Source organism: Malus domestica, chromosome 17, assembly GCF_042453785.1.
Source record: "Malus domestica chromosome 17, GDT2T_hap1".
Lineage (NCBI taxonomy): Eukaryota > Viridiplantae > Streptophyta > Magnoliopsida > Rosales > Rosaceae > Malus > Malus domestica.
In genome coordinates, this window is record NC_091677.1 from 24,631,342 (window position 1) to 24,775,520 (window position 144,179).

General features: G+C 37.2%; 9 protein-coding genes across 9 annotated transcripts; 3 read left to right on the forward strand and 6 right to left on the reverse strand.

The window, feature by feature from the left end:
* The first annotated feature begins 2,644 nt into the window (after nt 1-2,644).
* On the forward strand, nt 2,645-5,865 carry LOC103440687 (uncharacterized). Its single transcript, XM_008379380.4, has 7 exons — nt 2,645-2,946; nt 3,071-3,186; nt 3,290-3,408; nt 3,494-3,656; nt 3,749-3,975; nt 4,095-4,416; nt 4,528-5,865. The coding sequence occupies exons 1-7, from the start codon at nt 2,788-2,790 to the stop codon at nt 5,657-5,659; spliced, it is 2,238 nt and encodes a 745-aa protein (XP_008377602.2). The 5' UTR covers nt 2,645-2,787; the 3' UTR covers nt 5,660-5,865.
* A 529-nt stretch (nt 5,866-6,394) lies between these two features.
* On the reverse strand, nt 6,395-9,550 carry LOC103440686 (pentatricopeptide repeat-containing protein At1g15510, chloroplastic). The gene has a single exon (XM_008379378.4). It carries the CDS (start codon nt 9,408-9,410, stop codon nt 6,744-6,746), a length of 2,667 nt encoding a protein of 888 aa, XP_008377600.1. The 5' UTR covers nt 9,411-9,550; the 3' UTR covers nt 6,395-6,743.
* A 5,509-nt stretch (nt 9,551-15,059) lies between these two features.
* On the reverse strand, nt 15,060-18,940 carry LOC103440688 (root phototropism protein 3-like). The gene is made up of 2 exons (XM_008379381.4): nt 17,978-18,940; nt 15,060-15,740 (listed from the first exon to the last, which is right to left on the reverse strand). Exons 1-2 carry the CDS (start codon nt 18,716-18,718, stop codon nt 15,198-15,200), a joined length of 1,284 nt encoding a protein of 427 aa, XP_008377603.1. The 5' UTR covers nt 18,719-18,940; the 3' UTR covers nt 15,060-15,197.
* Nucleotides 18,941-37,162: 18,222 nt separating this feature from the next.
* LOC103440690 (uncharacterized) lies at nt 37,163-42,270 on the forward strand. The gene is made up of 7 exons (XM_008379383.4): nt 37,163-38,211; nt 38,307-38,403; nt 40,185-40,346; nt 40,580-40,626; nt 41,130-41,256; nt 41,844-41,907; nt 42,040-42,270. Exons 1-7 carry the CDS (start codon nt 38,008-38,010, stop codon nt 42,089-42,091), a joined length of 753 nt encoding a protein of 250 aa, XP_008377605.1. The 5' UTR covers nt 37,163-38,007; the 3' UTR covers nt 42,092-42,270.
* A 3,253-nt stretch (nt 42,271-45,523) lies between these two features.
* Nucleotides 45,524-49,080, reverse strand: LOC103440689 (plastidic ATP/ADP-transporter-like). The gene is made up of 5 exons (XM_008379382.4): nt 48,049-49,080; nt 47,403-47,657; nt 46,806-46,949; nt 46,371-46,718; nt 45,524-46,121 (listed from the first exon to the last, which is right to left on the reverse strand). Exons 1-5 carry the CDS (start codon nt 48,814-48,816, stop codon nt 45,765-45,767), a joined length of 1,872 nt encoding a protein of 623 aa, XP_008377604.1. The 5' UTR covers nt 48,817-49,080; the 3' UTR covers nt 45,524-45,764.
* Nucleotides 49,081-65,633: 16,553 nt separating this feature from the next.
* LOC114822465 (caffeoylshikimate esterase) lies at nt 65,634-83,606 on the reverse strand. The gene is given in 4 exon segments (XM_029096835.2): nt 65,634-65,746; nt 65,749-66,031; nt 79,891-80,598; nt 83,193-83,606. Coding segments are annotated over 4 exon segments (1,518 nt in total).
* Nucleotides 83,607-93,692: 10,086 nt separating this feature from the next.
* Nucleotides 93,693-95,068, reverse strand: LOC139193602 (caffeoylshikimate esterase). Its single transcript, XM_070816962.1, has one exon. It carries the CDS (start codon nt 94,993-94,995, stop codon nt 93,850-93,852), a length of 1,146 nt encoding a protein of 381 aa, XP_070673063.1. The 5' UTR covers nt 94,996-95,068; the 3' UTR covers nt 93,693-93,849.
* Nucleotides 95,069-119,926: 24,858 nt separating this feature from the next.
* Nucleotides 119,927-120,235, reverse strand: LOC103440839 (calcium uniporter protein 2, mitochondrial-like). The gene has a single exon (XM_008379543.1). The coding sequence runs from the start codon at nt 120,233-120,235 to the stop codon at nt 119,927-119,929; it is 309 nt and encodes a 102-aa protein (XP_008377765.1).
* A 5,909-nt stretch (nt 120,236-126,144) lies between these two features.
* On the forward strand, nt 126,145-131,982 carry LOC103440692 (uncharacterized). Its single transcript, XM_008379385.4, has 7 exons — nt 126,145-127,062; nt 127,750-128,057; nt 128,363-129,082; nt 129,723-129,851; nt 130,279-130,482; nt 131,155-131,355; nt 131,499-131,982. The coding sequence occupies exons 1-7, from the start codon at nt 126,798-126,800 to the stop codon at nt 131,619-131,621; spliced, it is 1,950 nt and encodes a 649-aa protein (XP_008377607.1). The 5' UTR covers nt 126,145-126,797; the 3' UTR covers nt 131,622-131,982.
* Nucleotides 131,983-144,179: the final 12,197 nt, after the last annotated feature.

The window sequence follows — 144,179 nt, forward strand, 5'->3', positions numbered from 1 at the left end:
TATCATTCTCTTCGTTTCATTGAGAAGTATGATTTTTATTTTTGAATCACTTGATTTCGTTGAGTATTGAAGAAGTTATGAACGTTTAAAGATTACTTAGTTTCCTGCGAGTTTTCCAGTTTTCCCTCGGAACAGTCAACTTTGAGGCTATTTCCGACCACCTCCGGCAACCATTGGACTTCCAAATAGGTATAATCATATTCTACACTTTCCTATCTTCATTTTGATAAATTATGGGTCGAATTTGGTTAAGAAACGATTGAGTTACGAAGCTTTGAAAATTGCCCAAACTTCCGGCCGAGAGCTTCAGGACACTTAACGGAGTTTTTAAAGGAAGTACCAAAATGATGGACGGTGGACAATCTTAGGGACCACTTCTATTGATTTGAAATCTCATGGACCAAAGTGAGAAGTTATGCAAATCTCAATGATTATTTTGGCTAAAAAGCCTTCAAAAAATAAAATAAAAAACGTTTATTTACTTTTACTTATAATCCAATGGCTATGATCAAATGAGTTAAATATAATGGTAAAAAATGATCCAACGACCCAAATTAAAACCTAAAGGCTGTGATAATTAAAAATATATATTTAACTCAAATTTCACCCCCAAAACACTATAAATACCCATCCATTTGTTCATACATGCACTTGTTCCACACAAATTTTTTGAAAGTGTGGTTCGTATGTGTCTATTGTGTGATTTTTCATACTTTCTTGAAATTTAAATATTTTTAGGTTAAAATGCTTATAAAATTAAGCTAAGTTAATCTTAATAAATATTATTTTTCAAAAAGCTCATGGAAAAAAAATGAAAAAAAAAGGCTAAAACAATATTTAAAATTTTTTTCTGGCATAAAATTTAGGCCATACCATTGGATGAAAAAGACAATTTTCTGGCCAAAGGCCTAAAATGAAAAGCCTAAATTTGTTTTGGCCTTAGGCCAAGGATTGGAGTTGGTCTAATGCATTTTTTTTAAAGTACGATATTCATTAAAGAGGAGAAAACATACAATGTAAAAGGATAGTGTGCATAAAAGGGTCTCGATAAAAAACATTGCCGGGAATTTCAACCCAATCGAAGGAAAAAGAATGTCATGCACAAAACAACTTAACTATAGTTAGCTATGCTTAGAAAGCATTAAAGTTACATCAACATCAACTAAAATTGCGATGAGAACTCTCCTCAATCAGGACATCAGCAAACATATCAGGAGGGTTGATATTAGCAAGGAACAAAAACGTTGCTTTACATTTAATTATAAGATAAGATCTTGGGACTTCCTTATTGACCTATACAAAAGAAATTTCTCATTAATATATGGCTAATGAAAAGATTTTATTTGATTTTGAACTAAATTCCTTTCTTAGCTTTGTTAAACTATAAAACCCTAAACTAAAGAAGTCCAAGAACAATAATGATGTTTGGAAAGACCGGACAACGCTAGCCGGCCCTCTTTTTTGTAGGCCCTGAGGGCAAAGTGAATATTGGATTCGACTTGAGCTAAAAGGGCCTTTCTGCTGCTTTTACTGGTGTGTTGATTTTTTGTTCAAACATCAAATGATGAAGAAATCATTGCTTCAATATCGCTTTTGACTTGAACAAATGTCGATTTTTTTTTCCCTTCAAGTGAAAGGTATTCTAGCGGTTGCTTGTAAAATAAGCGGAGGGATATATAAAAACAAGAAGTTTTTAGGGGAAGGGATCTTCATTTGTTTATAAAAATGGGGATTAGTCATGAGATTTACACTACATCGAACGTTAACGATTCGAACCGTCTATTTTTCAAGTTGCACTTCATAAATCATCTTTGCAAAATATTAGTCAAATTAGAAATGTTTAAGACATCTAATTGGGTTCAAAGAAATTAACGAATACTTTGTTATATAAGAAACAATGAAATTTTATTTTGATAATTAAATAGGCAAATGATTTCAGATTGAATTGAATTTTTGGCAAAGATGGTCTATGTATCAAGACTTATAAAATAGACAATTTGGATCGTAAAGTTCGATGTGGAGTGAGCCCCACACCTAATCCCTATTATTTTATTTTTTTTAAATAAGGATCCCTTTGCATAAATGGTCTGTATAAAAGATTATAACTTCCTCTACTTATATTATGAAACACCCTTTAAATACGCAGTACTTAATAAAATCTCTTTAAAATTTCCCATCAAACATATTCCACCTTATATCACGAGGAAAATGTTCATGATTAACAATCAATGTCTTCTCACATATAATTTACAGTGCGATATGTGTTCAAACAATATCATCTTTTTTACTGTTTTAGTAAATCATTTCATCGTGTGGCAATCTAAATTTACAGATAATTAAAAATAACTATACCATAAAAAATCAAATAAACTTCTCTCCCCTCTTTTTTTTTCCTTCTTTTTTTTTTTACATCTACCCCATCTCAAAGTCTTGACAAAATCCTTTTCCTATCAAATTGAAATGAAAGGAGGGGGAAGAAATGTAAAATCAAACAACTAGGTCCCAAATTTTAATTATATAAAAATCCAAGATGTATGGAAGAGTGGTCAAGACTTTGTTACAAAAATTTAATTATCATAACCACTGTGGACCATCCCCCCCCCCCCCCCCCTATTCTAGCCGTTGCACCATCGCCTTACCGTTTGCTGACGTGTCAACCAAATCTTCAACTCTCCAACCTTTTTAAAAGAAAAAAGAAAACAACCAATGTGACCGTTAACTTGAATCTCAGCCAACAAAACGCCTCTGCTTCCCCTGTTTTTCTTCCGTGCACTCAATCGAAGAACAATGGCTTTCGATTACGCATTCACCGGAGGCGAAATGGAAATCGATGACGGCCTCGGGTACCCAAAAGCCTACGCGAAGCTCTGCCGCGACCGCAGCGTTGGACCTTACAGCCATGGCCCTCCTTTCACTTTCATGCCTTACTGTCTGCAGCAAGAGGAGGTATGAGAAGTGAAACTTTTAACTTTCTGTTTGTTTCCCAGGAAAGTGAGAGAAATGTAAATTGGGTTGTTTTCTTTCTTTGATTCTGGGAATGCTGGGTTTATGAGGTGATGTGGTTTTTCAGGATCTGAGAGCAAGAGATTTAGAGCAGATGTTTCCGGTTATTGACCCGAAAGCGAAACCTACTGCCAGGCCGAAGATTTTCGTCAGTCTTTTGTGGAAGCAGCTCAACCACCTTGGGTAAATCTCTTGATTTTGCTCCATAAACCTTCAAAATTAGAAAACTTGGAGAATTCAACAATGATGTTGTTTTACTTGACTTTATACTTACTTCGAATTTCAGGAATGCCGGCTTTGATCCTGCGGTAATTCGAGTAGACTCGTATGGCAACGTTCTGTATTTCCATGCTGATTCTGCTTCTCCTCTTGCTTGGGACATAGATCACTGGTTTCCTTGCTCAAGTATATAGCTCTATCTTCTCTCTCTCTCTCTCTCTCTCTCTCTCTACATATTTGTAATCTCCGGTCATTTTTGCTGAAAATTTAGGGGGAGGATTGACTGTCCCAAGCAATTTGAGGATACTGCAATGGCAAGCCTGCAAGAGGAAGCATGACATGCTTGAATTTCTCATTCCATGGTGGGATTTTCAGTTGGGTATATCCGTCAACCAGTTCTTATCGATATTTGCTTCTACCAATGCCGATTTCAGGTGGAAGTCTACTTCATATTTCTCTTCATACACGCTTCTTGTTTCAAAAACATTGACTTATGACATATTGTGTCCTTTCACAACATTGGCAGGCACAGGGCATTCTCGTTTCTCTTCGCTGAAGGTGAATGCGAGGAGCTCAATTCTTCACAGACGGTAGAGTCCCACGCTTTTCCGCAACATTATGTGGAATCGAAAGAGCATTTGGGCCTAGCTCCGGCTGCCATTGTTGTATCTCGAAGAGAGTCATATGGTTCTTCATCTGCTTTGAAATCCCTGGACTACAATAAGCAGATAAGGCCACAATCTCCTGCAATTGGTTAGTGCTTAAGTAACAACTACTCAACAGTTTTTATTGTCTGTTTAGTAATAACGAGTATTGTAATTCATAATCCTTTTTTTTTTTTTTTTTTTTTTTTTGGTTTTGGATTGTGTTAGCTGCAAGAAATGGGAAACATGCAGTTTTGAAAGAAAATGAGAACCCGGAGTTCGTTAGAAACCCATACCAAGCGATTGTCATGGCAAGAGATTCCCTAAAACAAAGGGAACAAACTGCAAAGATGCAGGCTGAGATACACAACTTGGATGATGAAGTGAATGAATTGAGGCGAAAAAATGAAGATGAGAAGCTCACCATTCAAAACTTGGAGCTGACGTTGATAAAGCGAAGGAGAAGAGCAGAGAAGTGCCGGCGACTAGCAGAGGCACAATCATCATATAGGACCACACTCGAAAAGATGATTCGAGATGCTATGCACCAGTAAGATTAATAAACAACGATCTGAGTAGAGGATTTATCATTTTTGGCCTTTATAAAATGTGTTTTACAGACTGATTCATTAACCCTTTTCCCTTTTTGTTTTTGCTTAAGGTCTGTCATTTACAAGGAGCAACTGAGACTGAACCAAGCTGCAAGTAGTGCGCTCATGGCAAGACTTGAGGCACAAAAGGCAATATGTGATGCATCGGAGAAAGAACTTCATAAGAAATACAAACAAAGAGATGAGCTTGAGACACAGATACGGCCTGAATGGGAACAAGCAAGGAAAAGGTCGAGAATGGATGATGCATTAGCTGAGGAGAGGGATAGCAAGATGGTCCTTTGTCTACCAGCAACCAAGCCAAGAACGCCTTTACGTAAGGAACTAAGGGTATTTCTAGAGGAAGAACAGAAGGCATCTGATGCTGCTTTATCACAGAATGAAGACGATAGAAGAATTCAACTGTACGAGGAACTGGAAAGACCGAAAAAACGTTTGTCTATTGACAACCTCAGAGAGCAGGCCAGATACAGTGTTGCATTAGAGGATGAGAGCTTGTTAGAGAATCAAATGCGGACACTGCAAATAGAAGGGAAGCACAAATTTCAATTCCCTGTCATTCGAGAACCAGAGATTGTGGAAGATGAAGAGAGCAGAAAAGAACGTGGCAAGGGGAATGTAGAGAAGTGGCTTCAGATTCTGTTGGATAGTTCTCCAGAAGAGTTGGATCCTAAGAATGAAAGTGCAAATGAAGAGCACAGGACCGGTGATATAATCAGTCAAGTTGAAGAAGGTGCAAATGAAAAACACAGGACCAGTGATATAATCAGTCAAATGAATTTGAAGTACCCACAGGAAGTCAAGAATCTTAAGTGTCCAGAGGCTGATGCTAAAGCAGGTGTACTGAAGCAGCAGTTAATTGTCCAAGAGAAGAATGAAAATGCACATCAAGTGCATACTCCTGTTAAGGTCCTTAAGGGAGTTGTTAGCAGGAAGAGTTTTGAAGGGAGGGAAAGAAGGGACCATAGTAACGGAAAGGAAAGAAAACTTACAAGGTCTGAGAGTGCTAGAGTCTTTCGACGAATCCCATCTTCTCCATCTATAATTTTGGGCATGAAAAAGGGTGTTGACTGCATACGAAAGAAGCCCATGGTAACCAGTGATGATGAAGAGAGCTATGCTACGGGAAACAAATTTATGAAGTCATCTATAAAAACAATCAAGAAAGGAGTGAAAATATGAACAGAAGTTCAGTTGCACGTCTATTTTTCAACTGTATTCATTCTTTTTCTTCTCCATTGTATTCCTTATAAATTTTTCTTAGGTATGTTTTTCTTCAGTAAAGAGTGCAAGCAAGGCGATGACGCCTTCAACTGTATTCATTCTTTTTCTTCTCCATTGTATTCATTTATAATGTTGTTTGTGTATAAGATTGATTTGCGATGACAGCTAGTTGTACTTTTTACTAATGCATTCTCTATTTTACCTATATAAGGATCCTATTCAAGTTCCTTGTAAGATTTCGGTTGCCAGAATCATCTCAAATGTTCATTAGAAAGTCTACAACAATGCAGAAGAAGAAAATCTGATAAGGAAGACATTAGATATTACCACGAGCTCCGTTAAATGGAATAGATGCAGACTCATACAAATGTATGTCATGCGTGATAATGAAAGTTGAATTACTTTTTAGGCCTTACGTGAAAGTCGAACAGAAGCGTCCATATCTGCAGAAAACAAATCCAAACAAACGAATCACACATTTAGAAGCATTAGTGCATAAGAGATAGACAGCGCTCTACAATGTACCGATAAGTTCACTGCATATCCAGTCCAGCATTCATATCCATTGGTGGTGGAGAAAGTTTGTGGTTTAATAATGCTGTATTGCATAAACAACCACATTACCGAAGGCCACATTTGTATTTCGAGCTTATAAGGTTGCCCCAAAAGTGTAGTGGTAAAGCATAAATGGTATTGGGAAAACGGTTAGACAGATAAATCCGACATCATATCGTATCTATACAATTTTCTAAACCATTACCTCCTTTACAGGGTAATTATGTATATAAAAAACTCAAAAGCAGAAAAGATAAAGGTACAACATATTAACTGTTCTGAGATAACAATTACCCCCGAGAAGGGTAGTATTGAAAAAATATCAATTTAAAGTGCACCCACAGTGCCCCTATCTTTTTTTTCCTAGTGGTAGTGTACTGTAATAAGCAGCTTACTTCCTCTCCTGAGATCTCTGTTGCACATCTTCTTTGAGCCCAAATTATCCGCTGCCCCACATTTATCTAAGATTAAATATTCCTCCAGCAGCTCATTTGTCGGAGTTTCTCCAGTAACCTTCATCCCCACAAGTGCAGGAGCCATCCTTAAAATGGTGAAACTTTTCTGTATCCCTTACAGAAATCTCCCGACGCACAACCTTAGAGATAAACTTGATAGTACTGTGACAGCTTTGGCACATGTAAAGGTTCTTAGTCACCCATATAGGCATCCCAGGCGCTGTGTTAATGAGCCCAAATGCAACTGCAAGTCTTTCGCTGTGTCCACAGAAGATCTCAGCTTTTGAAGCTTCAAATTCATCTGTTGGACGGGTTTCGGGCTCTTTGACACCCGCAGATCTCATTTTCTCATAAAATCCGTCCATAACTGCATTTATTTCCTTAAATTGAGGATGCAAATTATCACCACTTAGGAAAGCATGAACTTTTCCCTTTACCTCCACCCAACTGCATCCAGGATCTACAGTTAGGCCCCTTTTCCTCATCATCTTTCTTACTAGTGCCACTTCTTCCCATTTTCCACTGTCAGCATAGAGATTACACATAAGTACGTAATACCCAACACTTTCTGTATCCATCTTAAAAATTTGCTCAGCTGCAAGCTCACCAAGTTCAACCTTCTTGTTGATCATGCATGCATTTAACAAGGCTCCCCATATAGCTGGATCGGGATTTATAGGCATCTTCTGTATAAACTCGTGCGCATTATCCAATTGACCATCACGACCAAGTAGATCAACTACACACGCATAGTGCTTCAGATTAGGTGTAATAAAATATTCAAGTTTCATGCTTCTGAAATACTCCAACCCTTCACTAACCATACCAGACCTACTGCAAGCACATAATAGTGAAATAAATGTGATCTCATCCGGATCTAACCCGGACTCAACCATACTGTGAAATAGCTCAACTGCTTGCTTTCCTTGACCCCTCTGTGCATACCCAGTTAATAGGATATTCCAAGCTGCAACATCCTTTTTGTTATAGTTAAACTGGTTCCATGCAGGTCCCATCCTTCCACACCTTACGTACAAGTCTAAAAGTGCATTGGGTAAATGACCGTCAAATGCTACACCAGTCCTTAATGCATGGGCATGAATTTCTTTTCCACACATCAAAGCTCCTATTCTTGCACAAGCAGATAGGACAGAAACCAAGGTAACAGAATTTGGTTTCAGCCTGAGTTTCATTTGCCGAAAGAAAATCAAAGCCTCAAAGCACCGATTGTTGGTCCGAAGGCCAAGGATGATAGAACTCCATGATATGACATTCTTGCTGGGGATGCCATGGAACACTTCCAAAGCCTTATCGACGCATTTACACTTAGAATACATATCAATGAGTGTATTGGCAACTATCACATATGATATGTACCCAGTCCGGTAAGCAAGCTCATGAAGCTTCATACCCATATCCAAATTCCCTAAACATGCACAAGCAGATAGAACACAGGCTATAGTTATTTCATCTGGCATGATTCCCTCTCGCTCCATCATTCTGTAGGTTTCCACAGCCTTGTCAGGCAGTGCATTATTGCCATAACACGAGATCATTGATGTCCATGACACCACATCTTTATATTCCATTCTAGAAAAAACTTTTTCAGCCTCCGTGAAATGCCCAATGATTGAATACATCTGAATTAAAGAATTACAAACCGAAACATCCTCCGCAAACTCCGTCCTCAAAATGTAACCATGGATTTCCCTCCCTAATTTATCATCCCCAAGAAGCTCACAAGCAGATACCAAGCTAGTCATAGTCATCAAATCCGGATAAATTGAAGACTCGCGCATCATGAGAAACAATTTCAACCCTTCCAAAAACTCTCCATTCTCAAAATATCCCGAAATCATTGCGTTCCACGAGATCCTGTCCCTCCTAGGCATTTTATCAAACAACTTCCGTGCAGTACCAAGAGCACCGCATTTCACATACATTGTGATCAACGCATTAACCACATCAACATCGGACTCAAACCCGAATCGAATCACATGTAAATGAATCTCCCTTCCCCTCGCCAAGTCTGGCACGCCCCCACAAGTCCTAAGAACACAAGGAAATGTATAAATATCAGGCACAATCCCAACCCACAACATTCTATGATACAAATTCAAAGCCTCATCGAAAAACCCCGCTTTCGCATACCCGCCAACCAAAACATTCCAAGAAAACACATCCCTCTCACCCATTCTTCCAAACACATACCAAGCATCAACCAAATTACCAAACCTCACAAACATGCTCAGCAATGCATTACCAAGCCGAACACTCAAAAGGGTCGTCGAATTCGATATGTACGAGTACACGCGAGCTCCTTCCTCATGCGTTCGCTTCCACTCACACAGCCTAACCAAAGCAACGTAACCATCTTCATCCACTTTAACCTGAACCTCCTGCATCGAATCCAAGAGCTTCAAAGCTTGTTCAAGGTTCCCATGGCGGCAAAGCTTTTTCAAATCAGAGTTTGGGTTCTGTGTGGAAACAGAGGAGGTGCTGCAGACTGTGATTTCTTGGGTTTTTCTGTAGGAAATTAGGTGGGTTTGGAGCTTGTGAGAGAAACCGATGGCTTCGAGCTTATGGGTCTTGGGGAATTGAGGATTGGGAAGATGCGGAGAGTGAGGTATTTGAGTGGTTTTAGCTGAAACCGCCATTTTTGGACACTCAGAGCATCGTCTTCCCAGAGGGTTTTGCATGAGGTTTAACGGTTAAAGGATAAATGTTTTTATTTCTGGACATGTATTCTCTAAAGTTGTCTGTTTAACCAACTTAAACGGCCATTCAATTTGGTCATCGTGTCTAAATCTTTGTTTTCTCATCCAAACCAGCTCCAATTATGGACAAGGAAAACGAAAAGGAAAGGATAATACAAGTGTTATCCGTGAATTTACTTGTTCTTTTATTTATAACTAAGTTACAGGATATACTCACACACAAAGGAGGTGGATTGTCTGCCCTCCCATTTCCATACTCTTCCCATCCCTTCTTGTTTGTATGGTCACGGTTAGAGCAACTCCATCATTGGAGCCCTCCCCCCAGGCAATCCACTATTCAATCCACTATGTGAACAGTAACTGCCATAATGAACAGTAACTGTCTTTTGCATCTCCACCATTGCACTTGAATAGTCCTGGCAATAGGCAATAAAATATTTATTAATTTTTTTTTTACAAAATAAATTTTTTTGTAATTTCGGATAAGATATTTTAAATCATTCTCGTTGCGCCACATGTCATTTACCCAAAATGACTATTATTGGTCATAGATTTCGATAAGTTTTTATCCAATGTCATCGTGCCACGTGTCGTTATCTTTTCAGAATCTTTGAGGATAGATTTCGATTAGATTTTAAATCGTTCTCGTTGCGCCACGTGTCATTATCCGAAAAGATAATTATTGGTGATGGATTTCGATAAGATTTTTATCAAATGCCGTCGTGCCACGTGTCGTTATCTTTTCAGAATCTTTTAGAATAGATTTCGATGAGATTTTTAACAAATGACGGCATGTCACGTGACACTATTTACAACCTAATCATTTCAAAATCCTCCATATCATCCATCATTTTAAATCTTACACCAATTTTCTCAATATCTCTATCATTATTCATAGTTTCTGCTTCCTTGTTCACCAAATCAAAATCTGTATCATTATTCATAGTTTCTACTTACAATGTTTTCTTCTTCAAGCCTGATGTGGGAAATCGATCAAGAAGAGGAAGAATTGTTTAACCAATCTTAAGGAATGTTCAATCTCCATATAGCCCAAAATGAGAAGGAAAATGATGAGGAAAGGCACCAAAAGTCACATATGAGGTCAACAGACGTATGTACGACGGGCCATACTACCTAGCTGACGGCATTTATCCAAGGTGGTCAACATTTGTCAAAACAGTGCCACGTCCGCGAAGTGCAAAGGAAAAACACTTTGCAAAGTGTCAAGAGGGGTGCAGGAAGGATGTGAAGCGTTGTTTCAGTATCCTTCAAGCTCGCTGGGCGATCGTCATGGGTGCTGCCAGATTGTTTGATGTAGAGTCGCTTCGATCCATCATGATGACGTGCATCATTCTTCACAACATGATTATGGAAGATGAGTACAATTATGAAGCCGTTGATGAATATGAGCCAAATACGATGAACAATTCAAGAACACGTATATATTGTGCAACATGAGCCATTAAAAAGGGATGGACGTTACAATGAAAGGGTCATTCAACGATATACTGCATTTCAAAGGCCAGACATGCACAATGCCAGGCAACATGACTTGATAGAGCACCAGTGGACATTGAAACAAGCTGAAGATAATTAAGTTCATTTAGTGTGTTTTTTATTATTTGGTATGTTTATGTAATTTTATTTGGTGTGTTTTATTTTAGTTCATTTAGTGAGGTTTTTATTATTTGGTATGTTTATGTAATTTTATTTGGTGTGTTTTATTTTAGTTCATTTAGTGAGGTTTTTATTATTTGGTGTGTTTATGTAATTTTATTTGGTGTGTTTTATTTTAGTGAGATTTTTATTATTTGGTGTGTTTATGTAATTTTATTTGGTATGTTTTATTTGGTGTTCATTTGGTGAGTTTTTTTATTTGGTGTGTTTATGTCATTTGAATAAAGATTCTCTTATAGTATAAATATATTACCATATTAAATAAATTTAGTGAGGTTTAAATAAAGTACTAAATTCAATAAATTGGATACAACATAAAATACTCAATTAAATAAATAATAAATTACAACCCAAGGTGATTGGAAAACTATGGGCTCCGATTACAAAAAGTACTATATTCATCATCACTTAACCAATTTGTGCTGCTAAGACCATCTCCTCTTGCTCTCGCTTCTCTTGCACGCCTCCTACGCACCACATCCTCTTTCTTTGACTTCCAAAAATATTTAGAATTTGGAGACTTCCCTTCTAAAGGCGTGTTCATAATCTCACGATCTCGTTGAGCTATTCTTTCTTCTCTAACCAGTTCCCTTTCTTGCTTAAGTAGCTCTCTTTCTCTCTGATTAGCTTGAAATTCTCTCTCAACAGCTGCAACTTTTGCCTCCTCTCTAGCCTTATCAGCCTCAAATTTCGCCATTTCCCGCGCCAAAGTCAATTCACTATGGCGAGTAAGTTCTTCCATGTACTTTGCATAATCATGCTTGGAAGCACTTTCTTTTTCTCTTTGAAGCCTTCTTACCTTGAGGCCTAATTGGATAACGGGTCGAACCCGACGCTTGTTCAGGGATGGGCGTTTCGGGCACTTTTTCTGCATCATCTTCATGCGAGCCATTATCAAGTGTAGAGTATAGCGGGGTGCTGTTCATGACAACTTCTGGACTGACATGCACATCTCTGAATTTAGGTCAATCTTTGACAATATTCCAACATTCCCACCGGTTGAATGATTTATTTTTGCTTTTGGTTTTGGCACCATACCAAGCTTGTGCTTGAATTAGCTACACAATGGGAGAGAAGAAATAATTATAATCAAAGTAGGTAACAAATAAATAATACAAACAAATAAATATAATTAAAGTAGGTAACAAATAAATAATACAAACAAAAAATTATAATCAAAGTAGGTAACAAATAAATAATACAAACAAATAATTATAATTAAAGTAGGTAACAAATAAATAATACGAACAAATAATTATAATCAAAGTATGTAACAAATAAATAATACAAACAAAAAATTATACTCAAAGTATGTAACAAATAAATAATACAAACAAATAAATATAAGTAAAGTGGTAACAAATAAATAATACAAACAAATAAATATAATTAAAGTATGTAACAAATAAATAATACAAACAAATAATTATAATCAAAGTATGTAACAAATAAATAATACAAACAAATAATTATAATTAAAGTAGGTAACAAATAAATAATACAAACAAATAAATATAATTAAAGTAGGTAACAAATAAATAATACAAACAAAAAATTATAATCAAAGTATGTAACAAATAAATAATACAAACAAATAATTATAATTAAAGTAGGTAACAAATAAATAATACAAACAAATAATTGCTATGTAAATTTGGGTATAGTACAAACAAATAAATAATATATTGTTACCTGATCCGTGTAATTTTCCCCACTTCAAAGATTACTACTAACTTGTGCCAAGGCGTCTCTCCAAATACTAAACGATTGGTTAAGTAATTTCCAACGACTAGACATCGATTCTTTGGTTCTACTCCTACCCATTTTTTCAAGATAATTGGTATGAATAAGACTCCACATTTCTCGCAACTGCATCTCATTACCCGTACACGAACTATGAGTAACTTCAACCCCGCTAGTACACAATGCAACATCTTCAAGAAGCGATCAATTCGTACCTGCATCTGTAGTCATTTTGTTGAAAAAAATTGGATTTAAACTTTGAGAGAAAGATAGGAATGTGATTGAAAGTAGTTGAGAAAATATGAAATTGTGGTGTAAAGTAGATGATAATGAGAAGGTATTTATAGAAAAGTAGAAACATTTAAAAAAAAAAAATCAGATATTTTTTCGGATTTTTTACAATTTAAAATTTTTTTTATTTAAATAATTAATTTCTGCCGTTGGATTTAAAAAAAAAATTGAATTCAAACACTCCAGATTGTGTCACGTGTCACAACGGTAACTTTTCTTAATTTTAAAACTATTTTATTTATTTATAAAGCATATTAATATCGACCGTTGATCTCAGATAGAACAGTTGATATTAAATAAGATTTTTTTTTTTTTTTACCATTGAGATCCAACAGTCCAAATTAAAGAGCCGTTGAGATCGAACGGACTGTGGGAAGCCACGTAACTTCCCAACGGTAACTTTTCTGTCTGAAAAATGGTCGGGCGACGCGCCTGACAGAAAAAAATAAAAAAAAGGTCAGACGCCAGCGCTGGTGTCACACCCACTCGGGCTCTCGGGCTGTTAATTCTTCACAGGCCCGGAGCTCGGGCCTCACCTCCACTTGGGCTCCTTCAACTCTGGTGCAAGTTCACAAGGCCTCGAGCCCTTTCCTCTCCCCTGTCCCCCAAGCAATGTCCATGGGTGGACTTGCTCTTAAGCCACGTCAACATTTTATATTGATTTTTTTTATAAAAATAATAAAACAAAAAGTAATAGGAATATAAAATGTTGACGTGGCTTAACCATGATCGCACAATGTAGGAGGGGATGGGAAGGGTATGAAAATGGGAGGGCAGACAATCTGCCTCCACACACAAAAGTGTGAAATTTTTTATTTTCGTTTTTTAAATTGAAAGAGAAGGAAGAGAGTAAGAATGAATGTGAGATTGGGATAGAGGAAGAGAGGGGAGAGGTTTATTTTTTATATATTTTTATTTTTTAAAATTAGAGATGTTAAAACCATATGTAGCTTGTATGTGAGGTTTAAACAAAAAACAACAAAATTTGTTCTATAAAATTACGTTACTGCCTTTAACTTTTTTGTTGTGATAGAAAACTAAATAGTCTTTTCACCCTCTTTTGGTTGACAAAAAAAGTTCTATTAATATGTAGTTTAGATTAATGTATCTTCATTGTAGGAACATCATAATTAGAACCGTTCATTTTCTTTATCATCATTTAAATATCATATCTACAAAAAGTCATTCAAAATGAAAATCGTTTAGCCATCCGTGTGTGTCAAACCAACTGAAGGTTTTGGTTACAAGCATCATCATGATAAACAGTTTATTTGTTTGGCACATATGAATGGCCAAAAGATCATAATACAAGTTATTACAACTTAAGTTAAAAGCTCGCGCACTCAGCTCAGCATATATCCTCATGCTTGTATTAAGTGGAGGAAGATTCGACTAAATGTGCAAAAAGAGAGCACAATGCTCTACTCGACTTGATCAAATTGTGCTCTAATCTATTTTCCATGTTTGAACTATATGTTGAAAAGTGCTTAACTATGATTTATTGTCTTGAGTTTCATTCACACGAGCCTCATAGCATATCCGATTTTTCATGTGTACGAAGCTTCATAGCTTAACTGGGGGGTGGGTCTTCATAGGGCAATTTTGTCACTGCTTATGGACCCGAATCTGGACGATCTATCTATGACCATGATGAAGCTTGGGTGAAACTAAGTGGAGGTATGAACTGATTGATGTTGAAGAATCAGCGGATGAGTTGTGGTTAGGGATGAAATGCCACTCGAACCCAGAGTTGGTGGGGAGGGGGGGGGGTGTTTTGATGTATCATCCCTTCTAAACTTAGACAAAATAAACTATATGTACGAAACTTCTTTTTTCAGATGATCATACAAAGTCTAACAAGATTCTTGACTTAGTGGGTTCCAAATTTATTTTATGTAAATGTACATGAACATGAACATATTGTGCAGAACTAACGGTTATCATCACCTTTATTACTTCTCATGTCACAACACACAATAAAAAAACATACAACATAAAAGGTACGTAAAACAAATAAATACAAAAAAACCCATTAACCCCCAACTCTTTCTCTCACATTCAAGATACAGATTTCCTCCACTTTGGAGTAGCCCTAGCTCTAACAAGCATGGTCTTCATATCCATTGGCGTTTGTTTCCCATACCCAACCTCCCCATCTCCACCCTCATTAATCTTCACGACGCCCACATTACCCCTAAAAGAAGTCAAAATCCCCAAATTCCTAGTCCACTTAAATAACCCTTTCTTTTTGTCTTTCCTCTCTGCCTGTACTTGCATGGAGTTGCACTGGTTTTGAAGCCTAAGCACATCTTCCTTCAAGTTCCTTATCTCCATCTGCATTGCACTCATTTCACGCTTCGAAAAGCACCGCGCTGGCTGGTCAAGAAAGGGGTTCGGGCTTCTGGCGCTACCGCTGAATGAGCCACTCCAGTCAATGTTCCTGTGAAGCTTGCTTTGCTCTGAAAAGAGGACTTGGATTACTGCTCGGACAGGCAGGCGATCGTTTTGTGCTGCATGGAGAGATGCCTCTGGGGAGAGTTTTCGACTGTCGATTAGTCTACAAAGAATCTTTCGATCTTGCTTGGAGACTCCAGGATGTGCCTGTCATGATGGGAATTATATATGGTTGCATATTGATATGTCACCAAGAAAAAAAGGACAAAAATCACTGAGCAAGCGTAGCTGTTGTTGAGATAGCTAATACGTAAAAAAAAAAAAAAAAAAAAAAAAAAAGAAGTCAAAAAGTGGCTGGAAAAGCGTGACCAAATACAAAGAATCTCACTTTTTGTATTAGCTACCCTAATATCATCAACCCTTTTTATATTAACTACTGTATAACATATAAATTGTCAAGTTTACTTATTTTGGATGGAGTTGCATGCAGGATCAGTTGAGTTTGTGAAGGAAATAATAATGTCATTTAATCTACAGGCACACTAGAATTGGGTTCACTTGAAATATGCAATGTCGACTGATTTTATTTTTAGAGATTTTACGTATTATGTCATCAGATTGTCGAAACACCTCATATCAATTAAAAAAAAAATGATATTTCTACAAAACCCTACAAATGTAATATTTCTCAGCTAAACATTTACAAGTCTATCTCTTTAAAGCCAAAAACTTTTGAGAGATTTTTTAGTGTGGCTGTACGCCATATGTAAATATACAAATGGAGGGATTTTTTTTTCAAGTGTCCCTCCACTACTTACATAATAACATATGACATATGTGTCCGTGCTAGACACACTGAAAAAACTCTGTAAAATTTCAATGATAATTTTCTACGTAATCAAAACTCATTTTCTATTGTGTTAGGTGCATTTTTTGTCGGGCTCATTGCTCACAATTGAACAACAGAAAAAACCAAAGTCAGAAAACTCTGGGACCGGCCACTGTCTATCCTAAAATTAAACAAAGGGCATTTGCATCAATTTACTAGTCGTATGAGAACATATCCACCTAAAGCCTAAAACCCTTTCACATATACTTGCTGGTGACAACACAGCCGTGTATTATATATGGAAAAATTAGTATCCGGTCCCTAGTTTTTACTGTTTATTGACTAACACCTTATTAGTTCTTAAATTTTGATTCAAGTCCCTAGCATTAATGTGATAATGAATTTACATGTTTATTATATAATTTTTTAATATAAAAATTAGTAATTAATTTAGGGTTTAATACTCACACCTCTATTAAACTTCTAATTAATTTTCAATTCAAACATTTCCAAAATAATAAAAAATTAAATTAAATTAAGTTTGTACGTTTTTTTTTATATATAAAAAGATTCTCAATTTTTTAATCTTAAATGTACCCATTCATATAATTTTTCAATTTTTTTAATCTTAAATGTACCCATTCTCAAATATATCAATTTGTTATATGTAAAATGTACCCTTTTTTAATATAAAATTCATTCAAATTTTTTAATCCATGTTTAAACTTATATGGGTACATTCTTTTTCGTTGATTTGAGAATGTATCCATGTTTTGGTACAATAACTTTTTTTGTTAATTTTGGTTAATGTACCCATACATATATGTATATATACACACACACACATACACACACAATATAATAGAGAGAATAATTTATATTTTATTATTTTTAATCCCATAATTATGGGTTTTATTTAAAATCTCATTAATATAAACAATTACAAATTTAAATTTTTAATTTTTAATTAAAAAAATATAGTAACTTACATTATTACATTAATATCAGGGACCTCAATCAAAAACTAAAAACTAACAAGGTTTCAATCAAAGAATATTGATAGTTAAGGACTGCATCCAAAATGTCCCATTATATATTTAGGACGCAAAGAGATAAGATTCCTTGTTCATGTCATGTCTTCACCCTTCATTTCTTCCGTTACGTTGTTTTCAATAAAACACATATATGTATTCACACTCATTCATACTGTCTTAACTAGCTAATATCCAAAAATTGGGATCATTTAATACTACGGTCTATTGACATTTCTTTTTACTTAAGTGAGAGGACTTAGGTTCTATTATCGTCAAAGTTGAATTTGAATCACATTACTGCTAGCCAATTGTGAAGTTAAGTTCACCCACTCCCCCTAGTGTAGATAATATTGTTTGCTAAAAAAATATATCCAAAAAATGGAAACCAATAATTGATTTTTTTTCATTGAACACAAACCTATTATTTATCAATTAGTCTAACCTAATTAAGAAAGTAATAGTTGAATTATTGGATGTTGTTGTTTGCATTCCACGTTTATAAAAACAAAATGGAAATTATTTGTTGGAACAAAGTGCAGAAATAACTGAACCCTAATCAATCAAATACTATAAGAACTTACTTTGAGATATGTATCAATTGCTCGGTACAAGCCATCGTCAGTGGCACGGGAATGGCTAGGCAGAGCCCCAGCAAGCGCTCCAAACTCATTCAAGCTCAAATTCGCATCCAGGGCGGCCTCGGCGAGATAACAATCCACGAGCTTCGCCACCTTCACCATGGCGGCTCCGCTCTTAGCCGCCTCATCCAAGTTCACAAACCTCTTAACTAACCTAGTCACAAGCTCAACATCCAACAAAGTCCCGCATGTGTGACTAAAAGACGGTATCATGAGCTCTTTCAGCGAGGCTTGGTCCAGCTGCCATGATATCCTCTTCTCCAGCTCCGCCCGGTACGCGGGCTCCACAGCCACCATGTTGGCGGTGCGGAGCAAGCGGAGGAGGAAGTTGCATGGGATGGAGTCCTTCTCGGGAGGGAGGACTCCCACTAGGGTTTCAACGAAGAAGCGTTTTCTCATCCACAAGCCGGTGATGCTTTCAGGAGAGGATGAGAAGTTGGTTAGGTTCTTTTGGTCGGAAATGTTGCTGTCGCCGGAGAGGTCAGGGAGCCATTTGGATGCGTAGTGGGTGATTATGGAACCGATGAGGTCAGGACGTACACCTTTGGCTTTAATTCCGGCTAGGGTTTTGACGAAGTAGTCCATGTCGAGTATGCATGCATCATCGAACCAGCATTCGGCGGCGAATTGGGAGGGTTTTCCCGGGAAACTGATAGATTCTTCCAAGTCTGGGTTCTTCATCATTTTTTGATGCAGTGGTAAATGGAATGTCTAGTTAATGAGATATATAAACTTGATGTATTTACACTTGACATGACAGAGTAGTAAAAGTGATTTTTGGTGTTTCGTATGGATGAATTTATATGTGTACCTCAAACACTGATAATGATGGATTTTTTTACGTGTTATGAATAAATGTATTACAATATAAGAATTGTAACACCACGTAGCAATATAATTTTTTTTAACAAACGATATTATCTATATTAAGAGGATAGGAGAGTGAGCTCTCAATAAACTAGCAATAATATGGTCCAAATTCGCATTTGACGAGAATCGAACCTAAAATCTCTGATTTACAAATGAAAATAAATATTACTAGACCATAGTATTAAGTTACAAGAGTGTTTGAAGTACAGAGAAAAATCATTTGCTGACACAAAGCTGAATTGGCAAGAATGCCCTTGGATAAATTAATGTGAACACGAGAAAAGGACATGGGTGGCTTCAGATTTAAGTAATAACGTATAGTATAACTGTTCGAGAGAGCTAGAGGGTTGGATCGGTGAGGAGGAGAGATGCATGGATAGAAGAGAGAGAGAAAAGGGGTGGGGGGTGGTGGGTGGGGAGAGAGAGAGAGAGAGAGAGGACAAATGTTATAATTGCAAAATAGTGAAATATTCCTTCCTATGACACACAACGCTTTACTCTCTGGCATGGAGAACAAAATTCATTATAACACCACCCAAGATGAAAGAGACTCCTAACAGACAGACAGAAATTGGGGATTGAACAATTAGATTACCTAAATCGATAACCACATCAAGTGGCCTAGTGGAAAGGTTGCGGATTGCGGCTTCCCAATAAACAAAAAAATGTGGAGGTCCTGAGTTCGATGCTTCGAGCTGAGGGGTCTACTTAACTGTGGCCATGGACATGGTGAAATTCTCCATAACCTCTCCAGACCAGGAAGAGGTGGATAACTTCTCCATAGCCTCCCCATATCCGGAAAATGTGGATAACCATAACTTGTCACTAGTTGTCCTCTTTTTGTACCCTAAAATAAATTGATGAAAAGAAGAATGGTAAAATAGCTTGAAAATGGAAAGATAAAAAAGGAAAGAATCACCATCTTGAGAAAGATGACAAATGCAGATACATACAATATAAGAAGGTGATGGGATATTGCCGATTCTTGATCCAATTAATGCTTGTATTCTTTTGTCCATAGATGATAGATCGCTGTTTGTTGTATTTTGCATAACAACCAGCACGTGAACTTCCGTTGTTCCAAACTCTGGCTGGTAGCTTAGCTGTTTTACAGCAAGCAACGTACGTATAAAAGCATGCTCTGGTGTTTGGAAGGAAGAGGGGAGTTTTCTTTGGGATCGTTTTGAACCGATGTGATTATTGTTTAACATCTTAGCTGCCGACACTAATGGAACCGTTCGATTACAAGTCATTTTCAACTAAATTTATCGTTTGACAAAAAAAATGTTGTTGTTTGGAAGAAGGCTCAATAGGCATGTATATGCTAGCCCAATGCATATATATTGTTACAGATTTTACCTGGAGTGCTTGACATGGGATTCCCTCGGCGTACGTCCCTTTTGTTGGTTGATTTAACCTGGGTTTAGGAGACCACAAGAAAATGTGACGTGCTGTCAAACTATCTCAAGGTAATTGTAGCAATGGTCCTCAACTTTAGCTCAATTGGAGCTTTGGTTCCTGAACTAAAATTTCGTGAGTATTGATTCCTGAACTTGTTATAATGTGGAACAATATTTCTTTTAGCAAACTCCGTTACAACTTTCATTCAAAATAAAGGGTTAAAACGACAAAAATTGGATGAAAATTTTAACGTAATTAGTAAAAATGACTATTACTTCACATTATAACAAGTTCAAAGATCAATACATGCATACATATATTTAGCACAAAGACTAAGGCTATAATTGGGCTAAAGTTCATAGACTTTTGTTTAGCTTCTTTGAAAACTTGCATGGAAAGATGGTGAGTCATGAAAAGTTGTAACTAGTCAATGTGAAGGCACTGGATTTTCTTGGGCGGGACGAGAAAGATAAGGAGACAGTTGTTGGATATGCCACAAGGAAACCACGATTTCTAATGCTCCTATAGATTTGTTGTCATACGCGTTGATAGACCCAGAAACATGAAAAGTCAGTAGTCACTTGATTGAATAGCGAATTAAATTACAATAATGATGATGAATGTGAAATTTGTATGAACACTTATTTGTTTTCAACCCTAGCAAGCTTATCAAATTGTTGTGTTGAAAATGAATCCTAATTTTTTTTTTTTTTGTGTGGATAAAATACATTAGGATTTCATTAAAATTCAGGAATAGGCTACTCAGTACAAGGGATGGAGCAATACTCCTCAATTAAATCACAAATCAATGAGGGGGTTTCATCAAACCAAGTACAATCACTTCCATAGAGGGCAAAACGAGCAAGCCTATGGGCAACATAGTCAACTTGATGATGAACATGGGACGCAGTAGCTTCAATGACCAAGTACAATAAGGATTTGGCATATTCAATGATAGGTCCGGTAGTAGACATATTCGTAGAAGACTCCTTTAATGCAGAAATGATCTAAAGCGAATGACCTTCCAACGAAATGTTTTGTAAATCCCTTTTGAACACCATCAAAAGACCCTCTCTAGTTGCAAGTGCTTCAATGTAAATAGAAGAGAAGATATCCCCAAATCTCCTACTCGCAACAGCCACACAAGTTCCATTTGCATCCCGAAATATCAACCCCACACCACCCAGATTAGTCTCCTTGCACCAGGCTCCATCCACATTAAGTTTGAGCCCAGGTGGAGGACAAGACCATTTAAGATCAAAGCCGACACAGCAACCATGGGAGTTGGGTGTTGGTACGCACTATACGTTTTGTTTTGGTGTTTATTATATAAGTTAGGACTCAAAAACACACCCAAATTCCCACTCAATGGTACAAAGATTGCAACCAAAAACAATAATCTAGTCACGAAGACTCCAATGATTGCAGCCACAAGGGTTATGTAGCTATTGAATGGTAAAAAACCAGATCGAGGGTAAGAGGTTTCAATCGGTATAATTGAAGAAACTGTTTTTTTTTTGTTTTTTGTTTTTTTTTTTTTTTTGTTAGAAGGAAATGGTAATTTATTGTCGTAAACAAAGGTAAATCAATTGGTCCATTTACAAAGTGAAGTAATAATCAAAGATGTGAACCAGCCAAGCAACAAATTAAGAGCCAATACAAGGATTTAAGCCCAAAACAAAAGAACAAAGAAATAGGGAGATGTGTGATTTTACTTGGGTCAATAGGCCTCCATCTTCCTTGGTTCATGTTTTATGTAATGATGGACTCCCTTGTCCTCCCTGAGTTTGCTTGGTAATGGGAGGGGGGACGCTGGTTGTTGTTTTGTTGCGTCTGTGTCTCTCATCCCCTTGCATTACCAGGTTTCCTCTGCTGTTTGCCTCTGGGTAGGCTTCTGTTGTTCTTGTGGCTTCTGTGCCCTGGTTAATCGATTCCAGTTTCTTCAAAAAAAAAAAAAAAACAAAAGAACAAACTCTAGAAACCCTGACTACTCCTCTATCACAAGAACCGCTGCCACCATTATAACAAGTAAGGAATAGGCAAAGAACAAGCCTCGACAAGACATATGTAGAAGATGGGATTTGAGTTTCGTACTTGAGCCAACCTACGTCATTCTCAATCAATCAAGGAAAAGAACCACCATAGACTTGAAGTCCACAAATGCGGTAAGGATGGGGATGAGAATCAACAACAATCTGAGGCAGAGGGATAGGGTGTAGTCGATTTGGATTTCATAAGATTTTAATAGACTTTTTTTAAGTGACAGATTTTAAAGGATTTTAAAATATTCTCATTTTTATATGGATTTCGACATATTTATATGAATTTCTATTATAGATTTCTATGGATTTGTATGGATTTCTTTCGTGGATTTCTTAGGATTTATTAGTTCAATCTTATAACATAAAATGAAATAATGCACAAGAAACATAAACGTTTTGAATCAAAGGAGATCCATTAACAATAAATTTGAAGTGTTAGCAAGCACAATCATGAGCTCAAATACACAGAAGAATAATGTAATCATAGTAGCTAAGCAATTAGATGAAATTCCAAATTCCAAGTTTCAAACACAACCACAAAACCTTATATTAATCAGAAATTCATCATTACAAGTAATATTTTCTTCTTTCTTTTTTTGCTTTCTCGAACGCAACCACAAAACCTAACATTACAAGAACATCATCAGAAATTCATCACTACCACACTAGAATTATTTGTGACTCATTATCCTCCATTCACATTGTTATCATTATGGGCATCTCTCCACATGTCCAAAGCTATATTATATCTCCATTCATTAGCAATATTTCGTTGTTGTTCTTGTGTTTGAAAATCTTGGTCAAGATCCCCTTCATAAACTGACAATGGTGGAGACGAAGAAGATTCATAAACTGCACAAACTAATATTACCTCCGCTTGTGTTGCATATGGAAATGCAAGTGCAATCCTTAAAATCAAGAATCATGATTTTAAAATACCAAATATCCTCTTGATGACATTTCTTAAAGAAGCATGACGAAGATTGAACAACTCTTTTTCGTTTCTAGGCTTACGACCCGAACCACTATACTCTTGGAGATGATATTGGATTCCTTGATAAGGAGCTAAGAACTTACGTCTATTTGAAAATCCACAATCTACTACAAAATATTTACCTGATAATATATATTTTAGTATGCAACTCAATGGATTAATGTGAAATTAAATAATAATAAAAATGATAAATAATAATTTGATACCTTGTGACACTTTAAGTCCATTCCTTCTTGTCAAAGCATCATTTAGTACTCTTGAATCATGAGCCGATCCTTCCCACCCATTAAGGACATACATGAATTCCAAATCAAAGTTACAAGCAGCTAATACATATTGTGATATGACACCCTTACAATTAAGATAATTGCTTACATCGTATCCGGACACTGATGTTGGGATATGTGTGCCATCAATAGTTTCAATACAATCCTACAAGAGTGTTAAGTTTATCATTTGGAATAAATTAGAAAGATACAAAATAAAAAATAAAAAAAGGACACACTATACGTACCTTCAAGTAAGGGTAAAATATCATACTTTCCTTGATTTTAGATGGCACTGCTAATCCATGTTTGGCCATCATCTCCGGTGCTATTGTGTTCAAGGTCTTCAAAACTTTGTTAAAATTTCTATTGACAGTCCAATGTGATCGCCCAAACGTATCACGTAGTAGACAATATCTACTATTATGTCCAACAATAAGCAAAAATGTTGCAAGCATTTCTTCTATGCAAATGAATTTTGTATCTCGTAAGAGTGTTTTTTCCCTAATAATAGTGCATAACTTCACAAACACATCAGAATACATTCTATACCTTTCTCGGAAATCCTCTGGACGGTCCTCTTTCAATATTTTATGTATATAATTGTATCCTTCCATAATAATTGATCGTTGATTTAAAGGACGTTCAATAGGTTGTCCAAATGTAATTATAAACTCTTTTAGCACGTGGATTGGGCAAATACCCATTGGTTATGGGTAACCGTGGTTATCCGCCCATTTAAATTTGACAGTTACGGTTATGAATAACCGTTTAGATAAATAAATGGTTATTGATATAATTGTTTACCCATGAAATTTAAATGGGCGGTTATGGGTATTACCCACGGTTATAAACGGGTACCCATTTAACCATTTATTTTAATATATGTAAAACTAAAAAAAAAAAAAAAAAAAAAAAAGACTTTCTAGCTAAGTTTAGTATCCTAAGACATATTTGGTTATAAAGGGCCACATAATATATATGCCTTACTTAAGAGAAAAATATAGTTGATAGAACGGGCCAATATTTAATACATGTGATTGAATGTGCTAAAGTATTAGAGTGTTCGACAGTTTTGTTTTGGAGTCTTTTGAAGCTTTGGCCAATTCAAGATAATGATTACCTTGAACTTTTAGAAACATGATATTATCAGCTGATGCGTACATATATATATATATATATATATAATTGGCCTCGAGTTTTCAATAAATATTTTACCCAAAAATTAGAAATCAATTAAATGGCTTGGATCGATGAACATATGTTTCTAAATAAAAATCCAAATATTTATCAAATTAGCTTATTAGCAGACTGATGCGTAGTATGTATGTATGTATGTATGTATGTATACAAGTGTTGGAAGTATGCCCACAAAGCCACTCATTTGATGTAATAGCTTTTTGGAATACTTAATGTATTAAACTTTTATATGTTTAATAGAGGGCAAAGCTTATTGTTAATCACTATTTATTGTATCATGTGTTTAAGCAATAAGGGAATCCAAGGGATGTATTTGATCTAAGAGACAAGTGATCTAAGTGAGTTAGATTATCGAGACCATTCTCTTATGTTCATTCCTAAAACGTTCCTAGCCATAGGATTGCCAATTGGACATTGACAATCCGCTAAGGTTAGTATGTGTTATGTTGACTCAAGCGTGAGTATGACTAGTCTCAAGTCATTTGGTGTTGGACACTAAGACAAACACATAGGTGCTCGAAAGAGTAATCGAGTACACTGAACTACGATCAAAAGAGAGTTCGAACATACATGTCATGTATGAACTCTAAAGTTGCAATATGCAAAGTAGTCATTTGACCTGAGGCATCATAGATGTCTAATGGTTAGGTTCTTGATCTTTAATCATGTCAACGGCATTCCCTCGGAGTGTCCACGGCATTGTTGGGGTCAAGCTATCTAGTCATGTAGGCATATGAATGCACAACAAGGGATCTCTAACCTTCCATGGTGGAAGGAGAATACTCTAAGATATGATTCTAAAGTCTTTGGCCAAAGCAAATGAATATGACTTAGGAAGTTTGTTCCAAATCATATTCAAGGGAATCATATAGGAAAGTATCACATTGGATAGTGGACATGAAACAAACTATCACTTAAACAATGTGATTAAGAGTATTGTATTAGAGAAGAACCGTATTGCATTGTAGTTGTAACTGGATAGGTTCTCCAACCAATTCTACGTAGCTTGGGTAACCATGATATGCTGCTAGGCATGTGGAAGCCCTAATGGTTAGCAAACACTAATCAATAAAGGGAGAATTGAAATGTGGTTTCAATTCACAATCGATCGTTAAGAGTAACAATCGCCCACTGCCTCGTTAATTGGAACCTAATGGATCGTACACCGAGTAAGGATGTATGTGAAGAAATCAAATGAAATGGATAAGCAATTAAATGGTTTAATTGAAGAATGGTCAAGATTAATTAAATAGTTAATTAATTATACGAAATGTTCGTATTGGGCTTATATGTTGGTTTTGGGTTTCGGGGCCCAAAAGCATTTTGGTCCACAAGGCCCATTATGTTTAAGTTGTATGACAACTAAAACAAAATGGGCAAATTAGCCCAATAACAAATGCGGGCCGGCCATTAGGGTGAATATGGCAAACTTGGATTAATTACAAGTTTGCCACTCACTTGTAATGAAGTATAAATTCAACTTTATAGCTTTATTTTCATTTAAGGGTTTTCTTGATGAAATTGGGTGAAACATTTTCTCTCTTTTTCTTCCAAGAGGCCGGCCACTAAGGGGAGGAACATCTAGCAATCTCTTCTTCCCTAAGTCATCCATATCATCTTCACAAGATACATCATTGGTGAAGAGACTTAGAGACATCAAACTTTGGTGTTTTGGAGAACAAATCCTCAAATCCTCAAAGAATCAAAGGAGCACTAAAAGGAGGAAAATCACAAGGAATATTCAAGGAGCTTGGAGGTGACTTGAAGACCCTCCACTTGGGTGAATCCCTTGTGTAAACAAGGATGAGCTTCAAGGGTAAAGAAACTCTAAATCTTTACTTCTCTTTAATGTTGTTAAAGAGTTCATTGGTTCACCATATACTAGGCTTTGAAAGTCATGGGTTTTATGAATTGTTTTTGGGTGCATGCCTACTTTAAAGTGTTTATAACTTGCATATGTATTCAAATGTTCATACTTGTTCTTAGCTAGGACAAAATTTTTCCTTCAAGTGGTATCAGAGCCTAGGCCTAGTTTATGGTGAATCCTTTTGGGTTTTGTGATTTTCATAATATGTGATTTAAATGTTGTAAATGTTACAAGTTTTGTTCTTGCTTTTGAATATATAAATTTTGCTAGAAAATTTAGCATCTCAAATGTTGTAGATGTATTTCATTCAAGCATGAATATTGGAACTAAAATTTGGTGCCATGTATTTTGGGAAATTCGGCCAAATCCTTAGGGTGATTTTTTGGGTTCATGTTTGTCTTGTTAAAATGGTTTTAAGGTGACTTTTGGAACCCCTAAGTACCCTAGGATATTAGCCCTCTTTTGAGTGGTGAAAAATTAAGTTTTGGTGAATGAAAACATTCATGGAGCTATTATGAGTTTTCATGGTGTTCTTCAAATGTTCTTGAAGTTCTTGCCAAGAACAAAAAGGTTTGAAGTTTTGATTCAAATGTTTTATGTTTTTCATAAAGTTTTGGTTTATTATTTGATGGGTGATTGTTATTGGTGAGAAGTGATTAAAAGGCTTTAATGTTTGTCAAAACTCATAAATGTTTTACAAAACATTTTCTTACAAACCATCAATTTCACCTTTACCTCACCCACCAAAATCAACTTGCATAAAACCCTTTCACACTCCTTTACCACTCCAAAACCGGCCACCCCCTAGTGGGGGTACTTTTGGGGTCTTTTATGCAATTATATAAAGTTTTGATACTTTTGTGTATTTGCACTTTGGCCCAAAAGTTTACGTTTTTACGTTAAGGCCCTAAACACTAAAGGACGAATTGTTTTGATCCTTTAATGATGTTTTTACATTAATAAAATTTTGGGATCTAGTTGTAATTACATGAAGTTGTGGACTATTGTGTTTTTACAAAGTGACCCCAAAAGTTTTTGTATTTGCATTATGGCCCAATTGTTGTGGTCATAGTTTCCTTTTGGCCCAAAAGGATGAGAACAAAATTGTTTTGTCTCCTTAATGAGAATTGGATTTTCATTTCATTTAGTTCCATTTAAATCAATTCTATGGATCCAAAAACCAATTGTTTAAGTTGTTTTTTTAGTTAATGTGATTGATTAAGAAAAGGGTGATTATGAACCAATGGCCACGATAATTGAGTTATGTGATTGGCCGCTTTACATTATGAATGTTTGGGTTTTAGTAGTGTAGATTTGAATGTAATTTGATTAATTCAATTTGTTGTAAATGGACATAAGTCCATCATTTGATTTGTGTTGTAAAAGGGCATAAGCCCTTCTTATTATTTCATGTATTCCTTTGTTTATTTGTATGCAAAATGGAATAGTTGGGTCCAACGCCCAATAGGAAATAACGGTTTAATTGGATTAAACGCGTAACTAAAATCAACAACTATCTACCTTAAACCCAAGGTCCAACACAAGGCTCGTGTTGGATCAAATCGAACGGTTCATAATCATCCTAAAACCTAATATGACTATATAGTCCATATGAGGATGCAATGCATTCGTTAGTAGTTCCATATAGTCTCACTTATTTCTTCGAAATAGTGGGAGTATTATAAACTACTAAATTCATATTAACTTGGACCAATAGTTGTGATAGGCCCAAGTTCTTTTAATATGATTAAAATGATTTTGATGTAGCCCAAAACTACTCCCTCGACAAACGAATATTAAGTTGATAACCGAGAGATGTTTTGAACATCTCTTCGTAGGCCTTCCACCGTGGTGGGCTCCAATCGTTTGTGACTCATGCACCGGCTTCACCCTATCATGGGGAGTTCAAAGTATGTGCTTACATCCAGGAGGAGCCCATAAACATATGATGAGGTAAGTGTAGGCAACGAGGATGGCCGATATCATATCATTGTGAGGCTATTCTTGAACCCCTTCATGAACTAAGCATGGTGGAAATGACTTAACTAAGTGCAATGGTGCCGATATCGTATCATCGTGAGGCAACATTCTCTAGAGGCCAAACGGATGGGTAATTACAAAAGTTGTAAATGAATAATGCGTTATTCTCTCATCATTATTTTTGCTAACCAATATCGTATCATCGTGAGGTGGGCTTGGTAATGGTGAGTCTCCCATACCCCGTTAAGAGTTCAATATAACTCTCGAATTCTATTGAGGGATGTGGAATTTGCCAAAAATAGTGGGTGGTACTATTTGATTCAAAGACCCAATCAAATAGTTTTAAACAAACAATCTAATACGATTTCTGTTATGTTATGTAGTTAACGACATGCCTAAAATTATACCCACCATTATACTTGACAAAAGGGGCCTTAAGGGCCAACGTTTCCTTGCTTGGTATTGCCATATTGAGAATGTCTCAAAGGTGAAAGACATATTGTATGTGCTTAAGCAATCCCCTCCTCATGTACCTCCTACGAAACTAGCTTCAAATGAGGAGTGTCAAAATTATGTTAGACACTATGAGGATGACTTACAAGCCAAATGCTTAATCCTCACTTCACTTAGTGAGGAGCTTATGAAGCTACATAAGCACATGAACACTTCTTGTGCCATGGTTGAAAGTTTGCATAAGATGCATGACATTGAGACTAGTAATGTACGATTCTCAAATGTTTGTAGTCTAATGAATGCCAAGATGGCAAAGGGGGCATCGGTCCATAAACATGGACAAAAGATGGAAAAGATATTTAAAGATCTTAAAAGTTTAGGAACTTCCATCGATGGAAAAATGGCCCAAGACTTTTTCCTTGCATCTCTCTCGGATGATTTCACTAAGTTTATTGTAAACTATAAAGTGAATAGATTCGATCATGCTTTAAACGAGATGATTGACATGTGCTGTAAATTTGAAAAAGGTTTCAAAATGGACAGTGGGAGTGAGAATGCAAACACAAGGAAAATGTTGCATAAGAAGAAGGCAAAGAAATCCAAAGGAACATGCTTTCATTGTGGAAAGGATGAACGTTGGAAGAAGAAATACAGGGTGCGCATTGCGAGCCTTATGACACGAACTTTTGAAGAGACTATTTCTATCATAGAGAGTGCTTTTACAGTGAGCTCCAATTCCTGGATATTTGATTCAGGCGCTAGTCAACATATCTGTAATACGATGCAGGGACTAGCAGGGAGCAGGTCACTGCGCAATGAGGAGATGGTTGTGCGAGTTGGGAACGGTACTAAAATCTCTGCAAAAGCAATAGGCACCTACATGCTTAACCTACCCTCTGGGGAAGTCCTGGAACTTAAAAATTGTTTATATTTTCCTTCATGTATAAAGAATTTGATTTCCATCTCTAAGCTTTTACGAGATGGGCACTCAGTATTGTTTGACAAAATGAGTTGCACTTTATACTTGAACGGTCGTATTATCTCTCATGGTAATATGATAGAGGGACTTTTTCACCTAGAGACGAATAGTGGGATGCACTGTATTGCAAGCGGGAATACCTCAAAACCCAAAAGGGCTAGAGAAGAAGTTAACCAAGAAAAGATGTGGCATCTTAAACTTGGACATGTGAACCTTGATAAGATTCACAAGATGTCGAAAGACGGATATATCCGCCCAGTAGGTAATGACCAGATGGGTACTTGTGAATGTTGCTTGAAAGGGAAGATGACCAAATCTCCATTTACTGGAAAATGAGAGCGTGCCACTGAAATTCTAGGGTTAATCCACACTGACGTATGTGGACCTATGTCTACTACGTCGAGAGGAGGCTTCTCCTACTATATCACATTCACCGACGATCACTCTCGGTTTGGCTATGTGTATCTTATGAAGTACAAGTCAGAATCCTTTGAAAGGTTCAAGGAATTCAAGAATGAAGTTGAGAAGCAAACTGGGAAACAGATAAAGATCCTAAGATCGGATCGAGGGGGTGAATATCTGAGTAATGAGTTCCTATATTATCTCAAAGAGTGTGGAATAATATCACAGTGGACTCCACCGGGAACTCCACAACTCAATGGAGTTTCTGAAAGGAGAAATCGAACCTTGATGAACATGGTTCGTTCTATGATGAGTTCCGCTGATCTACCAGTAACATTCTGGGGATACGCTCTATATACAACAGCTTACTTGCTTAATAGAGTACCTTCCAAATCAGTTTCACAAACGCCCTATGAGATATGGCATGGAAGAAAGCCAAGTCTTAATCATGTTAAGATTTGGGATTGTGAAGCATATGTCAAGAAGCTTGAAGCGAGATCAGTAAGATGCTATTTTGTGGGATATCCTAGAGAAACTATGGGATATGAGTTCTACCATCCTGACGACCAGAAAGTCTTTGTCGCCAGAACTGCTATGTTTCTAGAGGAACAATTTGTTCTCAAAGGAACTATAAGCAAAGAGATGGAAATTAATGAGATTAATAATGAACCACAAACAAGCACTCGACATATTGACAACCCTGTTCCTGAACCCCTAGCTCCACGTAGATCTGAACAGGTTAGTAAGCCACCTAAGAGGTATGGCTTAGACAATGACTTTGCGGAATTGCACCTTCTAGGTGACAATGACACAAAGGAGGACCCTAGGGACTACTTTGAAGCAATGTCCGACATTGATTCAAAGAGATGGCAAGAGGCCATGAAATCCGAGATGGATTCCATGTATCAAAATCAGGTCTGGACTCTTGTAGACCCTCTAGAAGGTATTGTACCTGTTGGAAACAAATGGGTCTTCAAGAGGAAGATAGGCGTTGATGGGAACGTGGAGACTTATAAGGCTAGACTAGTAGCCAAGGGTTATAGGCAAAGAGAAGGGATTGACTATGAAGAAACTTTCTTTCATGTAGCCATGATTAAGTCCATTCGGATTTTGTTTGCTATAGCTGCGTACCATGATTATGAGATATGGCAAATGGACGTGAAGACGGCCTTTCTGAACGGCTACCTAGAGGAAGAGCTCTATATGACTCAACCCGAAGGTTTCATGTCCAAGTCTGAAAAGACTAAGGTATGCAAGCTTCAAAGGTCCATTTATGGACTTAAGCAAGCCTCCAGGAGCTGGAACATTCGTTTCGACACTGAAATCAAAACGTTTGGTTTTACTCAAAACGAAGACGACAATTGTGTTTATCAAAAGGTCGTTGGGGAAGCAGTAGTATTCCTAGTGTTATATGTAGATGACATATTACTATTCGGGAATGACACTGCAATACTTTCTTCTGTAAAAGTGTGGTTGTCCAAAACCTTCCACATGAAAGATTTAGGAGATGCATCTTATGTACTTGGGATAAAGCTCTATCGTGATAGATCCAGAAGATTAATTGGATTATCCCAATCTATGTACATTGATAAGGTGCTAAGTAGGTTCCAGATGGAACAATCTAAGAAAGGTTTTCTTCCTGTTAGACATGGAATTCACCTTTCTAAGTCCATGGAACCTAAGACTCCTGAAGAGATACGGCAAATGAATGTTATTCCTTATGCTTCTGCCATAGGGAGTCTCATGTATGCCATGATATGCACAATGCCTGATATCGCATATGTTGTGAGCATTACTAGTCGATATCAATCTAACCCAGGACCAGAACACTGGGCAGCTGTCAAGACAGTCCTTAAGTACTTAAGAAGAACTAAGGACATGTTCCTCGTATATGGAGGAGCGGCAGAGTTGCGAGTGGAAGCCTATACAGACACAGATTTCCAATCTGACGTCGATGATAAAAGTTCCAACTCCGGATATGTATTCACTCTGAATGGTGGGGCTGTTAGTTGGAAGAGCAAGAAACAAAGTGTAATTGCTGATTCCACAACAGAGGCTGAATATGTCGCTGCAGCTGAAGCCGGCAAAGAAGCGTTCTGGATGAAGAAGTTCATCACTGAACTTGGAGTGGTTCCAACCATTACATCACCAGTAACTTTGTACTATGATAATAGTGGGGCGATAGCTCAAGCCAAGGAACCCAGGGCACATCAAAAGAACAAGCATTTTGACAGACGCTTTAATATCATTAGAAGATATGCTGCCGAGGGGAAAATCAACATCCTCAAAGTTGCTTCAGCCGATAACGTAGCAGATCCACTGACAAAGCCAATGTCTCAAATCCAGCTTGACCGTCATATGGAAAAGATGGGTATTAGATACATGGGAGGATGGCTTTGAGTGCAAGTGGGAGATTGTTGGAAGTATGCCCACAAAGCCACTCATTTGATGTAATAGCTTTTTGGAATACTTAATGTATTAAACTTTTATATGTTTAATAGAGGGCAAAGCTTATTGTTAATCACTATTTATTGTATCATGTGTTTAAGCAATAAGGGAATCCAAGGGATGTATTTGATCTAAGAGACAAGTGATCTAAGTGAGTTAGATTATCGAGACCATTCTCTTATGTTCATTCCTAAAACGTTCCTAGTCATAGGATTGCCAATTGGGCATTGACAATCCGCTAAGGTTAGTATGTGTTATGTTGACTCAAGCGTGAGTATGACTAGTCTCAAGTCATTTGGTGTTGGATACTAAGACAAACACATAGGTGCTCGAAAGAGTAATCGAGTACACTGAACTACGATCAAAAGAGAGTTCGAACATACATGTCATGTATGAACTCTAAAGTTGCAATATGCAAAGTAGTCCTTTGACCTGAGGCATCATAGATGTCTAATGGTTAGGTTCTTGATCTTTAATCATGTCAACGGCATTCCCTCGGAGTGTCCACGGCATTGTTGGGGTCAAGCTATCTAGTCATGTAGGCATATGAATGCACAACAAGGGATCTCTAACCTTCCATGGTGGAAGGAGAATACTCTAAGATATGATTCTAAAGTCTTTGGCCAAAACAAATGAATATGACTTAGGAAGTTTGTTTCAAATCATATTCAAGGGAATCATATAGGAAAGTATCACATTGGATAGTGGACATGAAACAAATTATCACTTAAACAATGTGATTAAGAATATTGTATTAGAGAAGTACCGTATTGCATTGTAGTTGTAACTGGATAGGTTCTCCAACCAATTCTACTTAGCTTGGGTAACCATGATATGCTGCTAGGCGTCACTCATGGTTTGTGGAAGCCTTAATGGTTAGCAAACACTAATCAATAAAGGGAGAATTGAAATGTGGTTTCAATTCACAATCGATCGTTAAGAGTAACAATCGCCCACTGCCTCGTTAATTGGAACCTAATGGATCGTACACCGAGTAAGGATGTATGTGAAGAAATCAAATGAAATGGATAAACAATTAAATGGTTTAATTGAAGAATGGTCAAGATTAATTAAATAGTTAATTAATTATACGAAATGTTCGTATTGGGCTTATATGTTGGTTTTGGGTTTCGGGGCCCAAAAGCGTTTTGGTCCACAAGGCCCATTATGTTTAAGTTGTATGACAACTAAAACAAAATGGGCAAATTAGCCTAATAACAAATGAGGGCCGGCCATTAGGGTGAATATGGCAAACTTGGATTAATTACAAGTTTGCCACTCACTTGTAATGAAGTATAAATTCAACTTTATAGCTTTATTTTCATTTAAGGGTTTTCTTGATGAAATTGGGTGAAACATTTTCTCTCTTTTTCTTCCAAGAGGCCGGCCACTAAGGGGAGGAACATCTAGCAATCTCTTCTTCCCTAAGTCATCCATATCATCTTCACAAGATACATCCTTGGTGAAGAGACTTAGAGACATCAAACTTTGGTGTTTTGGAGAACAAATCTTCAAATCCTCAAAGAATCAAAGGAGCACTAAAAGGAGGAAAATCACAAGGAATATTCAAGGAGCTTGGAGGTGACTTGAAGGCCCTCCACTTGGGTGAATCCCTTGTGTAAACAAGGATGAGCTTCAAGGGTAAAGAAACTCTAAATCTTTACTTCTCTTTAATGTTGTTAAAGAGTTCATTGGTTCACCATATACTAGGCTTTGAAAGTCATGGGTTTTATGAATTGTTTTTGGGTGCATGCCTACTTTAAAGTGTTTATAGCTTGCATATGTATTCAAATGTTCATACTTGTTCTTAGCTAGGACAAAATTTTTCCTTCAACAAGAATATTAATTAACCTCCAACCATTCATGATTCTTGTAATAGATTGACCGTCAATAATTGGGAGACATTCATAAATAATATTGCCGTTAATACAAAAATTCATGTTACATGTATTTATAACGGTATTTAATTGTTAGAAAAATAAAATTATGACAAATTTCTTTTTAATTTTCAAGTTGTTAAAAAAATAGGTAGACGGGTTAAAAATGGATAAACGGGTACGCGGTTATGGTTAAATAGGTATGAGGTTATAGGTATGGTTAATCATTTATAAACGGTTATGGGTATGGGTATACCCGTTTATGTAAATATTCAACGGGTAAACGGTTATGCGGATAAAAGCTTAAACGGTCATGGGTAAAAAATTGCGGTTACCTACCTGCCATAACCGTTGTTCATCCCTAACTACAACTTGAATTGCCATCAATAAATATTTAATGGTTTCATAAAGTTCTTCTTCCTCAATTTCTTCTTCATCGGTTTCTTCTTCTTCTTCAATTTGTTCTTCCACCATTTGCTCCACTTCCATTTCTTCCCCACCTTCCACTTCCATACTTGATCGAGACATTATATAAACTACCCAATCAAATAAACAAAATCATAAAGAAGTTAACAACATACCCAAATGCCACTAACCATGAATTTTTTACATCGAAACCATCATCTAATCTATATACACACACCACAATTAATCTACACACACACACACCATCTATGATTACTAAACAGCATCATGATAAATTCATAATCATCATCTAAAATTACTAAATAGATATCTATACACACACATTCCATCAGCATCATCATCATCACCACAATTAATCCAAACACACACATTCGATCAACATCATCATCGTCTCATCTAAAATTACTAAATAGATATCAAAATATATGATTGAAAAAAATAAAAGGGGGAAAGCAGCAAGCTTTTACCAATTGCAACAAGATGGGGAATAGTCAACTCCTTGGCCAATTGATGACCCCCTGACTTCACATGAACATGCACCATAAAAAACCCCATGAACCGTCATTTCTTCCACTTCCTCCGCCGTCCCCTTCCCCTTTTGAATCAACCAATAAATCCATCAAACAAACACCACAAAAAACCCAATTTTTTCCCAGAAAGCACCAAACTTTGATCCTCCCACGCTGATTTTCAAATTTTCCTTGTCCTAACCAAAAATTATGAGTTGGGTCTTTTTGTTTCGATTGGTATTTCGATCCTAAAGGGTAAATTCTACAGTTTAATCTGAAAAATTGAAAGAAAAAAAATTGAAAATTTATGTACACTAAAAATTCAACCTGCCAGCACACTCCCGGATGCATAATATCTGATACAGATTTCTGAAAGGTTTGCACCGAAAGGAAAGAAAGGGAGGATTTCTTCCCTTTCCCTTTTTAATCCATTGCATGTAGGTTTTCTCTTTTCATTATGTGGATGCAACAAAATCAGTGAAGACTTTGGTACAACAGAAAGTGTTAAGTTTGTGACATTCGCTAGATTGCTCCGGTCACTAGTATGTATATGTATGTAAATGGACAGAAACAAGGAAGCAAACACAAGATGTACGTGGTTCACTCAGATTGGCTACGTCCACGGAGTTGAGGAGTTCTCATTAATTGTGAAGGGTTTATACAAGTACATAGGTTCAAGCTCTCCTTTAGTGAGTTCTAGTGAATGATTTAGTACAAATTGCATTAGGGATTATCGTGGCAGAATGATCTCCTTTTATAGAAGAGAATTTCTAGTTTTGTTCTGACATTGACACGTGTCGTGTTGTGATTGACCTCTGATGTTGACACGTGTCACACTGTGATTGGCTTATGATGTCAACACGTGTCGCGTTGTGATTGGTCTCCTGGTTGGAGGAAAACTCTTCTGGGTCCTTGACAATATAACGTTGACCGGTGCTCGATAGTTTTGTGATTGGTCAAGTATGGTACAAACACATTACATACATATATGGTTTTTCCAGCATTTAAACAGATTAACCATACAAGAATTATACAAATTGGGAAGAAAGCTGCAATACCTTGTGGCGATAGAGGAATATGAGAGACAAAACTCTTCCACTTCTGTGATGAACGTGAAAAGAAATCACATGGGGTGGGAAGGATGAGATTCTTGATGGCACTTTGTATTTATACCACCCACCTTCAAATCCCTCAAAATCCATTGGCCATTAAAATCCTAATAAATCTTGAACATTCTCACTATACCTAGATTTGAATGTATTTTTAAACTCTTAAATCGACTACCTTGGATTTAAATGTATTCTTTTAAATCCTCTTAAATCCTAATTTGACTACGCCATGATTTCAGAATCTTTTAAAATCCTCTTTTAAAACTCTAATCGATTATACCCAGATTTTAAAGTATATTAAAATCCTACCAAATCCTAATTTGACTACACCCCCTAAAAATTGATAAATCTAGGGCTTGAGATCTGAGGTAAGAAGCAAAACAAGTGCTAAGGAGATGAGGTGGGTGTGGCAAGGATGAAAGAAAGTGGTGGAGGAAGATGAAAATCTATAGATCAAGAAAGAGAGAGAGGAAAAACATAAACTAGAAGAAAATACAAGACGAACATACCATCCAAATTTGAGACAACCGCTCAGAAAAACTAAGACAAGCTCAAATAACTTTAGAAAAAATGCTCAAGAAAAAGAGGAATTGCCGTTGACCCCAACTGAAGCAGACAACAGGTCTGAGGCGAAGTGAAGCAGGTGTTGGAGACGAGATTAACAATCCTCCCCTTTTGGGGGAAGGGGGTCTCGCTAAGGTCGCGTAGCAAATGATTTAGTCAACTGGAGTTCAACTTAATCCCATTAAAGTCAGTCCCTTTCTCACACCAAAACGAACTAGTAACCCGTTCCAGTCTAGTGAAACTTAACGAAGCCAAACAAACGCGCTCATATGTTATGAATGAGACTAAAGAAATCAAAACGCCGTCGTTCATTCTTCTTCCTCTCCCAAACTACCCTAGCGTCCCTCATTCATGCCACACAACGATTCCCAAGCCAACCGGCAAACAATTTCCCTCGCCGTCCATCCCCTCCCCCAACAATTGTAACAGCGGATTAACATCTGCAGATTGAGATCGACAACTCCATATTCGAAGCTACAGTTGCCAATCGACCCGACGAGGTCAGATCTTCGAAGCCACTAACGCAATTTGGCGCCGGAGAAAATTGGTAGAGATGAGCATGGGATGCAGGATTTGAAGCCAAAAAATGGAGGGGTTAGAAGTAGATTTGAAGCCCATATTCGGGCAGCCCAGGGTGGAGGGGCCAGCTAATGCTTTGACTCCGCCGCGGCAGTTCCTGTTCCACGTCCATGGCTCCACCGCTGGTCCTGCGCACCTCAGAATCCATGTCACCGATTTCCACTCCAATCACTGGGAGGCCGTGCGGTCCGTCTCCCAGCTCGACGACCTGGTATTTCTTCTCCCAAAAGTTTCTAATTTATTTATTGATTTTGTTTAAATGCGTTCATGTATGTATGTATGTAAATTGTAATTGGTGAGTTGCAGAGGGACAGCATTGGCATAGGAGGGTCTTGGTCAGAGTTCATAGACTATCTTGTTGCTTCCCTAAAGTCTCAAGACGTAAAGCTTGCTTTCGATGATGGTACATACTATATACCCTTTTCTTTTTTAATCATGAAATGAATCATTCACCATTCCATTCCTGCAATACTAGTACTAGTACTGGAGGCCGGTGTCATTTTTGTTTCGTTTTTCCAATCATTTGGAATCATCAAATTACTAGAGTGAATTATGAGTTTTTCTGCCTTTATATGCGGTGCCGGATTTTATGTGTTATTCCGTATTTTATATGTTACTAATTTAATAGCAAAGAATGGTGAGGCTTTAGGAGCATGCTGTTGTTTTACCGGGGCCGGGATTTTACTCAAATCTCTAATTGGTTTATGACATTTCTTGGTCCTGACTCTGCTTGAGTAGTCGTAACTCTTATAGACATGATAACGGTTTATTCTTCAACTTCAATGTATTTGAGAGAAGTCCTGAACAAATACTTTTTTTACCTGGTTTTGCTTGAAAATGAGGAAGCTTGAGAGTGGAATTCAGACTTCCATTTAGCTTGAGGGGAATTCGTCATCCTCAATGTGAAAAAAGGGAAAACCCCTAATTTCATATTTTGACTTAGAAATACTTGATATTCCCTTCAAGTCTCTTCAGATGCGGAAAAGTCAGAAATTTGATTATTGAGTGTTCAAAGTCTAATTTAAGACGACTTAACACACGTGTATGCATAATTATTCACAACTTAGCAGTAACTATCTTCAACTCGCATGTTTTACTTGTATTAACCCTAGTGGAATTACGTAGCTCTTTGAATGATAATTATTCTTGTAATGTTTTGGAGTCTCTACCAAAAGCTCTTCTTTATTGGTATTAAGCTCAATATGACGACCATACATGTATCCCTTTCCCCTTCCATTATTCAAAAATGTTCAATTGATTAAAAGTATTTTTGTTGGAACGTTGATATAACTGATGGAATGTTTAGAGTAGCCACATTACCTCACCAAGCACGCAAGGGGCGACCAGAAAATGCCTCCCGTCTTCCCCCACCCCCCTTTCTCATTTGTACATTTAATGTTGACTGCATCTCTCACAAAGATGAGGTGAGTCCCATCTCCATGAAAGATTTGTTCAGTAAATGTGGTCCATGTAGTCGTACTCGGTTTGTTAGCTGTACAAATTTTATTTTTTACACTTGAATTGTATAATCATTTGAGTTGTGCTAGCAACAGATTCTAGCTCAGGCGCTCCATCAGTCCAAAGCTTTTGGTTAAGTCACGTGTCCAACTTCGTAGTTTCCTTTTGTTTGCTTGTTTTGAAGACTGCCTTTTCTATGTAATTAGGAAGTTGCCACTGAACTTCATAAAAAAATTTCGACAATTAAATAAATTAAAAATTCATTTAATTGTTGTTGTTGTTGTTGTTGTTGTAAATAAATTAAAAATTCAAATAAAAAGGGAAAGGCATACCACTGACTCACAGAATTGTAGCCCACCATCACCCCCACCACCCCACCATACCAACCACCCCAAAACTAAATCCTTCGAATAGTTGATAATCCATCATCGTCAAATTAATCACTTCTAGCACCGCTCTAATTATATATGCTGACTGAACCGTCCGGCCTTAAAAAAATGATGCTAACTTGAACAAGCTATAAAAAATTCTTGACACTTTGAAAAGTTTTTTATTTTAATGTTTTGGATGGACGAGTAAATTTTTGAGCTGTTTTTTTCTTAAGAATAAAAGCTGTGTATGTTAACAACATACACAATCTTATATCTGCAACAGCATGTAGATGTATAAACTTTGATAAGGGAAATATGCTAAATGCTTACGTAGACTCTGTTATGTGTATTTCAGGTTGTGCACATGCAAAATTAATTGCTCAAAAATCAAAAGGAATGCCTCGAATTTCCATTTCTCTCACAAAACTTGTGGATACTGCTGCTAGTGAGGCTATTGCAAATCTATCTCTTCAGCTTTTTGGAGAATTTAAAAACCTCCATGAGTCTTACGTGGAAGGTTGTCCTCTCAATATCCTGCAGCAGAAGGCTGCATTGTCATTCTTTTGCCTACGTTGTGTTTTTCTGAATTGGCTATTACACCTTCTATACTTATTGCATCACGTTTATTTTTTCGGACATTATTGTGTATCTTAAATCCCTTGTTTGTGCATCTCTGCTTGATTTGTCTACTTGTTATTTCTCTTCTTCTTGTGCTGGAATTGATTGTACTTCTTTCTCATTGTGCTTCAGAACAACAGTGCTCTGTTGAATTGTCAACATTGATATCAGCGGAAAAGGTATACCTCCCTGCTGCACTCTATTATTATTTAAAGCATTTATTCTGTGTCTTCACACATTCTGGGACACGGAAAAATGTCAATACTATACTGAATTATGTGTCTACATATTCCTACACGGAAGAATATTTGGCATGTTCCCAGTGCCGGAGCCACGATTTTATCTTAATGGGAGCATGACAATAAAGCTCTCAAATATTGATTGTTCTTGTATACTTTCGGCATGGTTCTCTCCATAGAGTTGCTCCTCTTCCTGACTATACAGTTTCATAGGTGAAATACTGAGTGACACTGTAGCAAACCAGCCAATAATGAATAGTTCGTTTTACCAGTTGGAGTTTGTGGTTACTCTATGGTTTCAGGATTACGTTTATGTACCGTACATCATTTTTATTCATTGTTAATGTGCACTTTATCCAGATTTTTTATTCTCTGTCCACTAATTTATCTTTTAGTTATCACCAGTCCATTATGTACCTAAATTTGTTTCTTATATCTTTTAGGAAAAAAATGCTAGTATTCAGAGCCAACTGGAACAGTATACAAGAAGGCAAAAGTTACAAAGGATTAATTCCTCAGATAGAGCAGATGCTTCTGGACTATTCAGTAATGGTGTAAATAATTCTCCAGGTGTGAATTAATTGTTTCTGCCTAAAGCATTTGCTGTTTTGGTAAAGTGAGAAGTTCCGAGTTTCCCAAACAATGCAATATGTGCGTGTGCATTTTCATATTAGTAAGACAATAGAAAAGAAAAATTAAATTGTTGATCATGTTGCTGGTTCTTGATAAATATGTAGGTCAACTTCTAAATATCTTCTTCTGTGCTTGTTTGCATTGTTGATTGCTTTCGAAGTAGCCATGAGTTCAGGTTTTATTATGTTCAGTCTTAGAGTGAAATATGCAAGAAGAAATGAAAAAGATGAGTAAGTTTAAAAGTTAAGCTGCGTCTGTGTGCGACATCATTCAGAGTGCATGGTAACTATGTGGGATTTAGTACATTTCTTAACTATGTTAGCCAATATTATTCAGTAATCGACAGAGCTCATCCGAGTCTCAAATTTTTACTTTTGAGCATATATTCTTGTTGAGTAATCATATTCATTTTGTTGTCTTTGTTCTTTTTCCTCTATTCCCTGCTTACAGTTATTGGGATTCATCTCACGCAATTTTGTATTATCATCGTGTATCAACTGAACATCTCTATGTTATTGTGGCAGAGAAACGAGCGGGTCGTGATACCAACTCAGCAACTGCCAATCGGGTTGTGCCTGCATATCGTAGGTAAGTTTGTCTCTTGAACGCACATCAATCCTTTCTTTCTAAATTCACTGTTACATATTTACCATATATACGAGAACAATCAAGTGAGTGCTCCGGTTCGCTTCACATGAATAACAAATTTATTCTTAACAGGGCAAAAGTAAGAGGTGCTGTTCTGCAGGATACAGAAGATGAACACAAGTGAGTGCTCCGGTTAGCTGACAATTTGTTGAGCGCCGGGTTCTGTAAAAATGCATATTGAGAGTGAGTTTGTTTGTTTGTTTTCTACTTGTAAATTCAACAGTTGAGAGTTAAATAGTTTCGAGGAAAGGTTATGTTTTGTAGCATTCGGTTTAATTGATTTATTGTTAAGTCATAACATCACATCGGGTGTCACGGCAGAACAATCCCTCAATTTCATTTTAATTGATCATAACCTATCTCATCTAACCCACCAAAAGGGGTCAGGGTTAAGGGAGTGAGTTAAGTCTCATAATGGGTTGGTCATAATAATTTGGTATAAATTCGTTTTTGACGAGAATCGAACTTAAAACATCGGTAAAATTAAATGGAACCGGATGGATTTATTTTCATGGACAACCCAAATCATACTGTCACTGTTGACGAAATAGAACCAAGTGCAAGAAGTAGAATTGTCCAAGGCTTGTTTCGGAAGGATTTGGCTCCATACCACCGAAGTGAGACAAAGAATGAGATAAGTGTTATGCTTCTTGCGATGGCTGGTTGTCTCCACCAACTCTATGGTGGTGGTGGCGGTGGTAGTGGCCGCGGCTGCGGGTAACCGTTATAGTAGGTTTCTTCGCTTTTCGCTTGTGGCCATTTTGGTTGCGTGGGCCTCCTCGTTACTTGGGTTGAGATTAATGGTTAGGCAATTTTATTTTTTATTTTTTTTGATATAATGGTTAGGCTTTTTTTTTTTTTTTGGTTTTTTTGACATAATGGTTAGGCAATTGAGTAGGCAAAATTTGCTCTCTTAAAGTAAGCAGTATTGTCTACTTCAATATGAATAGACAAATCGGACCCTACGTCTCTTTTTACAATAAAATACTCTTTGATCCAGTCCTTCAATAAATTATTAAATTATGAATAATGCTAGGCAAGCATACCAAATCAAATGATGTGATATCAATTAAATTTGTATTTTAATTTAAGTTGGAATTTGATTAATATTTGTAATAAAATTTATATGATTTAAAATGTGCCACGTCGTTTAATCTACAAATTTAGTGTATGAATTTGATGTGTGTAGCACAACCCTTAAATTATACCATTTTAACTTTTTGCCAATGATAAACAAATGGACGAAGATAAATAATTAAAATACAATTTTGCTTACTTTATTTGCCAACGCCATTGGAGATAGTCTAGCTCTCTCTTAAATTTAGATTTGGAAATTCTGAAATTTCCTTCAATTGTCCTCATTTGATAGTACTAGAATACACGTATGAGAAGGAAATGCGGTTCATATATACATATATTTATCGAGAAGGAAATCATGTTGCTGATTCTTAAGTTTCATTTGTAGCTGATAGTTATGCTTATCACTGGTGGTCTATAATTCCAGATTTTGTTGCCTCAACACATGCTCATGACATTTTATTTTGCCTTTATTATTGGTTTTGTTGATCATTTGGTCATGGCAGGTATTGGCTTAGTCCCCTGATTGTATTGTTTCTTTTACTTTCCTTTATATTTCTGGGTATAATGGTGCTCACCCCTACGGTGGAGGGTAGGTGCCTCGCACTCAACTATCGTTGAAGAGCTAATCTCGCCTAATTTTTTTTCCATTGAACTTAAAAAAAAGTATGGGAAATGCTAAGGAAACTCTCAAAGTGAGACTCTCCATGGACTATTCCAGCTCATACTTTAACGTTATTTCTCGTGCCAACATAATAAACCATTATTAAAAAACATGAGGTGTCATAAAGTTCATGAAGAGTCTCACTTTTAAGAGAGTCTCCTCAAAATTTCTTTACAAGTAAATATAATTATAAGGATCCCTAAAACATAGCTGAATGGTACAAAATAAGTATTAATCAACCCATGATACCTTTCCTTATTAACGTTGATTGAAGGCTAACGAAGGAAAAATATCATAGGAATCTCAACACTCTCACTTAAATTCCAAGGCAAATTTGGATGGATCCAAGACCACCCAAATGTCCCGCAAGAGGGAACATTCTTTTGGTGGAGTCATCGCCATTCCCCTTTATCAAAACAAGTTTCGATAATGGCTATAAAATATGCAACCCGACTAGGCCGCCGGTTCAATTAATAAACGATAAAAGTTTGGCTTCTTAAGATTGTCAAGGAGTTCTTTCTCGATATACTTTGTGATAGATTTATATGAAACTTCGTTTTTATGATCAACACAGTTCATATTATAATTATTATGTAAAAATCATCTCTGCAAAAAAAATTAATTTAAAATCAACTGTTGCAATTATCCAGCCATTTGTTTTTATATCATTCGATTGGTAAACGATCTCTTATTAATTTTTTAAAGAGATAATATGAAGAGAGTGATATAATAAATATGAACAGTTCCGATCATACACATAAAAAGTCGTGAATCGATAACAAAGCATCTTGAAGAGAATTCATCATCCATCCATTAATGAGACAAGTGAGTTTGTTAAAAAAGCATGACCATGTCGTCATTTTCCATCTTGTTCATCCCACTATGAAAGGCACTGGCAAGTGTGTGCCATATTTTATACGAATTCAACGAAGTTGAACCGTATTGGAATAAAAATTGTCAGCCCACTGTGTATTCAATTCTAGTTCATAAAAAATTTAACTCAAAACTTCCGTCGCAGGGTAGTGGTGGATTGTAATTGTCCTTATGATTAGGATTTTTGTTTTCAACTCCCTGCGTCTTGGATTCAAACGATTTCCTTTTCTTTACACTATATTAAGATGAGGGAAATAAACTTGAAATTTTGACAAAAATCAAAATTTATAAATTGACACGAACAAATTCCCTTGTTAGATTTATAAACATAAAAATTTAGAATTTCGGCATGGATAACTAGACTTTGAAAAGTCATAAGCTGTAAATAAGTGTCATTTCCAAATTTATGTGAGGAAGAGTTTAAAAATAACAAATTTCGTATTCAAATTTCATTGTTCTGTTAGGTTAACCAAACAAGAAAATTAACAAATTCTTGAAAATAAAACTCCTTCATTTCAATTTCCATCATTTTAAAATTATTAGTAACATAAACTTCCTAATCCAAACAAAGTGTTAATATAGTTTAGCAAGAATATGGCTTGTATTCAAAGGACCCGGCTTCTCTGCCCCTCCCACTTTCTATACACTCTCATCCCCTCTTATTTTGTGCGGTTACGGTTAAATCACGTCAACATTTTATATTAATTTTTTTATAGAGATAATAAGACAAAAACCAATGTTGATGTGGTTTAACCGTGACCGCACAAATAGAAAGAAATGAGTGTATGGGAAGTGGGAGGGCAGAGAAACCAGGTCTGTATTCAAATTTCCGGTCCAACTTAAAAAATAATATAAAACTGAATGGATCCAGTTTGTCGTTAAATAACCCAGAAAGAAAACAAAAATAATAATCTGAGAAAATAATAATGATACCACATAAGATTCGAAATCAACGAAGTTTATTTCATTGACGAATCAAATATTTCTACAAAATATTTAGAAGCAACTTCAACTAAACAGATAATGTAATTTCAGTATCTATGGAAAACTGGACTTTGAAGTCATAAGCTGCTTATTTTCAAAGCAAACTAAGATCCTACCAACCAATAACTTCACCAAATATTGCTTCTAGATCCCATCAACCCCACCGATTCTTTTAAGTTTGGAAATCAAACACGACACGTTACATGTTGCGCGGAGGTTTAGTTCCACCGGTTGAGTCTCCGGCTGTTGGGTTCAGCACTGAGTCGCTGGCAAGAGAACCGTTCCCTCCTCCCTCTTGAGCCACAACTGGGATCTTAACTGCCGCTCTTTCCATCTCCTTCTCGAGCTCTTCCTCCTGTCGCAGTGCAGTGAACTGTTTGTCTAGGGAACTGGCTGCTGCCAGCCATGCAAGAACAATCACCAGTAGTACTCCTCCGAGGTAAGGTGTCGAGTTGGCGAGTGATCCGAAGGTTAAAATCATAAACTGCTGAATCAGAGCACCACCAGACTTCCCCAATGGGTTGCAGACAACATCAATGGCCGCCTTTCCTTTAACCTATAGCAAGAATTTAACAAGGAATGTAAAGACAAAAGGCCTCAAAAGGAAACTCAAATTAGAAAACTCGAACTTTTCCCGGATTAATGTGGTTAACAAATGACAGAAACCTCCCCTCTACAAAGATAAGATCCATAATTCAATTCGCCTGTCTTAACTGATAGGTGAAACCAATAACTAAAAACAGCAATATATGACATTATTTGCGAAGCCAAATTCTAAACCGCAAGTAAGAGTAAGAATCCAAACCTTGGTGTCCTCATCCAAGGGAATGTATGCCATTTCTTTGCATGGGTCAAACAAGCTGTACTTGGCACTCTTGCTGAAAATGTTTTGCAGAGCACCCACATATACTGCTGCAAGAAGAGGAGTCATCCCGAGGCTTGCAATAGCTGGTGAAAGTGGGCCACCGAACAATATCAAAGAGAAGAAACCAACTCCAGTGAGAAGTAGCACTGTAGGTGTGATCTTTGCAGCAACTCCCCATCCATACTTTTCGAATATAACTTGGCTGAGCAACATCATTGTGAATGTTGCTATTCCGGTGGCAGTTGAGAAGTCGCCCATGAAAGAAGAGTACTCATTTGGGCTTGGAAACTGCCCAAGTAGAGTAGCAAGAGAGAGAGAGGCCAATTAGTAAACAATAAAATAGGCAAATATCACGTCAATCGGGTTACAGTATACCTGAGCTTTGAGCTTCGATTTCCATGTAACCTCCACAACGTTGATACTGATACCATATGCAACCACCAAAGTGGCAAGATCACGGATGTATGGTGAAGACACCAAAAATTTCAAACTCTCCATTGTCCCCATCTTTGGCTTCTCCTGCGAAGTAAATGAGAGTTAAAAAAGATGCATCAGGTCCAAATATAGGGTTTTGAATTGAAGATATATTCATATTTTCGGAATTCCTTTTGTATAGTATAGAAAAATTAAAACTAGGGACAATGGTGTCACTTCATAACAAATGAAGCATTACTCAACTAATATAAAACTTCCATCCATGCCATAAGAGTTATTACCAATACTATGAGAAACAAATATGGCTTCGTGAAGATTTAAAAGAAAAAAAATATGGCTTTAATACATTTCGGAATCATTCAAGCACTTAATAACCAAAATTAAGAAAATAGAAAACAACTAAACAAGTGACCGGAATATGTACAAGATAGTAAACAATAAGATGTTACTTTTTCAACATGGTGCTCATAAACAGAAGAGGCCTAATGTCAGGACCAAAAATAACAGATTCATGCAGATGCGACAAAAAGATATTACCTTCTTCTTCTTGCTACGGGTGGGAAGAGGAACGTAAGCGTTTACCCACCAGTATAGGCCACAGATAGCGAACCCCAACATCACCACAATGCTCATCATCCCCCTTAAGGACATAGCCCAGCCATCAACTCCAGGACCCAAATTTTGCCTCAGTTTAGAGAAATACTTAACTGTTCTGCCTGAGAAAATTAAAGCAACATTCGCTCCCAATCCAAAAAGAGGGTAGAACCTCTTTGCTTCCTCAACGGTAGTTATCTGCACAATAAAATGTAAGATGAAAAAACAAATTCCGATACAAATCACAGGATATAAACATGCTTTGAAAGCCAGAACCTTTGATCAGAAAAGTTAGTTCTTGAACAAGAATAAGCTGTGCCAAATAGCAGATAAAGACACCCAAAAAGGAATCTAGCATATTTTGCCTGCTTATTAAATAAAACAAGCTTCCAATTCCAATCTTAAAAAACATTTCAGAGCAACTGACACATCGCACAGACATATATCGTAGATTGTTCTCACATAATTCCCCAATCCTAAACAAATATATACAAAACTAAGATGTATGGCAGAAAATAATCATCAAACAATCATCAATTCATCCCAAAATTATATTCTTGGTAAGATAAGATTATGTCAACGAAATTACCTGATTGGCAAAACCCCAGAAAAGCACAGAAATCACCACACTCCCCCACAATTCAGCCATGACATAGAACAAACAAAAGCTCCAAATCCTCAAAATTGCAAGAGGACCGAGGAATCTCGGGCCAAGAACGTTGAGAAGACTATCAGCAAGGGCTTCAGGGTGGATATAGCCGCTGAGCGGATACAGGACGAATCCAAACGCCCCGAAAAAGGCGATAAAGGGAAGAATAACAGAGTAGAAGAGAGCCTTTTTGGACAAAACATTAGAGAGTTTTGTGTAGAGCAGCATAAACCCAACAGCCATAGGAAGATTCACCCAAGTCTTCAAAAATGGTATAATTTCTGCACTGCTCCCTTTGGCTGTCACAACCAACACATCCTTTGTGTCCCTGAGGATTGTGTAATTGAACAAAATACAAAAGAACATCAACCCAAGTGGGATGATTTTCTTGAAAGTCACAGTCTCAATCCCAAAGACTTTGGGCTTCTCAGGTTCCCCAAATGCTGGCTGCCCATCACCTGGTGAAGCAGCAGCTGCAGCCTCAGCCCTGCAGATGAACAAGTTCCTCTCTTTTGGGACAACCCCATAATTTTTTGGGACAAAGCTAGGAAATTTCTGGAACCCATTGGAGGATAGAGAAAACCCAGCTGGGGTTTTGGGTTTTGTGGAGAAAAATCTCTGCTTTAATCCCAAAGAAGATTGAAAAACCCTGGTTCTGGGATTTGAGGGAAGAGAGAGAAGCCCTTTGGTTTGTAGGACACCCTCCATGTCTCCCTTCTCCTAGGCTCCTACAGGAAAATACACAGGTAGGTTTTCTCAGGAGAAGAACATGAAGAGAGAGAGAGAAGGGGATTGAAGAGGGGGGTGAGATAGGGTGGCTGGCTCAAGAAAATGGATTTGATTTTCAGAGAAGTGTAAAGGGCAGATACAAATATATATTTATATTTTTATGGAAAATGAAAAAAAAAATACAAATTTAAGTGCAGATTTTTTTTCCAAGTTTGGAAGATTAAATTAAAATTTGGGTTCTGTAACATGTGAATCATAACCAGCAAGATAAATATCTGTCGATGAAGAGAAGGCATAAAATTAAATTAAGGTTTTTTAGTCAAAATAATTTTTGAGATTTGCATAATATATTACTTTACTTTTTAGGATTTGAAATCAATAGAAGTGGTCCTTAATATTATTCACCACTAATCATTTTAGTTCTTGCGTGCAAAATTAGGATAAATAAAGATTAAAATAAAAAATATATCTTCAATTTAATACACAATGGGCCAAAATTATTTAATAAAAATTAAGGGTATTTCAATCATTCTATTCTAATTTAATGGAGATTTCCAATGAAGGACCAATATGATTGATGGCAAACAAACTCAGGGACCAATTCTATTGATTTCAAATCTCATAGATTAAAATGAGAAGTTATGCAGATTTCAGGAATCATTTTGACCGAAAAGCAAATTCACTATTCAACTATTTTTTTGATAAATTAACTCTCTAAACTTTAAAAAATTCGCCAATAAATCGCTTGCTGTCAAATTTTAACAATTTTCATCACTCATGTCAAATTGAAGGGAAAATTAATCTTCTCATCGGAATAAAACTTAACACCTTTCACTCATAAGTGAAGGGAAATACCACTAAAACGTAGTAATAAGTAGCAAAAAATAATACTTTTAAAAGAAGGAATTGTTACTGGCACTCTAAAAATCTCATTTTACAGTCCAAACTTTCTATATTTGGAAAGAAAAATACACTTATGAAGAGTGTAGAATGAGATTTTTGAAGTGCCAATAACACTTTCTTTAAAATAATAAAAAAGTAAATTAGAAATTAAGAAAGGAAAATGAATAAACCACCTAGACAATTGAACACCAACTTGTGGCTGCGGGTGGGGAGGGGAGTTAGGAGTCGTTGTTATCAATTTTTTTTCTTTTATTACTTATAATTCTATAATTTTATTAATTTTGATTGGATTTAAGAAAAATTAACAAAAAACTTAGACGGAATCCCTTTGAATCTGAGGACAAGACGTGAATTGTCAGCTTTGAAAAGTTTAAACTCTAATTTACTAAAAAAATTGAATGAGTAAATTTTAATTGACTTTAAAGTTCAGAATTTCAAATGATAATTTCTCAAATTAGAGAAAGATGGAGTTAAAAGAGTCAAATGAGACTATAAGAGCAGGCTAATTCGGCGAAATGAATGGGTAAAAGAGACACAATCGGGGGCGGACGGAAAGGAATCCCAAAAGGATGGCAAAAGAATGATTCTTGTGGCAAAGTGCATTGACCAAAATGCACCCATCTCGTGACACCAAATCCCTCTTGAGTAAGGACAAGAAAAGGTGAGCCCTGTTCACCAAAAAAAAAAGAAAAGAAAAAAGGTGAGCCCTTGGTCTTTGCCCTTGAGATATTTTCTACTTTTTGATACTTTGAGTTGGAGTTCAAGGGCCTAATGGCATGTGAAGGTTACATGTGGGGTTGCAAAGTTGTAACGGGCTCAAGCCTAATGGCATGTGAAAGCTACATTTGGGGTTGCAAAGTTGTCAATCAAGAGTGAAGATTCTCGTTAGATTCTATTTATGAGAATCTTATGAATTCTCAAATTATATTTGTTCATCGTATATCGTGTAATAAAAAATTATTATAAATTTTTTTATTTAAAATTAAATATAAACAGTACTTAACGAAAACTGACCGTACGATATACGATAAATAGATATGATTGGAGGATCTCCGGGATTCTCACAAAAAAGATCCAATGAGGATCCTCTCTCGTCATTCAATTGGACATCTGACATTACTAGGTTTTTTTTTTTTTTTGGTGAAACATTACTAGAGTTTATGGCATTAGCTAGACAAATTTTTCTAATAATATGGCCACATTTTGTGTCGAAAAATTTATTGTATCTTAGAGCATCTCTAATGGAGATGTCAAAAGATAAATATCAAATGCTAATTTGATGGTTGATGTGACAGTGTCAGATTTTCTCTTTTTCCAATCGATTTTTTTTTTGTTATAAATGATATTTGTATGACCCATTTTAAAAATAAATCAATTAAAATAAGTTTTCAAGATCTATAATTGACGCATTAATAGGACCCACACAATAAAATAATTAAAAATTATTTGACATCACATTTCTCATATGTCAAATTTGACATATGAAAACTCATATGTCAATCCATAGGAATGACATATCGGTTGGAGTTTGCTTTTACTTTTAAATTTGATTATATGATATTCCACTTAGGATGTGATATCTCATTTGGAGATGGTCTTATATATTCGGCAAATACTTAACTGTTGGATCATCGTTATTGGATACTTGATGAATTAAATAGTTAAAGTTTTGAAGTAGAGGATGCACCGGAGCATACTAGAAAATCTTATCCTTTAGCTGATAGGTTCAATTATAAATGATATTACTAATCAAAGCTACACTAAGGTCACGTTTGTTATGCGAGAATGTTGACATGAAAGGTGAATTGGTTTCCGTTCCATCCAAAATTGTTGTTCGGTTACTTTTTAGTATTTCTATAGGTTGGAGTCAATTCTGTCGCATTTGAATTGCACCACCTAGGGGGTAAATGGAAGGTTTGAACTTAAGACATAGTTGTGTTAAGTTCTAGGTTTTTGTTTGGCTTTCCTTCTCAAAATTTGTAAATGCTACCACACATGCTTATAATTTAAAGTTAGGGTACAATGCTGATCTGGAATTATTACTGGTTTGAACTTGTCAAAACACCAACCATCTTCACTACAAAAGGTTTGAATCATACATTTGCATATTCATGTCAAACTTATTTTTTTCCAAATTCCTTTTGATTAGTGTAGTTGTCTAGTAAAAAATTTCTTATGTTGTCCAATTGTCTAGGCACGCAAATTAAGACAACCCACATAGGCCAACTAACACATTTTCTCGTGCGTGGATCCCTTACCCTTGATCTGGAAATGTCTCTTTGGCTTGTGACACGTGTCTCCTTGTTCCCCTTGTCTGAAACATCATCTTTTCCATTAAAAGGATTTTCAAGGTTTCATTTGTATCAGGTTATTCACATTTCAAGAAAAATAGTGCATTTAACCTAAAGCTACCTCTTAAGCTTCCAAACCCTAGCCACAAAACCATCTCATGCACAAACACCCAATCACTGCATATTATGGTTGCTTTGTTTTTATGGTTTTACATTAAGTTGTTGGTCTATACTTTAAGTTTCATATCCTTCATAGACCAAGCTTTTGGATTCAAGTTAGATTCTTCCTTCAACTGTTTGATTGGTCATTTGAATCCAAATTTCATAAACATATCATAATATCATATCATTGATCGTGTTGATCTCGGTGCCACAAGGTGAAGAGCTCAGGAGGAGCTGCCACTTCGTGAAGACCGAAGGAGTTCATCTCGTGTAAGGCAAGGTTATACAAAGGTAAAACTGCTCTGTAAATAAAGATATAAGAATTGAGTTTATATGGTCTTTGTATGAACTTTGTTTACACTAGTGGATTGGACTCAGTGGAGAGTCCCCAAATTTTTAACCAGAGGTGGGTTTTTCCCGCTAAAAATTTTCTTGTGTTCAATACTTTACAAAGCATCCTTTATGACCAAAAGAGGAAAACATTTTAGGGTTTGCTAGTATTGACATTTTGTTAACCAAGTAAACATAATTCAAGAATTAAGGCTAGAACATAACTGACAATCACACCGCCTTGTTTTAGCTTGATAAGTTTGCTTGGTTTATATACTTGTGATCATCTAATAGTCTGTACTTAGTTGACTAGTACGTTTGACTAGTCAGTACAGTTGGTTTCAAGGTTTTTATTGTAAGATAATCCACCTGGTACCAATTTCAAGTTGGTTGAAGAATAAGACCTATCAATCAAAGCAATACACCACTTACAGACAAGTTCACTTGTTACATTTTTTTGTCACTGCACTTGTTACATCTATCGTGGGAGCAATAATTCAATGCCAAAAACAATATATTTTCTGATGGATTTGTCCAAGTAGGGATAGAGGAAAGAACCCAACAAGATCTTACTCTTAGGAGAGTGTACTTAATTAGGAGTTTATCGAATTTTAAAAGAGTTTATAAAATTTCATAGAAATTCAAGTGCAATCTTTCCAAATTTTAAAGTAGTTCTTATGGTGTTATTTAGGCTTTAGGAAATCAGGTTCTCCCCCTAAAATTTCAAATGGTTTCACCCAAAATTCATATGAAGTCTATGAAACTCCATGAATTTATAACTCTTTTAAAATTCTTTAAACTCCTAATTAAATGCCATCTCTTAATGTGCGTTTTGATTTTTTTTGCAGAAAGAAGGCTTGGAAATGAGAAATTGTTACACTTTTCGTATTTGAAAAGGCCATGCTAAGGAAATGAATTTCTTGACCATGAGAAAATAATGCCCTCCATCTACATTGGGAGTCTGGGACATCATTTCCTTCCATATGAAAAATCAACATAAAACATTAGTAACTTTTTCTATGACCAACCTATCCTCGTTGATAATTAAAATTATCCATTATATCCCATAAAACTGGCCTTCCCTTGTTTTCCCACTATTACCAAACACAGGGAAGAAAATTTTCATTTCTCATCCGTCAAGTCTGAACTCCCGCTTTATCGTTGATGACGGCTCTTTCCGATGCCAGCAACCGTGTTTGACCCTTTCCGCGCTTCTTTTAATCTCCTATTTTCATTTCTCATCCTCTAAGAAAAGACATGATATTTTTTTTTCTTTTGGAAACTTCAAATTTTATTAGCAGAGAAAAACAAAAACAGAAGGAAGAACTAAAACACTATCAGTTCAAAGGAAATTGTGAACAACTACAACACGAGCCGAGGAAACCCCTCAAAAGGAAAAGCATGCCAGCTTCAAGGAATTACATTTATTTTTTTTTTTTTGCCAAAAGTTGGATTAATATTAAATACGAATCGAAATGTTTACATCAGATGTCAATGTGTTAAACAACCACTCTGGTTCAAAACCATCCCAAGAATGATTACCCCCATACGCACGACATAAGATGCCACCATATATGCAGTCTCATTACATTCAATCTAGGAAGTCTACACTTCATAAAAATAAATATGCAAGTTATCTAGAGAAGGCTTTTGGTTCATGGAAATCAATTTACTTTTAACAATATCTATATGATAGACTATGATAGACTTGAGGATCATGGGGGCTTGGACTCATTTTTTAAAATTAGATTATTCCTTTCTTTCCACAGATGGCAAATAGCAATAGTCAGAGAAGTCTTCTTTGTCAACGTAGAGAGGTGATTTCCACGCCATTGAGAAGAAGCCAATCCAATGAAATTATGCCAAGGTAGCATAAGCCAAATGATACCAGAATTCCAATGTGTGATTTCTCATCCTATTGTGCCTATATTTATAGTAGCGGGAAAATAAATTCCTTATCCCTTAGGTATTACAATACAATCACGACACTATCTAAAATATATGGTAGAATCTCATAAAGATTCACTGCCCAACTAAGAGTAACATGCGGATACTAAGAACGAGTCTTTTTCATATTCCGTGAAATACCCCCAACATCCTTTTACATTGATACATGCTTTGTTTTCCTTGTTCACACTTTTATTTTTAATTGGTATTTGAGTTTAATATATATAAGAAGAATCAAATGACATAAATAAACAAGAGTTTGTAAAAAAAAAAAATATTGTGCGAAATCATTTTGTTGCAGTTTTATCCTTTTCACACAATTGTATAGTTTGAATCACATTCCTTTCGGCAGTCACGAGTCGTGTTTGTGTTTCTTGCAAGCTTCTAGTTTAAGAGAAGCAAACACAAAAAACATGAACTCCCACAAACAGCCAGAAGTCTGAAATTCATGAAAACGAAGGGGCTTATGCTTCAAGTACTTATATTTCTTGGCTAACTATTTAAATTCTATCGATTTTTCTCACACCAAAATAATGGTTACACATGAAGACAATCAAGTTATTTGGTAGTTGCACGTTTGCACCAATGATGCAAGAATACATATCCCAAAAGTCATAAAAACAATCATTGTAAAACACAGTTTGAACCAACATGGGCACTGTGGTTTTGCCCTCCTAGCTCCAAATTTCCAATGGAGTGATAAATTCAAGGCAAAAATGTATTAACAATTAATTAAGGTCATTTTGTTGTTAATTGTCACTATTTTTGCTTGAGATATGAGAAAATATATAAAGGAGAGAGAAATTAGGAAGTGGGGACAGAGGAGAAAAAAATAAAGAATGATGAATAAAAACCAAAATCTTGTAAGTGAAAATACTTGAAGTAGTATTTTATGTTTATTTTTGTGTATCAGACACATTAGTTATACTATATGAATAATACTTAGCTATTCAAAGAATGAGTAAGAGTTCATACTCAAAATTGTTAGCTGCCAATTAATAGAACTTCGTGTTTATGATCAAAACGGTTCACATTATAAATCACATTATAAAGATCGCCTCTGTGAAAAACCAATTAAAATTAAGGTCGTTTAGTTATTTGACTGTATAAAAACAAATAAACGGAATTAGTAAAAGCATTACGAACCGTCTATGTATTTACTACAATAGATTGACTAAACGATCGTAGTTTTAATTCATTTTCTGCAAAGATGATCCTTACAGTGTGCTTAATAATATGAACGATTCTGATCATAAGTACAAAACTCTCTGATTCGAACACAATAAATTTTGAGTATGAGTTTTTACTTATTATTGAATAGCCAAATATTGTTCATACTATATTCCTCATTTTCCTATCTATCTCTAATACAAAATAAAAACTAAAAACTGAAAATAATGTTATTATCAAGTAGACCGATAGTTTTTGTTTTCTAGTTTTAGTTTTTGATTTACGTATGTTTTCTCATATATCTCAGACAATTCTTCGTCAACTCTTATATATCATCATTTCTTTTATGTATTTCTCTTCGATCTCTAGAACAATATGAAAAAAATATAAATGGTTATCAAATGAGTGTTTTACTCCCTTGACACAAACTTAATCGATTTGTTAGTATACATGAACATTCTGAAATTAAAAAACAAAGTGGTCAAATCCACAAAGCCATATGTATACTAGTTGGTGCTACATGTTTCACATGTGTTTTAATTAAAGCTTCGACTTTCTCATTACCATGAGGAAGCAGTCTTGAATTATTATTTGTACTTTTTCTTCCGAAGCAAAAAGCATGCCTCTATTTCCAATATTCCATGAATGACTATGACTGTGCCAGCTGGACAATTTAGGATTTTAGAACCCAATTTTTTTCTTTCTTCTATTTGGGTCAACATACGACGGTCCCAGAAAAAGATTTTAACTTTCATAATTTGTTGTTGTATCCAAGCCAGTATTTAAAGTTTCTTCAATATAGTCGATATTTTCATGAAAATATTAAAAAAATTATAGAAATATATGGAAATGTGGAGTGAAGTCCAAACTTTATCTTATACCGGAGAAATTCTTTTAGTGTAAGCTAAAATCGACAAACATCGTCGATATTTTTAACATATTTGTTAAATATCGAAGAAATTTTTATATCTTGTCCAAACCAAAGTTTTTGTTTTGTTTTTGTTAAACGATAGATTTTATAAGGTTAGATGTTATATTAACCATCAACGGGATTCGAATCCACGCTGTCATGCGATAGCTCAACTCATTTCCACCACTATAGCAAGAGGCCACTTGCAACCAAACTGAAGTTTGAAATTGCCTAAAGTTTCATTTTAAATGTCTATAATTTCAATCGACAACAATCGATATTGACATCGATATTCATGCAATAGCTCAACTCATATTCACCACTATAGTAAGGGGTCACTTCCAACCAAACCGAAGTTTGAAATTGCCTAAAGTTTCATTTTAAATGTCTATAATTTCAATCGACAACAACCGATATTAACATCGATATTCGATATATTCCATAAATTCACATATCGATATTTTCGTTGTTGCTGATATTTTAAACACTCTTAACTTTGTAATGGGCCAATTTTAACCCAATACAATAATCTAAGTAACGAACCAGAAGAAATTCATGAAGTTGAATAGATTGATACTAGCTAATCACTTGTAATTAGTTTCTTAATAATTGGAATTAAACAAACGGTCTAAAACGATTTGAACAGCACGGGAATATAATATAAATAATTAATAGCTGCCCCAAACTTTGCACGGGAAAAGTCCAAAATTATGAAACTTTAATTTGGTTGAGAAAGCATGATTAACGGTCTAAAACAAGTTACTTCCTCAGTGGGCCCAGCGTATCCGATTGAGGTGGAGGGAACACGGGTTAAAGGTGGGGCTCCACTGTGATCGGCGGTCAAGGTTGAGTCACGTGGCTAATATGTATGAGAGGTGTACATCATCCACCTACCTCGACAAGGGAAGGCGCGCACTCCAACACGTAGTCCCCCAAATCCCATGACTCACTCCCATCATACAAAAAAAATAAAAATAAAAAAACAAACAAAGAGAAATAAAATAAAGGGTGTACTGTTAGGACACGTCATTCTGTCTTCTGAATTTTGGGCCATTCCCAATCGCACATATTATTTCACTTTGGACCTGACTTTTCTGTCCTCTTACTTTTTATACATTCTTATTCTTTTTTATTTGTGTTATCCCGGTTAAGTTACATTAACATTTTATATTATTATTATTTTTTTATCTTATTATCTTTATAAAAAAAATTAATATAAAACGTTGACGTGACTTAATCGTGATATCTTATTATCCCTATAAAAAATTAATATAAAATGTTGACGTAGCTTAACCGTGACCGCACAAAATAAGAGGGGATGAGAGTGTATGGGAAGTGGAAGGACAGAGAAGCCGGGTCCTTTCACTTTTGCTTCGATATTTCGATTAACAAACTACAATCTTCTTTTGAATTCAACTAAACTGATTAGTGAAATTAAAAAATATCAACGGTATGGTTTTATGTGGTACGGTGTCATTTAATTTATTATTAAAACTATACAATTCGGTTTACGCTAGTTTTAGTTCGGTTCATGCCAATTTATGGTTCGATATTCCTTATGTATTTTGCTTCAATATTTCAATTAACTAACTACAACCTTCCGTGGAATTCAACTAAACTAACTAGTGAAAAGTAGATGTGGACACGGTTTGTTCGGTCCAGTTTCACTTTTAAATCAGAATTGAAACTGAAAAATATCAACAATTCGGTTCGGTGCAGTTTAACTTAATTTATTAGTAAAACCATATAGTTCAATTCACGTCAATTTCGATTCGGATCCTGTCAACGAAAAATATATATATTTCTTGAATATCTGCATCATCTCGATTATCATAAACTTATGACAGAATGCACTTTCTTTTGTTCATTTGGAATTAAGTTTGCTTTGTAGAATGTAAAAGTGCTTAGTCTCTCGGTGTGAAGTAATATTTGTTGCTTGGTTTGTGTTTCGGGAGCTCCTGTCATTTCGGTACGATGAAAAGGATTATGCAGGCCTTGCTTTGAATTTCATGGTGGATGTATTGGCTACATAACTCGGTCTCGTTCAAACTCTACCAATGATGGTATAAGATGGGTTTAGTTAATGGATTGTGGGCCGAGTTTTATTGATACTGGGCTTAAAATGATGGCATAAGATGGGTTTGAATTAATTGAATATTAAAATAAAAACGAAGTAATACACAGTTCGGTTTATAGGGTTTTCACAATGCATGAACCGGGATTGGAACATGACTGGAATCGGTTTGAACGGTTTGGTTCAGTTCTTGAACCTAAGTTGGCTTTTTTGGGCAACATAGTTTTTTAGGGTTTATTTTGTCAAGGTTCGATTTGGTTTTACGGTTCCTTGGTTTTATGCCCACCCCTAGTGAAAAGTGAGCAAATGTTGAAACTCCTAATTTGAGTTCAAATTCTTATACATGTACTTTTTGAGGTATTTGGTTTTACTTCAGCGTACCTTTTGATCCAGGTGTTAAAAGTATGTTATCGATTCATGTGATACCGAAGTTGTATTGGTGAGATACTTCTTGTAAGAATTTCTAAATTCAGCTCATATAAAGACAAAAACAATATGTAGAAAAGTTAATAATAAGTTTTTTTTTTAAATTTTTAAAATTTTTTTTTTTAAAGGGACCAGCTGATTGCTTCACCAAGACAATTCACTCTTCCGAGCTAGTGAGTCTACATGATTGTGGCCACGAGCAAGATGAAATTCTCCATAGCCTCTCTAGGCCCGAAAGGAGTGAGTAACCGTAACTTGCTATCAGTTGTCTCCCTTTTCACAAAAAGTAGATTGTGACCTAATGTTAACTTATCGTAAAAAACAAAATGAACTAACCTCTGTATAGATTTTAATGTTCGAGTTGACTAAAGCGACTTGTTTAAGGCTTTAACCATAACTAATTACTTGTTTAAGGCTTTAACCATAACTAATTCGATTATTAGTTGAGATGTTAATGTTTGGCCTGAGGCCCAAGCTTAACTAGGGCATTGTAAAAACAGACATCTCTACGAATTGGCCCAATGGGCTGCATGCGGCAAAATTTCATCAATAAGTCCCTTTGGATCCATGCATATATATATATATATATATTTATATGTATATTTGCCCAAAAGAGGTACTAAATTTGAGCTAAGTTCAATGGACAACTATAATAATTTAATTTGAACTCTATAGACGAGAATTGAACTTAAGAATTGTAACGTATGTCACTTAGTACCATCGTCTAGTAGCATTCATCTCCACATAGGCCTTTCCCCGTGGGTCGAAAAATTGAGAGATACCAATTATCAAACTCCTACATTGGATCAGAAAACTTGAGTGCAATGAGAGAGATTCTTATTTTTGAGCCCAATATGTTGAACTCATGAGTGTGATGCTTATAAAACTCAATCCTATCAGACTCACATCAATGTACCAATTGTTTAATACAAATCAAACTCACGGTGCCAGATTCTTTCATATAAACATTAAACTCGCCTAAACCACTGTGGAATGCCCAAATAGAGATCTTATGTTCAGTCTTGTGTATGAAGAATTTGATACAAATTTGTTATTGTTAGCCTATTGTGTGCTTCAGCCCAAATTCATGACCTTTTTGGTGTAAATACTATCTTTGTATTCCACCAAAAAAAAAAAAACTCACATTTAAGTTACAAGTGATAAGGAATTCTATTAGACCATAGTGTTAACTTCTTATATTTCTTTTTTAATAAAAGGCTTTAGTTATTTTCTAGGTTTTATATACAACGATATATTACACTAAGATGTATGGAGATAAATTGGCATTGAACTCAACATTCACAATAAGGAACTTAAGACATGTTACTTACAAGTGAAGATAATGCTACAAATACCACTAAATCGTAGCACTAAGTGACTATTATTTTTCTAAGCTTTAAAATCCACTTGCTAAAATTAGGGTTTCAAATTCTCTTATTCTAAAAGCTAAACCAAAGAAGTGAAAAGCAAATGGATGCTTTGAAATTAAATTAAATTAAAGGGTTAATCTCAATTTACTACCCTAAAGTTTATTGGTTTTCAACATTTGGTACATGAAGTTTTTTTCATCCCAGAGTGGTACATAAAGTTATAATTTTGGGACACTTTCATACATCCGTTAGGGTTGTTGTTAAATTTGATGTTAACGGATGACATGATATCCACGTGGACAATGACTGGGCACCATGTGGATATTAAAAAAAAAACTAAAACAATTAAAAAAAAAGAGGTACTTATCAATTTCCCCCCTGAACTTGTGACTATTGGCCAATTTCCCCCCTCAACTTTAACTTTGGCCAATTTCCTCCCTCAACTCTCATAATTAGTCAATTTGCCCTCTCAACTTTAATTTAGCCAATTTCCCCCCTCAACTCTCATAATTAGTCAATTTGCACCCTACTGTTAATTTTTTAATTTGATCATAATTAAACAAGTGTGTGTAAGAAACTAAATAAGATGTATGTTAATCATTTTCCTATGTCTTTATCCTATTACAAATAGATTAAAATTTAGAATTTTACAATATATCATAGATAGTATTATTAGTCATAATAAATCAGTATGGAGTAATTTTATTTGATTTTTACTATAAAAAATTGATAACGAAAAGGATTGATGTGTACATTTTTGTATGTGAATACAATTTTCTTTATAAAAGTGAAAGCTAAGTTCAAGTAAATTGCGGAGAATCGAGCTTTAGTGCAAAAATGGCTAGTCAATTCATAATTTTCGACTCCTTATTAAGAATAACCCATTTTATTGAAATAGGTCTGATCCACGAGTTTAGGATTATTATTTCTTCTTCTACATGCTTTAAACCCGATTCATAACTTTTTCTTGTAATCAACCCATATCACATACTAATTGTATTATGTTTTTGTACATTTTACCCTATATTATGCAGGTGAATTTATGTTAATTTTAGTACTTTGTTGGAAGTTATTAGAAAGATTGAAAGAAAAAAAAAGAACAGATGGAAAATTAAAAAAAATTAACAGTAGGGTGCAAATTGACTAATTATGAGAGTTAAGAGGGGAAATTGGCCAAATTAAAGTTGAGGGGGGAAATTGACTAATTATGAGAGTTGAGGGGGGAAATTGGCCAAAATTAAAGTTGAGGGGGGAAATTGACCAATGGTCACAAGTTCAGGGGGAATTGATGAATACCTCAAAAAAAAAAAAAAAACTTTAGGGCGTCTTCTCCCTCACCCCTTTTGACCCACCTTCCTTTTCTCCTCTGCACCCACCCTTCCCCTTCCCTCTTCGACTCCACCCACTCCATTTCTTTTTCTCTTTTGTCCTTTGTCCTGTCTTCCTCCTTCGCTCTCTATTATCTGCTACACCCACATGCCAATCCATTCCCCTACACCCTAAAACCCCAGCTAGTTGCAATCTAACATGTACCTCTCGTAGAAGCCTTGCACCGTTGACTTATAAAAGGGAGGAGGAATAGTCCAAGAAACAGAGACAGAGATGATGATGATGGAGGTGGCAGCGGTGAATAGGAGAGCGCCACCTCACCATTAAAACCAAAACGAACGAGAGCAGCAGTAGAGCAGTGGTGGCGAGGGGGAGGAGCAGGAATAGTGTGCGGCTGTGAGCAACAGAGCAGGAGGTGGTCCAAGCGGTGTCGCTGGGCCGAAGAAACGGGCGAAGACGTGGGTCCAGGAGGAGATCCAGAGCCTGATAGGGTTTATGAAAGATGTGGACTTGGAGGAGGCCATTGATGGAGAGAGATGTGGGAGGGAGAGAGAGAGAAATGAAGTGGGTGGAGTTGAAGAGGGAGCGGGAAGGGTGGGTGCAGAGGAGAGAATGGAGGAGGGTCGGAAGGGGTGAGAAAGAAGACGCCTAAAAGTATTTTTAATTTTTTTAATTTTTATTATTTTATTATTATTTTATATCCACGTAGTGCCCAGTCATTGTCCACGTGGATGCCATGTCATCAGTTAACGGCAAATTTAACAGCAACCTTAACGGATGTAAGAAAATGTCATAAAATTATAACTTTATGTACCACTCTAGGATGAAAAAAACTTCATGTACCAAATATTGAAAATCAATAAACTTTAAGGTAGTACATTGAAATTAACCCTAAATTAAATTACTATTCTTGCTGAACTACTCCAAGTACTGTATCTTTATTACACCCACATGCCAATCCACTCCCTTACACCTTTAAACCCCAGCCAGTTGCAATCTAACATGTACCTCTCGTAGAAGCCCCGCACCGTTGACTTATAAAAGGGAGAAGGACTAGTCTAAGAAACGGAGACAGAGATGATGATGGAGGTGGCGGCGGTGAATGGGAGAGCGCCACCTTACCACCAAAACCAAAACGAACGAGAGCAGCAGTAGAGCAGCGGTGGCGAGGGGGAGGAGCAGGAATTGTGTGCGGCTGTGAGCAGCAGAGCAGGAGGTGGTCTAGGCGGTGCTGCTGGGCCGAAGAAACGGGCGAAGACGGGGGTCCAAGAGGAGATCCAGAGCCTGATAGGGTTTAGGAGAGATGTGAACTTGGAGGAGGCCATTGATGGAGAGAGATGTGGGAGGGAAAGAGAAAGATAGAGAGAGAAAGAGAGAGAGAAATGAAGTGGGTGGAGTTGAAGAGGGAGCGGGAAGGGGGGTGCAGAGGAGAGAAAGAAGGGGGGTCGGAAGGGGTGAGAAAGAAGATGCCTAAAAGTATTTTTAATTTTTTTTAGTTTTTATTATTTTATTATTATTTTATATCCACGTAGTGCCCAGTCATTGTCCACGTGGATGTCATGTCATCAGTTAACGGCAAATTTAACAGCAACCTTAACGGATGTATGAAAATGTCATAAAATTATAACTTTATATACCACTCTAGGATGAAAAAAACTTCATGTACCAAATATTGAAAACCAATAAACTTTAAGGTAGTAAACTGAAATTAACCCTAAATTAAATTACTATTCTTGCTGAACTACTCCAAGTACTGTATCTTTATTTTGTAGAGAGGATATTTGAACCCAAATGAAAATCCCTTAAATCCATTTTCTTTTACACATCAATGTACCGGCCTCCGTCCCAGCCTAGTGGATGAATGCCAAGCATTACTCCTCTGGGTTTCGGGTTCGAAGGTTGGTGTCCTTTCGGATGGTGAACGTGGAAGCAAACATGCACCCATATCTAAACCCTGTCGATGAAATGAGGTATTTCAAAATACCTCTGTTTTATGCTAGATTGATTGTTTTATGTTACTATAAAAAAATTAATATAAGATGTTGACGTGATTTAATCGTGATTCGTGATCACTGAAATAAGAGAAGAGGGAATGGGAGGGGAAAAAAGAGGGAAGACAATCCTACTCCGAACCGAAATCAAATGATTGAAAGAAATGTCTTGTCAAATACATTTCTTTTACACATAAATGTACCTACCTTCATTCTTGTCAAATAATATTCATATCTGCATAGGCTTTCCACATTGGGTCGAAAAATTGAGTCTAGTACCAGTAATTAAAATCCTATAGTAGGCCGAAAAATTTGTGTACAATGATAAGCAACGATATTTTATTGATAACAACGCACTACATAATATTTTGGCTGAGGAGATCCTGAATGAGATTAGGAGGATTCTCTAATCATACAAATTCATTACCAATGGAAATAGAAAACTTAGCTAATCTATGGGTAACCCCATTACAAGATCTTGGCACATGTACACGGGGAAACTAACTCCGCCACAAACCTGACATCCTCCACTAGTAAACCAAACCCGGACAAATCCGAGAAGTAGTTATTGATAGTAACAATAGCAAGCGTATAGTCACTCTCCACAATAACCCGTCTAATCTGCAACCTCCCTGCCAACTGAAGTTTCTCCACGATAGCCTCAAATTCGACTTGAAGAGCAGACCCAATACCCTCCTGTGCTATAAACTGCCCCATCCCATCCCGTAACACCCAGAGTGATCTTAAACTAAATTACTATTCTTGCTGAAATAGTCCATGTACTGTGTCTTATTTTGTAGAGACCAGAGAGAACATTTTGAACCCAAATGATTAAAAGGTTGTTAAATTCATTTCATGTACACATAGAAGTACCAGCCTTCTTCCTGACCTAGTGAATAAGTGGCAAGCCTTATTCGTCTGGGTTTCGGGTTCGAAGGTTGGTGTCCGTTGCAAACTGCATCCATGATTCCAATTTCCATATAACCTTTCAACGAAATGAGGTATTTCAAAATACCTCTGTTTTTATGGCCAGATTGATTGTTTTCATCCCCTCGAGTTTATTTTATCTTTTAGGTTAACTAATAACACGTTAATTGTTCATGATTTAATTCTTACATAAGAATCCCATCGAAGGTGCCAAATAAAGTGAATCTCTTGGTCATTGACATAGGCTGCATATGCAAATCACTCGCTTGCGTGCCGCAGCTAGGTAATGCTATTAAACAAGACTGAAAGAAATTGCGTTTTTGATTTCTAATTAAGCTGTCGTATGTGCGTCGGGTGAGGAAATTTCACAATATGATTATTTTTACACGTTATCTCAATTTGATTGTCTTCTCTCCCTCGAGTTTATTTTATTTTTTGTCAGAAGCCTGTTAATTACAAGTATTAATACATGAATTATTCATGACTTAGTTCATACATTACAATTTGATGGGATGTTCCAAAAAATTCTTACATCGAATTTCCAAAGGCATAGCCAACAAAATAGAATAAATCGCTAGTGTGTGCGATAGTATTCATATTCGATAAGTCTTTTGACTACGAATCAAGTCGTTGTACTTGTACATACCAGGAAAATCAGTCTTGTTGGAATGACCATTAATGTACATATGACATATTGTTGTTGAAGAGTTTGAAACTCGTTATCTCCCATCAAATCAGTTAGCTATTTAATTGATAATTAAAGTACATTTGAAATGCTAAGGAGACTCAAAATGGTCATCAACTTTTTGTCACCTCATATTTTCGTATTAATATTATACTATTATCCAAAAACATACAGTGACAGAAAATCTCACTTTTAAGAAAGCCTCTTAGCATTTCTCTAAATACGTATCGTGTCAATATATAAGGTGTATTTTAGGATAAGAAAGATATTGTTCTTTTGATTCAAATATTGGGCCCACCATACCTCCCAACTCTTTCGTCAATCCACTCTTGCATATCCCTCAATACAATCTCAGCGTTCTCGTCCGCCTCCCCTTGTATCAACGAATGGTACATCCATCGTACATCTTCAAAGTCTTGTCCGGACTCGATCCCTTCTCGTACAGCAGCTGCGACGACGTCGGACACGTCACATCGTCCGCCGTCCCGTGCACTGTCAAAAACGGCGCCATCACTCGCGAGAAATTGTCCTGCACGTACTTGCACATCCTAGTGGTCTTCCTCACTATCCCCACCCTCGGTGGGCCCGTGTACCTCCTCGAATTCAACGCTATGATCTTCAGCTTCGCAGGGTCCTTGATCGCCTTCCCTACCATGTTGTTGTTCGGCATCGCCGCCCACTGATAGGAGCATATTTATGCGGCTTAGTTAGCTTGGTCTTGTGCATTTATGTTGTTAATTCTTAGTCAATTATGCATTTTAAAGCTATTTTCGTGTGTTTGTAGGTCCTAATAACAAAGTTGGCAAGAAAGTGCATTTTGGAGCATTTTTTAGCCAAGATTGGATAGTGCAAGGATGGAGACATGAGGATAGACGTTTTTGAAGATTAGAAGGCTGGAAATCAGCATGTGTGTATGTACATGTGTTGATTTTGGGCTGAAATGGTGAAGAGCATGTGTGTGCACATGCAAAGACAACATGCATACACACACATGCAAACTGCACGGCACATGGGCAAAAGGAAACACACACACATGGACAGCTTGGCATGGGCAGAAAATGGGTGGATTGGTGGCTGAAATGATGAAGAACATGTGTGTGCAAATGTAAGAGGAAACACACACACATGGGCAGCAGAAAATAAAGAATGAAGGAGTGGAAATGATGAGTACATGGACAGCTTGGCATGGGCAGAAAAGGTGTGGATTGGTAGTTGAAATGATGAAGAACATGTGTGTGCAAATGTAAAACGAAACACGCACAAATGGGCAAAAGGAAACACACACACATGGATAGCTTGGCATTGGCAGAAAATGGGTGGATTGGTGGCTGAAATGATGAAGAACATGTGTGTGCAAATGTAAGAGGAAACACACACACATGGGCAAAGGAAATATACACACATGGGCAAAGGAAATATACACACATGGGCAAAGGAAAGGCACGGCATGGGCAGCCACATTCCCACATTCACAAACACATTCAGCCATTATTCCATTCCCTAGCCGTGACCCACAACTACTCATCCACCCACTACACCCATTACATCCACTCATTACAACTCCATACACTCATCTCCCTAGCCTACAAATACATCCACCCTTACCAAAATCCAATTCCCTAGCCATGAGCACCTTACATTCATCCATATATTCCCACATCCCACAAACACATAAAATTCCATTCCCTTGCCGTGGCACTCATCCAACCAAAAATCAAACACAAATCCATACATTCCCTTCCCCTTGCCGTGGCATCCATCCAACCTAAATATATTCATAACCTTTCCATAAATCCATACACATCCTTAGATACTTGTGCTGCAACAAGGTGGTGAAAATGAAGGTCCTTGGCATTTCAAGCTTGAAACTTTGGAGCGTTTTAGGTGTACTTCGTTCTTGCTTTCAATATCTACTTTGTTATTTTCTGATTTTGTTGCAATTATGAGTAACTAAACCCCCCCTTAGCTAGGGGAAATTCAAAGCCATGAACATACTTGCAATATGAATTGATTACCTTCAGTTGTGATTTCATAAGTTGTGAATTCAATTTGTTGCTGCTTGATTGTTAACTTATTCATGTATGTTTATTAAGAGTGCACAATTAGTTTGCATGCATGAATATGATGCTAGAGTATAAGGGAGTTTCACCTAATAGTTACAAACTTATATTCACAAGTAGTGGAGGTTGCTTATAAACGATTGCGTTAAATGAATTTTAGGCAAGAGTTTCATGCTCATCATAGTAACGAATGCTTCGTCAATACTTATAGTTTTCATAATACTTAATGATCTTTGATTGTATCTTTATTGTGCTGTTCACGTAAAGGATTTTTGAAGAATGCTTGAATTATTGTATGCGCTTTCCCATCCAATTCAATAACTTAAGGAGAGCTTGAAGGTTAATTTAAGTGGACTTAATTAACCTGGGGTGTTGAGTTTCATGATTCATCGAAAGAACAACTGAAAATTGGTTTATGTGCAAGTGTGTCATGTGTGGAGAAGAACCCTCTAGCTAGCCCACCATCCATAGTTTACCCAAATTCGTCCAAAATCTGTTTTTAGCTTACAATCTGTTTGTCTTGTTTTCAAATTCGTCAAAATCAAGTCCCCCTTTACTTTAAAGTGTTTTATTCGTCAAAATATGTGTTGATTGTGTTTTTAAGTGTCTTGAGTCAAGTTAGAACCTAATTTCATCCAAAACTATCCCTAGAGTCAGTTTAGAGTCTAATTCATTGTTTTAAAGCTGTTTTGAGTCTTTTAAACTATTTTTGAGTTCTTTGAGTTTTTTTTTTTTGAATTCTTTGAGTTAGTTTAGTGTTTTTAACTTTGTTTATATGTTTTTAAGTCAGTTTAGAGGTTATTAGCAAGCCATCCTAATCTCCGGTCCAGAACGATCCCTACTTACATTCTTTACTACAATTGATACAAGAGGGTTTAATTTGTGTGTTAAGTAATTTTCGCATCAAATTTTTGGCGTCGTTGCCGGGGATTAGCATTGCTAATCCCTTGTTATTTCTTTTTTGTTTATTTTCGTGTGTTTTTATGTTAGTTATTGACCTTGTTTGTTTTCTTGTTTTAGGTACTAGTTTATGACTCGGAGTTCTCATCCGATTCGTGAGCATATCTTGGACTTTGACGATGATTTTGAGAGGACTTTGAGAAGGAATAGGAATCAGCAAGATCGTAACGCACCTATTCCTGAACCTGAGTTTGAAGAACATCCACTTGAAGAAAAAGAGGAAGATCCCAACATGGCAGCAGACAATCGAACAATCAAGGAGCTTTCCGCTTCGGGATTGGACAATGCCGCTCCCCTATGCATCCAATACCCCCTGGTTTCCCTAGGGAAGATAGACGAGTTCGAATTGAAATCAAGTTTGTTGCATCACATTCCTAAGTTCCACGGGATGTCCATGGAAGATCCTAATAAACACTTGAAGGATTTCGAGGTTGTTTGTTCAAGCATGACCCCTGTGAATGTTGATGGGAGCATTTTGAAAATGAAGGCTTTTCCCTTTTCTCTCTTAGAAAAGGTTAAAGATTGGTTGTATGAGCTAGCCCCCGGAACTGTCACATCATGGGAAAGTATGAAACAGGCATTTTTGGAGAAGTTTTTTCCAACTTCTCGAGTCATTCTACTACGCAAAAGGATTAGTGGCATTCAACAAAACCAAGGTGAATCCTTTCCCACTTACTATGAGTGTTTTAAAACCCTTATTGCTTCATGTCCATAACACCAGATGAAAGAGGGGTTTCTTCTTCAATATTTCTACGAAAGGCTTCTACCAATTGAACGCCAAATGCTAGACGCCTCAGCGGGAGGAGCTTTGGTAGACAAAACACCCATGGCTGCCAAGACCTTAATTGCTAACCAAGCATTGAATGCTCAATAATATGAAGGCGTTGGTCAAAGGGACACCCCACGGCAGCAAGTGAATGAGGTAAGTTCCACATCCGACATTCAATCGCAGTTAGCTAATCTTACTTCCATTGTGTCTCAGATGGCCGAAGGAATGAGGATGAAAGAACCAAGTGTATGTGGTGTGTGTTCTATCCAAGGACATGCCTCTGAAAAGTGCGCTCAATTGATTGAAAATGGTGGATGGGAAAGCGCCAATGCAATTGAATTTCAAGGCCACAACCAGCCAAGGAACAATCCATATTCTAATACGTACAATTCAGGTTGGAGAAACCATCCAAATTTCAAGTGGAGGGAGCCCCAACAACCCCAACAACAAGGAGGCTTTAGGCAGCAACCTCCGGGCTTCTATACCAAGCAATACGCACCAACACAAGCCCCACAACAACCTGCCCAAAACACCTCAGGTACATCTTTAGATAATGACACACTTCTTAAGTTACTTACCAATTTGTCTTAGGGGCAAGAAAATCAAGCCAAAGCAATGCATAACCAAGACAAAAGGGTGGACCAAATGGAAAAGCAAATTGGGCAAATTGCAGAGTTTGTAGGACAATTCAGAGAGCAAGGTAAGTTGCCTACTTTGACCGTTGTCAACCCGAAGAGAGGATTCGAATATGCAAAAGCCATGAGTTTGTGAAGTGGAAAACAAGTTGGATCTGATCCCCAACCGTCCAATTCACGTTCCAACGAGGTTGAAGAGTTGATAATTGAAGAGGAGGAGCAAAGCACCCCCACGGCAAGGGTGGAAACATCTTTGCCGCATGCCCCAAAAGCTCTTAAACCATCCAATTCGGCCAACAAAGGTAAGAAAGTTCTAATTTTGATTAATTCTAACGCTGTTTCTCCAAATGTACCATTTCCTCGTAGGTTTATGTAATCAAAGAAAGAGGAGGCTGAAAAGGATATTTTGGAAACGTTTAGAAAAGTTCAAGTCAATATACCATTTTTGGATGCAATTAAGCAAGTTCCAAGGTATGCCAAGTTTTTGAAAGAACTTTGCACAACTAGGAAGAGAATTTCGAGCAAGGAGGTTGTCAAGGTAAGTGAAAATGTCTCAACTGTTTTACAGCGTAAACTGCCCACTAAATGCAAGGATCCGAGGAGTTTTACCATTCCTTGTGTAATTGGGAATACTCGTTTTGAATCTGCCATGTTAGACTTAGGTGCATCTATAAATGTCATGCCTTATTCAATCTATGCATTTATGCACTTAGGCAAATTGAAAAAGGATGGTGTGATTATACAATTGGCCGATAGATCTAATGCTTATCCAAAGGAAGTTTTGGAAGATGTTTTAGTGCAGGTCAATCTCTTAATCTTTCCGGCGGATTTCTACGTGCTTGAAATGGACGAGTCGGACCACTCCCCTACATTACCCATCATCCTTGGACGGCCATTCATGAAAACTGACCGTACTAAGATTGATGTGTTTAATGGAACTTTGACGATGAAATTTGATGGGGAACTTATCAATTTCAATCTTTTTGATTTTATCAAGTATCCTAGTGAGGATCACTTATGTTTTTGTATTGATGTATTTGCTTCTTTGGCGCAGGACCATTTTGAACAATTGAATGACGATGCACTTGAATTGGTCATTGCACGACAAATGGACATTCAGAACAATGAAGCAGTGACCATGCACCCCCACGTCATGAATGATTTTTCCCTTGCCATACCCTCTAATGAAGACGTGATGGAGATGGTGGCTGCCCTCGAATCATTGCCATTACAATCTGGGAAGTTTTTGGACCCAATTTCCATTTCAGTTTTGGCTAATAAGTTACTTTCTTCAGTTGTGCAGCCATCTACCCTTGAACTTAAGCCATTGCCAAGCCATTTAAAGTACATTTTCTTGGGCGATGATGAGACATTGCCCATCATCATCTCAAGCACACTCACGGCATAAGAGGAGGACAGGTTGGTAAGGGTGCTAAGGGAGTATAAAACAGCAATTGGGTGGACATTGGCCGACATAAAAGGAATCAGTCCCACCACTTGCATGCATCGCATACTTTTGGAAGAGGGGTCTAAAACATCTCGAGAGGCTCAACACCGACGCAACCCTCCGATGATGGAAGTTGTGAAGAAGGAAATAATTAAGCTTTTATATTGTGGAGTGATCTATCTTATTTCCGATAGTCGTTGGGTTTTGCCCGTTCAATGTATCCCAAAGAAATCCGGAGTAACTGTGGTGACAAATGCCGAAAATGAGCTTGTGCCTACTCGAATCCAAGCAGGTTGAAGGGTGTGTATCAATTACAAGAAGCTAAACGCCACCACTAGGAAGGACCACTTCCCTTTGCCGTTCATTGATCAAATGCTTGAGAGGTTAACGGGTTATGCTTTCTATTGTTTTCTTGATGGTTATTCTGGTTATAATCAAATTGTCATAACACCCGATGACCAAGAAAAAACCACTTTCACATGCCCATTTGGTACATTTGCTTATCATCACATGCCATTTGGTTTATGTAATGCACCTGCCACATTTCAAAGATGCATGATGAGCATATTTTCTGATTATGTTGAGAAAATTATTGAAGTTTTTATGGATGATTTTAGCGTTTTTGGTGATTCATTTGATGGTTGTTTGCATAATCTCAGTTTGATCTTAAAACGATGTGTTGAAATTAACCTTGTTCTCAATTGGGAAAAATGTCATTTCATGGTTAAACAAGGCATAGTTTTAGGACATATCATCTCTGAAAAAGGAATGGAGGTTGATAAATCAAAGATCGATCTTGTACGTCACTTACCCTCTCCTACTTCGGTTAGAGAGGTTCGTTCTTTTCTTGGACATGCAGGTTTCTATCAAAGATTTATAAAAGATTTCTCAAAGGTTTCCCAACCTATTTGCCGTCTCCTTCAAAAAGATGTGGCGTTTGACTTCAATAAGGAGTGCACGACATCCTTCAAACAACTCAATGAGTTGCTGACCACGGCTCTTATTATTGTTCCATCGGATTGGAGCCTTCCTTCTGAGCTTATGTGTGACGCATCTGATTATGCTTTAGGGGCTGTTTTAGGACAAAGGAAGGATAAGAGGCCATATGTTATCTACTATGCTTCACGGACGTTGAATGATGCCCAATTAAACTATTCCACAACGGAAAAGGAACTTATTGCCGTTGTCTTTGCTTTAGATAAATTTTGATCATATTTAATTAGTACTAAAGTAATTGTTTTCACTGATCATGCAGCTTTAAAATATTTGCTCAGCAAGAAGGAGGCCAAGCCAAGGCTAATTCGATGGATATTGTTTCTCCAAAAGTTCGACATTGAGATTCGAGATAAAAAGGGAAGTGAAAACGTGGTGGCTGACCACCTAAGCCGTATGATGCATAATGAAGAGTCCTTACCCATTGCTGAAACGTTTCCTGAGGAACAATTGATGTCCATTAAGGTAAGTGAACCTTGGTATGCTGATTTGGTTAACTTTTTGGTGTCTAAACGAATTCCAAGCACTCTCACTAGACACCAACGTGATAAGCTTAGAAATGAGGCACGATTTTATGTATGGGATGATCCATATTTGTGGAAATATTGCCCTGATCAGATTGTCCGTCAATGTGTGCATGATTCTGAGTTTCATTCCATTTTAAGCTTTTGTCATACATATGCATGTGGTGGTCACTTTGGCACACAAAGAACAGCACTTAAGGTGTTACAATGTGGGTTCTATTGGCCTAGTATCTTTAAGGATGCTAGAACTTTTTGCTTAACATGTGATAAATGCCAAAGAACAGGAAATATAAGTGCAAGGGATCAAATGCCGCAGATTTCCATCCTCAATGTTGAAATTTTTGACGTTTGGGGTATTGATTTTATGGGTCCCTTTCCTTCCTCGAATGGTTTCATATATATTTTGCTTGTAGTTAATTATGTGTGAAAGTGGGTGGAAGCAAAAGCCACCCGGACTAATGATTCTAAAGTGGTTGCAGATTTCATTAGAACTAACATATTTGCAATGTTTGGCATGCCACGAGTAATCATCAGTGATGGAGGGTCTCACTTTTGTAATCGGACCATTGAGGCGTTGTTGAGGAAGTACAATGTCAACCATAAGGTTTTTACACCTTACCATCCTCAAACAAATGGCCAAGCTGAGGTTTCGAATCAAGAGATCAAACAGATTCTAGAGAAGATTGTTGGGCCAACAAGGAAGGATTGGAGCTTACGCTTAGATGATGCATTGTGGGCGTATCGTACTGCCTACAAAACACCAATTGGGATGTCACCATTTCGGTTTATCTATGGGAAACCATGTCATCTTCCCCGTTGAGTTAGAGCATCGTGCACATTGGGCCGTCAAAACTTTCAATATGGACATTGATGCCGCCGGTCTTCATAGAAAGCTTCAATTGAATAAGGTTGAGGAAATTAGGAATGAAGCTTATGAGAATGCTCGTATTTACAAGGAGAAGACGAAGGCATTCCGTGACAAGATGATTCGTAGCAAGACGTTCTCTATAGGGCAGAAAGTGTTACTCTCAATTCCAGTCTTCGTTTGTTTCCGGGTAAGTTGTGTTCCAAATGGATTGGTCATTTTGTTATTACTAATGTTTTTCCTCATGGTGCAGTCCAAATACAAAGTTTGAAGACGCAACAAGAATTCAACGTGAATGGGCATCGTTTGAAGCCCTATTATGAAGCCTTTGAGGAGCATGTTGGGGAGAATGTACCCCTCCATGTCGTGGGCTATGTTTAAGCTTAAATGGAGGTATCGTCCGGCTGGAAGATGTTAAAGCAAGCGCTTCTTGGGAGGCAACCCATGTATTCAAATAAGGAAGATTTTTGAATCGCTTCACAATCAGTTTTGCGTTTCTAAAAACCTTCCCTTTTATGCATTTTTATTTTGCCATGAGTGTCATTTTTATTTTTGTTGTTTAATTATTTTTGGGTGTGAGTTTATTTTTGAAACATTGACAAATATGCAAAGTATTTTTACATTCATTTTCATGAAAAGAAAAAAAGAACATTAAGCAGAAAATACAAGAGGAAGCCTTCACAAAGGCTGCTTAGGAGAAGTCTCAGCAGTCGGCGGAGCCCCAGAAGGAGGAGGCATCAGAGGTTGATCATTTGGAACTTCATTACACGGTACAACCCCATAAGACAAAGGCAAATGTTGTTGGAACAAACCCACAAACCTCTGATGATCAAGTAAAATCTGACCATCAGATTCCTGCATCTGGTCAATTTTCCTCTTCATGTTTGTGTGCGAGCTTGTGCAACTGTTTATTCTCATGCTTGAGCCCTCTAATCTCCTGTTTGAGACTCATCACTTCAGCTACCAACGATTCAACTTGACGGGTTCGAGCAAATAGACATTGGGCCATATTGGACATAGAACCTGCACACTGCACACTGAGAGCCAGAGAATCCTTGACAGCCAACTCATCAGATCGTTTGGAAAGTAGTCTGTTATCTTTGGGAGTGACAAGGTTCTGGGCCACCACCGCAGCGGTCATATCATTCTTCATCACCAAATCCCTAACGATAAGAGAACCAGTAGGGGATATGAAGGATGGCCGCCATATGTTGTCTAGAGAAGGCATGGATGCCTCTTCACCAAGGTTCAAGTTAAAACGACGGTCGGAAGGGCCATACATTTTCAAAGGTGTTGAAGAAAGAAGAGGTCGGACAAGTGAAGATCGTAGAAGTGAAAGAAGGGAGTTTCTACAAGCAGAAATTCAAGTGTGCTTTGAAACGTACTGCATGCCTCTATAAAAATTAGCACTCGACGGGATTTCAGAGATCGAAGAGGCCAATTCAAAAATCGAAGAAGCGCTAGCTTTCCCAAAAGCTAGGCCTGCTCAGAAACCACGGGCCAATCTTATTTTCCAGATTTGTCCGCACCTGTCACATGCAACCTCTACACTCGACGGAGCTCAAAACTCGAAGAGGCGAGCTCAGAACTCGAAGAGGCAAGCTCAGAAATCGGAGAGGCATCTGCTTTTCCAAATGTGTCAGCGCCTATCACATACACACTCAGCTTTGCGGAAATCACAGGCAATTTGTCGAAGCGTCGATTCCAGATATCGAAGAGGCATCAGCTTTATCCAGACGTGTCAGCATCTGTCATATGCACACATAGCCTTGCGGAAATTATGGGCAATCTGTCGAAGATTTCTGGTAAAGTAGAAAACACGTGAAGTTTACTGTTCAATCATCCAATGGTTGCCGACAAAAGTGAAAGAATAGTACCGGTTATTATTTCCTATAAATGTCGACCTTCACCCTCCATAGTAAGGCAGACATACATAACCTTCCTTTATCTCCGAGAATGCCTTCCCAACGAAGCCTCTCGAGTCACTCAGTGTTCCTTATTCCTTAGGGTACCTCTGTAAACAACTCATCTAGAATAAAAGTATTTCATATCATAAAGGTTGAAAGCAAGAGTATCTCATATCATGCTTTCTCCCTGTCCTTCTCCTTGTCGTTGTTTTCATCTGCGGGACAAGAAGAAAAAGAGCAATCAGCCAGCACTTGGTATCAATCTTCCGATCTGGAACCGACTGCATGAAACCCCTTATTGATTGCGTACCTAGCCCTACTCTCGAGTACTCATCTTCAACATTTTATGCTTCCTCTTCGTCTACCACATATGCCTGGGGAACAGATAAGGGAAATGAAAATGATACCTCGAAGCATGTGGAGACAATGTGCTAATTCATCATCAGCTAGGGACAAGGAGAAAGAAAGCAAGTGGTGGGCACTTGGAAAGATTGAAAAAAGAAACAGACCATTACCTCTATCTCGTGTCTGCCTGCCATGCAGAAGAAATAAGCAGAGAAGAATGCCGACTGCATAATCAAATCAACCCAGCAGAAGGAGTTTGATTTGAAACCAAGGAACTCTCGCTCAAAATTCCGAACCAGTTCGAGATCAAAGTTGTGGAAAGACAACAAGATCATCTATCTCCAAAACCAGATTTGCGTTCTTAAACCCTACTCTGTCTGGTTTTTACTTTGGTATACTTGTCATGTTTATTCGTTGTTTGTTTGTTTGCTTGTTTTTGTGTGAGTTTATGCTTGAAACATTGAGGACAATGTTTGATTTAAGTGTGGGGGGGGGTAATCATTGTTTTGCATGAAATTCGTAGGAGTTTATCACCCATTACTTCTAGTGTTGTTCCTTGCTGTTTTAAGTGTTTTTAAGCTGTTTTGGAGTGTTTTAGTGTGTTTTGAAATAAAAATTCGAAAATCTCATAAAAATTTGAAAAATTGTTTTGAAAAACCCATAAAGAGTTGTTTTTATGTGTTTGTTTTTGTCTTAGGGTACCTTCCAACACAATAATGAGGATTTGGTTTTTAATTACATGACTGTTAAAGAGAGTTATAAACATGGATGAAAATTTGATTTACTCTTTGGTGTATGCTTGGTTGTGGTTTAAATTTATGAATTCACATGCAATCATAAAAGAAAAATCAGTTTTGTAACATGCTTGAAAGAAGGAACTCAAATTAACGCTACAACCTTGTGAGACTTGAGCCTAAAACGTTTATTTGGAGAGTTAATAATCTGTGCATTCTTGTTTTCTAAAGTCGTTGCATGATCTCATTATTCTTTGCTTGGTTACTACTTAGAAGGCGTTTCATCATTTAGTTCCAAATGCTAGAACTCATGCCCATTTCATTCAAAGCATACTACTGATTTGCATAACACATATTCAAGATGAAGTTGTGTAGTGACCACCACCAAAGCCAAATCCCGTTGAGCCTTGTGTAACCTATGTTCTTTGTTAACCCACACTGTCCTCACCTAGCCTAGATTAGGACCATCCATACCTTTGTTCTTGAATCCTAGTAAAGCATGACTCAAAATGAATTCTTTTTTATTAATGTATTGCAGAAAACAAGTGTGGGGGAAGTGATTCTTGTTGTGTGTGTGTGCCAAAGTCCTTAATAAGACACGGGTTGGAAAGAAAAAGAAAAATTCATGGAAAATAAAATGAAAAGAAGAAAAGTTATGAAAAAGAGCTTTAAAGTGTTGTTTGTTGAAGAAAGGGTCCAAAAACATTGAATTCAGCCCTAAGTGTTGTATGAATCTTCCCTTTGTATTTAAAAGTTGATTCTGCGTTCTAAAGTGAATTCCATGTGTCGATTTCATTGTTTTGCTTACTATCGCTTTAAGAACATTTGTTACCCCTATCCTTTCTTTATTAGCCATTACCCCCATACCCTGTTACAACCCTTGACTTCAATCTTAAGTGTTGTGCGTTTCAATTTGTGGAGTTCAAAATTGGTATGAGCATATGGTGTCATTGGTTCTCGCATCTAAGTAGTAGCATACCATTCATGAGATCATATTTAAACATGCTTATTAACTCCAGAAATTGCTTTCTTTGTTGTAACATATGTGAGTACTAGTCTTTCATGTTTACATCAATCTTCTCACATATAACTAGTGTAGGGTGTGTAGTCAGAAAATGTGTGTGAAAATAGAGAGTATCTAGTAAGGAATTGAGAGAATTCTCTAAGGCATGTTACTACATTCAAAATGTTGTTTTAATTGATAAAATGTGAACTAGTGGATGGTGATTATGATTAAGTATGCTCGAGGGTAAGGATTGCTTAAATCTATGTAAGTGATGATCTTTGGCATGTCATGTTTTATTAAAAATCCCTGAGGCAAATGTTGGAAGGTCTAGGTTTTATGTTGTTTGTTTCGTTTGTTTTGTTTTGCTCGAGGACTAGCAAAAGCTAAGTATGGGGGAATTTGATAGGAGCATATTTATGCGGCTTAGTTAGCTTGTTCTTGTGCATTTATGTTGTTAATTCTTAGTCAATTATGCATTTTTAAGCTATTTTCGTGTGTTTGTAGGTCCTAATAACAAAGTTGGCAAGAAAGTGCATTTTGGTGTATTTTGGAGCATTTTTTAGCCAAGATTGGATAGTGCAAGCATGGAGACATGAGGATGGACGTTTTTGAAGATTAGAAGGCTGAAAATCAGCATGTGTGTTTGCAAATGTGTTGATTTTGGGTTGAAATAGTGAAGAGCATGTGTGTGCACATGCAAATGTAAGAGGAAACACACACACATGGGCAAAGGAAACACACACACATGGGCAAAGGAAAGGCATGGCATGGGCAGCCACATTCCCACATTCACAAACACATTCAGCTATTATTCCATTCCCTAGCCGCGACCTACACCTACTCATCCACCCACTACACCCATTACATCCACTCATTACAACTCTATACACTCTTCTCCCTAGCCTATAAATACATCCACCCTTCACCATAATCAAAATCCAATTCCCTAGCCGTGAGCACCTTACATTCATCCATATATACCCACATCCCACAAACATATAAAATTCCATTCCCTTGCCGTGACACTCATCCAACCAAAAATCAAACATAAATCCATACATTCCCTTCCCCTTGCCGTGGCATCCATCCAACCTAAATATATTCATAACCTTTCCATAAATCCATACACATCCTTAGATACTTGTGCTGCAACAAGGTGGTGAAAACGAAGGTCCTTGGCGTTTCAAGCTTGAAACTTTGGAGCGTTTTAGGTGTACTTCGTTCTTGCTTTCAATATCTACTTTGTTATTTTCTGATTTTGTTGCAATTATGAGTAACTAAACCCCCCCTTAGCTAGGGGAAATTCAAAGCCATGAACATACTTGCAATATGAATTGATTACCTTCAGTTGTGATTTCATAAGTTGTGAATTCAATTTGTTTAGCTGCTTGATTGTTAACTTATTCGTGTATGTTTATTAAGAGTGCACACTTAGTTTGCATGCATGAATATGATGCTAGAGTATAAGGGAGTTTCACCCAATAGTTACAAACTTATATTCACAAGTAGTAGATGTCGCTTATAAACGATCGCGTTAAATGAATTCTTGGCAAGAGTTTCATGCTCATCATAGTAACGAATGCCTCGTCAATACTTATAGTTTTCATAATGCTTAATGATCTTTGATTGTATCTTTATTGTGTTGTTCACGTAAAGGACTTTTGAAGAATGCTTGAATTGTTGTATGCGTTTCCCCATCCAATTCAATAACTTAAGGAGAGCTTGAAGGTTAATTTAAGCGGACTTAATTAACCTGGGGTGTTGAGTTTCATGATTCATCGAAAGAACAACTGAAAATTGGTTTATGTGCAAGTGTGTCATGTGTGGAGAAGAACCCTCTAGCTAGCCCATCATCCATAGTTTACCCAAATTCGTCCAAAATCTGTTTTTAGCTTACAATCTGTTTGTCTTGTTTTCAAATTCGTCAAAATCAAATCCCCATTTACTTTAAAGTGTTTTATTAGTCAAAATCTGTGTTGATTTGTGTTTTTAAGTGTCTTGAGTCAAGTTAGAACCTAATTTCATCCAAAACCATCCCTAGAGTCAGTTTAGAGTCTAATTCATTGTTTTAAACTGTTTTGAGTCTTTTAAACTAGTTTTGAGTTATTTAAGTTTGTTTTGAATTCTTTGAGTCTAGTTTAGTGTTTTTAACTTTGTTTATATGTTTTTAAGTCAGTTTAGAGGTTATTAGCAAGCCCTTATAATCCCCGGTCCAGAACGATCCCTACTTACATTCTTTACTACAATTGATACAAGAGGGTTTAATTTGTGTGTTAAGTAATTTTCGCATCACCCACGTGCCGGCGATTCCAAAGAGGTGGACTTTGCTGGGCTTCATGTTTTCCGATTTGACGAAGAGCGGGGAGGAGAAGATTAAGCCCGTCCACATGTCGGGAGGGGATTGGATGTACATGAGCATGGTGGCTAAGCCATCCAGGGACTCGCCGAACAGGAAGGCAGGGAGACAGAGGTAGGGTTCGGACTGGCGGACGTGAAGGAAGTAGGAGAAGGAAGTAACGGCGACTTTTTCCATGTCGTCGAGGTAGCAGCTGATGCCGTCGGACCGGCCGTGGCCGAGGAGGTCTACGACGAAGATGTCGTAGCCTCAAGTGGTGTAGTTGATGCAGATTTTCTGAAAGAGCAAGCCGGTGTCGGATCCATAGTCGTGGGTCATGAAGACGGTGGCTTTCACTTTTTGATCCAAGGGCAGGGAGGACTGGGTGGAGATCTGGCTGTTGGGCATTTGGAAGAAGGATTTGGTGTTGCGCACCCTTTAGGAGGTGTAGTACTCCTCCTCCGGCATGTCGCCCCAGAAATTTGGTGGCGTTTCGGTCGACATTTCGTTATACTTTTCAGGTTTTGGAATTTTTGACGCTAAGAGTAACTCCACCCTTGGAGCCCTCCCCCCAGGCAATCCACTATTCAATCCACCCTGTGAACAGTAACTGCCATAATGAATAATAACTACCTTTTGCATCTCCACCCTTGCACTTGAATAGCCCTGGCAATAGGCAATAAAATATTTATTAAATTTTTTTTTTTACAAAATAATACTAAATAATTTTTTTTGTAATTTCGAATAAGATATTTTAAATCGTTCTTGTTGCGCCACGTGTCATTTACCAAAAACGACTATTATTGGCTATAGATTTCGATAAGATTTTTATCCAATGTCATCGTGCCATGTGTCGTTATCTTTTCAGAATCTTTGAGAATAGATTTCGATCAGATTTTAAATCGTTCTCATTGCGCCCCGTGTCATTATCCAAAAAGATAATTATTGGTGATGGATTTCGATAAGATTTTTATCCAATGTCGTCGTGCCACGTGTCGTTAACTTTTCAGAATCTTTTATGATAGATTTCGATCAGATTTTTAACGAATAACGGCATGCCACGTGACACTATCTACAACCTAATCATTTCAGAATCCTCCATATAATCCATCATCCATCCTTTTAAATCTCACACCAATTTTCTCAATATCTTTATCATTATTCATAGTTTCTGCTTCATTCTTCACCAAATCAAAATCTGTATCATTATTCATAGTTTCTACTTACAATGTCTTCTTCTTCAAGCATGATGTGGGAAATCGATCAAGAAGAGGAAGAATTGTTTAACCAATCTGAAGGAATGTTCAATCTCTATATAGCCCAAAATGAGAAGGAAGAGGATGAGGAGCGGAGAAGGAGAGATGATGAAGCAAGAATGGCCAGAGACTCACATTCTCGTCAAGTCATCCAAGCTGTGGCTCATATATGCAAGCCCACCCGTTCCAGAAACCTTGATAGAAGCAGGCAACAACGAGGTGATGAGTTGTTGGATGATTATTTTGTCCATAATAGTGTATTTCCTGATACGTACTTCAGACGTCGTTTTAGAATGGAACGACATTTGTTCAACAAAATCATGATTGCTGTTTGCAACCATGATTCTTACTTTGTGCAAAAGAATGATGCTTATGGTGCTATGGGTCTCCTTCCCGAGCAAAAAATTACTGCTGCGCTGCGGATGCTTGCGTATGGAGCAGCATACCAAGTGGATGAGATAGCGATGATAAGGAAATCAACCATTCTTGAGTCCCTGATGAGGTTTTGCCGAGCAATCGAATCTATCTACATCGCAAAGTACCTCCGGAAACCTACTCACATGGACTTGGAAAGACTTTTGAAGAAGGCCGAGATGCAAGGTTTTCCTGGGATGATTGGGAGCATTGATTGTATGCATTGGACGTGGAAAATTGTCCAAGTGCATGGCAAGGCACTTATGGAGACAGAAAATGAGCAAAAAGTATCATTTTGGAAGCAGTGGCATCTTTTGATACATGGATTTGGCACGCCTTTTTGGGGGTTCCGGGAGCCCAAAATGACCTCAACGTCCTTGCCTAATCCCCAGTGTTCAACGATGTCCTGCAAGGAAAGGCACCAAAAGTCACGTATGAGGTCAATGGACGTATGTACGACGGGCCATACTACCTAGCTGACGACATTTACCCAAGGTGGTCAACATTTGTCAAAACAGTGCCATGTCCACGAAGTGCAAAGGAAAAACACTTTGCAAGATGTTAAGAGAGGTGCAGGAAGGATGTGGAGCGTTGTTTCGGTATCCTCCAAACTCACTAAGCGATCGTCAGGAGTGCTGCCAAATTGTTTGATGTAGAGTCTCTTCGATCCATCATGATGACGTGCATCATTCTTCACAACATGATTGTGGAAGATGAGTACGATTATGAAGCCATTGATGAATATGAGGCAGACACGATGAACAATTCAAGAACACGTATATATTGTGCTCATGATGCCACCGATGAGCCTGTGCAACATGAGCCATTAGAAAGGGATGGACGTTACAATGAAAGGGTCATTCAATGATATACTACATTTCAAAGGCCAAACATGCACAATGCCCGGCAAAATAACTTGATAGAGCACCAGTGGGCATTGAAACAAGCTGAAGATAATTAAGTTCATTTAGTGTGTTTTTTATTATTTGGTATGTTTATGTAATTTTATTTGTTGTGTTTTATTATAGTTCATTTAGTGAGGTTTTTATTATTTGGTGTGTTTATGTAATTTTATTTGGTGTGTTTTATTTTAGTTCATTTTAGTGAGGTTTTTATTATTTGGTTTGTTTATGTAATTTTATTTGGTGTGTTTTATTTTAGTTCATTTTAGTGAGGTTTTTATTATTTGGTGTGTTTATGTCATTTGAATAAAGATTCTCTTATAGTATAAATACCATATTAAATAAATTTATTCTCACTTTAAATAAAGTACTAAATTCAATAAATTCAAAACAACATAAAATACTCAATTCAATAAATTATAAATTACAACCCAAGGTGATTGGAAAACTATGGGCTCCGATTACAAAAAGTACTCTAATCATCATCACTTAACCAAATTGTGGTGCTAGGATGATCTTCTCTTGTCATGCTAGGACCATCTCCTCTTGCTCTTGCTTCTCTTGCACGCCTCCTACGCACCACATCCTCTTTCTCCGACTTCCAAAAATATTTAGAATTTGGAAACTTCCATTCTAAAGGCGTGTTCATAATCTCACGATCTCGTCGAGCCATTCTTTCTTCTCTAACCAGTTCCCTTTCTTGTCTAAGTAGCTTTCTTTCTCTCTGATTAGCTTGAAATTCTCTCTCAACAGCTGCAGCTTTTGCCTCCTCTCTAGCTTTATCAGCCTCAAATTTTGCCATTTCCCGCGCCAAAATCAATTCACTATGGCGAGTAAGTTCTTCCATGTACTTTGCATAATCATGCTTGGAAGCACTTCCTTTTCTCTTTAAAGTCTTCTTACCTTGAGGCCTAATTGGATAACGGGTCGAACCCGACGCTTGTTCAGGGATGGGCGTTTCGGGTACTTCTTCTGCATCATTTTCATGCAAGCCATTATCAGGTGTAGAGTATAGCGGGGTGCTGTTCATGACAACTTCTGGACCGACAGACACAACTCTGAATTTAGGACAATCTTTGACAATAATCCAACATTCCCACATTTTGAATGATTTATTTTTGCTTTTGGTTTTGGCACCATACCAAGTTTGTGCTTGAATTAGCTACACAATGGGGGAGAAGAAATAATTATAATCAAAGTAGGTAACAAATAAATAATACAAACAAAAAAAAAATAATTAAAGTAGGTAACAAATAAATAATACAAACAAAAAATTATAATCAAAGTGTGTAACAAATAAATAATACAAACAAATAATTATAATTAAAGTAGGTAACAAATAAATAATACAAACAAATAATTATAATTAAAGTAGGAAACAAATAAATAATACAAACAAAAAATTATAATCAAAGTATGTAACAAATAAATAATACAAACAAATAATTATAATTAAAGTAGGTAACAAATAAATAATACAAACAAATAATTATAATTAAAGTAGGAAACAAATAAATAATACAAACAAAAAATTATAATCAAAGTATGTAACAAATAAATAATACAAACAAATAATTATAATTAAAGTATGTAACAAATAAATAATACAAACAAATAATTACAATGTAAATTTGGGTACAGTACAAACAAATAAATAATATATTGTTACCTGATCCGTGTAATTTTCCCCACTTCGAAGATTACTACTAGCTTGTGTCAAGGCGTCTCTCCAAATACTAAACGATTGGCTAAGTAATTTCCAATGACTAGACATCGATTCTTTGGTTCTACTCCCACCCATTTTTTCAAGATAATTGGTATGAATAAGACTCCACATTTCTCGCAACTGCATCTCATTACCCGTACGAGAACTATGAGTAACTTCAACCCAGCTAGTACACAATGCAACATCTTCAAGAAGCGTCCAATTCGTACCTGCATCAGTAGTCATTTTGTTGAAAAAAATTGGATTGAAACTTTGAGAGAAAGATAAGAATGTGATTTAAAGTAGTTGAGAAAATATGAAATTGTGGTGTAAAGTAGATGATAATGAGAAAGTATTTATAGAAAAGTAGAAACATTTAAAAAAAAATTCAGATATTCTATCAGATTTTTTTACAATTTTTAAATTTTTTTATTCAAATAATTAATCTCTGCCGTTGGATTTTAAAAAATTGAATTCCAATATTCCAGATAGTGCCACGTGTTACAACGGTAACTTTTCTTAATTTTAAAACTATTTTTCTTTTATTTATAAAGCATATTAATATCGACCGTTGATCTCAGATCGAACGGTTGATATTAAATAAGATTTTTTTAATTTATTTTACCGTTGAGATCCAATGGTCCAAATTAAAGAGCCGTTGAGATCGAACGGACCGTGGGAAGCCACGTGGCTTCCCAACGGTAACTTTTCTGTCGGAAAAGTAGGCTGACTTTTCAGAAAAATGGTCGGGCGACGCGCCCCCACACGCAAGTTGGGTGCACGCGTCTGACAGAAAAAAATAAAAAAAAAGGGTCAGACGCCAGGGCTGGCGTCAGCCTGGCTTCATAGGCTTGGAGCTCAGGCCTCACCTTCGCTCGGGCTTCTTCAAGGCAGGAGCAAGTTCACAGGGCCTCGGGCCCTTTCCTCTCCCCTGTCCCCCGAGCAATGTCCATGGGTGGACTTGCTGTAAGGAAGAAATGGAAGCGGATTTTTAGAGAGAGGGGAAATTGCGCACACGTGCACCACCTATATTTCAGTTACAATATAACCTTTTTGATATACGTGGGTGGTGCAGTTGGAGAAAATTTTTAATATGTCCGGGTATAACACCTGCTTTTATACAAGTACTAAAATTCTTGTGTTAGAAAATTAATAAAAAAAAATAATTTTTTTTACTACTTATATAATAACACGTGATTTAGTATTTATGTACGATAATATAAGAAAGAAAAATTTCTCGTGCGGTCGGTGAAGGGCGTTGGGGGACTAACTTTTGGGCCCACCACTATTCCAATGTTATTGATGTGTGAACATCCTTTTCATTATTTTAATATTATCTTCTTTTTTTTTATCCATATTCTCTTCTTTCTTTTTTTTGGATGAGGTTTGGTTGACTAGTTGACAACTTTGAGTTTATTGTTTTTTTTTTTTTAGTATAGCAATATATTTACATCTTTTTTGTAGAGTAACTGTTGTGAGAGAAAAATCAGTAGGGACCGAATTTGCACTATAATGTATAAACATGATTGAATTTCGCTATTGTTGTAAGTGCCATATGTAGCAATGAGAAATGCTGAGACTCTCAAAATAGGACTCTCCATAAACTTTTTGCTACCTTATATTTTTGGGGCCGATATAATAAAAAATGTGTAAAAAATGAGGTGACATAGAGTTCATAGATAATTCCACTTTTAAGAAAGTCTCCTTACTCTGGTGCAAAAAATAATCCCATCCCAAAAATCTGGAGGCGATACATGGACTTTTAGCCAAGAAAGACATGATTGTTCCTATTGAATGAGCACGGCATCCCGAGCACAACTTAGCATCCTAGCACTTTCAGGTAGCAGATGACAACTACTCAATGCTCCACTGCACGTGGAAAAAGTCAAAGGTATTTAATGATATGATTTATGAATAATCCTATCGTTAATACATTTTCAATTGAAGACAAACCATATCAAGTAAGTAATCATAATCACATTTATTATGGGATACCTTTAATTCTAAAATATTATTTACACAATATCTTGAGAATATTCTCACCAAATTAACCCTAAATGGCAAGCCACATCTCCTATAAATACCTCATTTTTCCACAAAAAATGGTATGCCTTTTCTATACACGGAAAACTCTAAACACTCACTCTTTTCAGAGACTAACTTAGGCATAGGAGATTCATTAGCCAAACCCTCCTCATCGTGGATGCGTGAGGCTTTTGATGTTGATTGCTTTGCAAGTGCATTTTCTTTAAAACTGAAGACATCGGAATCGACACTTACCATTTCTTTGCAACAATATATTTATATTAAATGGTGAGAATTTAAATTAGACACAATTAATATGCTATAATAATTTGGTATTTATTAACTATTAACGAGATTTGAATTTACTACTTTTCTTGATGCACAAAACTGGAGGTCTTGGAACAACGTAAATCCGATCGTGAATTTGCAAGAAAGTAAATAACACAAGATGTATCGTGGTTCACCCCAATGTTTGGGCTACGTCCATACTATATTTCTCTGAAATGTTGAAGAGGATGGTGAGGGAGAGAGAGAGAGCCTCTGAATATGAGAGGCTTAGGGGATCTCAGGCCTAAGAATCGGCCTCCCTTAATGAGGAGAGTGAGGGGTCCTTTTATAGAGTAATGACTCCTCACTTATTACATATTTACCCCTCCATTTATTACATAATTACATTTGAGTCCCTAGAGTATTTATACGAGATCTAAACACGGAGGTCCTAAGTATGGTACAAACAACATCCAATTACAAATATAAAAAAGTACCACTGGACCAAGATTCAACTTCAATTTTTGGCTTTGATAGCAAGCATGAATTACTTGAGTATTTAGATGGGATTCATGGGGGCAAGGACTATATTATTCTTGTAGTAAGTGAATTGTTTTGGTGTTGATTTGAGGCAGTTCATTACTTGGGGAGTGATCATTTTGGAATTGTCCATTTTCTCCTCAGAACCAACCCCAGATAGTCAATGATCACCAACAACAATACCCTTTGTAATTTGACAATTGCAATCACCAACCACCTTCCCTTGCAATGTGACAACGTGTTTCTGTTCTCTTAAGACTAACATGCTCCATATTCTTTTGCAACGATTAGAACTCCTTCAGCTTTTAGATTTCTATACATATATAGATCAACATGCCCTTTTAAGTGATGAGATCTCTATTTTTTTTTAAATGGAGATTAGTTGTGGGATACACTATACGTCGAACTTTAACGATGGAACCATCATATAAGTCTTAATTCTTAGATTATTCTTGAAAAAATTCAACTCTATCATAATTCATTTGCCTATTTAATTATCATAATGAAATTTCATTGTTTTTTATAGAACAACAAAGAGTTCGTCAATTTCTTTGAACTCAATTAGATGTCTCAAATATTTCCGATTTGGCTAATGTTTTGTAAAGAGATCTAAGATGTGCAACTTGAAAAATAGACGGTTCGAATCTTTGAAGTTCAATATAGTGTGGGCCCCACAACTAATCCCCATTTTCTTAAAAGAAAAATTGGGCTTCCCTTCGCTTAGATGCCTCATGGGGATCAATATTGCAAAATCAATTCAATTCAATATCATTTTCAAAACTTTTTAGAACACCTTGTTTGTCAATCTCTACCACTACAATTAGATGTCTCAATCATTTTCAATTTGGCTAATATTTTGCAATAATGATCTACAGCTAGAGACTTAAAGATTAACTAGTTCAGATCAATGTACCAGAATGTATAGTGCGCCCCACTACTTTTTTTTTTCTTTTGGTAAAAATTGGAAACCTCTTCCGTCAACGTTATTTATATTATTTCAACTCTGACCATATGAACATCTCGCATAGTTGAAATTTCTGTAAATATGCTTCAAAACATAATACCGTTCTCTACCTTAATGAGGGACTTGGGTTTGGGTGGTCATCAAGGATTCAGTAGCTACTTAGTACCAACTCGACCTCCAGACTAGCTACTTAGTACTACGGTCTAGTGATAATTCCTCTTCAATCTATTCCGTTGAGTGCTCGGAGTACTAAGAATAGAGTAGTTTGGCATTATGAGAAGAACGGGAGATTTGTTGTCTGTAGTGCTTATCATATTGCAAGGAAAGAAGTGTAGATGACTACACAAGCATCGGGGTACTCGGGGTTGTTGGAGAGGGAACTATTTTTATGAAAGAAGCTCCCCCGGGGGTGGGGGGCTTCACGTGCCTGGGAAGGGGAAGATTTTGGTGTGGAGAGGTGCTTTAAATGCACTACCACTCGCACTCAACTTGCCCATCACAAAGTTCTAAATGAGGATGTTTGTTGACCTACTCATCACATTCTGAAACGATTGAGCATGTTTCCAGAGATTTTCCTTTGGCCGTTGCAGTTTGGTTCTCGCAGTTGGATTTGAGAATTAGTGGGTCTAATCAATTGGCTTTCAAGAGTGGGTGGCTCAACTTGCATAGAGTTCTCCCAGTCTCCCGTTTGGTTTGATATTGATGATTTTTTGGAACATTTGATGAGCTCAATTAGAATGACCTGGTGTGGAATGGTTTTCGAACACCGCCACGTGAGATTGGTGTTGTTGGGTGAAAATTTAATACTAGGTTTTGCGAGAATAGAGGTCCAAAGATACAAAAGCAATAAGAAGACTGGGCTCAGAAAAGTCGATAGGCCCAAGAAGAATTGGAAGTCATTTCAGTAAAGGCATAGGTCACATGCCTATGTTTGAAGTGATGGACAACAGAAGGCACCTCACCACCAGCCAAAAAGCACATTTCAAGGGTATTGGATGGTAAAATAAGGGTGACTGACTACCATTCGAAGGTCATCAGCAAAGGATAAAGCTTGGTCACTCGGGCCAAATTGCCTATAAAAGCAGAAAGGAACACTAGAGATAAGGACACTTAACCAATCAATAAAAAGAAATCCCACTTTGCTCTCAAACAAGCAAGAAACCAAAAAGCTGGATTTTGTCTAGATTATGTCCTTTTTAGCTGTAGTTCCCCCATAGAAAACCATCTTTTGTTAAGATTAGAAGCTCTGCTACCTTCCTTTAATGTTGTAGTATCGATTCCCTTTAGTAAAACCTATTTACTTTCCATCCCCCAGAGTATACAAACCTCTATAAACACAAAGAGAAGTGGTTGCAAGAAGTTGATCCTTGCCCGACAAGGTTAAATCTTGCCCGAGTCTCTTTTGTTTGTAGTTACATATGGTAGATCTGTTGTTTAATGCATTTTCCTTCATGTTTTTAAATCATTTTCAACTGTTTTCCACTCAAAAGTCTCATCTGCAATCAAATCTGGATAAGTTAATGAACGTGCTTTCATGAAAGCAAAGTTTGATCAAGGAAATGGTTGGAAGGACCCTGAACCCCCTTCATTTTAGACATACAATATTATGAATTAAAAGTAACTTGTGGCACAAGAAAAGAACTTTATACAGACTTAACTCATCTGTGACAATCAATTGATAAACAAGAAGTCTAAGTAACTTGTGGCGCAATTAATCAACTTAATTTAAACCTATACAACAATCTGTTATACAAAAATATAACAGTGGCATGCTCAGATCCTTGTTAGTTTTGATTGTGAGCCTCAATGCCTAAACCAAAGGCCCCACAAAGGCACTATTCAAACTAACAACAACTCATATTGCAGCACACCATGCAGCAAATCTTGCCTGACAAGCAAGAAAGAGCTAGAGCTCCAGGGAGCTTTGTTAGGGACCAAATCTGGAATCTAGCTTGAACAAGTGTTCATGCGGAGGAATGGTTGGATGCGTACCACCAATGGCATTTGTCAAAGAAGGAACCAAGGATCCTAGGCAAATAAACTTGGATGAAACCTAAGGATGAGAGGGTAAAATGTAATTTCAATGGAGCTTGAGCGGAGAATTTGAAAACTGGTGGCTGTGGGGTGGTTATTTGCAGCAGCAAGGGTAGTTTTTTGGCAGCAATGGCGGGTCGCATGGGAGGTATAGTTTCACCACACCATGCAGAGTTGTATGCAGCTTAGAAAGTGGCGCTCTTCGTTCATGAATGTTTTTGTCCTACTTTGAGAAAAAAGAGTCAGTGAGGATATCGCTCCTTAGCATTCCCACTTTTCATGTGAATGCCAAGGAATGATATCTAAACCCTAAGGTTCCTTATGTTCTTAGCCCAAGGGTTCTTACGTGGAGTGAAAGGAAAAATGGCATTTGCAGCTTAAGTTTGCTTTAAGCTTCACATTAGGACTCCTACACCATCTGTTCTCCATTCTTGATTTATTGATTTAAGTGTTGATGACATTGGGGTTGGGTTCGCAGGAAATAATGAAGGCGTGCAATGGTGGTCGTGAGGTTTGGGTGTGGAGAAACATAGAAAACTTCAGTTTTTATTTATTTTAATTTAAGCTTGATACTAAAAACTTACTGAAATGTCACTCAGTACCACAGTCTGATGGTATTCCTCTTCACTTGGAAGTGAGAGGTCTTAGGTTCAAATCTCGTGGATGGCGAATTCAATACCAAATTAGGCTACCAATTGTGTGGCTTTATCGAATTCTCTCTTCCCTTAGTATAAAAATATCGATGTACTAAAAAAAAAACTGAAATAGATAATTTAAATTCAAAAAATGTCTTATCTTGTGAATAATAAAATGTTATATAGATCTTTAGAGTTCAGCAGAGCGACTTGTTTAAGGCTTTAACCAAAACTAATTCGAACATTAGTTTTCATGGACCTATTTCATAATGTATTTAACAATCTAAACCGTTTATACATTGCGGAGTGAGCTTTATAAAAACATGTATAAGAAGTTGACCTAAGTCACACAATGACCAACTATAATAATTTGATTCAAACTCTTTATGAATGAGAATCGAACCTAATACCCCTCACGTGTGCCACTTAGAACCATCGTCTAGTAGTATTCATCTCTACATAGGCCTTCCACAGTGGATCAAAAAATTGAGTCTAGTACCGGTAATCAAAATCCTACAGTAAGCAAAAAAAAATGAGTATAATGAGAGTGATTCTTATTTTTGAGTTTAATATATTGAATTCATGAGTGTAATGCTTATTAAACTCACTCTTATCAAACTCACACCAATGTACTAATAGCTTAATACGAATCAAACTCACGGTACTAGATTCTTTCATATATAAACATTAAACTCACTTAAACCATTGTGGAATGCCTAAATAGAGATTTTATGTTCAAATTTCGTGTATGACAATTTTGATACTAATTTATTATTGGTAGCCCGTTGTGTGCCTTGGCCTAAATCCATGACCTTTTAGTGTAAATAATATATTTGTATTCCAAAAAAAAAAAAAAAAACAAGACTCACTTACAAGTTACAAGTAATAAGGATTATCATTAGACCATAGTGTTAGCTTATTATATTTCTTTCTTAATAAAAGGTTGTACTTATTTTCTAGTATTTTTTTTTTTGGGTACAATGATATATTTACTCTAAGGGTGCAGAAATGAATTGGTATCAAACTCGCCATTTACAATATTTGAACCTAAAACTTCTTACTTACAAGTGAATGATGCAACGAATACAACTAAACCGTAGTACTAAATGACTGTCATTTTTCTAGGGTTTGAACCCAAATGACTGAAAGGTCTGTTAAATATGTTTCTTCTCCACATAAATGTACCAGCCTTCTTCCCAACCTCGTGGATAAGTGGCAAGCTTTATTCCTTTGGGTTTCGGGTTCGAAGGTTGGTGTCCATTGCAAACTGCATCCATGATTCCATATAACCTTTCAACGAAATGAGGTATTTCAAAATACCTCTGTTTTTATGGCCAGAGTGTTTGTTTTCTTCCCCCCCCCTCCTTCGAGTTTATTTTATTTTTTAGGTTAACAAATAACAACAATCATTCCTCTTATAGTCAGGAGCATGTTAATTACAAGTATGAACACGTTAATTGTTCATGGTTTGATTCTTACATATCAATCCATTCAAATGTGCCAAATAATCTGAACTTCATGGTCATTGACATAGGCAGCATTTGTAAATCAATCGCTAGCGTGGGGTAGCTAGGTAATGCTATTAGACAAGATTGCGATAGAAATTGCTTTTCTGACTTCTAATTAAACTGTTGTACGATGAATGAGGAAATTTCTCAATTTGATTATTTTTACGCATTATTTCAACTTGATTGTCTTTTCTCCCTCGAGTTTATTTTATTTTTTGTTAGACGCATGTTAATTACAAGTATGAATGAATACATGAATTATTCAAGACTTAATTCTTACATATCAATTTGATGGGATGTTCCAAAAAATGCTTACACTGAATTTCAAACCTACTGGCAATTGGCAATTAGCAATTGGCCTCCAACAAAATAGTGTAAATCGCTAGTGTGTTACTGTTAGTATTCATATTTGGGAAGACTTTTAACCACAAATCTCAGTCAAATTGAATATTTTCTGTGCCCTATATTTTTTTGGTCGAAAATAAAATTCATTCATGAAAGGGAGAGTACAACTTAGGCCCAAGCAAAAGAAGAGCAACAACCCAAGACATAAAGAGAAACCTGCTCATATTTAGACCCGTAGGCAACAGACGAAAAAAGCAACAACAAAACCCTATATATTTGTTGGAATGGACATTAAAGTAAACATGGCATAGGATACTACTAGTCACATGCTTATTTTACTTCTCACACACATTTATTAACTTGTTACCATTGATTTTCTTTAATTCATTCGATTCGACAGTCTAAAATTAATAAGAGTGTGTAAGAAGTAAAAACGAGTGTATGTATAACACTACTCATGTGCATCGTTGTAGGAGGGTTTAAGACCTGTGATCCCTCCCATTAAATCAACTAGCCATTTAATTGACAATTAAGGTACATATGTTGTATTTTGTTGGATAAGAAGATGAGAAATGATAAGAAGATTCTCTTAAAATGAGAATTTCTATGAATTCTGATACACCTTATGCTTTTGACACAAATTTTATAGAGAATTTTAACGAAAAGCTTATAATACTGTTCGCTTTAACAAAAAACCATATTTTTACACTAAAAATCAAATCATGTTACTATTCACTTTACCCTTTATTTTGTCCTTATTGTTAAAACTCAAAGTTTTTAAGTCATTTTCATTAGTTTTCTTTATTTTATAATGTTAGCACAAAAATTAATCATTTTTTTTTAAGTATAGATTTCAGTAATTAAAAGAAGGAGAAACATCATCATTCTGGAATAAAACTCCAGGATTACAAACGCAACAAAAGAGATACAAAACCATCCCACACAACCACATCAAACCAAACGGAAGGATACGTTCATGCGGACAAAACCTTGCATCACATTCTGCAAAACTTGCAAAAGATGACATTCCTCCGGTAAGGAAGCCCTTCTATGAGATAGCACGGACAATTCTACATAGTCCATTGCCAGTCGAAACGAACAACAAGACCACATACAAAAGCACGACAACCCAAAAACTCGTCGAGGCATAAAAATTAACGTTAAATTGTAAGATAATATAGAGCTTATAGAGAATCTCATTTTTGAAAGACTCTCCTTAGCATTTTAATTAAAATTTGAAATTCTCTTAAAATTAAATACAATTCATATGCAGAACACATAGTAATAGTACAACCAAAACCCCACCACCCCACAATTCAAATTCACTCCACCAAGCCCTTTGCTTTACTCCCATACCTCTCCACCCTCTCATCAATCCACTCTCTCATATCCCTCAACACAATCTCCGCGTTCTCGTCCGGCTCCCCTTGTACCAACGAATGGTACATCCCATCGTAAATCTTCAGAGTCTTGTCCGCGCTCGATCCCTTCTCGTACAGCAGCTGCGACGACGTCGGGCACGTCACCCCGTCCGCCGTCCCGTGCACTGTCAAAAACGGCGCCGTCACCCGCAAGAAATTGTCCTGCACGTACTGGCACATCCTAGCGATCTCCCTCATTGTCCCCACCCTCGGTGGGCCCGTGTACCTCCTCGGATTCGACGCTATGATCTTCAGCTTCGCGGGGTCCTTGATCGCCTTCCCCACCATCTTGTTGTCCGGCATCGCCGCCCACGTGTCCGCGAGCCCGAACAGGAGGCCGTACAGGAAGAGGTGGACTTTGCTGGGCTTCATGTTCTCCGGGATGACGAAGAGCGGGGCGGAGAAGATCAGGCCCGTCCAGGCGTCGGGAGGGGATTGGAAGTACATGACCATGGTGGCTAAGCCGCCCAGGGACTCGCCGAACAGGAAGGCCGGGAGGCAGGCGTAGGGTTCGGACTGGCGGACGTGGAGGAAGTAGGAGAGGGAGCTAGCGGCGACTTTTTCCATGTCGCCGAGGTAGCAGCGGATGCCGTCGGACCGGCCGTGGCCGAGGAGGTCTGCGGCAAAGACGGCGTAGCCCCAGGTGGTGTAGTGGATGCAGATTTTCTGGAAGAGCCAGCCGGTGTCGGATCCGTAGCCGTGGGTCATGAAGACGGTGGCTTTGACTTTTTGATCCAAGGGCAGGAAGGACTGGGTGAAGATCTGGCCGTTGGGCGTTTGGAAGAAGGATTTGGTGTTGCGCACCCCTTGGGAGGTGTAGTACTCCTCCTCCGGCATGTCGCCCCAGAAATTCGGTGGCGTCTCGGTCGACATTTCGTTATGCGTTTCGGGATTTGGGATTTGGCGCTGAGGATAAAATGGAAGCGGATTTTTAGAGAGAGGAAAGCGCCGTATATGTGGATGGTGCGGTTGGTGGAGGGGAGTTGGTGGACTAACTTTTGGGCCCACCACTTTTCCACCGGTGTTGACGTGTGAACTTCTTTTCATTTTTTAATGTTTTCTTTTCTTTTTTTTTTGGATGAGGTTTGGTGGACGACTTTGGGTTTATTATTGGGATCTTTTGACATGAGTTCAATTGGACTAAAAATTAGACCTATTACAAAAATTAAAAGTCACTAAAAATTGGACATATTTCAAAAGATGGACTATAAAATTGGACCGCTTTCAAAATTTCCCTTTATTTTTTGTTTTTTTAGTATAGCAATATGTTTACATCTTTTTAGTAGTGCGAGAGTATTAGTGTGTTAAATAATTAGTTGTTTGAGAGAGAAAAATGGTAATAATGGATTCGCACTATAATGTATAAGCATGATTGATTTCCGCTACTGCTGTAAAGTGTCATATGCAACAATAAGAAATGTTAAGTAGATTCTCTCAAAGTATGACTCTTCATGAATTCTATGTCACCTTACAGTTTAACGTCAATGGTCCCAAAAATGAGGTGGCTTAGAGTCCATAAAGAGTTTCATTACAATTTCTCTGCAACAATATATTTATATTAAATTATGAGAATTTAAATTAAACACAAGAAGCTACTATAAAAATTTGATATCTAATTAACCCGAGATTTGAATTTACGACTTTCAATTACAAAGTAAAAGAATACCAGTAGACTAAGATTCAACTTTGAGACTTTATTTTTTGCTTTAATAGCAATCATGATTTATTTGAGTATTTTAATGGGATTCATGGAAGCAAGGACTATATTACTTTGTAGGTTGTGAATTGTTTTGGTGCGGATTTGAGGCAGGGCACAACTTGGGGATTAATCATTTGGGAATTGTCGGTTTTGTCCTCACCAACTACCCCCTATCTTGCAATGGGCGGCAACAACGATACCCTTTGACAATTGCAATCACCAACCACCTTAATTCGCAATGTGACAACGTGTTTCTGTTCTCTCAAGACTAACATGCTCCATATTCATCATTTCAATACTACGGTTTGATGACATTCTTCTTCACTTGTAGTATTCACTCCACGTCGATTTTCAGTGATCTGAACCGTTGATTTTGTAAGTCTTGATTTATAGATCATCCATGTATAAATTCAATTTAATCTGAAATTATTTGCCTATTTAATTATCACGTTGAAATTTCATTGTTTATTAGAGAACAAAGTGTTCGTCAATTTCTTTAAACTCAATTGAATGCCTCAAACATTTCCGATTTGGCTAATATTTTGCAAGGATGATTTATGAGGTGAAACTTGAAAAATAGACGGTTCAGATCGTTAAAGTACGATGTAGTGTGGGCCCAACAACTAATCCTCATTTTTACAAAAAAATTAGGAATCCCTTCCCTTAAAAACTTCATATACCTCAATATTGCAAGGGAATTGTTATTGGCACTCCAAAAATATTATTCTACACTCCAAACTTTCTATATTTAGAAAGAAAAATACACTTGTGAGGAATATAGAATGTAATTTTTGAAGTGCCAATAACACTTCCCTATTGCAAAATCAATTTAATTAAAAATTATTTTATTATTTAATTCTTATTATAAAATTTCAATATTTCTTATAATACTGGGTTTATCAATTTTTACCACCACAATGAGAAGTCTGAATCTTTTCAATGTTTCTAATATTTTATCACAATATAGTGAAGACTTGAAAAATAATCAATTCTGAATTGTTGTAGCAGAACCATGTCCACTTTTTTGTAAAAAATAAAGATCCCTTCCCTCAAGGGTTCCAGTTGTCTGTATCATTTCAACTCTGACCATAAGTTGTGTTGTCATTGTAATAGTGATCCGAGCATGAAAATCTCACATAGCTGAATCTCACTTATGTCAAAGAGAAATGATAAAACACATAGTTCAAAACACAATGCCATTCTCTACCCGAATGAGAGATAGAATTCTTGTCAGATCATTTTTGTGATGATTTCAGGAATCTTTTATTCATGTTCGTTCATCGTATATCGTGCAGTCAGTTTTCTTCAGGTACTGTTTGTATTCAATTTTAAATAATATAGTTTAAAATGATTTCTGATCGCACGATATACGATGAAATGACATAATTAAAGGATCCCCGGGATCCTCACAAAAAGGATCTGGCGAGAATCCTATCTCCCCAAATGATTAGGGGTGGGTCCATTTTGAAACTGTTGAGTTTTTTTGCCAAAACAAAAAACCATATTCAAATTACCATCCGCATTCGATTCGGTTCAATTTTATTCGGTTTTTCTCAGTTCGTTTTCGGTTTAGTTCTGTTTTTAAAAAAAATTTGAAATTCCTAAGTTCGAGGCTAAGATTTACGGGTTTCCTTGATCCCAGTATAGTACAATACTCATTAGCAAAAACAATTACAATGTTGCAAGTAGTCTTTTACAACAGTGATGGAAAAATGTTGAGTTCTTGCATGATAACGTGAGTTCGAATCCTGTCGGTGGCTAATCTAACAAAATCCATCGGTTGACAAAAACAAAAATATTACAATGTCAAGAAGGGAAATTCTCATTCATATATCCAAAAACGAGTAAAGCACCAGAAGAATACTTATAAAACTGCAATTCCAAGCTACCTAATTCTAAAACCCACAAAAAATTCCAATTAACACATGCAGATTTTATATTTTCCATCAAATACAAACAATCCAAACGCTGGGTAGGAGTGAGCAGGCCAAGAAAGAACAGACTTCAAATAAAATTAAAATATATTAATTCGGTTGGGTTTAGTTCCAAACCACTGACAACGAAACCCAACCAAAAAATCTCGGTTCGGTTTTTTTGGGTTTTAATGTTCAGTTTTTTGAATCCACCCCTACGAACGAGGGACTTGTGACATTTGATTATATACTGAAGATAGGGTGTGGTGGTCATCATGGATTCAGTAGGGGGGCTACGAACTTTTTGTAAGCAGAAATGGTAGAACCAACTCAACTTCCAGTCCATGTCCCAAGCAACAATGTTGCCAATTTTCAATGAGCCCAATACACTGTACCTCTGTTGGATACCATGGTTTGGGCCTCACTTAGCCCATGTGGGAAGCCTAAAAAGCTCCCACCCTCTTTGTAACCCTAACCCTAAGACACTTTTCCTGTCTCAACATATTTCTGCCCTCCCTCAACAGTCAAGAGACGGTGCCTGTTTTTACTTGGCACCTCAACTGAGGCACTTGTTCAGACAAAGGAGAATGCGATCGACGGTGCCACACTCTCATTCGTCTAGGCATATGCATCCGGTTACGTGCGTCGAGTAAAAACCGGCATTTCTTTGACGAAGGGGCGGGATAGAATAGGGCGGATTATTGGTCACATAGAGCTCCCAAAAATGAGGTTGTAGAACACTGAAAGTGCCAAATGGCCCTAAAACGCTCCGACGGAAATTGGGAAGGTTCGTGCAGTTGGCTTGAGAACATAATGTACTCTTAAGAATGGGCTCCTGGACTCCAGGCCTCCTTGTTTTTCTCCCATGGGCTTGTTTTTCTAAGCTATGGTAAATTGGTATTAAATTTTTTCTTTTAATTATTAATTGATATTTACTACTCTAACTTGGATGAGATAAACTAGAGACGGTTTGGACTCAAAAAGCAGTAGGTTGAAATGGAAATCTTATCCATCAAGGTAGATATGCAATCTACCACTTGCATTTGTACTGAATTAAACGTACTACTGATTTTGATACCGTTTTGTTTTTTAGGCCAGTCAATCTCATATGATTTATTATAAACAATTCAACTTCACTTCGTAATTTGCAAAATGGGATCACATGTAGAGAGGTTAGTACTGACCAAATGCAAATACTTGCACACACATGTGTACGAGATAGTCTACTATATTTAGAAATTTGATAAAGTATATGAATATGTGTTTTAGTAGTAACTCAACTGAACCCTCCAACAACCCTACCTAGCTATCCTTGTAAACTAACATACACAAGCTTTAGCGACACTTTCAAACCAACTCATTTACTTGTCCTCTCTTGCATTTCGGTTATTTTAAGGAAATTCTTTGGACAGCCTAGCTTGCCTTTACTTTGCGTCATTGTAACAATAACCCTTTTCCAAGATTTGGCAAGAAAAGAATGAAAATGACAACGACAAGCCGAACGTTTTAAAGTGAATGGAAACTGGGCTTGTTAATTTGAAATCATAGCAATTAGTATTACAGTCTATCATATTTATGTTCGCTTTTAACTGAGATGTATGATGTTCGAATATCATGACGTATTATATTTGTATTAAGTTTGATAACTAGTAAGTGTTTGGCGCATTGTACATGTCGTAGTCCAATCACCATTCCCTCATAGTATAATATTTCCTCCCTTTTAAAGTAGATTATGAGTTGTGGCATCAAAAAAATTGACACCACAATATCCTTCATCAAGCTAAAATAAGTGAACCTATAGTTTAAACCCAAAAGTTATTCTTAGATGTATATAGTGAAGTGAAGTAAAATTACTATATGGCATAAGGTTTTTTGGTAGACATAGTCTCCTATTGTAGGGGCAACCTATTTTTGTAAGCACAATGTTATGTTAAAGTTAAACGTTAGACTTATGGCACGTGGAGACTACATACTAGAGATTTTTAAGTTTTATTTTTCGAAGCAATTTCTTAATGAAAAGAGAATGCCATGAAATTCTTCTTCAAAGATTTCCATTTAAAGAGCATAAAGCTCAAAGTAGGTACTCGATACCAATACATTGCATTCTAGATAAGTTTGGTATAAATTGCCTCAATGAATACTCTTGTTAGTTTGAACTAAATTTTATTGTTTCAACATACTTTTGAAAGAGTTCCCATAATTATAGTACTACTAAAAGCTCTATGGGGCTATTTGTATACATGGCTTATATTTGCCATGAAATTTAGTAAAGGACTATTTTTAGCTTTTATATTTTGAATATATATATTAGCATTTTTCTAACTTTTAAAGGAATATAAAAAGCTATAGTCAACTCCCAATAAACTTCCACACTTCCCCGTAGTCAAGTTTTACTCAAGTTAAATTTCTTGAAGACTGAAGTCACATTATTTCAAACTTGACAATGATGACTAGTCAAATCAAGGCTTACTATCACCAAGGTAAGTCACTATCTAACGGAGTTATTCATCAGGGAGAGTTTTCGATAATACACTATAATGGATGAAAGCGTGTTGTGCTCTTTTCCCTTCGGCCATGTTTTTATCCCATCGAGTTTTTACTGATAAGGTTTTATAAATATGGTGCCCTATTTTTCTCCTTCGCTTAGGTTGTTTTCATTGGGTTTTTTTCTAAGCACAGTTTTATCGAGACAACTATTATTAATTGGTGAACATCCAAGATAGAGTGTTATAAATATTATTTATTATGTGTGTGTTCACTTCCGTGTCAATATGTAATTAGTTTTACATTTTCTATGTAAATCCTAAGCCTATAAATAAGCACTCTAACAAGAAGAAATGATAACTTTGATTTTTCCTCCCAATCTCTCTCGCCTTTCTTATTTTCCGTATTTCTTATACTTTATTTCCAACACACCTACATATCTCTATTTGACACACCCCGAATGGAGTCAAGGCATGCTGGCCGTCACCCGAAGGTGACGTAACCAAAAGTGTTAAGTGATGCAAAAATGTGAATAAATTAAACCAAAACTAGAACTAATTTAAACTAATAAAGTGAGTGCGCAGTAGTAGGTAGAACCCATAGAATACAAATGTTCATAGCATAGATGACAAGTACTGCAGTCGAAACTAGTTAAGTACTTAATACACAACGGGAACGGTTCCTACATTTAAACAGGGATATGTTAGAATCGCCGACTAATCCTTGTAAGCCACAGAGTAATTCAGCTACCTAGGACCTGGAGGGGTGAAAAACAAAAAGGTGAGTGGGCAAAAATAAAAGTTTATAAAAACCATTTATTTTCTGAACATACTAACCCTTCGCTGTAAAACATGTATAGTTTCTAGGAAATCATACTACGTATAGGTATGAAATCAAATGCAAATAAATAGTAAATCAAGAAGTATGCCGCATCACAATATCTCAACAGTAATATAAATAAAATCAGGTGTTCAATTAATCTATACTAGCACATAAGTCGGAGTCGCCCAATGCGACCTGTACTACTGGCCCTGATGCTCATCAATCTATGCTAGCACTCAAGTTAGAGTCGCCTAATGCGACATGTACGACAAGACTGGGTGTAATAATATACGCTTTAGTGCTACAATTGCGTGAAAATTTGAGCTAATCGCCGTTACCTACGAGTCGGAGTTGCCTAATGCAACCTGTACGACAAGATTGGCACCTACTTGAATCCAAGGCGAGCGTGTGGTGCGGAGGTAAACATACACGTGAAAGACTGGCCTTGGCCCAAGGCGAGCACGAACACCGGGGTGCAACAATGATGAGCAGACTATATGAATATAAGCATGCCATAACAATTCAATAATTCTAGTCAACATAATAACCTTACCTGTCAATAAACTTACATGTGCATCCAGTAAGATTATTTAGCATTTCACCATAGTACAACATTTCTAATAACATTAATTAACCATGGCATGATACACATAAATCAATTCAAAAGCAATTGTGGAAACTATAAAGTTTATATATATACGAAAACAAATGCCCACTCACCGATATGTCAATGGATCGTAGCCTTCTAGCCTCGCTTGTCCTCATAAATCCTCAGGATAAGTCTTATTTATATCGAAATAATTAATAATAATTAATTAATTAATTAACACATACACTAAAAGTTAGGAAAAACATCTCATAGTTTGCTCAAACGGAAGGTTTAAATATACAAAAACACTCTACTCGACGTCACGGACCTGTACATGTCAAGCACTCGTCGGCCGGTGGCCGGACACGTCCTTATGCGCCCACGGTCACATGCGCCCTCACACGCAGGTCAGTGGCTAATAGACGTCAGGAATATTCCGTCAGACTTGACGGAATATTCCATTAAACAATTAACAGAGCTTAATGATGTTAGCTGACGCCGTTAGAATATTCCGTCAACTTTGACTGAATATTCGTCTTCTTTTCCGGTTGCCGCCATTTGGTTTCATCGAGAACTAGAAAACTTCGCCCGTTTTTGGGGAAAAATTCAAATCTTCATAACTTGCTCATTTCTCAACCATTTTTTATGAAATTTATATGAAAATGAAGCTCTTGAGGAGTAGAACAAGTTTATACCTTTTGGAAGTCCAAAAATGGACAGGAATAGGCCTGAAAATGCCTCGCAAGTCTCGGCGTAAAACTCAACTCCTTGAAACCGTGTGCTTCGACGTGGTTTCCAAACCAAACTTAGCCTAGGGACTCCCGGAAGTTGTGTGGATGCTTTTACAACCTTCAAAACTTCGTAACTCGACCGGGATCACATTGGAGTAAACTCGTCCAATTCGGAGCTTTCGAGTTAACGAGACAAAGCTCAACCATTTGAGAATCAGTTTGTACATTTGGGTTCGTGAGGATGAGAAGATCACGATGATGGTGGTTTTGTGCTCAATCTGTGAGGTTTTGATGATGATCCTTGGTGTTGCAGAGAAGAGAAAGTCTTGGGATAGAGAGAGAATGAGAAGATGAAAAAAAGTGAGATGATGTTTTTTGATTGGTGGAAAAAGGAAGATAGAGGGTGAGTCTAATTGGTAGAGAGATGTGAGGGATGGATTTGATTGGTGGGTGAACAACAAGTCACAGTTCCAATTTTAAAGAAGAAAAAGGATATGATTTTGTACAAATGAAGTCAGACAAAATCTAATGTAATCTAATGTACCCTATCGAAAACAGTGTTTCCAACATTGGAATATTAGTACACACGTGTACAAATTTACTCGTTGTTAACACACTTTAACGTAACGTAACTTTTTTTTACAAGTCCGATTTGAGCCTAACTCGCGCCCAAGCGTTCTTAACCACAAGTACTATTTAATTACGATAACGAGAAAAATAATTTAAAGCCGAAAAACCACATCCATGTCACTTTGCCAATAAGGGCACAAATGTCAATTCACATACACGGGGAGAAAATTATATAGAAGATTAGGGACGGGTCATCACACTATTTCTTTACATTACAAGAGGGTAGTGGAAACTGAAACGAATACAGTTGAATCGTATCATGCCATGTCATATTGAGTTTGTATTAGACATGATATGATTAGTTAATCATTTCAGATGATTCGCTAAAAACTTAGTTTCTCTCATTTAAACTAAACTTATTACTCATTTATGTAGTATGATAATTCATTTCTTACTCAACCATAACAAAAAATAGAATGGTGTACCCCTACTTCTGAACCTCGCTACCCAGTCACTGAGAAAAAGAGAGGTAGTTTACTACCAATACTTAATTCATTATGTGTCAATTAACAATTGACCATATGTCACATAAGTAGGGTGATTAAGGCTTTATAGTGAAGATAAACGTGATATTTTTTTTAAAATTCTCTTATGATCGTAGGAAGACTAACATGTTGAGGGAGGCAGATTGTCTACCCTCTTGTTTGGGTGCCCTTCCCATCTCCTCATATTTTGTGCGGTCACGGCTAAGCCACGTCAACATTTTATATTGATTTTTTTTATAGAGATAATAAGACAAAAAGTAATAAGAATATAAAATGTTGACGTGGCTTAACCGTGACCGCACAAATAGGAAGGGATGAGAATGACACCCAAATAAAAGGGCAAAAATCTGCCCCCCATATTGAGAAGGCTATTTATCCCATCAATCACTTTCAAATAATTGTCCCACCAAAAATGAGTCTTATAATGTCTTTAACCATCATCAATCTTCTAGAATTCAAACCTTCAAATACAACGGCTACAATGTGACAAAATGTCACCTGACGAAATTGACAAACGTTCTTCTTCCTTTTCAAAATTTTGGCTTAAGGAATCAAACCAAATCGACTAAAAATAATTATTATAATGGATATGTTTGTTTGCAATGCTGGATTAAATTAACAATAAAAATTAATATTTGAAAAAAGAAGAAGAAATTTATCATGTGGTAGCCGGCTCCAATTGCATATGAAGATGATAATTAACACTTAATTATGATTGTGTATGGTCCACATTTGTGACAAAAGTTAAAACCCTAAGGTTGGAATGTTTACTCGGAAGCTAAGCGTAACTATATAAAATGAAGAGAATAGTGTTTAAGGGCTCGTTTGGAAATGCATTTAAAATGACTAAAAACGTTTGTAACCCAAAAATATTTGCTCTATAAACGCTTTTTGTCATTTTAAAAACACTTTTGAACGAACTTCAAATCTCCAAAGTATGTAAACCTCATCAGATTTGAATACGACATACCTGAAAAATAAACATATAAGATAACTAAAAAGAGTCGTTCATCTTATATTTATTCCTTCTCATTCTCATATCGAGTAAATAAACACATCCAAAATTATAAAAAAAAATGGTTATGAATTTGAAATATTGCCATTGTTCCAACTCCTAAGACCATCTCCAGCCGAAAAAGGGTCAAATGACCATGTTTAGCCCTATAGCGTTGCAACAAATTATTTTTTTAATGAACAGTATTAGACCATATTTTATACCATCTCCAACCTAGATAACCAAAGGACCATAGGCCAAAACATAGCCATTTGACAAAAAAATTCATCTCCAACCAAAGCGGGCTATTTTTTAGCCCCCTTAATAATTTATTATTTTAATTGAACTAATATGGGTAATTGAATTAAACTACCATATTAAAATAAGGTTTTCAGACATATTTTGAATGTCACTTGTCGCTAAATGAAAAAGCCTTTGGATTTCTTATCTTTATATAATCTCAATAAGTTTTTGGATAAGATTTTGAGTGACAAGGATGTGAGAAATGATGTAGGAATGACTTAGATATTTATAGGAAAAAAATTTTGAATTTTTTTTAAATTTCGTCTAAAAAATTATACAAGTAGATCCCTGCGGAGCAAGCTGCATGCATTTAGATTTTTTATTACATAGCGAATAACGGTGGAGCCATGAAGATACCAGAAGATTTTTTTAGGAAGTTAGGGCCACAATCAGAGGGAGAGTGACGCATCACGAAGCAAAAAGGATTACAAGCATAATTTCTTGAAGAACCGAAAATCTGGGATCTACCAGTTTGATGGAAATCCCAAAGGATAGTTTGATTAATTGATAAGTTGATGATTATAATGGATAACAGTAATGACTTAAATATTAGAAAAATTAAGGTATAATTGCTATATTAATCACATAAACTTCGTAAATTAACATGCAAGTAAATACATAATTTAAAGCATGCACTGTCACATCCCGACTCCGTCGTAGCATGATATTGTCTGCTTTGGGCCACACCCTCACGGATTTGTTCCTGGGCAAAAGAACCTCACTACCCAAAACAGATCATGCTAGGAACAAAGGGGCATGTACATATAAGGCCAAGGACCAACCCTTAGCCCGCCAATGTGGGATACTACAATCCACGTCTTTTAGGGAGACTGACGTCCTCGTCGGCACATTCGAACGGACGGTGAGTCTGGCTCTAATACCAAATTGTCACATTCCAACTCCGCCGTAGCACGATATTGTCCGCTTTGGGCCATGCCCTCACGGATTTGTTCTTGGGCAAGAGAACCTCACTACCCAAAACGCATCATGCTAAGAAGAGAGAGACATGTACATATAAGGCCAGGGACTAACTCTCACCCCACCGATGTGGGATACTACATGCACTAGTAAATTAACATATTCCCACCACTTGGTATTATGTTTATAGAGAAACCAACTTCCTAACAGATGCTATTACTAGTTTTGGTTTTCTTTATAATGATCTAGACATTTGGGATAGATCTCTCCCTCAATCCGCACAACGTGAGTATTTATTTGATTGTATGCAAATTCGTTGTTTTAGAGGTCACACCCTTTAATATATGCTTTGTTCATCAGAAAAAAAATATAAAATAAATAAAGTTCCCACCACCTCTAGCTTGCGCTGCGCTGGGTGGTTGGGGTCCTTCCGACGGCTGCAAGGGCGAAAGCTATTGAGGTTTTTTTCAAAGGAAAACTAATGAAAAAGGCTTGAAAACTTTGAGTTTTAACGATAAGGACAAAATAAAGGGTAAAGTGAATAGTATCAAGATTGACTTTTTTGTGTAAAAATGTGGTTTTTCGTTAAAGTGAATAGTATCGCGGGCTTTTCGTTAAAACTCCCTTTTTTTCAATTTCTATTTTGTCTTGGGCTAATAATTTTCTGTTAGACTTGTTTTGCTGTATTTTGGGGGTCCATGTCTATGTGATTATTGTAATCAGACCTCTTTCTTGAAAATTTTGTTTTGTTGGTAATATATTTACCTTCGTTCAAAAAAAAAAAAGAAATAGTTAACTTCACCAATTAATTTCCGAACGGGACTTGGTTGCTAAAGATTTAGCAGCACCCTCTGCTGATAACCAATCACGGCTGGACATGTGTCCAAGTTATGGATTTTTTAATCCAACATGGACACATGTCCAACCGTGATTGGTAATCAGCATGGCTGATTCTTTCAGCAGGCAAGTTCTATCCTTAATTTCCTACTTAATAAAAGAATAATATCAATCTTTAGTTACTTCACATCAATGAGACATTTTCATATCATCCATTCATCGAGGATGGTTTAGTCATGTCCACTAGGATGATTCAACTTTTCCAGAAGAGAAAACGACCTCATATTAAATATGAATTCTCTCCATCATTAATCCGTTGATTAAACAAATAATACATTCATAAATTTCATCAAATCAAATCATGTGTAGAGATTGGACACCATTACTGGACCATTCAATTATTCAACTTGCTTCAAAATGCACTTACTCAATGGGAAAGTGATTGATTCTAGGGTGTAGGGATTCTTTCGTAATGTTCCATGTTTGTGATGTTTTAACTTCAACTGCAAGGTTTCAGATCAAATTTAATTATTTTTTCATCGTTTCGGGAAAAAAAATAGGGAATCGATTTACACTAGAGAAGGGAAAGATTTTCACACCTTTATTTTCCTTTTGTACATCTTTGTTTATTTTTGCTTATTGATTTGTTTTATTTATTCAATCTAATGTAGAAGTTTGTAGAAGTGTCAAACGGGCGGGATGACATAACACGGCCCAAACTCATATGAAAAAGGAGCAACATAAATTATAAAGATAGACAGTTCGATTCGTTAAATTACAAAGTGACCCCACTTTTCCTCATCTTTCCCTCATACCTCCTCTGCTCTTTCCCTATTTTCTTTCTCTCCCATCTCCTCTGCCTTTTCCCTATTTTCCTCCCCTCCCATCTCCTCTGCCCTTTCCCTCTTACAACTTCCCACCCCCTTTTCCTTACCACTTTCCAGTCTTCCTTGAGCTTGGTCTCAATAAACCTGTGTTTATCTCAGATTTAGGCTTCATGTCTCTTATCCAACATTTTTTTGCCTGTCTTTACTGCTTTCTATCTGTTACTTTTTCTTCCTCACTCCTTTTTAGCTGTGATATTCCATCCCCATCCAACCATGTACTTGGATCTGCGGGCTTTGATTTGAAATTGGATATTAGATCAATTTCTCTCCCTCAATTCTCCTCCCTCAACTGGCATGCCGAATCCTCGTCAAGGCCAAGTGTTCTGTGGCATCCGTCATACTAAGAGCATTTTACATACCCCTTAACCTCACTTTCTATCCATATGGTACTTTGTTTGTATATATTTGTAGGAATTTGTGAAAAGGATTTGGATCTGGTGTCTACTTTTTCGGTTTAGAGTTTGACTTCCTTCTAGGACGTCATGGTGGTGGCTTCAGATTAGGGTTTTTTTTGTTGTTTGTTTTTTCTGCCTATGAGCCTAAATTTGTGTGGGTCTCCCGTTGTATCTTGGGTTGCAACTGTCATTTTGCTTAGGCCTTTTACTTTACCTACTGTTTTTTATGGGAGGGCTTTTGGTCTCTTTCTTGTACTAGTTTTTTAATAGAAGTAGTTTCGTTTGACCAAAAAGAAAATCGAGTTTATTGACTTGAGACTCAAAAACTTTTTTTGAGTTAAAAAAAAATGAGATTCAAATTGCATACCAAATAGGCGGTTAACATCATTACATATGGTAGAAAGACTCTTGCTTATCATTACATAATGGTAGAAAGACTCTTGTTTCTGCCACCATTTGAATTAGCTATGCACAGTTAAGCAACTTCAAACCGAAATCACTACAAAAATAACAGCCACAAAACCAAAAGTAGGTTAGTCCCATAAATCCTGTCTTGATTATTGACATTTTTTCTTATAAATAATAATTAATGAATATTAATTAGTATAATCAGATTATGTGATCTTGTGCACATGATCATTCAGATTTTTCACCCATACTAAAAAAAAAAAAAAAAATTCCTACCAATTCTGATACTTGGTGTACCAAATCGTGTTCCCAGCATATTGAAACTTTCTCTTTTTTTAGTGGTAAAATTTCATGAGCTGATTGGTATGGGAGTGTGGACCCTAATGGGTCTATATGATTTGCTAGCTTAGGAGGAATCGAGATCCTCTCTGGATCTTACAAGCAGGAGTCGACGGACCAAGAAATCAAAATCACTTATTTTAAATTTTACGGCTCCTATTAGCCCACCAACTGACCCACTTCATACAAATCAAGAGTCTAGATCTCTCACTCTCTTGAACGATTTGATTTATTTGGTCCGTCGTCACTAGACTGCAAGATCAAGGAAGATAAAGTTACATACAAGAGATCACATACGAGATCAGGGAGGACATCAATTTGTCAATATTTCCCTTTTTCTCCATACAATTTTTCAGTGAGACAGGGAAAGATAAAGTTAAACTGGGGAACATCACCCTAATTGGAGTGACAGGATGACTCAAATTTCATGCTTTTGCATTTGCCTTTATGTCCCATTTTTCATGTCCGACTCCCCCTTTTTGTTCCATACCATACACTGGTGAGAAAATATTTGATTCTCTTACACAAAAATAAGAAGAGATTATTGAACAAAAACAAGAAATTAAGAAGAGATTATTGAACAAAAACAAGAAGTGAAGAGATTATTAAGTACTAAACCCTCTAAAATTTAATTTGAGTTTCACTTAATATTTTGAAATTTAAATTTTGTTTACTCAACTCTCTAAAACTCAATTCGTGTCACTTTGATCCATATTGTCAAAGTTTGTTAAAACTATTTATGTGGCACAATAAGACTCATTTTTGAGCCATATAAGTAGTTTTGACGAATTTGTTAACAGATTTTGATGTTAGGGGAAACAATGAGACACGAAATTGAGTTTCAGAAGTTAAATAACAAATTTTGAGTTTCATGAAATTAAGTGATACTCAATAACATGTAACTAAGCCAACATTAAGCTAGGGGTAATGAACTTTATTCGACTTATAAATTCAACAGTAAAGTACTTCGAATTTAGAACAAGAGTTTGTTTTTTACTCTCCTCGCTAATCACCCTTCTTTTATATAGTGTTGTCATAAGAACTTATAACCCCAATTATCGAGAACTTATACAAGTTGTGCCAAAGGATATGCTATTTTTTTTGGGTTACAATAAAAGAGAATCAAACATTTTATCTAGCCTAATCTTAATCCATTTTCCCACTTACACTTCCCACTTGAACTAACCGAAGGGATTAAAACAAGGGAGTTGATTCTCACACATTATTTTTAGCCTCTTACATAACTCTTTTTTTTCTTACCATTGATTTGAATAAATCAAATGAAAACAGTAAAAATAATTAAACATGACTGTGTAAGAAGAGATAAATAGTCTGTTTATGATTGTGACAACCAGTCCCTAACTTTACGTTTTTATTTATTTTAATCGAGGGAATTGACAAAAATGCCCTAGAGGCAAGAATTTTGACTTCTGTTGACCATCATCTAGAGGAAAGTATAATTTATTCTTTCGGCGTGTAGTATTCGTTAATACGAACGTATAGGCGAAAGTCGTTTGCGAGTCCGGATTATAACGGTATAGTTACAGACGTTTGAAATTTATTATTTAAAGTTAGTTAAATAATTTGAGCTCCCATTTTGTGGGAAGGAAGCCAATCAATTTTTAGCAAGGAAAAGAAAGGAATCGGGAAGAGGAAGAAAAACGAAACAGAGGAAAAGGAAGGCTGCTGCCTAGTTGGAGGAGAGAAAAAGGAATGGGCTTTTGCCCAATCAAGAAGAAGGAAGAGAGAGAAGGAACCAATGGGAAGAGGAAGACATGAGGGAAAGGAGAGAAGGGAGTGGCACCCAACCAAGAATCATTTTCCCCCTGACCCGTTTCTTCCACCTCGACCCGGTTTGGCCGGTGTCCATTTCCGCACCCTCGTGGCGTTTTCCGAGCAAATAAAAGTTCCCCATCACTACCAAATTACTTCCCTGCCATTTTCCCATCAATTATCAACCAAACCCGATGTGTTTGGCTTTGTTTCGTGAGGGACCTCGCCCACGGGGCCAAGTGAGCACCGGCGGCAATTCACCAAATTTTAAACGTTGTGGTTGGAACGTTGGAGTTTATTTGAGGACGAATCAAGAACACCCAAATTTTAGGGTTCCGGCGGGTTCGTTGTGATTTGAGGCTTTTCCCGACCAAATTGAACTTGGCCACATGTATAAACTTTGCTATACTTTTTGAGATCTTCATTGCTGGAATTTTTGAGAATTTTTAAAAATAGTTGAATTTTTCGGTGAGTCGGGGCGGCCGACCGCCACCCATGGTGGCACGTGCCGCGACGCGTGGCTAGGGGGCCGTCAATGTCATTTTTAGGCTAAATTAGATGCCTTGAGTTCAGTCTTGGTAATTGTATGACATAGGTTGATGGTTGAAACCTAAATTCTCTACGATACGTTAATAGGTTATTGTATGAATCGACGATCCGACCGTTGGATCGTCACCAAACTTTAATACATTATAGTACATAATATTTCAGAACCATAGAAACTTATGGATCAGGAATCCGATGTATGGATCTTGCCGAATTGGATTTGTAAGTTCATAAGATAAAATGTTGACCGCCACTTGATTTTGGCAATTGGCGGAGATTCAACCGTTGGATTGTAATGAAACATTTGGACGTTGTTCTAGGAACATAATGTGGATCTTTGGAGGTAACAGATCGGAATTCCGTGATGCGGATCTTCCGGATTGAAATTCGTAGGGATGTGTTTTATATAAATTATGTATTTTATCGATAAGAACTCTGAGACGTGATTTGACAATTGTTCTAGGTGACGATGGTTTGTGATGTCTTGATATTCATACTAGGAAGTCGTAGCGCGGACTTTAGGTGAGTGGGTCTTTTCCTCTTATCTATATATATATATATATATATATATATATATGATTGATAATGCTGTAAACGCTTTTAAATTGATTTATGCATATGTATACCATGTCCCCCATATATTTTTATAGTCTAAGATACTATGATATGGTTGAGTGTGAGATTGCATTATGCCATGTCTATATGCATATTACCTACATATAATGACTGTGAATGCTTTGACGTACTAAGAGTAAACTACGATTGGCTTGATCCCTGTTTAGGGTACGTAAGCAGTCTAACAAGACGTTAGATGCAGCCATACAATAAATGAGATTAAATAATCGAGACAAAAACCTTGTTTGGGGAATTGAGCAATGTGTGAGGAATTGAAAAATTGAAGTAAAGAATTGTAAGTAATGATAGTTAATTAAACTAGTGTTTAGTTGGGAGTGGGGCATTACAGATTATGCATTTTTCGCTATGTTATATATATATATTTGAAAATGCTATGACATGGTTGAGTATTAGGTTGCATCATGGCATATCCATATGTATACTACCTGCACATAATGACCGTAAATACTTTGAAGTGCGAAGAGGAACGCAGGATGCACAGGTAAGTTCAGGTGAGTTTATGGTGTTATTCGAAATGATCGAGTTATGGCATGCCTATATTTATGTTTTTAGGCAACTCCGACATTGTCATACAGGTTGCAATGATAGGCAACTCCGACACTGTCGTACAGATTGCCCATGAGTCATACATGTTATGTTGAGATGCATTGAGAGCTCATAAACCTGTACCCTGGTGTTAGTGCTCCCACCTATAGCCTGGGTACAGTTCTTCACGTGATGTTCACCTCCCGTACCTTACGCTCACCTTGGATCCAAGGTAGGTGCACAGTCCTGTCGTATAGACCACAATAGGTGGTTCCGACTCGTAGGTGACCCGCGATTATTCGCACAGTCTTCAAGTGATCGTAGCATTTGAGTGTATTTATTTACACCTAGTCCTGTCGTACAGACTACTTTAAGTGGTTCCGACTCGTGTGCAGGTATACTTATTGAGCTATAGATTCAGTTGTACAAGTCACAAGAGGTGACTCTGACTTATGTGCTAGCATTGATTGATGAGCTATGGATGAATCGTACAGGTCACAAGATGTGACTTCGACTTATGTGCTAGCATTGATTGATGAGCTATGGGTGTAGTCGTACAGGTCACGTTAAGTGACTCCGACTTTCGTGCTAATATAGATTGTTGAGCACATGATTATTTATATTGCTGATGAGATGTTGTGTCATGGTATATTTATAGATTTCATTTTGATATACTTTTGATTTCACATTGGTACGTGGTATGATTTCCTAGAAACTATATAGGTGTTACATTTAGGGATTATGACGTTTTAGAAGGTTTTTATTAAAATTATTTCCAGGGCCACTCACCGTGTTTTGTTTTCACCTTCCAGGTTTTATTAGCTGAGTTTTGTTATCGACGAGGATTCGTGGCAAATCTTAGTATTGGGAATTTCTTTAGATAGTATGATTCTCAATTCACTCTACTGTACTTATTTATGCTCTAATGTCACGTGTGAAGTGGACTCATTCTCGTTCACCAGCGCACTCTAGTTTTTAGGCACTCTTAGGTTTAAATTTATTCACATTTTTCCACATCATCACAATTTATAGCTTTGTCACCTTCCAGGTAACGGCCAGCACAACTCGATTCGGATTTCTAGTGGACATTCTGGATCAGGGTGTGTCAATGATTCTCGTCAAAGTGCTATGAATGTGCTATTTTTCTAAGAAAGTCTTGACTCTACCTCCACCAAGACACCACTAGGGCATAGCTGAGGTTTTTGGGGCACTTAAGCCATTTCCAACCGAAAGGGTTAAATATAGCCTCGTTCATAATTATAGGCTTATAGCCCTGCAAAAAACTATTTTTAAATGAACAGTGTCATAAACCATATTCATATACCATCTCCAATCGAATGAGCTAAACATAATCCCTCAATAATTTATTAGTTTTAAATTTATACTTTAAATTTATTGATTAGTTTAATTAAACTATCGTTGAATGTTTTCGTATATAGTCTTTGAATTTGAATTCAAACTTTTGTATCCTTCATTGCCTTGCAAACTTAAATAAAAAATAAGTCTTCAAAGTAGCTAATGATAGATATAGCTTTGCAAAAGAGCTTGGGTGTCTTGGTGCATTCCAACTTGGAACAGTCGGACCATTTCACCAATCATGAATAGTATATATATCCTTCAGCTTCCTAGTGATATGACAATTAAAATATGATTGCATGAGATTATTACTTCTTTGGCCTCACACTCTATCACAAACACGCCTTCTTTTTAGGTTTTTAATTAGGGAGTTTTAACGAAAAGCCCGCGGTACTGTTCACTTTAACGAAAAACCACATTTTTACACTAAAAAGTCAAACTTGGTACTATTCACTTTACTCTTTATTTTGTCATTATCATTAAAATTCAAAATTTTCAAGTCATTTTCATTAGTTTTCTTTTTTAATTAACCTGACCTCACTCGTGACAACTTCTCAATTTCGCATTAAATTTGCTTACAAGTACAATCGTGTAGCGTTCTTTTCGAAGATTCACTCTCATTTTCATTGTTAGCATACGAGTCTACGACAGCTTTTGTACCAACTGGAGGGACTGTCCTCAAATTTGTCTTGCTTTCCCATTGAATAAGTAACCCCTACAACAAGAAAACACAAAAAAAACTAACAATACTAGGATGAAATTAATTAGCACCTGGTAAATTAAAGCCCCCCCCCCCCCCAAAAAAAAAAATTGGAGAACCAAAATAATAATAAAAAAAAAAGTCCAGATTATTAATAATTTAATTAGTGTAGAAGCACATTCGCAGCTTATGTAATCGCGCCTTGACCGGCATTGGTAGTTGTCAGATTTTCATAAAGTCAAATATCAGATATGCTTTTTGTGAAGTTTTGTGTGTGTGGTGACTTGGTCTATTGACCCTTCGATTATTTTAGTACGTGTTCTACATTACTTAATGTTTTCATATCATATGCTTCCAAATTTCAAATTTTCCTTGTCAGTCTGTAGATCTAATGCCAATATTATGATTAAGTTTGTTCCAAAAAATATATATATATATATTCATGTACTTTTCAATTGTATTATGATTAAGTTTCTAAATTGTATTAGCCTTTCGTTGAGATTCGCACTTTGATGTACATTGATTTGGTCTTTCCAAGTAGTAATCCAAGTTATATATTCATGTACTTTTCAATTTGGGATACAGAAAGGGGTTATTCTTCAATAGTCGGAAGTATTGGTTGTCCGACCGTTCCTTTTTCGTTTTACTAAGTAGTCCACACTATTAAAATTCTCTCATAAGATTCCCATTTGAAAGGTGATTACACAAGCAAGAAATGAGTTTCATGCGTTAGCGGAAAATTGTTTGTGTCATTGAAATCAAGAAATAAAAGGCAATTGAGTTCTAGTCAAACCGGTGTGGCATGAACCAAAGATACTTGGATGCCAAATTTGATTTAGACGAATGAGAATATAGAATCAGGGTTGGATCAAGATGTTTACGTCCAATGCTAATGAAGAAAATAAAAGGACAAGGTTGCAAAAATATGGAGATTATGTGACTATAAAACCGAAAACCATCTTCTTAGGTTCGTTTTTCACCAAAGTCGAATTAGAACAAAATTATAATGGCTTTTAGTTTAGATAATAATGAATGTCTTAAAAAAACTACATAGAGTATTAAAATTTAGAAGATTTAAATTTCTCATTTTACATCATAAGGTATTAAAATTGTACCAATTTATGCTTTTGATCAAACTTATTGTTTGATCACTTATCAAATTAATGATATAGTGAGCGTAATATCCTTCTAATTTGCACCACATTTTAATGGAGGATTAGATATTAAAAGAGACAATAATGGTTAATTGGTACAATTCCAAAACTTTAGGTTGCAATACGAGAAAATTAGAAGCTCGTGTCTCATCTTGAAAATCAGCTCAAGGCCTCAAACATGAAGGTTGTAAAATACGGTTAGCCCAAAAATAAAACCAGCTCAAACCTGAAGGTTGTAAAATGTAGTTGACCCAAAAATAAGTCAGCTCAAACTTGAAGGTTGTAAAATGTAGTTAGCCCAAAAATAAACTCACACCTCAAAATGAAAAGTAAAACATTTACCAAACAAGTTTTCAAGTCACTAAAAATTGCAACAGTTATTAAATAGACTCTAAATATGACAACCCATCCCTAGTTCTACAATTTTATAAATTTTAAAAGTGTGAATTTACGAAAATGCCCTAGAGGTGAAGGTTTTGACTTTTGTTGACCAATGTATAGTGAGACATACTAAATATATTTTTAACGTATTCCTGAAGTACTCAACGATACGAACGTGTAAGCGCAAGCAGAAGTGAATTTGGAGTTACGATTAAAGTTTTACGGAACCTGAAAGTATTTTGAAGAAATAACTATTTTAATTATATTATATTATTTTATACCACTAAATTATTAGGCCACATGTGGGTGGCTGAGAGGGGAAAAGAAAGGAATCGGTGAAGAAGAAGGAAAACGGAACAAAGGAAAATGAAGGCTGATGCCTAATTGGATGAGAGAAAAGGAAGGGGCTTTTGCCCAATCTGGAAGGAGGTGAGGAGAAGACCAATGGGAGAACAGGAAAATAGGGGAAAGGAGGGAGGTGCAGAGCACCCAACCAATTCGACCCGTACATCTATGACAACCCGGTTTCAAACCGGTGGAATTTTCCGGCAATATTCATCAAATTTTCAGGCAATTTTCCCCCCAATCACCACCACCAAACCTCATCACCACGCCCCAACATCCATTTCTAGCTAAAATCGACACGGATTGGTTAAGATTCACAAAGAAATACTCATGGGTGCCGCGGAAGCCATTGCCCGAAATCCACTAATCCTAAAACGTTTTCCTTCAATTACCACCACCAAAACACTCCTCAAGAGGTCAGGAGCAATGCCCAGTAAGTGGTTGGAACGTTGAAGTTGATTTGAGGACAAATCAAGAACACCTAAATTTTAGGGTTCCGACGGGTTCGTGGCGATTTGAGGCTTTTCTCGGCCAAATTGAACTTGGCCACAGGTATAAAACTTGCTCTACTCATTGAGATATTTATTTATGTGAAGTTTGAGAATTTTTAGAAATAGTTAGATTTTCCGGCAAGTCGGGGCGGCCGACCGCCGTGTAAGGCGGCACGTGGGCCAAGGCATCCCCTTACCTTCCTAGACTAAATTTGATTATCTAATTCCATATGTGAAGTCCGATTGATGAATTTCCATCATTTGAACCTAGTTCCACTAAGGTCCATCGCTTAACTATTTTATGAATCGATGATTCGACCGTTAGATCATCGCCAAACTTTAATATGTTATAGTACGTAATATTTGAGGACCATAGGAGCATACAGATCGGGAATCCGACATACTAATCTTCCCGAATTGGATTTGTAAGTTCGTAAAATAAAACGTCGGCCATCACTTAATTTTGGCAATTGGAAATCCGAGGTGCGGATCTTCTGGATTGAGTTATGTAGGGTTATGGACCCTACTGTTGATTTTTGATCGACATTTGATTTTTGGTCAATGAGTTATGTTGATGCACAAACTGGAGGTCTTGGAACAACGTAAATCCGATCGTGAATCTATAAGAAATGTAAATAACACAAGATGTATCGTGGTTCACTCCAATGTTTGGGCTACGTCCACACTGATATTGTATTTCTCTGAGATGTTGAAGAGGATAGAGAGAGCTTCTATGTGAGGATGAGAGCTCTAAGAGGGTGAGAGTATGGCCTAAGAATTGGCCTCCCTTAATGAGGAGAGTGAGGGGTCATGTTATAGAATAAGGGCTCCTCACTTATTACATATTTGCCCCTCCATTTATTACATAATTACACTTGAGTCCCCTGAGTATTTATACGAGGTCTAAATACGGAGGCTCTAAGTATGGTACAAACAGTAGTTCCCCAAGTCTTCAGTCAAGAGAGTCTTTTGGTTAGAGACTTTAAATTCAGTCTATGTGTGGGCCGAAGTAACTAGATGTCGTCTAGAACTGAATACTCAATATGAGGCGGTGCCCAATCTAAAATGATGCTCAACTAGAAGTAGCATATATTGCGAGGCTGCTCTGCTTGTGGCTTATGTTGCCTTGGTTGGCTTGGCTTGTGGCGTTGAAGATGAGGGAGTCCCATTTATAGAATAAAGGCTTGCTCATCAGTACATGAATAATAGGTTAAGAGTGATGCTCGCAGTGAGGTGGTTGCTCAGTTGGTGGCGATGCTCTCTAATGAAGGTGAGGGAGTCCCTTTTATAAAATAAGGGCTCGCTCCTCAGTACAGGAATAATGGGTTAGGAGTGATGCTCGCGGTTAGGCGGTTGCTCAGTTGACGGCAATGCTCTCTAATGAAGGTGAGGGAGTCCCTTTTACAAAATAAGGGCTCGCTCCTCAGTACATGAATAATGGGTGCTCTCTAATGAAAGTGAGGGAGTCCCTTTTATAAAATAAGGGCTCACTCCTCAATACATGAATAATGGGTTAGGAGTGATGCTCGCGGCGAGGCGGTTGCTCAGTTGGCGGCGATGCTCTCTAATGAAGGTGAGGGAGTCCCTTTTATAAAATAAGGGATCACTCCTCAGTACATGAATAATGGGTGATTTCTAATGAAAGTGAGGGAATCTTTTTTATAGAATAAGGGCACGCTCCTCAGTACATAAATAATAGGCTAAGTCCCCCATATATTTTTCATGAGGCCTAGTTGTGGCCTAATATATGGTACATAGTGTAGTCCCCCAAATCTTTAGTCAATAGAGTTTGTTGGCTGGAGACTTCAAATTGAATCCATGTATGGGCCTAAGTGGCAGTTGTTCGGAGGCGGTATTTGTATACCCTGCACTGAAGCTTTGTAGGTGAAGTTTTGCAAGTGAAGTTTTTGAAGTTGGAGCTTTGTAAATGAAGCTTTGAAGCTGGAGCTTTGTAAATGAAGCTTTTGAAGCTAGAGCTCTGTAAATGAAGCCTTTAAAGCTGATTGACATGAGTGATGCTCATGAATGTTTATATGAATGATGCTCATGAATGTTGACATGAGTGGTGCTCATGAATGTTGACATGAATGGTGCTCATGAATGTTGACATGAGTGATGCTCATGAATGTTGACATGAATGATGTTCATGAATGTTTATGTATGATTGACATGAGTGATGCTCATGAATGTTTATGTATAATTGACATGAGTAATGCTCATGTATAATTTTGGAGTACTGGACGTACTTTTGATCACCTAATGGGTGATAATAGCGGCAGGTCACCGAATAATTTTTGAAGTACTGGGCGTACTTTTGATCACCTAGTTGGTGGTAATAGTGGCAGGCTGCCAAATAATTTTGGAGTACTAGGCATACTTTTGATCACCTGGTTGGTGGTAATAACGGCAGGCAGTCGAAAAATTCTTTGTAGTACTGGACGTACTTTTGATCATCTGGTTGGTGATAATAGAGGGTCTGGCTCTTTTGGGCATATGGGCATTTGTCCTCCACATAACATTCCAGCCCATTATTTTGGGCTTGCCATTTTTTTTTTAATTACCCTCTAATGGGGTTATACAGATATCTCCGAAAGATACGAAAAATAAATTACATCATTAAAAAATAAGGAAAGTAAATCACATCATTCTGATGGGGTGTTTATTCCTTGCTTTTGTAGTGTGGGTGTTTATTCCTTGCTTTTGCAGTGTCGCCATGTGTTCTCGTAAAGGAAAACCTCTCTTTTGCTTTCTGTTTTTTCTCGGTTTTTTTTATGCTTTGCTTTCACTTTTGTTTCTATTTTTTTGCTTTGTTTCCCACTGCTTTTCTGGTTTTCTTTCTGATTTGCTTTTACTTTTCTGCTTTCCCTCTCTCTTTTGCTTTTTCTGCGTAGGCGCAGTGGACGACGCACTTGACAGCGGATTGCATGTTACTCTCTAGCTCTTTCCTCTTTCCATCAGAACCTACAGTAGGTTTGCAGTAGAAACATAGGGAGCCCCATTTTGAGTAGTGGGAGGCATGTCTCATTGCAGACCAGATATTATCTCAGTCATTGCTTGAACAATCTTATGGTCTTCACTATAGCTTTCGTAGCACCTACCCCATCTTAGATTTCTGCAGACCGCAATACATGGGGCAAAGACATAAGGAATTCTGGTTGCCCTGACTTCAAGGGCATTTGCTTCCCCAATTCTCTTGACAAGATTAGGATCTCTGGTGACTCCCAGTCCAACATTGTGAGGGAAAATAGTAGCATTGTAGACATTTTTGTGGCTGTGAACCGCATCAATCTCATAGATCATGGGAATCCCAAGACGCGTAGATATAGATCATTTTTGGAGGCCATTCACCAGATTGATCCACGTCTTAGCTGAAGCTTTTGGGGTTGGTACACTCCTACTACCACTAAGCACATTCCCAATGAAGTACTTGGTCATGACATCATGGGTCGCCACTGTGCGCTCGATCTGCGTCATTTGGCCAATATGGTCGGCCATAGTCATTTGCTTCATGAGGTCTCGGATTCTAGCATTCAATGGCTACTTTAGGTCTTTGTATTTGAAGTAGTCAGCTCCTGTCAGTCTTAGAGCTGATAGTAAACAGCAGTATAAGACCTGGTTTGTAGGTGAAGCTTTCCCTTCAGATCCGAACAAACTCCGAATACGATACCCAGCTTTTCTGGACTTCTCGAAGCTTCGATTTCACCGCTTCCAGCTGAGCCACCCTCAGCAGCTTATTTGTTTCCTCCGTCGTCAATCCTGATTTTTCCACTGGCAAGCTCTCCGGCTCAGGCTCCGGCGGAGCCAAACCATCCAATCGGATCTGATCCTGGCTAATGGCCATAACTTTGAGCTTCTCCATTAGGTTTTCCCTCATCGGTAAAGACCAGATCGCTGGCTTCTGGAAATTCCCCAACAACGGTCTCTTATGAAGGAACCTCCGGAACATGGTATTGTCACCCGGGTTGGGCGCGATGCTCGTCTCACAAAGCTTGGAAGCAGGCCTTCAACATGGTCAGCACGACTTTGCAACCACCCAAAAGCAGTGATCTTTATGAGAAATTGGCTACTGGGTTCTGCCGATTCGGCTCAGAAGATCGAGGGGAGGTGGGGATTGGAGGTTGGGGAAATGGGTGAGTTTGATTTTTTAGAACATGGGATTTTTGGGATTCTGTTGTGTTTGGTTGAAGGGAATGGATTGAACCTAATTGGGTGGTGATGCTAAATCTTGGTGGAGATTGAGAGTGATGGATTTGGTTTTTTGTGATTTTGCAGATTCACAGCAGAGGTGAAAAAATGAAAAAGAACCGACATAGTTTTTCGTGTCGATTCCTACAGACGGCGCCAAATGTTGAGGCACAAAACCGGAGGTCTTGGAACAACGTAAATCCGATCGTGAATCTGCAAGAAATGTAAATAACACAAGATGTATCATGGTTCACCCTAATGTTTGGGCTACGTCCACACTGATATTGTATTTCTCTGAGATGTTGAAGAGGATAGAGAGAGCTTCTCTGTTAGGATGAGAGCACTGAGAGGGTGAGGGTATGGCCTAAGAATTGGCCTCCCTTAATGAGGAGAGTGAGGGGTCCTTTTATAGAATAAGGGCTCCTCACTTATTACATATTTGCCCCTCCATTTATTACATAATTACACTTGAGTCCCCCGAGTATTTATACGAGGTCTAAATACGGGGTCCTAAGTATGGTACAAACAAGTTACAAATCATTCTAGAATGTCATTGGAGATATGTTTTATGTAAGTTACGTGTTCTATCGATAAGAACTCTGAGACGTGATTTGATCATTTTTATAAGCAACGATGGTTCGTGATGTCTCGATATTCGTGCTAGAGAGTCGTAGCGCGTACCTCAGGTGAGTGGGTCTTTTCCGTTTTATCGTATATATATGATTGATAATTTCACATGTACTTTTAAATTGATTTATGCATTTTATGCCATGTCATATATATTTATATATTCTAAAATACTATGATATGGTTGAGTTTTAGATTGCATCATGGCATATCCATATGCATATTACCTACATACTATTATTGTGAATGCTTTGAAGTGCTAAGGTGAATGCGAGATGTGTAGGTAAGTTTAGGTGAGTTTATTCTGTTTTTTTTAAATGATTGAGTTATGGCATGACTAGATTTGTGTTATATGCAACTCCAACACTGTCGTACAGGTTGCATTAGGCAACTTCAACTCATGTATTATCATAGATTGATTTATGAGTCGTACATGTTGCATTAGGCAACTCCGACTTGTGTGTCAACATAGATTGATGAGCACCTGATTTATTATGCTGCTGCTGATATGTAATGATTTGGAATATTTACGGATTTACTGTTGATTTACATTTGATTTCATACTTACACATGGTATGATTTTCTGAAAACTATACAGGCTTTACAGCGAGGGGTTATAACGTTTTAGAAGGTCTTTATTAAAACTTTATTTTTAGGCCCACTCACCCTTGTTTTGTTTTCACCCGTTCAAGTTTTAATAGCTGAGCTTTCTTATCGTCGAGGATTCGTGGCAAATCTTGGTATTGGATATTACCTTCAATGGTATGATTCTTAATCCACTCTACTGTACTTTATTTATGCTCTGATGTCACGTGTGAAATGGGTTCATTTCCACTCATAGCGCACTCTTGTATTTAGGCACTTTTAGGTTTAAATTTATTCACATATTCTACATCACCACACTTTATGGTTTCGTCACTTTTCAAATGTCGGCCATCATAACTAGATTCGGAATCCTAGTGGACAATCCAAGTCAGGATATGTCACTAAAAAATCTAGTCAAACATATCAATTTTTAACTCATTAACCTGCTCATTTTCCCTTAGTATCCTTGTGAGTTTAATGAGAAAACTAAAAAGCACGTAATCAAGAATACCATTTTCTAACCATTCATATAAATGAAATAGTTTTCACACTATTATTAATTTCTCATACATTTCTTTTTATTTATAACGATAACATTAAATAAACTAAACGAAATCAACAACCAAAATTAAACATGAATATAAAAAAATGGTAATAAAAATATGCAAAAATCACTTCTTTTGACGTAAATGCGAAACGAAAAAGCACATAAATTATCGACTAAATTGATAAATTACTTAGGAAGAATCGCTTTCAGGAATCATGTTGACGTGCGCAGAATGGTAGCTGTAAGTAGACGAGAAAATAAATTTACGAAAAGTAAAAGCCGGTGGCTGACAACCTCTGCTGAGTAATAGTTTTCTCTTTTACTTTTTATGCCCCGCTGCAAATAGCAAACCCCACACCTTGGACTCTTGTGCCCAAAACGAATCCGAGAAAACCCCGAAACGTTTCGGCCAATCCGAGCTGTTGAGCCCGAGACGCAGAGCAGTATCGTACTGGACAGGCTATCCCGGGACGCCACGTGGCGAGGCGAGCAGCAGGAAACGTGGGACCCGGTGGACGTTCAAATATCGAGGAATGTGAAAGCGACGTGACCTGGTAGGGGGGGAGGAGTGGATGTTTTGAGGGGGGGGGTTGTGGCGTTGTTTAGATTTCTGGTCCCGACCACGATGCTGCCACAGTCCATTCCTAACGGTCACGTTCTTGAGCTTCTCGCCCCAAATGCCGAGTTGCCCAACGACTCCTTCAATAAAACAAATTTACTTTCCTACTTTGTCCCTTCTTTAATGGTATTTTTTTATATAAAAAATTAGTATTGTAGTTTAATTTTATTCATACATCAATTTTTTCTTTTCACACACCCTTTATTAATTTATGTCGTTTGATCTTCATCAATTCATTTGATCCGACAACAAAAAATTAAAAGGGTGTGTGAGAAGTAAAAAGAGATATGTGGATAATTGGATATCACGCACAAACTCCAAAATTAAGCGAGTTTGGGCGAGACTAGTATTAAGATGAGTGACTTTCTAAGAAGTCTTCGTGTTGCCTCCCCCACCTGCCACTTAGTACTAAGATCTAATAATATTCTTCTGCACTTGTAAGTGAGAGGTCTTAGGTTCAATTCTCATCAAAAGTGAATTTGTACCACATTATTGTTAGTCCATTGTGAGGCTAAGTCCACCCCTGTTCCCTAATATAAATAATATTGCTTGTTCAATTTTTTTTATTTTTAATATTTGTATATACAATTGATAATTACTTTAGAAAAATAATTATTAGTAGTGAAGATTTGGTGCTTTCAGTTTTGAATTATAAATAATTTTACTGTGTACAACAACAATATTGAGTGTTTCAAATAATATTAAACTATGTGACAGAAAAAAAAAAAAAAAACTAGTGTGTGGCCTGCAAACTTGGGTTAAGCCACACATCTATTATAATAAAAACACACAATAGGTCTGTTATAATAATTTGCTAACTGTATTGAATTCGTCATCCATGAGATTTAAATTAATTTAAGATGTTTCACTTTCAAGTAGTGAAGAATACTAATATACTGTAATACTAAGGGGGGTGTATTCAATTGGGATTTTGAGGGATTTTAATTCTTTTAATGAATCTAGGGGTATTCAATCAGGAATTTAAATGATTCTCTGAAATTCAATGTGTATTCAATCAGGATTTTAAGATAGTTTATGAAAATCCTTAGAAATCCGGGTGTATTCAATTAGGATTTTAAAGAAGTTTATCACATTACAGGTGTATTCAATTAGAATTTGATTTTAAAGGATTTGATAAAGTTGAGGAATTAGAGGGAATTGGAAGGATTTCGTAGTGTATTTTGAGCATTCACAAATCTCACCTCTCCCCAAGAGATTTCAAGGGAATTGAATCAAAATTTTACATGGAATCTCTACAAATCAATTAAACTCCATAAAAATCCATGGATTTGTAAATCCATTAAAATCTCTCAAATTCTCAATTGAATACACATTCTTAAGTAATACACTCTTATATGTGCGAGGAATTGTGAGGATTTCTATTTTTTGGGGTTCAAGAGCATTTGCAATTAAATATGAATATCCCAAATTCTCAACACCGATTGGTTCGTACAAGTGATAACTCAGTCTCAACTTATTACGGAAACTCTTAGCAATAAAATAAATAAAAAAAAGTAAAAAGAACTAGTCAAATATGTTATTCAGGCAAAAAAGGAACTTGTCAATGAACTTAATAAGAAAAACAAAATTCTTGGAAAGGTTTAACCCATATTCTTGGAAAAAATTCTAATATTTACAGATTATATATGCGGTGTGCTATCCACACACATCTTTTTACTTCTTACACACTCTTTATTAATTTATGTCCGTTGATCTTTTTTAATTCATCTGATCCTACGGCCGAAAATTAGAAGAGTATGTGAGAAGTAAAAATGGGTGTGTGGATACTACAACCCTTATATATATACCACATTTGTACTATTTCTGCAATAGAGCACCAATACAAATAGGTTTCACCGCTATTAAATAAGTGATACTAATATTGTAACTGTAGTATTACTCCCGTTTTGATATTCAGTTTGCTGAGTCAATATATACTTAATTACAATCACAAGTATAATCTCTCAAACTATTAATTGAATATTTCAGTATTATATGGAAAGTTTTGACTCAAAAAATTTGCACTAACAAGTTATAAAAGTTATGCATTAGCAAAGTTATAAAAGTTAGGGTGAACTGCTAATTAGTCCTTGAATTATCATCTGAGTAAAAATTAAGCCCCTAAACAATTTTTTTTATTTAGAAAAATCAATCATTGAATTATAAAAATCGGTCAATTACATCCCTAATATTAGATTCGAAACTACTATATTCAATTTTTCGTTAATTTAAGTCACATTACTTGCATGTGATACACATTGGAGGGTAGATTGGTAATTTTTCATAAAGAAATAGTTATGGAGTTGATTTTGGAGAGTAAATTATATATTAGATTCGCAACTTATATGAAATATTAAGGGCCTATATGTGAGAAAATGACGGTATTACATTCTAAAGTGTGTCAAGTGACTTAAGTTCACCAAAAATTAAATAAAATAACTTTGAATTTAATAGTATGGATGAAATTATCAATTTTTGATGAATTTAAGGACTTATTTACCGAAAAAATAATTAAGGAATATAATTTTCACTGAAGTGATAGTTGAAGAACTAAATCAACACTTTATCCTAAACATTATTATTGTTGTGGATGCGTGTAGCGCAAAAATTCTGGAGTAAACCAACGCCACAATATTTGAACATCGAATCTATCTATCTCTCTCACTACTTCCTTCCACACTAGTTGAGCTAAAGATGTCATGGATGATTATTTATAATTACAAATACAGTTAACTTTTTTTTTAATGACGTTTGCAGTTAATGGTGGCAAAAATTTGTGAATTTTGATTGGCTTGTGTTTTGTGTTTGTTTGATTGTTTGGTTGGGTTTACTGCTGTCCTTGTAGTATGCATCTCGTCATCTTGCAGGTGCTTCCCCCTTTTTAGCTGTTTTTTCCGTTACTCTAGTATTCATTTAAAAAATAAAATTTAAAAGTAAGGGTAGTTTGGTCAAACAAACAAATATGGGTCCACAACCAGGGGCAGTTCTGTCAACGTGAAAAAAGAGGAAGGACATGCCAGATATGCAACTGGCTGAATAGTTCAATTTATTCGGATTAAAAGGTTTTTCCTTTTTTAGGTGAACGATTAAAAAGTTTAAAAATAACCAAATCGTGAATTATTCTGATAGTTATGGTTTTTTACTTCAGTCTATTGTGTCGTGTGTTCAAGAATGTCCATGAAATTGATACCGTCACGTTTTATTCTAACAAAATAATGACATGTTTTTAATATGTTGTATTTTGTTATTAAATCAAGACGTTAAATAACGGTGAACCAGTATGATGTAGATTAGTGCATAATACTGGTGTATTAAAAAAATTAATACGACGAAAAATTAGAGAACAGTGAGAAGTAGAGTTTGATTAACGATGAAAACAAAGACCCCCTCCCACCTCTAATTTCACTCTAATTTCAAAAAAAAAAAAATAATAAATTTAAAAAATGATTGAATTTTTTAAAAACACAGGAGGAGAGAAGACGAAAGAAGAAGAAGAGAGAGAGAGGAGAGAGAAAGCCAAAACAACGTTTCAGAAAACACCATCAAAGAGAAGAAGAGTTGTTTTGAATTCATTTCAAAAGCTCCTCCGTCTCTGCGTCTCTTAGATTCAAAACCCTAGCCCCTATTTCTTCTCTACCTTCCGCTGCCGCAATTTCCATGGCATCAGCGTTGGTCTCGCAGCAATAGTTATATATTTCCGGTTTTGCCCCTATACTCGCTCCGGGGAATGGCGGATAAGCCAACGCCTCCGCCGCCGTTTCGTCTGAACTTTTTGTGCTCGGCTAGGGTTTCGATTTCAGTTCCAGTGAGCTCCGTGAGGAGCCCGACATAAGATACGGCTCCGATCAAAATCGGTGTTTTCGTTTGCTCGTGTATATAATTGGAGGAGATAGAGAAAGCGAGGGCAGTCGGTTCGGATCGTTTCTGTTGCTTGTTGTTGTTGAAATGGCGAAGGGAGGTTACTTCTTGGAGAAGGGTCGGAGATGCGTACGGACGGTGTTCTTCATGGTGGCGATGGTGGCGTCGCTGCTTGTGTCGTCGCTGCCGGTGCTGGTGGCGATAGGGGACATGCTGGTGCCGTGTGTGTTGATATCGAGCTTCACGTGCGTCAGTTGCTACGGATTCAAAGAGCATTTGCATCGATACGCCTTCAAGAGCTCGCTCACCGATATTCCTCTGGTCTCCTTTATCAGATCTCTCATCATTATCTGTATGTATCTTCCTCTCTTTTCTCTGAGCTTTTTATTTTTATTTTTTAGTTTTTGTGATTGAACTTTGATATTCCCCTTTAGGAATCCGATATTTATTTAATTTTTATTTGAAAAAAATTTCTGGACAATTATTTGCTTTCAGCCCAAGATTTTCTGTAGCTAACGAGAAAGAACTTTGAGGTTTTGTTTGTTCCAAAATTCTGTTATTTGATGACAAAGTTACATTGTTTGTTTAAAAGCTTGCTTGTTTAATATGATTACTTTCCTTCTGGGTTTTATTCCTTGATGATCAGACATTGTTGAGCAAAATGTGATTGTGTCTTGTGTGTTCAAAATGATACATTTCTTAGAATCGTAACTTTATAAACCTGCTCCGTTAAAAAGTTGATTTTTTCGGATTCGAACATTCCCCTTGAACCTGCAATTGCTATTTTGCTGGGAAGTAATGTCAATTCTGAGTATTTGGCTTAGTAAAGCTGAGTTTTTACTTTTCGAGTGATGCAGAAAAGTCCCTTTTAATGTTATTTTTTTCGGCAACCATACAAAAGATGTCTGTTTGGTGATGCTTACAGAATTTGATAAACATTTGTAGTGATACTAATGAACCTTCCTTGTCTGCGGTATATATAAGGAAGTTTGAGTATAATTACACTAATGTGCTAATGTATGGATTTTGTTTCTTGCAGGTGTGTATTCCATGTGCGATGGCCCTGCTCTCTCACACGGTCCATACCTTGGAACTGTGACTTTCTGTTCCTTTGTCTCAATTCTTCTTCTTTCAATCAAAGCATGTCTTTTCACTGTAAATTCTCAAATAGAGGCTGAAGCTTCGTCTTCCCTCTCAAGGCAGAAGCTCCACTTGAAGAAGTCATGGGGAATGCCTGTCTTGTTTCTCTCATCAGTAGTATTTGCCCTTGGTCATACTGTGGTTGCTTATAGAACAAGTTGCAGAGCAAGGAGGAAGCTCCTTTTTCACCGAGTTGATCCGGAAGCTGTAAGTTTTTTTTTTTAATTTCATTTATTTCACTCAGATTTCCTTCTTCTTGATTGTAGAAGATTTTTGCATTGTTTGAGTGGTGTTTCTATGCCACTGTTTGGATTGGTCGAATTGTAAATTTTTTCATGGAGAATTGCTAATATTAATTTCTCTAAACAATTTTTTGTGCTGTTTCAATGCGTGAAAAAATCAGGCTCTCTAACAGGCTCTATCTTCTAGTTATTACACTTGCCTATACAGAAATGATTATCTAACTAGAACTTTTGGTAGTTTGTAACGAACTTTGTTTATCGAATTAACAGGTCCTTTCATGCAAAAATGTATTCTCTGGCTATCAGAAGGTCCCAAGATCTCCCACACCGTCAGGAGGAAGAACCCCAAAAAGTGACAGTGAAATGAGGCGTAAGCCTTTTTCTACAACTCGAGATGGTGAACTCCCAGTCAGAGTAATTGCAGATATTGACAGCTTATTCATGACGTGCAGGGGGCTTAGTCTTCATTACAAGCTTAGCTTGCCTGGTTCACCACCTCGTTCCTTGTCATCTACTGTGTTTCTTGAACCCAGCTCTCCAAAAATGGCTATGGGGAGGCCAAAACTGGATAGACATCCATTAAGTTTGTTATCAAAAGGCCAAAACCATCTCCACAGGAGCTACAGCAATCAATTTCATGGCTCATCTCTATATGTACCTTTATTGGATGGTTCTACTGTTTCTCCTGTTCTTTCTGAAGAGATTCCTGCCTTGAGACTATCCAATGCTGGCGAAGAGGATGAGGGTAGTACATTAAATTTTGGTCCTCTAAACAAAGAAATGGAAGGAAGTGGCCAGTTTGGTATTGTATTAGTGCATGGCTTTGGGGGAGGAGTCTTTTCATGGAGGCATGTGATGGGGACCCTTTCTCGGCAAGTTGGTTGCACAGTTGCTGCTTTTGATCGCCCTGGTTGGGGCCTAACCTCAAGGCTGCGACCGGAAGATTGGGAGGATAAAGAAATGCCTAATCCTTATAAACTTGAATCTCAGGTAATTGGCCACTCCCTTTAGTTAATTTATGATAACTTCTGTGTACTTTACCCTTATGTTGGGGGTCTATCCAGAAGAGGCTTCTTCCTACTCACCTGTTCTGGGATGAGATTCTAAATCTTCCCTCTTGAGAGGTTTTAAGAGATAGCACTTGTGAAGAAATTAACGGCAAGGGAACATAGAATATACGATACAATGGCCAGTAGTCTCTAGTTCTATAATTTAGATGTTATTTTGCTTATTTTTATGAGTCTGGTGGGTGGGTGGTGTTGTCTTTGAAACAGCAGATTAATACTGTCTACTGATTGGTCTGGGTCGATATCCCTTTGAGTTTATCTTGCAACACTAGACAGACCAGATGAGAAATCAGGAAAGGAAAGAAAACAAGCAACACATACAACTGTTGTGTACACGCTCTGTATTTGAAGTGGTTCTTCCTTGCTGTAAATGTACTGTCGCGTTTTCAAAGTTTTATAGTGTATCATGTAGGTTGATCCTAGTCAAATTAATTTTCCAACATGGGCATATCATTGAACACAGTCCTGCAATGCACATATTGGTCACCTTCCCCATATAGGTTATGCGTTCTTCCAGTTTTTTTTCTAGACTTTATAATGATTTGAATTTTTTAATCTGTCAGGTTGACCTGCTTCTTTCTTTCTGCTCTGAGATGGGATTTTCCTCAGTGGTGCTTGTTGGTCATGATGATGGAGGCCTTCTGGCTTTGATGGCTGCACAAAAAGTACAAGCATCAGTGAATTCTTTCAACGTGAGTATCCCTTCTTAGTTTCCGTATTAGATATCTTAAACTAATTGGACCACTTTTTGCTTCTTATCTGGTCCTACATGAGAAATTAGTTACTTTCACAAATATAAATTAGTACTGTATTATTGGAAGTTTTCATTATTATGACATTGTATGTTCACTTCCACACTAAGTACGAGTTGATTACTTATATTGTATGAGTTGATATAGACATTGTATGTTCACTTCCGCACTAAGTGTACATGTGGCTATTGAAAGAGTTATGATAGAACAAGTGCGATATCACTATCAGTACGTGAAAGTACTGGGGCCATCCTCCATGCCTGCAACATTCATAGGAATCAATAAAGATATGCTTACATAGATGTTTTTCTTTTTATTTCCCTATTATTTTAATGTTAATTGTTTTTTTGTTGTTAAACAATTTCAGGTTACAGTCAAAGGCGTAGTATTGTTAAATGTTAGCTTGTCAAGAGAAGTGGTGCCTGCTTTTGCGAGGATACTCTTGAGAACTTCACTTGGGAAAAAGCACCTGGTTCGTCCATTACTGCGAACAGAAATTACACAAGTAGTAAATAGGCGTGCCTGGTATGATGCGTCAAAGTTGACAACGGATGTTTTGAGCCTTTATAAGGTATACCCTTGAATTTTATGTGTAAAATTAGTCACTTGAAACAAGAGGAAAGAATGGAAACTGAACATACTTGAGATATTATACAGATAACATGTTGAAAAGGAAATTTTAAGGTCTAAATTAGGACACATTCCTGCAGAGTTGAGGGGTAACGGATGTTTTGAGCCTTTATAAGGTATACCCTTGAATTTTATGTGTAAAATTAGTCACTTGAAACAAGAGGAAAGAATGGAAACTGAACATACTTGAGATATTATACAGATAACATGTTGAAAAGGAAATTTTAAGGTCTAAATTAAGACACATTCCTGCAGAGTTGAGGGGTAACAGACAGATTTAACCACTTTTGGGCACTACGAATTTCTGAACGTATGAATGAAAAGTTTTTCCGATGTTTCTTCCTTTCACTTCCTGCAGCTCATACTCATTGTTGTAATCAAAAGGAGTCCGATAAATTTTTTTGGAAACATTGTTTTCACTTAAGGGATGTCTTGTTGAGCATATGAGTGCAGGAGAGATTTGGGTTTAAGTATTAATATTTTTTGGATTAATAATTAGGTTCAGGTATACAGCAGAGCTTTAGAGTACATGCTGAGTATATAAAGATTGTGATTGCGAACTCAAATTTCAGTAATCATTCGTTTGACCTTCCTTGTTTTTTGTGGCAATCAGGCCCCTCTATGTCTAGAAGGATGGGATGAAGCACTCCATGAGATAGGTAGATTGTCATACGAGACACTTCTTTCACCGAAAAATGCAGAATCATTACTGAAGGCAGTTGAAGACATGCCAGTGTTAGTCATCGCAGGCGCTGAGGATGCCCTTGTCTCTCTTAAATCTTCCCAAGCTATGGCTTCCAGACTTGTAAATTCTGTAAGTTCCCGCTTTCTACTCTTTTGTAATGTGAACAGTTAAAAGCTAGAGGTTCCAGTTGAACTGAATCGTATTTCCCACACCCTATTATTGTTTGGACAATCTCCTTCTCAATTGAACTAATCGGGTATCGGTGTATGCAGAGACTAGTAGCGATATCCGGATGTGGCCATCTTCCCCACGAAGAGTGTCCCAAGGCATTACTTGCAGCAATGACACCCTTCTTAAGCAGACTCTTGGGCAAACAAGACAGGCAAAGCCAATAGTGTACCTTCTTCTTAACTTCTAGTTAGGGTTTTTATCTGTTGTAGGGTTACCTTTCTTTCTTTTTCGTCTTCGTCGTTTTTCCTGTTAAGCAATTTTGCGGCCGAGGGGAAGAGACTAACGTCATCTCTTCTTCTTGGTTTTATTGATGTCTTAGTTTGGAGCCTTACCCATACCTACATTCTTTAGGGTTTTAGAGCTCTTTCACTTGTAATTTTCCTCTCCTTTTTTATCCCTTTCAGAAGTTTTTTTATTTATCTTTTGTTGTTTGAATAGTACTTGTTATTTTCCACCGAAGGCGGTGGAAGATACATATTTGTACATTTATCAGTGCTTGAATTTAAGTATGGTTTTGTTCCACAAGTCATCTGTTTTATTCTTTTGAATTATTCGGTTTTTTATTACAAAAATCGATCAATGTATTCTTGAAAATAAGTGTCACAAATTAATGTGTCCTTTCATTATAATTTTGTAAAAAATTTGTAATGTGTTGACATGAGTTTAATTGTTTAATAATTAATTTAAAAAGTGTCAAAATACATTTTTGCACAATGAGATTATCTCAAGGCAGATCTCGCATCACCAAGAGCATTGGGGGAGCCCCCAACATGCTCTCCAAGATTAAGGTTGTGAGGCTATCGATTGTCCAAATACTTAGTGATGTCATAGGATTTGTCACCAATCCAAGCTGTCACCAAAGGTTGTCTCGAACTTGGTCTAATATGGTGAATAGTGTCAAGATGGGTGTCTTGAGGATTTTTTTTTCTTCAGAAAAGAGATGGCGAAGGTTACCATAGATGGAGGTAGAGGAGTGTAGGTTGGGATCGGAGGTGATTGCAGGACTAGGTTAATGGGTTGACAACATTTTAATTAACTATTGCATTATTAAACCTATTTTTAATTTAATTAGACTTGTGTGACCTATTTATGTGTCAAATCAGCATATAATAGATTTTTAGGACTAAATTTATCAATTTTCAATTTCAGTGATCATTTTGTGGTGTGAGTCAATTTCAGGGTCAATTTGTGATCAAGAAAATGACTTATGAGACTCATTTATGTGCCACATTAGCACATAACAAAAAATTTGACAGAATTATGATGGCAGGACCACACTGATTTGCGACATCTATTTTCAGGGATTATATTAATCGATTATCAATTTCGTGGATCATCTTGATCGTGTTGTTTAATTTCAGGGACCATTTGTGATAAAAAAAAACCCCTATTCTTTATGTGCCTTCTATTTTTGTTTTTGGTATCAATTCTAGAAGTGTCTTGGAGTGGAGTGTGGACTGCAGGTTGAGTTCAAGAGTTGTAGGGAAACTGCTCATTTTAGGTCCTCCAGGATGAGTCAAGGATGGGGGCTTAAAAATAGAGGGCGACGAACAACCATCCAACGGCTGTACCTAAAAATAGACGCAGTTGGGAGCACCATCAAGCGGCTGATGGTCTGCTGAAAACAGGTGGTGCTTGCCATTCATTATCCAACTGCAGCACCTAAAAATAGTCGGCAGTGAGCCACCACTGAACAGCTGCTGGTCTTCTGAGTGATTATCCATCACCATCCGATTCCTGTACCTAAAAATAGTCGACGGTGAGTAAGCACCATTGAGCAACTGATGGTGAGTAAGCTCGTTTCTTGGGCGACAAGCTACTTTTTAGTTACAAAGATCAGTTGGTAAGAAAGGGTTAATTAGCTTATATGTGGAAGAAGTTAGTGTGTAAATCATGACCTTAAATATTCTTTGCTTTGCTACATGGAATAATGCTTGGTTGTTGAAATAAAAGCAGCGAGTCCAATTGAAAAATTTATAGAAAATGGACATGTGTGCATTTGTTTGGAGTGATGTTGATTCAAGTTTTCAATTCTTTAATTGTTCGACCATGTGTTCATTTGTGCTTGGGCACTTGCTCATTCAGCAGGACTTGCTGCACTTTTTTCAGCAACCAAGCATTATTCTGCGATATGCAAGTTTGCACAGATGATAGCCACTCTATCATTGTTTGTAGCATATATGCTATTAAAGTGTAAAGACACTAATAATTTCTTTAACCCAACATAATATTAGGCTATCTTCAATGCATCGGAAAATTCAGAGTCAAAAGTTATATTTGATTGTCAATTTGACTCATTCCCTCTCCAATGCATTCAAAAAGTTGAAATCATATAATGCATATGGTGGTATATGCAAAGTCATATTTGATCTTTGCTATAACTCTCGATTTAAAAGTGAGACATCCATCTTTAGAAGTTACAAAAGCTACATTTAACTGTAAAATTGAATTAATCTCTCTCGCATAAGAGTTAAATGTTAGAAAGTCACATTTGATTTTGTTTGCAATAGAAATGTTATAACTTGCACCACTACATTTGAAGTTATATTCCAACTTTGGTGTGCCTAAAGTTTGAGCCTAGGCAAGTGGTGTTGGTTTGTGTAATATTTATGAGGGAGTTTCGTCATGGTAGATGTGGATCTTGCTTTTGGTTATCCTTGCCCAATTTATAGCACAGGTTTTCCTTATTTCTGATAGGTGAAAGGATGCCGTAAAAAACAACTTATTTCTCGAGTTGAAAAAGGAGTGCACACATTGACTAAAAGGTAACGCGGGATTCCTTGCAAGCTTGCAGCTGGTCCTGGGTTCATGGGGTAGCAAATGGAGCGGATTTTGTTGCGTTGCATTAAGGAGTGGAGATGAGCGATTTTCTTGGGTCGATAGACACCATCTTCGTTTGTCAGGATTTTGAACAAGGATGGCTTGCCGTGTCTGCCAGTTGACGTGAGCGAGTGAGAAGTTTGAGGGGATGACATCGGGGCTATTTGTAGCAACATCTTTATTGTTTTCGCTTTCCTTTCTTCCTGTTACGTACGTGTGTTTGTTAGCCTTCTATTTGGCTTTGTGTACTTTTGGCGTTTTGCCATGAGTTTGAATTGAGTTTCAGCTTCCTAAAAACGAAAAGTCTTCACCACTAAGAGCTTTCAATCGGAAATGTGAGGTTTTGTAATTTCCTAAACCTCAACTCTTTTGACATGTCGAATATTACTACATATCTTAAGTCCGTGTGAACTTAGTTGGTGATTTTGCATATGGAAAAAGGTTATGTGTTTGGCATGTATTGGTGGAGGATTTCGTTGGCACAAGCTTGATGGAATTTCAGGCATCCCTTAATGATCCCTACAATATAGTATAGGGGATGTTCTTACGTACCCCGAAGTATCCAGTACTCCAAATCGCGCTCAAATTTTTTGGGCTGTAGCAGTTTTGGCCTATTGTTGTGGGATTAGCAAACCACCATCAAGAGTTTCCACACTGTAGGTTTGATGTAGCACACATCTGTACAAGCTCACTTTGTTACTCATCACGGTTTCATGTAAAAAAATCAACGTTTTAAAAGACAGCCAAGGCGTCTCATAGAAATTTAGAATTTTTCCATGGAAAAAAAAAAACACTTGGAATTTGAGATTTTCAATTTCCAAGTTTAAATTCCATGTAAATAGGTGTCATTTCTCAATTTCTATGTGTGAGAGTTTATTCAAATTCTATTGTTATTTTTGGTTAACCAAACAAGAAAATTCACAAATTCTAGAAAATAAAATTCCGTCAATTAAATTTCCGTTCATTTTAAAATTCCTTAAAAATCATAAATTTCCTCATCTAAACATGGTATCAAATGCTCAGAAGTTAGAATTAACAAATAACTGGAACGGAGGATGATGGTTTAGGATGGAAGACCTCCCAAAACCAAAGCCTTGATACCATGTTTGGCTGCCATTGTATCGCAAAAACATAAGCGGTTAGGGAATGCATCAACAAAGTTTGTCCAGTTAACAGAACATGGCTGCCTCCCTCACTTTCTTACTTCTCTTCCTCTCTCCCTTCTTCTCTGGGTCTCTTTACAATGTATGCCAAGTTAATAGAACCTTTGTCATGTACCAAATTACCCTTCTTCTATATGAAGGTTTACAAAAAGAAATGCGAAAAGAAATGCGAAAAGAAAAGTCAAGTTTATTGGGGATATGGTAGTATTTATCCACTTCAAAATTGCAGCCTTGGGAGGAAAGACTGCAGAAGGCTCAAGAAGCAGGGCAATTGGTCTTACTAGACAATCTAGATCCGTCCTATGATGTGTATAAAATTAAGTTTCTAAGGTAGTCCAAGAAAACCAGTTCATTGTAAGATGCATTGTATCATCTTTTCCAAATTCTCACATAAGAGGATCTATGCCTCATCGGTCCATCCCCACCAAATTAGGGGCCTGTTTGAGAGTGATTTTATAGGAATCATTTTTGCTCAGAAATTCTTTTGCATTAAGTGATTTTGTTAGGAGCACATAAATAATTTATGAAAAACTGAGTGCTTCTTGGAATGCACTTGGAAACACTTGTTGGAGGAGCACTTATCAGGGTGCTTCTACAGAGCACTAAAAAGTTTAGAAGCATTTCTAGTGTTTATGCCAAACACTGCCAAAGCGTTTGGTTATTCGGAAGCACTTTAGCAATTCCAAAAGCACTGCCGAACAGGTCTTAGGTGGGAAATGACTAATGTAAAATTCAAGTTAGTTACCAACTTACCACTATGATGCCTTTGTATACCACAGAAATATCGTACTCATTATTCCGAACGATTAATTGTAAAATGTATGTGATGGTCGTTTTGCTTTCTAAAGACCAGGGGCTTTAATTTCTGTTTGGACTCAAAATAATACTTTGGGTCGAGCCTATGTTGTCCTCGGTCCAATAAGAAGTATCAGGAATATTCCCACTGGAGCCGTAAAATCAACCGGCTGAGGAGCACTTTCAATTTGGATAAACAACATTGCATCGAGACCGACTGGTTATTTATCCAAGTTTCGATCAACAAGGATTTTCGAGTCCTTATTGGAAGATGTCATCTTATTAGCCTTCTCAACGAAGTGAGATGTTATTAGGTTACTATATTTGGCACACTGAAAGTTGAATTTGATATTGAACTTCGTAGAACTAGTAGCCTTGTCTTCATGCTCTAGAACCCGAAGGCCGAGACGTGTTCCTTCCTCGGCCATAGTCGTGAGATTAAGAAGTCAGCAGCGCGTCTATTGCGACATCAACATTCATTTACTACCGGCCAAACTCGGCCGACAAGTTGGCACGCTCCTTTTTCGACCGAATGACGTAGTTAGCTTATTAGTTATTCGGCTTGCACGCCACGTAGGCTAAGTAGTTTTTAGGGTCAACAGTTTCTTAAATCATTTACATAGGCAACTGTTAAATTGATACAAGTTATGAAATGATTACTCCAATACTGAAGACCATCTTACGCGTATGTATGTAGGAGTATGATTCTCTCCTCTCCTATTCTCATCCCCTTCTGTCCTCTCCTCTCATATATTGTTTTTTATCTTATTATCTCTATATATAAAAAAAAATCAATACAAGATATTGACGTGGCTTAACCGTTCAAATATGAGAAGAGAGAAGAGGAGAGAGATTAGAAGGGGAGAGAATCCTCTTCCAAAATCAATACAAAATGTTGACCTGACTTGATCGTAACCATTCAAATAGGAGGAAAGGGAAGGGAAGAGAGATTAGGAGGGAAGAGAGATTAGGAGGGAAGAGAATCCTCTTCTATATATATATGGCTTTGCATTTGCAGACCCATTATTGGTTTCAAAAGAACTCTAAAAGTGCCTGACAAAGCAACAAGATTTATTGAACATCTGAGCATTAAAAAACACAGGTTTCGGAGTCAATGTGAAGAAATGGTGACGAGCCTACCTATGCTTTTTTGCTTTTGGGTTCATGACTTTTGTGTCTGTGTGCGAGTATGAAAATAATAGCATTGTTGGAGGCGCTATTCAATATCTTGTATAATTGTTTGGGCCAAAAATATTATTTTGGGCTGAGCTCAAAGCCGTTCTCGGTCCAGTAATCTTCTTCTAGAATTATCATGGGCCGTCCAATCATCATGGGCCGTCTAATGAGGATCGCTGAATGCTATTACGAGGGGGATTGATTTAGATAATAGTAGGGTAGTTGAAACCTAGTGTAACAAGGAGTCTTTAAGACTAAGACTTAGGAGATGAATCTAGTTTGTTAAGGAGTTTGGTTCAAAGTTCCATTAAAGTTAGGATTGGCCGAGACCTAATCAGATTAGGTTGAGGAGTTCTAATCCAAGTTTAATAATAGCTATGTCATGAAGGGGTTTGCTACTATAAATAGAGACCGGAGTGCATAATTCAAGGTCCCTGGAATTCAACACACAAATTACCCTGTGCAAAGCTTCTCAACAACCTTTGAGATTTTATCCTCTCTCCCTTTCTTCCGCCAACACATCTTCAGTTTGGATAAACAGCACTGTGAAGGCAACTGACGACATCTTCAATTTGGATAAACAGTACTGGAGTCATAGAATCAGCCGATCAAGGAGCACATTCAGTTTGGATAAACAACATTGCTTCGAGACTAACTGGTTATTTATCCAAGTCTGGGTCGACATGGACTTTTGAGTTCTTGTTGGTAGAGGTCATCTCATTAACCTTCTCGGCGAAGTGAGGTGTTACAAGTTACTAGGCTCGGCACATTGAACGCCGAGTTATTTTATGATTGGATATTCGCAAGTGAGTTTCAGAGTTCGGCATTCCTACGGCCGAACCACATTTACTATCAAGATATACATCTCTTTCGAGTACTTATGTCTATATAGTCAGGTGCCAGTACGACGTGCTTATACTCTTACGAATATAATCATCGTGACCGAACCCGACGTTAACGATTCGTGAACTTCATAGAACTAGCAGCCTTATCTTCAAGCTCTAGAACCCAAAGGTCAAGACGTGTTCCTTCCTCAGCCACAGTCGCAAGATCAAGAAGTTAGAAACATGTTCAACGCGATATCAACATATTTTACTCCCCGGCCGAGCTCGGCCGTCGAGTTGGCATGCTCCGCACACAATCGAATAACGTAATTAGCTCATTAGTTATTCGGTTTGCGTGCTACGTAGGCTTGGTAGTTTTTAGGGTCAATAATAGTGAACTTCAATTTGTTAGGTATTCCTCAAGTAATAGTATTTGACGGAGACAAACACTTTCTGATTTGGCTGAAATTATCACAATTTCAAACAGTTAAGGGTTATGAATTTAGCTTATTTTTTGTATGAAGACTTAAAAGAAAGAAAACTTGGATCATTGAACTCTACATTGCACAGTTAAAAGATGCGAACACTGTTTCTAGTAACACTACTTGAGGGGCCTCTCAACTGACTGATACATGCATGTTTCATTGAGGGATTCCTTAAATGGGGTTTTTAGAAGGACACAATGTTATGGCTCAACTTGTAACGTAGTTTGACGATCTAAGATGATCATATTTTAGGGTTTTTTTTTTCTCGGTAAAAATATTAGTAAAATCAGAATCTCTTTAGCCTGAAATGGCCCACCACTGTAGCTAATGATCCAAGTCAAATATATTTTAGGTCCAGTGAAGGATAATCCTTGCAAACAAAGCCAAATTGAAAGTAAATGGTCATAATTTCAATGTTTGTCGGATACACCATGTTCATCTGTTTATGTTATCACAATTAGATGTCTTAATGGTCCTTGATTTGATTTTTTGCATCGATGATCTTGAATGGAGATTTAATATACTATTATGCATAGTGGACTTGCCAATGTCTCTCTAGTAATCATACGACTGTAATTCTTTCTTGTCACGATTTCTTGTTCCTTTTGTAGAGAAAGGCAGTATCAACATCACACTGTTCTTAGCCCAATACAATCGAGTACAATACGGCCATGGAATGGTGTCTTCTACACCAAAGTCAGATTTATGGTGGGACGCTTTATATAAGGTGCTCCGAATTTTCCTAATCATAGCACACTACGCTGCACACTAACCATTTTTCCATGATACATAATGTTGACAATACATTTTTCCGAAGCTATTCATGCGCATTCTGTTCGATGTTACAATCACAGTACTGTTTTTGTGCAGATTTTTTTTTTTAATTTCTTCCTAGTTGCCGAAGGGTCACTAGTCAAACTTGAGTGATTTTAGATGGGAGATATAGTGAGGTTAATGTGATTGCTATGAAGACAGTTTTCGTAACTGTTGGAACTACTAGGTTTTTTATGCTCTTGTTCGAACGACGGATGCGCATGAGGTTAAAGAAGAGTTGTCAAAAGGCTGAAGGAGGAGATGAGCCCCTTGCTGTTGACTACTTCACGTTTTCTTCAAGCATTGCAGACAACCTGAGCAGCATCTCTTGTAATCAGACATGCAAGGTCCCTTCTCTCATCAACATGAGATTTACACTCAACACCGTCTTTCATGTGTAATGGGTTTTCAAGCCTAACACGTGGACAACACTGTTCGCGTCAGGAATTTCCGTCGGAGATGTTTCCTAGTCGACGAGCACACAGCCCCCCTGGAGGTTGGCGCCGGTTGAGGGCTGCTGTCGGGCTTCTGCTTCGCTGTCGGGCGTTGTCGGGCAAGTCTAGTCGGGCAAGTCTCGTCGGGCAAAACTCTTCGGGCAAGGCTCGTTGGGCAATGCTGAAAGAGAAGGACATCGTTAACTTTGAGAGGTGCCTTTGTGGGGCCTTAGGTGTAGGCCTTGAGGCTCACAATCAAGGTTAACATTTAGGTGCTCAGGCGTGCCACTGCCATCTTTAGCATGGCAGATGTAAAATGGATGTCGCGTTTTAGTTGCATATATGTATATATCCAAGAAACCGTGTTAGTTATAACATGTGCCTTTGTGGGGCCTTAGGTGTAGGCCTTGAGGCTTCCCATCAATAACTAAACCGGTGCTCGAACACATCATATTTGTTCTCGTGATTGCCGGAGTTTTCTAACTATTATACTTCTGATTACCCGAGTCCAAGAAGTAGAATGAACCCAAATAGGTGCCTTTGTGGGGCCTTAGGTGTAGGCCTTGAGGCTTCCCATCAGAGTTCATTCTTATACTCAAACTCTCTAGATCGCAGAACGGAATGAATCCAAATGGATGCCTTTGTGGGGCCTTAGGTGTAGGCCTTGAGGTTTTCCATCAGAATCCATTCCATGCTCAAGCGTTCTATGGTAATCGTAATATAATAGAAAGAAAACTAGAGGGTAGGTCGATTACTTGCGCCCCAAGCAACTTCGGACTTCTCGTTTATCAAGGATTGTCGTGGATGGGTTAAGTCCACATAAGGTTCTTTTTTATGCCTTGAGGCCAATGACTTTTAACTGATCAGATTTACATGCCCGAGGGCTTAGGACTTGGATCTGGTTTGAACACTGACGATATATTCAAATCGGATTCAAGTACTGAGAAAGCCTTTTAATAGTCATATTGCTAGAAATAACTTGCATATAACTGGAAGTATACAACATATTGAAAAGCCAAAAAAAAAAAAACCAAAGAAGGTCGGGCAAGGTTAAACCTTATCGGGTAAGGTTGCTCGTCTTGCAGGTTCCTATCTTTGTAGTTTTGTCAAAGGTCTGAAAGCTTAGAGGGATAGAGAGAGAGAGATTACAAAAGATAAATCGATACTACAACAAGGTTGAACAAGGTAGCAGAGCTATTACAAAGGGTTGAAGAGAGGGTTATCCTGAGAGGGATGAAGGCTTGTCTCGAAAGGGATGAAGGCTGACTACAGCTTTATTTTGAAGGCAAATCTGGCTTTGAGCAGAGTTTGTGCTTGCATTTGTTTGTTTGATTGAGTGTCCTTATTCCTGGTTTTTCTTTTTTCTTATATAGACAACTCGGCTTGGTCTTCTGTAGCAGCAGCCTTACCCGAATGTGGTGTGAGGATGATGACTCATCAACTATTTTACATATGATGCCACCGTAAAGTGCTTTATGGGCTGTGTAGCTTATCAGTCCATACCACTTGGCCTTTGGGTAGGTAAGCAAGTGGTCTTCAAGAGCTGCACTAAGTCAGAAAAGACCCTTTCTGCCTTCTGGGCTTTGACTGGGTTCTGGCTATCTTTCCCTTTAGGCCTCCTTTCGGGCCAGCTCTTTCCTTGAGCCCAAAGTTCAAGTTTTGATCCAAACAGTGCCCCCTTCAATTAATATTTAGCCTGGAAGTCCAAGCGCCAATATTGATTGAAAAAGGCTCTTTATAAAACCCACGAACCCCTTGCGATTGAACTCCTTAATCCCCTGTGTTTACAGCAAGAAATCCTTCTCTAAGGTTTCGCCCTCGTCATCTCCCTCGGTATTCCCTTCTCGAACTTCCTCAAATGACTGCGGAATCTAGCCAAACCCAGCCCTCTTACGAATCTGGCGAAGGAATCGCCACTCTGCGTCGTCTACTCAATGGGCTGCATCGCCCTCAGGCAGGTCTGCATTTCGAGCTTTTCTTTGAAGTGCATGGGGTACAATCATTGGGTCCCGCCTGGATTTCTCGGGTCCCTTCAGTGGTGGAAAGCAACATGCCTAGAGATAACTGGTTTTCCCCAAATCCCTACTCGGCTAGGTCGGGCATCTCTTCCTTCAAATGGTCATCATATCGTCGAGGCTTTCCTCTGATGAACGATCCTGCCTGGGCTCAATGGATTGATGATTTAGAGCCTACTTTTAAGAGGAAATGGATGAATAATGGTATTTATGAGTTAATCATGCTTTCGAAGACCTCTATTATTCCCAAGCCCGAACTGCTTGTTTCTGCCCTCCTTTTCTGGAATTCGGTCACGAATACTTTTGACTTCCGTATGGGCCCTATGTCTCCCACCATTCTTGACATGGCTCAGGTTTTCGGCTTAAGGCCCTCGGGCAGGATAGTGGACGTTACTCAAGACTGGGTTCCATCCTCTACCACTGGAAGCTCAAGTTCATCTGCTGCCTTCCTCTCTTTGAACTATAACTCTGCAACTTTCAAGAGTTATGGGACCTCCTTCAAAGGATTCATCCCCTTCGTAAAAGAGAATTTTGGGGTGGGCTCACCTCGGGTTGATAAAGATCAGGAGCACATGTATTTCCTCTTATACTGGCTCAACAAACACATCTTTCCCAACAAATCTAAAGGGGTGAGGGTTGAATGGATCCCCTTAGTAGAAGCTCTTCACAACTTTGATGACGTAGCTACAGGTTCATTCCTCATTTCCCATCTTTATCATCTTCTTTTCGAAATGACTCAAGGCGAGCCATTTGAGACCAACTTGAATGGACCTATATGGATGATACAAACTTGGCTTCAATGGTACTTTCCGGAATTTCGGGCTGCTAATCTGGAGTTCCCAGAGGGTGTGGCCCTTGCCCGAATCCTGGCTGAAGCTGCCCCTATAGATCATTCCACCTTTGCCTGCTTCTATTTCTTCAGAGTTTGTAGGACTCGATTAGATTTAGAATGGGGTGCGTCGGTCTTGAGAAGATATCCTTGGTTTTCTGACCAAGTCTTTCAAGATGCCCCTGGCGAGGATGCTACCCCCTTTTGCAGGGAGAAATTTATTAGTTGCATTCAACCGAGAGACTTGGCCTGGGGAGTTCGGGGCAATAGATATGACCGAGGCTTAGAAGTGTACCACCCTAACTTCTGCAGCAGGCAGTTAGGATTTAGACAGGCCATTCCTGTCCCGTTCTTCGACTCTGTCCATTGTGGCACTTCATTCCGGTTACCAACTCCATCTGAAGTGACATTTCGAGCTGCCCGACGCAGTCTTGAAGTAATGAGTCAAGCGGCCCGAAAGTCCATCATTCTCAATTTTGAGTGCACCTCGCTCTTCTCTTCTTGGTGGGAAGACAAATGGACTAAGACGTATGGAGGAGATTTGAAAGAGACTCACGATCGCCTTTTCAACCAACTTTCACTTAAGTCATACCCTGGCTCGGGCGAACTTGAAAATTGGAAGGAAATGATCCAAGAGAAGAATCGGTCACTTCTGATCGGTACTTCTCTTTCAATCTGATTTTGCTTCCTTTATGGAGTCCTTCTATCCTTACTTTTGCTGAATTCTGCAGCTCCAGTGGATGTTGAATCGGAGGTCATTGAATCCGAGAATGACTCTGCTGATGCTGCAATTCTTCATGGAGCTGCCGCAGAGGCTGGAAGACGAGAAGCTGGGGAGGGTGCAGATGTTTCAGAATCCTTTGGGGATTCAGGAGCTGAAAAAACACCCGAGATACTTATTAAAGCACCTAAGCGAAAGAAAGCGGCTGTGATTAAGACTTCAGATCCTGATCCAGTACCTCTACCCAAAACCACACGACCAGCTCTTACTAGAAAAAGTAAGAGAGCAAGAACTAACACTCATCTAAGTCATTAGCCCCATCTGCTCCAGTTCCTGAGGCAGGCAGAAAGAAGCAACAATCCTCAAGTGAGCTTCTGTTTTTCTTCATCAAACTGTTACCTTTCTCCTTTATCTAATTGTCTCCTTTACCGGCGAACAGGACCCCAAGCATCTAAAAGACCAATCCTTGCTTCTAAGGAGGAACCATTGAGAGCTGCAATGCTCAAAAAGGCCGAAGAACTGCAAAATACTGCCCTCAGAGAACTTGAGGTATGATTTATATATTTTTCTTTAGGCCTCTTCTTGCTCTCATATAACTCCAAATCTGATTATTTGACTCAGGCCGCAAGAAAGGAAAAGCTCTCTCC

Coding starts and splice junctions, on each gene's coding strand:
- LOC103440686 (XM_008379378.4), bottom strand. CDS start 9,410: ATGCAAAACCCTCTGGGAAGACGATGCTCTGAGTGTCCAAAAATGGCG.
- LOC103440689 (XM_008379382.4), bottom strand. CDS start 48,816: ATGGAGGGTGTCCTACAAACCAAAGGGCTTCTCTCTCTTCCCTCAAAT. Junction 46,950..47,402: donor CCCGTAGCAAGAAGAAGAAG/GTAATATCTTTT, acceptor TTTACTTCGCAG/GAGAAGCCAAAGATGGGGAC. Junction 46,122..46,370: donor CCTTGGATGAGGACACCAAG/GTTTGGATTCTT, acceptor TTCTTGCTATAG/GTTAAAGGAAAGGCGGCCAT.
- LOC103440692 (XM_008379385.4), top strand. CDS start 126,798: ATGGCGAAGGGAGGTTACTTCTTGGAGAAGGGTCGGAGATGCGTACGG. Junction 127,063..127,749: donor CAGATCTCTCATCATTATCT/GTATGTATCTTC, acceptor TGTTTCTTGCAG/GTGTGTATTCCATGTGCGAT. Junction 130,483..131,154: donor ATGTTTTGAGCCTTTATAAG/GTATACCCTTGA, acceptor TGTGGCAATCAG/GCCCCTCTATGTCTAGAAGG.
- LOC103440839 (XM_008379543.1), bottom strand. CDS start 120,235: ATGTTCCGGAGGTTCCTTCATAAGAGACCGTTGTTGGGGAATTTCCAG.
- LOC103440690 (XM_008379383.4), top strand. CDS start 38,008: ATGGAGGGGTTAGAAGTAGATTTGAAGCCCATATTCGGGCAGCCCAGG. Junction 40,347..40,579: donor CCATGAGTCTTACGTGGAAG/GTTGTCCTCTCA, acceptor ATTGTGCTTCAG/AACAACAGTGCTCTGTTGAA. Junction 41,908..42,039: donor GTTGTGCCTGCATATCGTAG/GTAAGTTTGTCT, acceptor TATTCTTAACAG/GGCAAAAGTAAGAGGTGCTG.
- LOC139193602 (XM_070816962.1), bottom strand. CDS start 94,995: ATGAAAAGAAGTTCACACGTCAACACCGGTGGAAAAGTGGTGGGCCCA.
- LOC103440687 (XM_008379380.4), top strand. CDS start 2,788: ATGGCTTTCGATTACGCATTCACCGGAGGCGAAATGGAAATCGATGAC. Junction 3,187..3,289: donor AAGCAGCTCAACCACCTTGG/GTAAATCTCTTG, acceptor TTCGAATTTCAG/GAATGCCGGCTTTGATCCTG. Junction 3,409..3,493: donor TCACTGGTTTCCTTGCTCAA/GTATATAGCTCT, acceptor CTGAAAATTTAG/GGGGAGGATTGACTGTCCCA.
- LOC103440688 (XM_008379381.4), bottom strand. CDS start 18,718: ATGATGAAGAACCCAGACTTGGAAGAATCTATCAGTTTCCCGGGAAAA. Junction 15,741..17,977: donor CAATTGATACATATCTCAAA/GTAAGTTCTTAT, acceptor CCATCATGACAG/GCACATCCTGGAGTCTCCAA.